General features: G+C 37.5%; 7 protein-coding genes across 14 annotated transcripts; 3 read left to right on the top strand and 4 right to left on the bottom strand.

The window, feature by feature from the left end:
• Positions 1–13858: 13858 nt before the first annotated feature.
• LOC143855223 (protein EXPORTIN 1A-like) lies at positions 13859–62490 on the top strand. Of its 2 annotated transcripts, none has more exons than XM_077365454.1 (32): positions 13859–14243; positions 14973–15089; positions 23270–23362; positions 23456–23527; positions 24017–24124; positions 24225–24307; positions 27011–27149; positions 27242–27310; positions 27409–27483; positions 27668–27730; positions 27832–27876; positions 28100–28207; positions 28309–28407; positions 30257–30460; positions 31328–31387; positions 39998–40108; positions 43534–43631; positions 43712–43820; positions 48798–48863; positions 50578–50676; positions 50895–50975; positions 51246–51311; positions 58627–58712; positions 58852–58932; positions 59050–59232; positions 59671–59737; positions 59819–59929; positions 60056–60163; positions 60243–60380; positions 60516–60653; positions 60733–60837; positions 61883–62490. In XM_077365454.1, exons 1-32 carry the CDS (start codon positions 14145–14147, stop codon positions 62003–62005), a joined length of 3204 nt encoding a protein of 1067 aa, XP_077221569.1. In that variant the 5' UTR covers positions 13859–14144; the 3' UTR covers positions 62006–62490. The 2 variants fall into 2 exon arrangements, with proteins under 2 accessions (XP_077221569.1, XP_077221568.1); XM_077365453.1 differs by having other exon boundaries at positions 13860–14243; positions 51222–51311.
• A 2079-nt stretch (positions 62491–64569) lies between these two features.
• Positions 64570–67067, top strand: LOC143854970 (zinc finger MYND domain protein). Its single transcript, XM_077365119.1, has one exon. The coding sequence runs from the start codon at positions 64885–64887 to the stop codon at positions 66772–66774; it is 1890 nt and encodes a 629-aa protein (XP_077221234.1). The 5' UTR covers positions 64570–64884; the 3' UTR covers positions 66775–67067.
• A 3899-nt stretch (positions 67068–70966) lies between these two features.
• Positions 70967–78103, bottom strand: LOC143854254 (B2 protein-like). 2 transcript variants are annotated; one of them, XM_077364126.1, is made up of 6 exons: positions 77926–78103; positions 76285–76864; positions 75351–75451; positions 74529–74612; positions 74326–74436; positions 70967–71336 (listed from the first exon to the last, which is right to left on the bottom strand). In XM_077364126.1, the coding sequence occupies exons 2-6, from the start codon at positions 76844–76846 to the stop codon at positions 71292–71294; spliced, it is 903 nt and encodes a 300-aa protein (XP_077220241.1). In that variant the 5' UTR covers positions 76847–76864; positions 77926–78103; the 3' UTR covers positions 70967–71291. The 2 variants fall into 2 exon arrangements, with proteins under 2 accessions (XP_077220241.1, XP_077220242.1); XM_077364127.1 differs by having other exon boundaries at positions 76285–76860.
• An 8988-nt stretch (positions 78104–87091) lies between these two features.
• On the bottom strand, positions 87092–101606 carry LOC143854464 (binding / calmodulin binding protein). Of its 3 annotated transcripts, none has more exons than XM_077364456.1 (20): positions 100825–101606; positions 99113–99581; positions 98917–98999; positions 98330–98443; positions 98051–98239; positions 96225–96290; positions 95891–95944; positions 94019–94141; positions 93803–93922; positions 93605–93712; positions 93308–93500; positions 91146–91322; positions 90588–91061; positions 90190–90434; positions 89845–90022; positions 89458–89699; positions 88869–89058; positions 88062–88287; positions 87613–87768; positions 87092–87491 (listed from the first exon to the last, which is right to left on the bottom strand). In XM_077364456.1, the coding sequence occupies exons 1-20, from the start codon at positions 101515–101517 to the stop codon at positions 87401–87403; spliced, it is 4191 nt and encodes a 1396-aa protein (XP_077220571.1). In that variant the 5' UTR covers positions 101518–101606; the 3' UTR covers positions 87092–87400. The 3 variants fall into 3 exon arrangements, with proteins under 3 accessions (XP_077220571.1, XP_077220570.1, XP_077220572.1); XM_077364455.1 differs by having other exon boundaries at positions 91146–91325; positions 100825–101605; XM_077364457.1 differs by lacking the exons at positions 90588–91061; positions 91146–91322.
• A 2766-nt stretch (positions 101607–104372) lies between these two features.
• On the bottom strand, positions 104373–107798 carry LOC143854392 (DTW domain-containing protein). 3 transcript variants are annotated; one of them, XM_077364348.1, is made up of 2 exons: positions 106201–107796; positions 104373–104781 (listed from the first exon to the last, which is right to left on the bottom strand). In XM_077364348.1, the coding sequence occupies exons 1-2, from the start codon at positions 107577–107579 to the stop codon at positions 104736–104738; spliced, it is 1425 nt and encodes a 474-aa protein (XP_077220463.1). In that variant the 5' UTR covers positions 107580–107796; the 3' UTR covers positions 104373–104735. The 3 variants fall into 3 exon arrangements, with proteins under 3 accessions (XP_077220463.1, XP_077220461.1, XP_077220462.1); XM_077364346.1 differs by lacking the exon at positions 104373–104781 and adding an exon at positions 105879–106050 and having other exon boundaries at positions 106201–107798; XM_077364347.1 differs by lacking the exon at positions 104373–104781 and adding an exon at positions 105879–105976 and having other exon boundaries at positions 106201–107798.
• Positions 107799–109416: 1618 nt separating this feature from the next.
• LOC143854861 (protein FATTY ACID EXPORT 6-like) lies at positions 109417–115102 on the top strand. Of its 2 annotated transcripts, none has more exons than XM_077364978.1 (3): positions 109417–109775; positions 114308–114395; positions 114754–115102. In XM_077364978.1, the coding sequence occupies exons 1-3, from the start codon at positions 109613–109615 to the stop codon at positions 114824–114826; spliced, it is 324 nt and encodes a 107-aa protein (XP_077221093.1). In that variant the 5' UTR covers positions 109417–109612; the 3' UTR covers positions 114827–115102. The 2 variants fall into 2 exon arrangements, with proteins under 2 accessions (XP_077221093.1, XP_077221092.1); XM_077364977.1 differs by having other exon boundaries at positions 109425–109811.
• A 2916-nt stretch (positions 115103–118018) lies between these two features.
• Positions 118019–127082, bottom strand: LOC143854178 (putative disease resistance protein At4g27220). Its single transcript, XM_077364012.1, has 4 exons — positions 127014–127082; positions 125073–125185; positions 119929–124034; positions 118019–118426 (listed from the first exon to the last, which is right to left on the bottom strand). The coding sequence occupies exons 2-3, from the start codon at positions 125087–125089 to the stop codon at positions 119945–119947; spliced, it is 4107 nt and encodes a 1368-aa protein (XP_077220127.1). The 5' UTR covers positions 125090–125185; positions 127014–127082; the 3' UTR covers positions 118019–118426; positions 119929–119944.
• Between the last annotated feature and the right edge of the window lie 1765 nt (positions 127083–128847).

Genomic DNA, 128847 nt, shown 5'->3' with positions numbered 1-128847 from the left:
GGCCGTTTGACTGTCTAGGTAGAGAGAGGTTTCCCTATGCCTCTGGCTATCCGACTCAGACCATTTTTGGTCCAGAATTTTAGGTGTAAGCCTAGAAGGCGGATCCATACAGGAATGGTGGATAAGTTTTACTTTTCAAGAGGCAAATCAGAGCTCCATTTCCAGAGAACCAGGGGCCTCCCTCCATAGTGATCCTGACTTGATTCAAGGACTTGAACACAATCCTCCTCAGTTGAGAATTTAAATAGAAAGAATCCATTTCTGAAAGCAAATAGTTGAAGTTCTCCCTTTAACTTCCACTTCCTTCACAAGTGCTCTTTCAGCACATGGAAATAGGGACGACACCCCATGAAATATCCTCCAATGGAAGCATCTGAACTGGTACTCTTCACTGTTTATTACCTGCAAGGAAGTAAACAGTATCGTTACAAGGGAAAAGTGGGTTTGAAATGTTTTCCGGGAGTGGAGAGTATATAGCATTCTTCCTCTCTTTTCACAATTTTTTGAGGACCACTGATCCCCATTTGGTTCTCGTTCTTTCTTCTTTTGAGACAATTATATGAAAGTTGATTGAAATAAGGGTGGTTTAGTGTTTGTCTAAGCTACTGTAGCATGGTTGCCCTTACTAAATGAAGTGTTTGTATGGGATGCTAATGGACCCAGACGGTCTAATGAATCTTAATGGACAGGATTTGGGCACAGCAGTTAACCTTACCAATTGGATCCATATCCTAAATTAAATTGTTTTGGATCGTCACCCAGATGTAGAACCAAAATTCAATGGAGCATTTTAGATCCGAATGATGTAGCCAGCCCCAGCCAATGTATGAAATTATCTCTTAAATTTTATTTTATGCCTATTCAAGAGGGGTTTCTTTTCGTAAAATTCCAAAACGAACGACGACCACAATATTTTATTTTCTAGCGTGTTGTTTCGTAAGGATTCTGCGGCCATTGAACCAAGAACTTTAGGCAGATAAAAGATTCTATGACCAAGTGGAAGTGCAAGTTAGGTAGCAAGGAACTTATCCACTTTGCTGCCAAAATCATCAGAAAACCCTTTCCTGCTTGAGGGTGTTTTACTTATGAATTGGGTTCTGAGGTTTGAAGGGTCGTCATATATGTACAAGCTTGGGCTATTTTAAGACTAAAATTTCCCTCGAAGGCTGCTATTTTAAAAGGTTGTGCCCAATTAATCATTTCCATAGGATGATCCCAGCCCTCCGATCTATAGAGGAACTGCTATCATGGACTCAACTCAACTCAAATAAGCCTTTGTGCCAAACTAGTTGGCGTATCATGGACTCAACTCAACTCAAATAAGCCTTTGTGCCAAACTAGTTGGCGTGGGCAGGATCTGCATATCTTGGAAACCTCTATAAATCGACGGGTTGGGACCATCTTATGGAAATGATTTTTTGGGCACGACCTATTTTTGTGGCTCATTGGTATGGGCCGTTGTGCTCACACCATATAAAAAATCTAGAGACATACTGACCCACTCATTGTATAGATTAGCTTCCAACTACCGGAAGAGAGCGGAAAACCCAGAATGCTCAGATGGTATGGAAGATTATACACCAAGCTTTGATGTACAGTTTCAACGAGCAATAGTTTATTCTGATACTATGAAATTAATAAAGAGCTCCAATAGAGCCTTCATCAATAAATAGTAGAAGCTTCACAACCAGAGAATCCAGTCTAGACAAGACAGGAACATCCTAACAAGATAGATTTCATTGCATTGGTAAACGGAAACACAATACAGACAATTCAAGGTGACAGTAGTATTCAAGATACAAGGCGATGATTGATTGTTCCATGTAAGAATGTTGTTTAATCTTCAACCTTGTCAGGCCCTACAAAATTTAAAATCCGCATTCACAACAGACTACTCCACTGGTTTGCTGAGTACAACAGAAAAAAAAATTATTTCCTTGGGACAAGAGCTCGTTAAGGGTGGGTAGGGAATTGTGAAATTTGGGGCGCTATAGCATTTTGAGGAAGCACCAATTGAATTGTGCGAAGCCCTGATTTTGGATCATACAGTTCAAGTTATTCTACATATGCCCTTGATCATACACTCCATATAAGGATAGATGAGATTTCATCTCTTTTTTTGTTTCAGAATGCAAGGCCCTTGCCCACCCATTTGACAGTTGATCTTTCTGCTGGAAGAGTAGCCTTATTTCTCTGATTCAAGGGTTTGGTCCTGGAAGGTGGATGTCTTCTCGTTTGACCATCTTAACATGTGGGGCAATATCATTTGCGGAAGAAATTGGAACAGATAAACCAGGTTTGAAAACTAGACCTCTCAAAACAGTTCCAGTGTTGCCGACTTTAACAGTGAGCAAATATCCAGCATCAAAGGACCCATCGAGAACCCCTTGAACTACCTGACCCACCAGGACATTATCTGCACTACCAGTTGAATCTATTCTTTGGCTCCTTGCATTGACAGATCCAGTCGTGCCTAATGCATTCTCCCGAGGGAACAGATTGTCATCCTTCCGAGGTCTACCACGTTTACGCTTCGCAGGAGGGATGCTTGATGGAGTACCAGAATTGGTGGTCTCTTGATTCTCTTGCTTCATCTTTTGTGAATTGATGAAATACAACCCACTTGCAACCTAGTCCCTGCCAGTAGGCCAATTGTACGTTACTTGTTTGTATTCTTCTATCAAGATAGTAGACGTGAAAAAAGATGAAATTCACATGGTAAAGATATCTTGGTTTCCAACAGTGGGGGGTGTGCTTCATAGAGAGCACATGCCTGCTTTATCTAGCTGAACTTGATTTATGAAATAGGGAGCATGAATTGCTCAGTGTTTTCTTGATTTCTTGGGAGTGCACTGGATTGCTCAGGAAGCCCGCAAAGATTAGCAGACCAGACAAGCGCCAGATTCCAGCCGGATAATACCTGCCCATTTTCAAGAACCCACATCTCAAAACAAGTCTTTGTTGATTTGTTCTGCTTCACATAAGGAATAAGTATAGAGAAAATGTGCAATGTAAACCAAGATGATATCACAATACCAAAGCCACATTTATATCAAGAAATGGACGGAGGGAATTCTAGCAAAGTTTAAAAGAGGAAAAAAGGTCACTATCAATATCAAGTTTTATTCAGTTTTCCAGGCAGAAAGACTATTCCTTGTAAATCAATGTTGAGCATAATCTCACATGCAGCATACCTAGACTGCAAATAGAAGTACTATGCTAAACCTGACCAAGTCTAGGAATTTGTATCAAGACATTAACGTTGCCAAGACATGAACAATTTCTGTAGCACCTGATTCTGTAAAATTGTCAGGAAGCCATTAAGAATATATTTCCAACCTTTCAGGAAACAGATACAGCATTACAGAAACCCAAGACAGATTTGCTTACATTTCTGATATCTCCATTTAAATTTGTCGAAACATTAAAAAAAAAAATGGACGCAGGTTTTTCTAATGCTGCTTCCTTTCATCCATGAAGTTATAAATGTAAATATCGGACGCTTAAACATATAAACAAGATCATGTGCTCAAAAACAAAGTGTTGTGATTCACAATAATTCCATTGCAAGAATGTAGGCAGCAAAAGTAAAAAATCAAATCAGTGTAACTAGTAAACCTTAAGCAAGTACGCTCTCTAGTGAAGCCTTCATATTGTCAACCTCTGTAGCACCAGCTATGCCAACCTTAAAAGGCCTACACAATGGGGTGTCTTTACGAATTTGGACTTCTTGAGCCTACATCCATTGATAAATTCTAGAGAATCTCAGTTATCACAAATGGCTAATAAGTAGTGCCTTTATCGAATTCTTGTGATTCAAAGTTTCTCTTCTGTTTCTACTGAAGCTCCTCCGTCTAGTTTCTTTTAACTGTGAGAAGCATCTCTCCCTTAAACACACCAGATATCCGTCTAGTTTCTTTTAACTGTGAGAAGCATCTCTCCCTTAAACACACCAGATATATGCTTTGCAACTCACAGACTATGCCTCTTATCCTCCGGGTGCATATATTCAAAAAACTTAAAACGCATCCCCAATGTCAAAGAGCAGAATGTTCTGGGTAGAAAATCAAGCTTGTTTAGCCATGGTGTGCGCCTGGGTGGAACCAAAGAAAAAAGGGAGACTCAAATCATTGATAATCTAAGATTCCATGAAATAACGAAACAACAAATGTTCCATAAAAGAAAGAGGGCTTTCTTTTCTAAGAAATAATTGTAAAGCGATTTCTTCTCAGTAACTAACATAGAGCACTTCTTATCTTTTCAAAAAAATAAAAAATAAAAAATAGAGCACTTCTGATGATGATCCATCAACAGTGCACTTCCCTAACTTGCCCTGGGGGAGTGTTACTGAAATAGATCATCATGTAATGTTATGCTCATAGTTTTAAAACTCCCCCGCATCGCCGTGGACTCCCCTGAGTAGACTCCCTTTTCCCTTGGCCGTGTTCCGCATTTTGCCTTGCCCTACAGAGTCGATAAAAAACTCCTTTGACTCTCCAGAGTTATGACCATGTCAACCGAGTACTCGGATGCATCAACCGAGTTCTCGACCGCATCGTGCCGAGTCAACTGGGATTTTCTTCGACCACGCTCTAACCCGCATTCGTGTTTTGAAACACTTTATGCTTCTCATTTACTTCAGCCAGGTTTAAAGTTGTTCTCTTCCTCATCATCAATCATATTTAGACGTGGATAATTCAAACATAGTGCTATAGTGAGTTGTCTGTGCTTCTTGTTGTTGATAAAAGTAAGTTTTATATCGTTCTATTGAAAAATATATAACACCTGGTTAGTTCTCGACATGGAAGAAAGAAGCAAAATGAACATGCGAATAATAGATGGCCAATAGTATGGAAAACATACCAAAGAAAGCAAAATAGGAAAGAACAACAACAAAATTCATTTCTTCATATGATAAGCATTAATAAAACATGGTTGATAGCTTGCTTGGGGTTAGAGTAACAAAAAGAAGAGCGTCATAGTGAGGACTGTGTTGAAATAGATTTACAGTTAGTTCTCAATCTCTTTAAAATTCAAGAATGACCTCAATGATTTGGTTGGATTTATCAACCGTCTATGGCCCTAGCTTAGCTACCACTGGATCAGGAGCCAACTATGGGTGGAATTACAGTTTAATTGTAGGGACCACCCTTGGTGATCGGGAGAAGACTTCATTGTTACCCAACTCTCTTAATTTTCTTTTCTTTCGTCTGACACAATTCTCTCCTAAAACAAGTTGGTTTATCTCATGCTTCCCAACATAAAAGTTTACTCTGATTATCAAGACAAAATTGTGAGATTCAGTCCCAGTCAATTGGAATCATTGCAAAGCTCATGTAGTCATGTGCCCTCTAGCATGGAGAAATATGGATTCTTCACACAGGGCTCAGAGATAATGTCAAAGAGTGGATGGGCACCTTTCTCTTTGGAAGCTATTCGAGCTTTGAATTCATGCCAAATCTTTTTCAAAGTAATATAAGCTAACTTTCTACCAAAAAGAATAACATAATGATGCAGTCCAAAATCCGGACGCTCTACATTGCCCAGCAGCAGAGGCAAAATAGACAAAATAAAGAAGAAAAGAGGCACTTCGAACGCCATCATAGGGAATAGAATACTCCGATCACCGTCGAAGGGGCTGTAATTTACTTCGATCCCGTCGAAGTTGAGTTTCTTTTGAGCAAAACTAGAAAATACTCCCGCAGGTGCTAATCCAAGCAACTAAAATTCTCAAAGAACTCAAAAGCCTAAAGGCAAATTTCATTCAATAATAAAAAAACAAGTCCATAACATTGCTTTAATGACAAATAATTTTAAGAAATAAAAACCCTAAAAGCTAACTTAAGGCCTAAGCAATAAATCTCAACCGTTCATCTATCTATCAAAAGTAAACTATCCAAATCGCGTGATCTTGGTCTCGTTAGATAGATAATTGAAAAACCTTTCTAATAATACCAAAATCTACCAAAATGATAAGATTTGATACCCATAAAAGTAGGACACAAATAAAGTGGCAAAAATAGAACTTGAAGAAAAAGAAATTTCACTATAACATCAAATGAAACTGCAATATTCACACATATAAGTTAAGTTTCTACCCCCCAAAAAAAAAAAAAAAAAAAAAAAAATGATACCCATCTCATAGATCTGAAAATGATAATAGCTCAGAAATAAAATTCCTGGAAACTAATAACAAGGGGAAAGACGAAGGTAGAGCTTACAAAGATGTACCGTTCCACGTTTTCTCAAGGGTATTTTGGAGGAATCAAGTAAAACCCTAACCCTAGATCTGAAATCTTTGAAATCTTAGAGACCTTTATCTTTGAGATTTAGATACTTGCCGAATCTTTATCGAATGAAAATATAAAAGTTCAGTTTCTACGGAATTAGAAGGGGAGAATAAACAAATAAACGAATGTGAATACATTTATTAAAACCCTAATAACAAAAGATGATAAGGTAGGGTTTGCAACGATGTACCTTTAGATATTTTCTCAAAAAGGGCTTTTTGGAAGACTCCACCAAAACCCTAACCCATATCTTTACTATTCAATAACCTAATAACAAGTTAATAACATCTCGCACCCTCTCTACAATTTTCTTAGGGCATTGCTTCTTATCCCTACAAATACACTACGTCCTTTGTTTTTTTTTTTTTCGTTAATAACCATGTTCCATAAAAAGCATTATCGACGTTTGCTAGGTAACGTATCCATCTATTCTAAGAAAACCATTCAATGACCACCACCTGCCTACATCCCTAACTATTTTTAAAGGAGGATTTGCTAGCGTCCATCCCATAAGGAACAACTTCAGTGTGACGTGCAGCACGAAAAGCCTTATGGGATGGACGCTAGCAATTCCCCTTAATTAAGTTTTGGGAAATGTTATCAGCACTACTCTATTTTGATGAGGACACTCCTAACTTTATTAAAAGTACGGTATGGCCTGCACCATAGGATGATCCGAACCGTCCATTAGATGGGCCACACCCTAAACAGGTTGTGCCCCAAAAATTAATTCCATAGGTTCATCCTAACCCTTCGATCTACCGATGGCTGGATCAACCTATGGAAATGATTTTTGGGGCACAATCTATTTAGGTTGTAGCCCATCTAATGGACAGTTTGGATTATTGTTACTCAAGTTGATGTAAAGTATTGTGATGGAGAAGTCTTCAAAAGATCTCTGAAGGAGTTCAAACTGAAGGCAGTGAAATATCAGTTTCTTCATTTCCATATCTTTGAACTCTAATATCTCTAAATCGACAGCGAAATGGACTCACATGGGTTCATCTTCAAACACTGGAATATCAGTTATACTAATTGAATTGGAATTCACCATCACTCGAGAAGTCTCGGCCATCAAATCTTGAGAAGGGGCAAGATCTATGTCAAGTAACAAAAGAGAGGGCAATGAAAGTCACACGACCATTGATAATGGCACCCACTTTATCTCACTCATGCTTGGATGCTACCAATTTTGGTAATAACACCCAATTTTACTCAATTTTATTTACCTTGCACTGTTGACAACCAAACCCCTCCTTATATTCAAACCACTTCTTATACTCAATCTTGTTAGACTTTGTTTAATTCTAAATTAATGTGAAACATACCTCTGGCCATGGCGATTAGAATCAAAGATCATAAATCCCTCGAGCTTTCACGAAACACGGACACGATCTCCGCTGCGCATGAACAAGAGAAGAGAGGTCTTCTAATCTGTAGAAGACCTTAGGGCTCGATCGACAGAATCCCGGGCACAATTTCCTCTTAGATTAGGGACCCTCTCTCCAAAGCGAAAGAAACGTGACATTTCGGTTGTTTAGACTGACAACATGGCACAAGCCTTCATGGGCCCTCGAGCTCAGCCTCTATTCAAGAGTTCTTATTGTCGTGTCTTTAAGTCGGAAATCTATCGTCGATACTTAAACTTTTGAAATGCTTGAAAATCAAAGCAGCTAGGCGGGTCCTCGAGAGGCCTCTCGCTGATTCTAGGTTGCTTGGGAGGATGAGAGACTCGAGTCCTCGAGCGAAAATCTCCCGTCGACCCACTTAAACTTGCGAAAAAGTTAAAGTACGACGGCTTATCGAATCTTAGAAGATTGTTCACATCTTCTGAGTCTCCAAGGAAGGGAGGAGTGTTTTGTGATTTTGAAATTTTCTAATTTTGATGGTTTTTGTAAAATAATGATGTTAAGGGAAAATTGGAGGGGCGCCATGTTAGCACCCAGTGCAAGATAACAGATTTTGGAAGGGTGCTGCTTTGGCCTCTAATGTGAAGATTTTGATTGATGCCTCTTTGGTGTCCGATGCAAAAGACTCTGATGAGCGCCGCTTTAGCGTCCAGTGTAAATATTTTGATTGACACCGCTTTTACGTCCGATGCAAAAGACTTTGATGGGCGCCGCTTTCGCGTCGAATGCAAGAGATTCTAAAGGTGCCCGCTTAGGCCCCCAAATGAAGCAGCTTTGGCACTGAATGCAGTAGATTTTATTGGCCACTACTTTGGCTTCTGATGCAGTAGATTTTGAAAGTCGCTGCTTTTATGCCCAATGCAATTGATTTTGAAGGTCGCTGCTTTGGCGCCTAATGCAAGATATTTTGAAGTTCGTCTTTTTGGCTCTCAAATGAAAAAGGTTCTAAAGGTGGCCGCTTTGAGGCATAATGTAATAGATTCTAAGAGTTGGTGCTTTAGCTCCCAATGCAAAATATTTTGATGGACGCCTCTATAAAGGCAAATGCAGGAGATTCTGAGGGATCGCCGCTCTGCCACTAATTGCAAGGGATTCTGAGGGTCGCCGCTCTGGTCTCCAATCCTTGTAACAAGACTCATAACCATTGCAAGCTGGAGCTACAACTTTCCTAGAAAAACAAAGTGTAAATATTTCACTGCCGCATAAGGAATATTTAGAATGTGTAATTAGTCGTAGTAGTGGTATAAAGGAATGGTTTGATCGATTTGGAGAAGAGACAAAGATTTGGATATCGCTTTGTGGGACGAGGGTATTGTGGGAAAAGGAAAATGTTTGTATTCCTATTGAGGAGATGGTTTATGTTCATGGGCGAGATGAGGGTACTAATGATGAGAAGCAAAGTATCACTTAAAAGCTGTGTTGGTGGACCACTCTTCATTGATCTCACAGAGAATTTGTTTAAAGGGGGGGAGGCATTGAACGCCTTAATAGTTTCTTTACTTTTTTTATTATTATATGATTAGACTATGGTTAGTTTTAGTTTTTAAACCTTGCTAGACTATCATAATCTTTGTAATAAATATATGATGAGTATTTTTTCTTCTTCTTTGCTTCTAACATTTGTTTATTCTGGTAAACCTTAAAAGAATTAACCAATATTTATGAAGAAGGCTAGGCAATTTGATGCAGAATCACCTCGAACTCTTTACATCAGCCCTCCATGGCTCTTTTTATTTGGTTGTTTGTTCATAGGGTATTTAGTTTTATATTTTTGTAGTAGTGGTGGTCCTTTTGTATAATCATGTAGAAGTTTTTAATTGTTGCTAATTTCACATATCTATTATAATATAGCATGATGGGGGTTTCACTGTTCACTCCCACGTGTATAATCATCAGCCCTCCACTTGCCTATCGTTTCTATTCCAAATCTCTCCCCCTCCTCCACAGAAGTAGTATTCTTTCCTAAACGATCTCCTTGGACTCCTTTCCAGACTGATCCCCCTCTATTCCCGTCTTTTGTTATATAATGTGGTATCCCAAATTAACAAGCCATTTATATAAAAAATTTAAAAATAGAACAGAAAAATGAAACATCAATCGCACATTGAATTAGCTAAAAATCTCCTCTATTTTCTACAATTATCTATTATCTACGGAGAGAGATTTCTTAACTTGGCAGTTTCCTAATAAAAATCTCCTCAAGAAAATCCACTGCGAATAAAAGTTTCATGTTAAGTAAAAACTTATTAACAGTTTCCTAAATAGAAACTCCAACACAATTTCTATAGATGGACTTTAGCTATACGTATGTGTTTGTTCCCATCAAACGCCCACATATATATGGATTTTGGCACACAACAATTTGTGTCCTTCTCCACCTCTAACAGTCACGTGTTTTAGAGATTCAAAACACCTGGGATCTATCCCAGACTCCCTTTGCAAATACAACTGTTGTGGAGAAAGAGAATAGAAAAACTAACGTTTTCTCTTGCAGTGGGTCCCACCAATGTGGGCCTTACTAAAAAACGCCAACATTCTCCCACTTGGTCCACATTGATATATCCACAGAGTAACTCAGAGTCGTCTTAAGATATTAATCTTGAAAACTTTATGGCCATTGTTTTGGAAAAACATCAATCCCAAATATCTTTAACTCTATATTTATTGTACACCCTTATAGTATGTCTCAAATGTACGAATCATAGCGGCATATACATCCAACCGGAAATGTTACCTTCTATGTATCACATACACTGATTCACACTAATGTACACTTTATGTGTGGTTTGGAACTTTATTGAATAAGCTCTCAAATGCTTATTCGGTTCCAACTTTATATGTCCTTATGGACAGTCCGTCTTATTAAACCTAGATGTATGTACACTTTATATATGACAGAATATATGCAAAAACATATAAACAAAATCATCAACTTTATGTTGCAACCAAAAGTGACATCAATGTAATTAAGCACCAAATACTATAAGACCCATATGATTCACATGTTCCGCATATAACTTAGGCAAAAATCTTTTAGTCATGGGATCCACTGTCAACTGTAAAGTATAATGTGCTTAATAGCCACTCGATGATTCATAAATTATTTCTAACTTTAAGGAACTCCATGTTAGAAAATAATATCTTAACGAAATTATTATAGTAAATCACTAACTACTTAGAGATGGAAACTACAATCATAAGCCCAGTGATAAATTCCGCAACCATAACGCCTGCATAGTTACCTTATAGCACATATTAAACTTTCCCTCTATAGCGGAATAAGCTTTCTATCTTTGTTTTATAGTTTTCCACGAAATAATGCCTCATTCAAGTAGGAAAATATACCCCAATATCAACTTCTTAGTTTAAGACACCTAGCAAAGTTTAAAACTGAGTATCCGATCACTTCCAAGTGATCCGATCATCTGTATGTAAGTATGTGATCCTTCATACCCTGAAGGTATACAGCCTTATTTGCAGCTATCTAATGATCCATCCCATAACTATTCTGGTATATCTCTAGCATTCTTACAGCGTATCTAATGTCTGGTCTAACATAGACCTGAGCACACATTAACTGTCAACCGCTGAAGTATAGAAATATTATTCATCTATTCCCTTTCCAAATCATTCCTTTTAGGATTACGACTCACTGAGTTTATCACTTTTAAGGATAAATGATACGCTTAATGAACATTTCTGCATCCTAAAACTTTCCAAAACTTTGTTAATGTAGGCCATCTGAGATAGTCCCAAGATACCTTTAGATCTACTTCTGTGAATCTCAATGGCAATGACATATGAGGCTTCACCCATATCATTCATATCAAAGTTTTGAGTTAGGAATTGTTTCACCTCATTTAGCATTCCCAAATTATTAGCATCTACAGATAGGATCAACAGATAAAATTTACTCCCACTAACTTTAAGATTGTTCAATCATGTCAGAAAATTTAAGGTACCAATACGGGAGGCCTGCTTTAGTCCATATATAGATTTATTTAATTTGCAAACTTTTTGACTATCACTTTTCCCTTTAAGTTGATTCATGTATACCTTTTCCTCTAAATTACCTTTGAGAAAAATTGTTTTCACATTCATTTAATGTAACTCTAAATCAAAATGAGCTACAAGAGCTATTATTATCCTTAATGAGTATTTTTTTTTTCAAAATTGGTGAAAAAGTCTCATGATAATCTACGCCCCCTTTTGAGTAAATCATTTAGCTATAAGTCTCGCTTTATATCGTTCGATATTGCCAGAAGAGTCTCTTTTAATCTTATAAACCCACTTACAGCCAATGACTTTAGCCCATTTGGGCAATTCGACAAGATCCCAGACTTGGTTCCTAGCTATAGACTCTAATTCATCCTTCATGGACTCATGCCATAAATTAGAGTCCCTACCACTCATAACTTGTAAAAACGTTAAATGGTCTCCATCATTCACACACTTTTGGTCATCTTTCTGAAGATACACAATGTAATTTGAAGAGATAGCCGGTCTCCTTACTCGCATGCCACGTCACTCTCCTTCACTCCCCCACCTTCTCCTTCCTATAAAAACAGCCTGGCGGGTCTTTAGTGTGCCCCTCTTCAATCTCTAATGGCTAAAAAATCGATGATTATGAACCTTTTACCATATGATCAAATGTCAATTAGCCGGTGGATGATGAAATTTACATATTCATTTTTTTCTAAGTCATCCAATTGTAAGTTTATAATCTTGTGGAAAGCAATGTTTAATTGATATGTGTCTGTTTGGTTGCTGGGTTTTTTTTGTTCCCAGGATTTATGTGGGTAAAGGTTTAGTGGTCACATCAGCTTTTTCTTGCTGACATCAGCAAAATCTTGTCTTGAAAAGGGTGTTCTCTCTTTCTCTCTCTCCACTCATCATAATATCTTTCTCTAATTAATGCTTGTCTCCTCTTTTGTCTCCTACCTTTACCCACATAAATCCCAGGAAAAAAAAAAACCCGGCATCCAAACAGGGTGTTTAGAGATGAAAGATAGGGCACAATAAGGGATGGTTTGAATCAGTACAATGGGGTTTCACCCAGGCTATTTCTTCCATAGCATTGTCCCATGTACAAATAAGGAAGAAAAAACTTCCCAACTCGTGAAGGCGAAAAGGGAAGGTATTTTTTCGCAGAAGATATCAAGTGATAATGGCATTTTTGCAATTTAATCTATAACCAGGGTTATTTGTCTCTCTCAAGCGGCTCCTTTTCAAAATAAGCGTTTGGAATACGCTTTCTTCACGTGCTGATTAACTGCTTATTGTAGATTAATTGCTTACTAAGTAATGATATTATTCCACGTACCATGATCACGATACTACTATAGAAGAGATTATGATGGCCAATTTAAAAACCCCAGCCATCAGATCAAGGTCTGTAAATAATCAACGTTCCATTTTTTTATTTTTACAAAAGGCATAATTATGAAAACCACGCTCTGCAATTCACACACGTATGTGGACAAATGATCGAGGTGGGACCCACATCAATAGATTAACGGAAACGATGACCTACTTCAGCCGCCCCCCAAAAATAAGGATAAGGACTTGGGAAGGAGAATGTTATCAGCACTACTGCATTTTGATGAGGGCACTCCTCACTTAATTAAAAAGTACGGTATGGCCCACACCATAAGATGATCCAAACTGTCCATTAGATGGGCCACAACCTATTTCTAAATAGGTTAGCCCAAAAATTATTTCCATAAGTTGATCCTAACCTTCCGATCTATAGAGGGTTAGGATTAATAACCCTCCGATTTATCATTTATAGAGGGTTAGGATCAAAGCTCTGATCAGAGGGTTAGGAAATGATTTTTGAGACAGCCTATTTAGGGTGGCTGTCTACTAGACAGTTTGGATCATCCTATGGTGCGGGCAATACCGTACTTTTAATAAAGTGAGGAGTGCCCTCATCAAAATACATCAGTGCTGATAACATTTCTTTTGGGAAAATCTGAAGTCACAGGCGTAACCCTAACCTGTCCAACTTTTGCGGAGGCAGGGTTGCCGTAATTCGTACCAATTTCCACACGTTAGGTAGACGCAGTGGCATTTTCGCAAATTAAGAATAAATCTTGCCCATTTTGTCCGCTGTTTCCCTGAGATTTCAATGGTCGCATGTTTTAGCGAGCACTAGAGATAGTGAGAGTGAGAGAGAGGTGAAAGAAACGCAACATTAAAAGAGAGGGAAGGGGGGAAAATAGCTTCGAAGTCTTCTACTATTCCAAGCGCTCTTTCTGCTGCCATAAAAACCCTTCTTTCTATCTTCCAAAAACTAGGGTTTCCAAACGTTGCTTTCTCCTCTTGCCCTTTAAAAAAGATAAAAATCTTTCTCCTTCATCTTCAAGATTTCATAACTCCGTCTTTTCCTACATTTTTTTCCCTAGGGTTTTGAAACTCGACTCTGTAAAACCCTATTTCTTCCATGGCGGCCGAAAAACTCAGGGATTTGAGCCAGCCGATGGACGTCCCTCTCCTTGATGCCACCGTTGCCGCGTTCTATGGCACGGGATCTAAAGAAGAGGTGAGCTTTCGATTCATTTAATATCTCTATCATTTCTCTCTTTTTTTTTTTGTCTGATTGATTTCGAAATCTCTGTTTTTATTTCTGTGGGGATTGAACTGGAATTGGAGTTCGAACGAAACGGGAAGGGATTTATTTGCACTTTTATCTAATCGCCAATATTCGTGTGATATTTGGGGTTTTTTCACTTGGTTTCTTCTGTTAATGAAAGTAAATAGGATTTTTCTGTATGTTTAAATCACTTATTGTTCTTTGAACTCGCTCAAATCAAAGAGGGTTTCGGATCTTCTGTCGTATGTTTTTTTTTTTTTTTTGAGTTGTTCGTAGATTCAAATGAAGGAGCGAGAGGGAATGAATATTGGAATCTTTGAAACTAGGGCAATAGTATTGGACTTTGTTTGATAATCATGTGCGTTCTTCTTTTCCAAGTGTGTAGGGAATTCTGTTGGTGAATTAAATAATAAGACAAAATCTGCTGAAAAGTGAGTCTGTGTGGTTGTTCTCATGCAAAAGTGACCTGCAAAATTTCTTTCCGCGAAGCAAATCCCTTATTTTATTTTACACACCATAAAATTTTTCCTTTTTAACTTTTGAGTAATCTGCAAGTGGAAAAAATGATTTTTTATAGAGAAAATTCACATTTTGGTCCTCTAGGGTCTCGTGGCGGGTTAATCAGCATTTGTGGGACTGCATTAGCTAACTACTTTGGTGCTTGTCTTATGGTGGCAGAGGACAGCTGCAGACCAGATATTGCGCGAGTTGCAGAATAACCCAGACACATGGCTGCAAGTAGTTCACATTCTACAACATTCACAGAACCTGAATACCAAGTTCTTTGCATTGCAGGTAAGTTGCCATGTTCCCTTCTGTTGAGATACATTGGTAGCTTATTTATATCTCTCACACATTTAAACAGAATTTTCGATATCGATAGTATGGTGTATGTTTTAGTCATGAGTCTGCTGTTTGGATTGCTGAAAGTTTTTTCGTTCGTTTAGCTGTTTAAGATTTTTTTTTTCTTTTTTCCTTTATTCACGTACCCATATTTTTTGCTGCTATTAAACTCTGTCATGTCATTTGAAACCGAGTTTTGGTCAAAGTATAATGAAATTTTGAAAGGTCTGCGATTAATCTTGCAATTACAAGGGCTAATGAAATGCTGAAATGAGCCATGACAAGGTCACAACATGCATTAGCCTATCATGTTCAGGAAATATTTGTGGCATGGGATAAGTGTCACTCTTAGGGCTGTTGGACATCTGGAGTTCAGATATTTGTCCCCAGTGGAATTTAAAGGAGTAGGAGACAAGTTATTTTTTTTAAAGTATGGTAGGATCCAAGTTATTAGGTGAAGCAGGATACTGGGTAGGAGGAAAATTAGTGGACTTAGCACTGCAGCATGCCAAAGTGTGGTTAGTAGAAAAATGGCCAGGCCTTGCTTCATAAGAGGATATTGTTGCTTCATAAGAGTGGTATTGGCGTCTTTTCTGATGAAGTGACGAGGAGGATTGGTCTGGTTTGAATTGATATGCTTGGGGGAAGATTTATTCTTTTATTTTGTCATGCACCAAAAGAAGAACAAAACAATGAGTGTGAAGTTGAACATAGTTAAGATATCATAGCTTGTTAAAAAGGAAATGCTATCAAATTCATGAGAAATGTCGATGTCAGAACCGAGAGTAGCAACAATCACTATTTCCAGACAATACCAAGGTACATGTATGATCAATCTAAGTACAGTTGGGGCTCTCATAATTAATGCTCCATAAATTTATAATCTCTTATATCCTATTGCTAGACCAAGAACCGACATCATTCCTACATCGGTAATTTATAATCTCTTATTTCTAGTTCTTAATAAAGAAAAAAAGAAAAATCTATGGATATAAGATATAAGAGAGTACCTTTCTAGAAAATGTTGTTCAAAGTACATGTATTTTACTATATGTTGGTATATAATAGGAGAAGGAAGAGAAAAGACAGTGGTGAAAGAGCATTAACAGGACATTCATCTCTCTCTCTCTCTCTCTCTCTTAAGTGTCAGAGCATTAAATGCTATGGGCAGTCACTAGCCATCTCTCTTTGAAATGACAAGTGTAAGCTTCGTCTCCTTCTCTTTGAAATGACAAGTGTAAGGCTCATCTCTCTCTTCCTAGTGAAATAAATGTAAAGTGTGGTGATAAAGGACGGTGAAACTTTGAGAAAATTTGGGTGATATGATTTTTTTCTGATACTTTATCGGTTCTAATGCTTTATATAAAAATAAGCCACAAAAAATATTAATTATAAGAGCCCTGATTGTAGCATGTGTGGGTGGAGCATATCGTGATGCCTCTTATTAGCACATTCATTGGTTGTGGAGTATGAAGCCAAAGTTGATAACTGCTTTTGGAAGAACACATTGAATTGCAGAATATTAGAACTCTTCTTAGAAGAAGAGGAATGGAAGGTCTCATTATTAGTGCTGAACACCTGAGTGTTAAAACATTACTTGAAATCACTTAGATTATGTGATTTCATGTTATATGGCTCTACTTTTAGATTCACATGCTATTAAGAGGGCCATATTTCAGTGTTCTATTCATTTAGATCTGTTATATATATAATCCTGTATATAAAAATCTGGAGGAAGCACCATTTAATCTCAACTGAGGTGATATTTGCTGAAAATTTAGGAGCACCAAAACTGTTGGATAGTAGTTGCAAGTAGGGAATGGGGCAGGCGAACCGTATTTAATGATGGTAGTAGAATTACCATTAACATTGGAGAGGAACAAATCAACTCAACTCAACTCAACTTAACTCAACTCAACTCAACAAAGCCTTTGTCCCAAACTAGTTGGGGTCGGCTAAGATGAATCTTTTAGAAAAATTTCATGAAGAAGGTGAAAGGAATCTACCCGGCTCTAATCCCGGCTCTAGTTGGGTTCTTATACGTGGATCATTTTCTTCCATTCTATCCTATCCAAGGTCATGTTCTCCATTATGTTCCTACCTATCAAGTCTTTCCTCGTTGTTTCTACCCAAGTTGTTTTCGGTCTGCCCCTACCTTTTTTTACTCTATCAATTTGGCACGAGTTGCCTTTTCTCACCGGAGCATTCAAAGGCCTACGTTGGATAGTTCCAAACCATCTTAAGCGGTGCTTTCTCATCTTCTCCCCAATTGGTGCCTCCCCCACCTTTTTATGAATGTCTTCATTTTTAATTCTATCTAACCTTGTGTGGCCGCACATCCATCTAAGCATTCGCATCTCCGCTACACTCGTAATAAGCATGCGGGGAAACATTTTTTTTTAGCACAACCGAGTCAAATATCTAACAAGATGAGGAGAAGAAATCCTTAAGGGCATAAATTATCTGTGAAGAATCATATTTAGGAAGAATTTTTTTTAGATGATATTAGATTAAGAGCTTAAAAGGGCGAGCCTTGGCGCAACGGTAAGGTTGCTCCATTGTGACTTGGTAGTCACTGGTTCTAGTCACGGAAACAGCCTCTCTGCAAAGCAGGAGTAAGGTTGCGTACATCCAGCTCTCCCCATACCCCGCAATGGCGGGAGCCTCGTGCACTGGGCCACCCTATTTATTAGATTTAGGGGTTACAAGGGGGACGAGATGAAGTTTTGGATGGATAGATAGTGTAGGGAGAGATCCTTGATGGAGTTGTTTCTTGATTTGTCTGCTATGGCCTCAGACAAAGTAGCTAAATTCAAGATTCCTTTGAGCAGAGAGAGAGAGAGAGAGGGCAGGTAATTTGGAAGGTAAATTTTTGGCGGAATTCTTCGTCTAGGAGATTGACAGGGTAAAATTGTTATTGCATATTTTCCAGTCCATTTCATCAAGAAGGAAGGAAGTTTCTTCTGGGTCAACGCCAAAATGTGTTGCATGCCCCCCCCAATTCTTTCTCTTCTCACAATCTGACGGATTTCTGTTCTGCCTTGAATATGTGCTTTTGGGTGGACAGCCTTTCTGGACAAGATAATGGCGGTCGACCATCTTCACAATCGGAAGGTCTTAATTGTTGGCCATTGCACGCTTTGTTGAGAGGCTGGAGAATCCATGGACCACATCTTCTTACACTGAAGGGTAAGCCAAAGACGTCCAGAATTGCATTCTTGGGATGTTTGGTGTCTCCTAGGTATTCCCTTCTTGGGTGGCTGAGTTATTTGACTGCTGGTCCTTCGCTCCTTGGCCTAGGGAAGGGAAAATGGTATGGAAGATGGCTTTGATGGCTACAATCTGTGTAATTTGGGAAGAAAGAAACACTCACATTTTCAAAATTCTTCCATAGGCCCTCTTTACATCTACTTGTGGATATTCAAGGTTCTGTTCAACTCAAGAACAAATTAAGCAATCTGGAAAATAAATCAAATCTTAGCTAGAGTTTCCACCGTTTGTTAGCCTTAGAGATAGTTCATCAAATGAGCCAAATCCACCCACGCAGAGCATGCAACAATGAGTTCACACCAGGTAAGTATCAGTTATAAAAGAGGGCTTCAAAGTGATTGGTTTTGTTTACAATCTTAAATTATCTCAACTCAACTCAACAAAGCCTTTGTCCCAATTCCTACAATCTGAAATTATGCAAAGAAAATAAAACAAGGATCCACATGCCTAACTAGGGTAAGATAATGTTAAAATAGATATGGGGTGAGTGGGTAAGGCAAATCCAAGGGGTGTGACAGCAAGAAATAATCAATAATGTCACTGGCGGAAATAAATCATACGTTAGCCACCGAGGCGATGCTAGATGTTGGGAAAGTGTTCCATGTTTTACTAAACAGACCATAACTCTCTCATCCAATTGAATTCTTTGATGATGTTTTCTTCTGTTGAAAGACAATTTGAAGATCTCAGATTGGTACAAATTTCACTTATTTTAGACTTAAAATGAGAGAGTTAGGGTGGTTTTAATTTTCTGTGACCAAGTCATCAACGCCGCAGTCTGGAAGAGAAATGCTGCAAGGAATGGCTAGGGCTGCACTCCATTTGGGAAGTCCTGAAAATCAACAAATAGAATAAGAGACATTTATTGTTGGCACATGCTAGGACTGTATTCTTTTTGGGACATGCTTAGAGAGGCCAATGATGTTGCTGTTAATCTAATGAAAGTGGGAGCAATAATTTAAAAAAAAAATCTAATGAAAGAGGGAGTCTAGAGAATCTTTGGTTGTGGGAGACATAGTTCTTTTGTAGCTCTAATTGTGTCTAGTTATGTGTTTTCTTTGTGTTCAAGTTTGTTTTTTTTGTTTTTTGTTTTTGTTTTGACCAGCTTGGTCATTCCTGTACCATTTTTTTCGTTTTAATATATTCTCCTTCTCCTTCCAAGAAGTTACTTTTTATCTGACGTCTTAGATAAGTTTCGGTTCATGGTACCCATATTTCATCTTCTATTCTCATGTAGGATGCAATATCTTATATTCATCTGCTTTTATTATTATTATTTTTCTTTTTAAACATTGTTGGCTTTAATTTTTTTTTTTGGTAGCATTATAGCGGGTTTGACTCATGACTTGAACAAATGATTGGATAACTAATTCAGCCTTACCAGTGGATTTGCTTCTCACTTTTGGTTAAATTAGAGCCTTGGACACCATTATTTTTGTAAGAAGTTAATTAAAAATGGAATAGTTTTACTTTTCTTTTCTTTTAGATCCCAAGATTTTATATTACTGTTACTCTTGCCCGATTAGCTCAATTCGACATTGCTCTTTGTTTTCTGTTAGGTCCTGTTTGATTGACAAGAAAGGTCTTTCCACGTAGAAATGGAAAGCCTTTTCCCTTCTATTACTTTTCTAGAAAACCTTTTTAACTGTTCAACAAATATGAATAAGAAAACCTTCTCTAGGAAAGTATTTATCCTATCTAGATGCTTGTTAACACTTTGCCTATACTTAGTGATATATATTATGGTGAGTGGATTCCGCTCATATACTACTGAGTTATATATTAGTGGGGCCTGCATAGAAGGTGTAATGGCCAAAAAATAATGGGGCCCTGTATACTAATCTGTTATTACTAATGGGGTTAATCATTAATGCTCCAAACCAATTGGCTCCACATATAAAGTAAAGCTGTATACTAGCAGGGCCTACATAGAGGGTCTAGTGGCAAAATGCCAATGGGCTCCACCTCCACATGTATACTAATACGTACTAGTGGGGGCTAAGATGGAGGCCCCGTCACACCGACTACTAAAAAGTAATGCGGCCAACCTGTATAGTAATGGCTTATGTACTAGTGGAGTATACAAGGCGTATTGGACAAACGGGTAATGACCCCCCACACGTATACTAATCAATAGACCACTAAATGATTAACCCCATGAGTTATATACTAGTGATAACTACAGAGAGGGCCAATAGTTTCAAAACTCCCTTGCATCATCGTCGACTTGCCTGAGTCAAATCCCTTTTACCTTGTCCGCGTTCTGGTCGAGTCCGCATTTTGCACTACAATCAAAACTCCTTTGACTTCCGAGTTATGACCACTTCACCCGAGTACTTGGCCACTCTACGCTGAGTTAACTAGGATTTGCTTGGGACGCATTTTGGCCCGCATCCGCGTTTTAACACATTGAGAGGGCCTAATGGACAAAAAAATAATGGTTCCCCCATTTGCACTAATAAGTGATCTGTTAGTAGGGTTAAGATGGAGTGCCCAAAGGCCAAAGCCCATATATAGTATTTAGTTATATACTAGTGGGCCTACATAGAGGGCCTAATGGCCAAAAAACAATGAACCCCACGTGTATATTAATCAATGATCTACTGGTGGGGCTAAGATGGATGCTCCAACGGCCAAAAGCCAGTAGGGCCCTCATATTTTGTAACAAGTCATATACCAATGACGAAAAACCAATAGATCCTAAATGCCCGGATGTGTCCGACATTTTTTTTTCAGACGGAAAGGAAAGTGACATCGGGGGTTTTAAGCTGGAGAACTTTAGGAAGGAAAATGAGTATTTTCGTTCACAGACGATATGGTCTTCCCACCTTGCAAGGCCTTTCCTTCCACAACCCAACAACGGAAAATGATGAAAAATTGGAAAAGATTTTCATTGCCACCATTTTCCACTACTTCTCTGCCAACCAAACAGGTCCTTCGTTCTTTGTAATTTTCTACTATACAGTCAGGGCTCTTATAATTAATATTTTCGATGGCTTCTTTTTATATAAAATATTAGAACCTATAAAGTATTAGGGAAAAAAATTCTATCACCCGAATTTTCTCAAAGTTTCACCGCCCTTTATATCCACACTTTACATTTATTTCTTTTTTAGCATTTAATGCTGAGAGAGAGAGAGAGAGAGAGAGAGAGAGAGAGAGAGAGAGAGAGAGAGAGAGAGAGGCTTACACTTGTCATTTCAAAGAGATGGAGATGAGGCCTACACTTGTTATTTCAAAGAGAGATGATTGGTGACTGCCCATAGCATTTAATGTTCTTACACTTGAGATAGAGAGAGAGAGATGAGTTGAGAGACATGAGTGTACTGTTAATGTTCTTTCACCACCATCTTTTCTCTTCCTTCTCCTATTTTGTACCAACATGTAGAGTAAAATACATGTACTTTTAACGACATTTTCTAGGAAAGTACTCTCTTATATCTTATATCAATTAGATTTTTCTATTTTTCTTTATTAAGTATTAGAAATAAGAGATTATAAATTAACAACGTAGGAACAATGTCGGTTCCTGATCTAGCAATAAGATATAAGAGATTTTAAATTTATGGCGCATTAATTATGACAACTCCAACTATATTTTGATAGATTATTTAGAACTAGAAAGTAGTGACAAATTTGGTAGCTTAGTAGCGGAAACATTTTCTCATATCCCATGTTTTTAGTATCCTCACTTCTACCTTACAAAAGAATGTGGGTTCCTGCTGTACCTGTATCCTTACTTTTTTATGGCAAAGGGATGCGGATTCTTCTGTATCTGGATCCCCCCCCCCACCCCTCCCTCTTTTTTTTAAAAAACTTTAGGGGATCAACATGCTCACAGTCAGTATCTTGTAATTCCCAAGGTAGCTGAATCAATGCTTATTTGATATTAGTTAATACTTAATACTTAATTTTCATAAAACTCATAGGCCACAACTGAAATAGAGAATATATCATATTTGAAACCCTTTATAAAAAGTTTAAAAAGAGAGCGATGAATACATATATCTTAAAGTACACACCTAAAAATGGCAAATTCACTAAAGTCATCAGTAGGCTTCCTTCAAGAATATACGTGAGTTCAATCTTTAGCTGTCACGAGGTATGGATCCATGCGTCTTCAAGTAGGGTATATCATAGATGTGATCTTTATATTAAAACTGATTTTGTAAGCGAATGCATATCTCTGTACTAGACACCGACTAGACTTCCTGGCTCCTGCATTCAAGTATGGAGGGTTTTGCTTGTTTTCTGTTTTAAGTTTGGTTTCATCTTCATTTTCTCATGTTGATTGGTGCTGAGCAATTAGTATCTGTTTAATCCCTCAATCTTCACTCCCTTCTCTCTTTCTGCTAGTATTCTCTGCAACATTAACTATTCTTTTCTCATTCGTCTTCAAGTAGGGTATCATAGATGTGATCTTTATATTAAAACTGATTTTGTAAGCGAATGCATATCTCTGTACTAGACACCGACTAGACTTCCTGGCTCCTGCATTCAAGTATGGAGGGTTTTGCTTGTATTCTTTTTTAAGTTTGGTTTCATCTTCATTTTCTCATGTTGATTGGTGCTGAGCAATTAGTATCTGTTTAATCCCTCAATCTTCACTCCCTTCCCTCTTTCTGCTAGTATTCTCTGCAACATTAACTATTCTTTTCTCATTCGTTTAATCCCTCAATCGTCACTCTTTCTGCTAGTATTCTCTGCAACATTAACTATTCTTTTCTCATTTGTTCAATTGGGAATCTGTAACTTGAATTATTTATTTATTTGTTTGAATGATAAGGTAGTTTGAATTATTTCTTGCTCATCTATGAAGTGATTCTGAATTTGGTGGATTATGACTTGGCTTTCATGCGCAGGTCCTTGAAGGTGTCATTAAGTATCGGTGGAATGCTTTGCCAATTGAACAACGAGATGGAATTAAAAATTACATATCAGATGTTATTGTGCAGGTATTTATTGTACTGCAAACTCTTCATGATTTCTGTTCTTTAACTATGTATCATATTGTAACTAATATCTTTTTCTTCGATGCTTTCATCTAGCTGTCAAGTAATGAAGTCTCTTTTCGTCGGGAAAGGCTCTATGTAAATAAACTCAATATTATATTGGTTCAGGTAATGGCAAGTTTTGTTGGTTCCTTGTTATATGTCGTCTCTTTTTTGATTGGCCTTTTTTCTGTTTTAGTATTTCCATTATGCCGAACTTAGGAAAATGAGCTTGTGATTTTGTAGTTACTTTACCATTTTTTTTCAATTTTATGAGGCAATTTTTTTTATATACCAGTAGTTCTTTGAGGAGCTAATGTTCCAGAATCTAGCCTAGCTTTTGCGTGGGCTCCTCGGCACATTTGGTCAACATGGAGCTTAGGGTTTAGGTAGCTAGGGCTACAGTTTTAAGTCTACTTCCTGTGTGTTTCTACACATTCTAACTAATCAATAATCAGATTTCTGTTCTCTGTAATTTATGCTGATATTCAGCTTTATATTTGAGATTTGTGGAAATCCTGCTTGGTTTGAGTTCCATTATGCATCCCTCCCGTCCCCCCTCTTTTGGAAGCAAATCCCATTATTTAGTGTGATGATGTTTGCTTTTCAATGATACAGGTTTTGAAGCATGAGTGGCCTGCTAGATGGAGAACCTTTATTCCGGATCTTGTGTCAGCTGCAAAAAGTAGCGAAACAATATGCGAGAATTGCATGGCTATATTGAAGGTAATTTTTTCCTTTGTGTTTTTTTCCTTTGAATCTTATGGTTTTCGGCTGTTTATTTGTATTATTATGAGAGGAATGATGGAAACCATTAATTATTCAGCTGCTCAGTGAAGAAGTTTTTGATTTTTCAAGAGGAGAGATGACCCAACAGAAGATCAAAGAGCTTAAACAGTCATTAAACAGGTAATTATGATGGTATGTAATTCTCATGGATTATGCTTTTTGATATGTATTAGTGGCTTTTTATGTAATGGTTAGTGTTGGAGCTTTGTTAGCTAGTTTTGTTTTTTTCAAAGCATGTTATACGATTTCATATTATAATGTAAGGTCTGAAAGAATTTGGATTTAACATGCTGCTTTTTGACTCTTTGCTATTCTCTTTTCTTGTTGGTGGCGCAAATCTAGATAAGTTTAATAAACTGAGCGTCCTTACTGCTTGGATTTGTTGGAACATTTTATTTAAACTTTGAAAATATACCCCTGAAAGGTGCACCTTCCAAATTTGGCTAGATGAGAGGGACCAATTTCCTACCGAAATGTCGAAAAGGGAAGGAACCATTCAAGGATGATCTGATATTGATCCCACTCCACCCAACGAAGGGAGAAAGCGATCCCATGATACGACCAATTCCTTCTATTCATTCTTGGCTAAAGACCTGTATGAGTTTTTCTATCGGTTGGGTTGGTTCTAGTTGGAGGAAGATCATTATTCTCATTCCTTTCTGAACCATGATTCTTTCGTATATCAATTAACCATGATAGAAGAGATCCCCCTATGACCAAAAACAGCCTGTTGTATTCAACTAAACATCTGTTGTTATTGTCGTATGGTAAGAAAAAGAGTATATATATATGCGAATAGTGTTCCTGCACTGCTGCTTAGATAAGCTTATCTGAGCAGCTGCTTCAAAAACTCATGTGACCCACGTTTTTGGGGTGATCCAAAGCATTCATTTGAAAGGCCCATCCATGGATAGGGTGTGTACCAAAAATCAGCCCTATAGGATCATCCTAACCCAATCAAAGGTGGAGCGGAAAATGGACAGACACTGTTTCTAACCATTTTTTCCCTCCACAAATGGCAGGGTTAGGATTACCTAAAGGGCTCATTTTTGGTACATACCCTATCCATGGAAGTGCCTTCCGAATGAATGCTTTGGATCACCCAAAAAATGTGGGGCCACATGAGTTTTTGAAGCAGCTGCTTAGATAAGCTATCTGAGCAGCTGCGCAGGAACACTTTTCTCCATATGTATATATATTTACTTTTATATTTACTTATATATATATATATACATATATATATATATATATATATATATATATATATATATATATATATAGAGAGAGAGAGAGAGAGAGAGAGAGAGAGAGAGAGAGAGAGAGAGAGAGAGAAGTGTTCTTGCGCAGCTGCTCAGATAGCTTATCTGAGCAGCTGCTTCAAAAACTCATGTGGCCCCACATTTTTGGGGTGATCCAAAGCATTCATTTGGAAGGCCCTTCCATGGATAGGGTGTGTACAAAAAATGAGCCCTTTAGGATCATTCTAACCCTGCCATTTGTGGAGGGAAAAAATGGTCAGAAACAGTGTCTGTCCATTTCCCCCTCCACCTTTGATTGGGTTAGGATGATCCTATTGGGCTGATTTTTGGTACACACCCTATCCATGGGAGGGTCTTTCAAATGAATGCTTTGGATCACCCAAAAAATGTGGGCCACATGAGTTTTTGTAGCAGCTGCTCAGATAAGCTATCTGAGCAGCTGCGTAGGGTGTGCCCAAAAAATCAGCTCCATGGGATCATCCTAACCCTTCAAACTGTGGAGGCAAAATATTGACAAATTTGTGAAGGTTTATACACGTCCATTTTTAACTCCACAAATCGTAGGGTTAGGATGATCCCATGGAGCTCGATCTTAGGAACAGTTTTCCCCACACACACGCACGCTATATGAAATTTGATATAGAGAAGATATATAATATGATACGTATATATTTAGTATAGATATAGAAAAAGCCTTCACATCTCTCTCTCTCTCTCTCTCTCTCTCTCTCTTTTTGATATCCTTCAACTCGGTTTTTTGAGCTGCAGTGAATCTTACATCTTGAAACTCAAAATCTGATAATCCATTCTCAACTAGATCCCATAAATCATGAGACATGGATAGTTTCTTCATTTTAAGGCTTCAAAACCCAAAAATTTCTCCTTTGAAAACAGGAACCATTTATTGAGAAAGACTCATTTATTGAGGAAGACTTACAGCACCCGTAGCAGCCCTTGCTTGACCTTCCTCGCAAGAACAATCACTTTGATGCCAACCTTGTTAGGCTTGAGAGAGATAAGAGAGGCTGCTGGAACACTTTTGATAAAGGGAACGTAGAGAGTGATTTCTATTCACTGGAGATGGTGAAGTGAAGGGGCAAAAAGGATAGAAAAGGCTCCTCTTGGCTCCTGGAACTCCTCTTTACTGCCTTTCCTCCTTATGCAAGAGCTATTGGAAGAGTCATGTTCACTGCTCCTGCACTTCCAACTCCAACAGGAAACTCAAGGGCGCCCCTTTTGGTTGAAGGTTACCAAAGTGCATTTATAATATGTAGAAGTCAAAGAACTTTAATTGCACTTTGTTGACATGCAACCAATGGGTGCGCCCTTTCATGTTATTTTATTCATAATATGATATTTTAGGTTCTCTAATTGGTTGCTACTTTTTTATTTTTTACATTATTTTTATCTTTTAGAAGGACCTATGATTTTTTTTTAATTGTTAGATTTCTATTTTCTGCTATAGAAAGTTGCTGAACCAATGTACCATCGTTTATGTGTGTCCTTTCTATTTGTAATGGGTTAAGTATCTGGCTTACAAACGAGTCTCTTGGTTTTTTTACAGTGAGTTTCAACTCATCCACGAGTTATGCTTATATGTACTATCAGCATCACACAGGACAGAGCTTATTCGGGCAACATTGACAACATTGCATTCGTTCCTCTCATGGATTCCTCTGGGCTACATTTTTGTATCTCCATTGGTTCGCACTTTTAAACTTAGAAAGTTACTGTCTTACTGTGTTTCCATTACAATGTCACACAAGTCTTATACATCTATTGCTGGATGTGATAGCTGGAGACACTCTTAAATTTCTTTCCGGTGGCGTCATATAGGAATCTTACTCTTCAGTGCTTAACAGAGGCAAGGATCTGTTTTTCAGTTCTGTTGCATATATTATTAGTATCCTTGCTACTCGGATACTGAATATTCTACATTAATTCACATCATGCTATTCACAGGTTGCAGCCCTTCAATTTGGAGAGTATGATCTGCAATATGTGAAGATGTATACTGTTTTCATGGTTCAATTACAGGTACTTTGTGGTCCCTTACACATGTAGACGTACATCTTAATTTATTATGTTTCCTATAATTTCTTAATTTTATCTTTAGAACAAATCTTTTTCTGCCCACTTTGATTTCATCCTTGGTAAATTGTTGTTATTTCTCTTATTCCACATTTGAATTAAACTCTGAACCTTGTTATATTTACTTTAGGGTATTCTCCCACCTGGACCAAATATCCCTGATGCTTATGCAAATGGCTCCAGTGAAGAGCAGGTAAGCCATTAATTTCACAAAATTGAGGTCGTGTTCAGTTATTTATGTTTGCATATACCAAGTCTGTGATATGCACTGATATGTTTCTGTTGTTTGTTCAGGCATTTATTCAGAACCTGGCGCTATTTTTCACTTCATTTTACAAGGCAAGTTCCTTTTCTTAGTCCCACAGCTTGAAATGCTTTCATGAATAGTTAAATATGGCATACATGTTTTACCCCTGGGCCTTATGATGACTTCATTTCTAAAGTTTAATGTGTGAAAGAACATCCATTTATCCCAAATGTAGAAGGATACATTGTATTTTACATTTTATAGAATGGATACGATTCTGGATTCCTTGTCATCTCTGATAGTGCTTTTCTACAGGCTCATATTCGAGTCCTCGAATCTACTCCAGAGAATGTATCTGCTCTTCTAATGGGTCTTGAATATCTGATTAGCATTTCATATGTTGATGACACGGAAGTTTTCAAGGTAAGATCATTGTTATCCACTTGCCATTCATTCTGGTTGATTTAATTTCTGTAAATGGTGAATGGTGGACTTAATATTGGTTTTATTGAATGGATGGACAGGTCTGCTTGGACTACTGGAATTCATTAGTCCTAGAACTGTTTGAGGCACAGCATAACCTGGACAATCCCGCAGCTGCTGCAAGCATGATGGGTCTTCAGGTATTTATTATTATTATTATTATTATTTTGGAAATGATCTTCAGGTATTTATATATGATGGTTTTTACTTTTTACTGCTATTACCATGCACCTGGAGGTTAATAATTTCAATTTATGTTGTGTTTGCTATTTATCTCTTTTGGTTCTCATGGGCTGTGTTAGTTTCTAAATCATTGCCTTCTCAACCGGTGGCATGTATGTATGTATACATGCTTTGAAAGCTGCTACCCGTAGGAGTTCCTCAGTTCTGAAAGAAGTACTGTATATGAAAGCACTAGTGATTGTTGTTATTTATTGGTTTCACCACAACTGCAATTGCTGTTAGTTTCTTTGTTATTGTAAAGAACTGACGTTTCAGCAGCCACGACGACTAGTATTTTGTTGCCTGGCAAATGACCGTGAGTTTACTTTCATCAAAAAGACTTGTATTTGGAAATTTGCAGCTAAAATATGTTTCATAAAAGGATTTTTGATTATATGTGGTAATTCCTCACACATTTCTTATGGTGGTTATTACGTCAAAAAACATGATGCTAATAATGACTATATAGTTTATTACTGTTAAGCATGGATTCTTAGCTACAGTTAGAGCTCTCATAATTAAGCTCCATAAACATATAATTTCTTATATCCTATGCTCATACCAGAAACCGGCATTGTTCCTACGTTTGTTATTTATAATCTCTTATTTCTAATACTTAATAGAAAAATCTTGTGATATAAGACACGAGAGAGTACTTTCTTAGAAAATGTTGCTAAGGTACATACACTTTACAATGCAATATGTAGGATCAACCGATCAACATATGAGAAGGAAGAGGAAAAAGAAAATGGAAAAGAAAACAGATGCCAAAATTCACAGATCCTTATCGCATTTCATATCACTAACATTATGACCAGATTGGAGGGTATGTTTCTAACCAAAAGTCCTGGATGTCCTTCTGCATCAATTGCGTTTTATGCCACTAACATGACTTTGATTGTCGCATGTCTCACGAACCTTCTTCACAGCATAGTTTGTGAACAGATCTTTCACCATGGCCAGTAACAATTCATTTATATCTCTGGAACCAAGCATCTTGTTTACCAAAAGTTGGGGTTCACCCAGTTGAAGGTGATAGATCGGCCTTATGAGTAGGGTTTGAACTGTTAGAGATAGTTCCAGTTTGGTCATCATTATCATATATTCTAGTCTGGTTGAGACAAATGATCTTCTTTCTAAGTTAAGCCTTCTCCATTGTGAGAGGCACAAGCATTTAGGCGACTCAACTATAACTTTTTGCTTATGTTTAGAGAATTTTAGATGACGGAAGATTTCATAACTATTATATTCGAGAAAAATCTGGTGGAATCAATCCATCTCTTGGCCCAGATTACCCAAAACACAGATAAAAAGCCTTTGCTAGAAACAATCAAAAGAAAATATCCATTTATACGTAATCAAAAGGGAAATAAGTGTTTTTCGGACAAAAAAGGCGATGGTGATAGCCTTATTTTCTAATACTTAATATTCTCTAATATTGTATATAAAAAGATTCCACCGGGAATATAAATTATAAGAGTGCCGACTGTACTTAAACCTAGCATACACAGGCTTCTGAGTGAAAAAAAGAAGTTTAGATTGGCGTTTTCCCTGCAGGACCTTTACTTGAGACATTCTCGGGTGTTGTATTATATATTACGTTTCCAAAATTAAGATTTTGTTAATTTCTATTTCACTATGACATCTCGGTATTGATGTTGGAGCACTGATATGAGGAGCTTCTCTTACACTTTTTATGCAGTGTACAATTTCTGGGCTTAACTATTGGGAACTAATCCTTTGGAACTTCTTATACTGAATATGTAGATGCCATTGTTTTCTGGAATGGTTGATGGCCTTGGTTCACAGCTTTCACAACGGCGGCAGCTATATTCTGTTCCGATGTCAAAGTTAAGAATGCTCATGATCTGTCGTATGGCTAAGCCTGAAGAGGTTTTGATTGTGGAGGATGAGAATGGAAATATCGTGCGTGAAACTATGAAAGACAATGATGTCCTTGTACAATATAAGGTGTGTTGTGCATTCTTTTATGTCAAGATGCCTAGAAATTTTTATCTCTATTGATCCATCGAAACTTTTAGTTCGTTAATGGGTGCTGAGTTTATAGTATTTGCCCGTGAAACAGACTTTTCTATATCTTCATGGTTTCTGATGCCCGAACATGTTCACATTGTTTTCTTTTGTTTTACTATTAAATGAACAGACAAGAAAACTAAAATAAAAGTGCAAATTAGATCCATGATCATGGAATATGGGTCAAATCAATATGCATTACATTTTACACCATAGTTTGCAAGCTTTTCTGCCTTAAGATTCTACATCTTTGTTTATTTTTGCATTGTTTGAAAACTGATACCTAACAAAAGCTCCCCAAGGCAAAACTGAGACGACTTGTGGCACGAGCAGTTTTTTAATGACTCCAGACAGTCAAAATATTTTTTCTGATTGATTATATAGGGGCAAAATCGAGTCGACTTGGTTTAGTCAATGATTTACTTGGGGAGTTTTTAAATGGTGCTATTTTGTGCATGTGTCATCAATGCATCTTTCAATGTATTTTCTCCACAATTTAAGATATAAATACCCTAAACCAAATATGTCGCTGTTGGAGAATTTGATATGGTTGGCTTTCCTATTAGGTGACCACATGGGCCAAAGTGATCAAGCGTTGATAACAGCTGAAGGTCCTTGGTTCACTGTTTAGGACAATGCACATTTTTAGATGTACAAAGCTGGATTAAGGAATGCCTTTTGTAAAAGCTTAGTTTTTGCTTGAATAGAGTTCAAAGTCTCAGGCTCTATCTTTGGATGTCCCTCTACTATTGATTTTAATTTTATTTTTGTTTGCCTATGCTCAAACATTGTGTAATGGTACAGATCATGAGGGAAACACTGATCTACTTGTCACACCTTGATCATGAGGACACTGAACAACAGGTACAATCTTTACATGGACCCTTTTTGTTGTATGTAACCTGTAGTCCTGTTTAGCTTGGTGATTCTATGTCTCTACAAAGATGTGCTTCAGCCTTTTGTGCACATGATACTTGTATTTTGAAACATGAAGCCAATTTTTATTTTTGTTTATTTTTCTTGCCATCATGATCCCATTTGAGCGTGTTTTTTTTTATTGGTCCAAAATTTCATTAATGGGACCAAGATGGCCAAAGGATACAAATAGAAGAGAAGATACAATGTAAAAAAAAGATACACCAAATAGTATCACGGAGGGAGAAAGTCAAATTGTTCAGGGGATCCCAAGTGAACACCACTTTTAGCTAACTTATCCGCCTCACCATTGGCCGATCTCCTTATGTGGCGAAAGGAGATTGAAGATGGGCCCACAATATAAAAAATCTCAACGAGAAAATCCACAAAACGCCAAGGAAAGGGGTGCGAACCGGAAAGCCACCTAATGAAATTGAGAGAATCGCCCTCCACCACTATTCGATTTAGATCTACCCCCTCCAAGAATTCGATACCTTGACGGACCGCTCGCACTTCCGCCTCGCTAGAATCACCGACCCCAATAGACCCCGCAAAAGCCCACCTCACCCCATCATTTTCATCTCTTAGAACTCTCCCAAAGCTGGCCGGTTCCGGGTTGCCAAGGTTAGATCCATCGAAATTAACCTTGAGGAATCCCGATTCCGGAGGCTCCCAGACTTGGATAATCGGGGAAGAGAAATCAGCACTTAAACACACTTCCCTCCAGCCATTCCACTTATCAAAGGCGTAAACGTAGTTAAAACTTGGAAGAGATTTTGCCCAAAACACGGTTAGAGCCATCCCCTTTGTAGATAGAAATGAGGCATTTTTCGCTACTCCCTTGAAGGTTCTTGCATTCCTTTCCTTCCATAATACCCTGACAAGCGCTAAAAAGGAGATGTGCTATATGTTTTTTCCTTTCCTCTATGGAGAAAAGAACCAACCCTCCAACGCCTGCATAATATCCACAGGGAAGACCCAAGAGATACCAAACCTTTGCAAAACGCTACCCCAAACTTCTCTGGCCATCTTACAATGGAGGAAAAGCTGATTAATGGATTCTCCATCCTCAATGCAAAGGGCACAATGATTGATGATCAACATTTTCCTCTCCCTTAAAAAGTCCACCGTCTGAATACGTTTTTAAATGGCGGCCCAACTAAAAACACCGACCCTAGGTGAGGCAGGGATGGACCAAATTCTAGCTAGATTAGGAGGGGCAGGGCAAGAAAGGAGATAAAGATAGAAAGATTTGGCTGAGAATTCCCCCGAAAATTCTAGTTAGATGGACCCTTTGAGCATGTTACCATTCAGTCAATTTAATGTTTGTCTACTAATGATTCCTTTCTGCGTGGTTCCTGATTTGATTTGTTAATGATGTTGGCACGTATTTGTGGTTCACTTCTGGATAGTTTTGGCTGCATCATTTGTAATTTTGAAAGCTTTCTTGGAAAATGACTCACCAAAATGTTGCATAAATAGGAGGGGGAATGTTGGTATTTATGGTAAGAGGCAGCACATTGGTAGACACGGATTCACATTGCAAACATTGGATTGGATTTTAATACATGCTCTTAGAATATGTAAGGGGTTAGGCCATTTGCGTGCAGAAGGAATATGTCTGTCGCTTACAGGATGATGTCAGAAACTGGGTACGGATATTATTCATTTCTTTTGAGCTGACTAGAATAGTGTTTTGTGATGAAATATCTTTTCTCGAGAGCTCATCTAAGGAGGGTCTCCTAATTACTTGTGCTAGTCGTTAGTTTACTTTCTGCATCCATTTATGGCAAATGCTATATCCCCTTTGGAACAAGGAATTATGTATTTTTGTTTTGTTTTCCTCTATTGTCTGTAGTTGCTTTCCATTCATTCAATTTGGAAATGTATTTATTCTAGTCCAGGATTTTTTGAACCATTTCTCAGTGGTTCACACTAGATTCATCATGTAATGTTGGGCTATATAACAGTATGGATGTATCTTTAATTTGATAAAATAGGCCAATGACAACTGCTGTTCTTCCCAGTTATTTGATTTGATCTTTGATATGGTTGTTGGCCTACTTTGTAGTTCTTTCGCTTGGTCAGAGGTCTCAAGTCTGCATAGGTAGGTTACTCTATATCCGAATGGTGGCTATCCATGGTGTGGGATGTTCTCATTGTTAGGAAATTTCTCATATTTGATTTACTTTTTGATGTTCAAGGGTCCATTTTCTATTATAATGGTTTCCCTTACAGGAATTTTACTGTTATTGATTAAAAAATGAAAAAAATGGAGAATTTTCTCAATATATGAGAGCATTCTATACTTATGCTGCGGATGGACTGACTGAGTTAACTTACTTCAAACAAGGCCTATATTCTAAACAATCACGGTTTTCTCAATATGCTCACATGAAGGTTTGGCACTTTGGCGTCAATATTTCCAATTCTTGCCTTGAGCATTTTATCGTGTAACGACCCGATTTCCATAACCGAAACGCTACGGCAAGAACCTGTCAAAACACTCCAATTTTTTTTGTAATGACTGACATTTTCTTTCCTTAAAAATAAAAATAAAAAATATATATATATATATATATATAAATAATTTTATTTTGGACCATTGGATCATCTGATCATTTGATCGGGGGTTGAGATCATCTGATCATTTGATCGTAGGTTGAGATCATCTAGATCAACCCTAAATTAAAGGGAGTTTACCATATGTTAGTATTAAACTAATTTAAATTATATGATCTTTAAATCAAGGGTTATTAGAGTAGTTAGAAAACTTTCTCGAAAATTTTATTTCATGGAATATTTCTCTTAAAATTTGAAAAATTGAGATTTTTAAAACTCTTGGGGAGAAAGCTGCAAGGGAAAACATGCCTACTCTTTATTAAGAAGTGGGCCCACCCCCCTGATTTGTCTAATACTAAAAATAAACTATATCCCTTGATTCTTTTGAATTATAATCTATGAATAGTGTGATATCAATTAGAATAACTATGATCCAATGAAAAAGAGAAGGATGGGAGATAAAATAAGAAGAAATTTCAGATTTTGTGGGTTGTTAGTTTCTTTATGTTCAAAATTTTAAAACCCTTAATAATAGAAGATAATATCTTTTATATTAGACAACTCACCATATCCTATGACTCTCCCAAATTATTATACATAAGGAGTGGAATTTTAACCAAAAAGGAAGGGAATATATTGTGATCCCCCTCTCACACTCAACAATAGTGGACACGCCCAATTCAAACTTCAAAAAAATAATAAATAACCAACGCTCCATTTTTGTCCTTTAAATATATATATATATATATATATATATATATATATATATATATATATCTTGCTTGTATTTTTCATTTGCCCTAGTCTCTTAGCACAAAACAACAGTAGAAAAAGAAAAGAAAAGAGAGAAAGAGAAGAGTAAGGAGAAGAAGCAGAAGGCCTTTTGTAAATCCTATACATGAACATTAAACAACTATAATTCTTAGTCCAATTTCAATAAAGTTTCCTGACAATAACTTCCACTTAGAACAATTATTCAACTAAATAAAGAATTATGAATAGGATTTACAAAAAGCCTTCTACTTCTTCTCCTTACTCTTCTCTTTCTCTCTTTTCTTTACTTCTGTACTGCTGTTTTGTGCTAAGAGACTAAGGTAAATGAAAAATACAAGCAAGATATATATATATATATATATATATATATATATATATATATATATATATATATATATAAAGGACAAAAATGGGGCGTGGGGTTTTTTTTTTTTTTTTTTGAAGTTTGAATTGGGCGTCCCACTATTGTTGAGTGTGAGAGGGGGATCACAATATATTCCCTTCCTTTTTGTTTAAAATTCCGCTTCTTATGTTTAGTAATTTGGGTGAGTCATAGGATATGGTGAGTTGTCTAATATAAAAGATCTTATCTTCTATTTTTAAATGTCTTTAAATTTTGAACATACAGAAACTAACAACCCACAAAATCTGGAATTTCTTCTTATTTTATCTCCCATCCTTCCCTTTTTCATTGGATCATAATTATTCTAATTGATATCCCACTATTCATAAATTTTAATCCAAAAGAATCAAAGGATATAGTTTATTTTTAGTATTAGACAAATCAGGGGGTGGGCCCATTTCTTAATAAAGAGTAGGCACGACATGGCTTTCTCCCCAAGAGTTTTAAAAATCTCAATTTTCCAAATTTTAAGTTATATATTCCATGGAATAAAATTTTCGAGGAAGTTTTCTAACTACGTTAATAACCCTTGATTTAAAGATCATAGAATTTAAATTAGTTTAATACTAACATATGGTAAACTCCCTTTAATTTAGGGTTGATCTAGGTGATCTCAACCCACGATCAAATGATCAGATGATCCAATGGTCCAAAATGAAATTATTTATATATATATTTTAAGGAAAGAAAATATCAGTCATTACAATCTACCCCCCTTAAGCGAATTTTGTCCCAAAAATTCCTACGCCCATATCCTAGGTATCATAGTAACTAAAATTCATAACGAAATTAAAAATTAATGACGTATACCTACCTCTCAGATACTGCCACTATCGAAATCATCGTCCTCGTATACATCAAGTACATTACCGAAAACCGATATTCTGCGACTCTTGCTGGTAACTTCTTCTGAATAGAGCGGTGTTTGGTCGCCAATTGAGTCCGAAGATATACTAATGACCTCTTGTTCTTGATGGGCGGGTTCCTCCTCGGGATATTCTTCCGGATCCTCCTCTTCTGGCTCCTCTTCTGGTTCTTCCTCTTCTGGCTCTTCCTCTGAGTCGGATGAAATTTCGATAGGTTCTAAATCATCAACTTCAATAATCTCTCTCCTTGCCATTTCCTCTAGCGCTTGATCTCTCTGCCTATTCCATAGCCTTGGTTTTAGCATGCATTTTCTTGTGGTTAACTTTGTACGTACCATCCTGAAATTTCAACAATTTTATGACAAGATCGTCAAATATAGCAATATACTATCTCTAAAATACCACCATCTGTAGGGAAAAATCTTCACAAGTCAAAAATATTCTTTTATTGATAAGATCTTGGTGCATTTTCATTATCATCATCATCAAATTTCATAAACATATCCATATATTATCATCAACAATCTTATAATACCGTAAAAGTATATCACCAAAATTATCTTTCAAATATGATGGCACCTCTTGGTACATTAATATTTATCATCCAATAACATGACAATTTAAAATCATTCCCTCTACTTTGCTAGCTCTAATCATGATTAAAATTTCGTCTTCTTGTGAAATCCATCTAATCCTTCAACTCCTTATGGTTATCCTCAAAATTCCCCTTTTAAGGTGATCTTAGGTGCAAGAGGTTAAATCCTCCCTTCCGACATTGATGAAATTATGTTCAAGCTCCTTAGCTCTATAGATCTCTCGCTCTTACGGATCCCAAAATTCCGACGTACCATGCCCTGAGGCGAAAACTCTACTAATTTTCTACCTTAGGTCACTATTCTGCCCTTATGATTCCTCTTTCTAGAATCAAGAACTATAACTGCAATTCCAAAGCTACACATAGCTTTAGATTGTAACAAAGATAATAATTCAAGGAAAGGCATTAGTTAAATCCTGACCTTCTGTTGCCCCATCTTGTACCTCGGTGTTGCTGTTGACAAGAGCGAAGAAACGCCTCTCAGCTCCTTGCGGTGCATTCTTGTCTTGGGCCAGAGGGCGGTATTGATTTCTCCTTCTTGGTTTTGTTGATTTGGTTGAGCTTGCTGCTGCTATGGCGGAGGAGGACGACGCTGAATATAGAGTGGCGCCTTAGGGCAATCCATCATCTTGTTATTTGGGTCTTCGCAGTTGAAACACGCCGCCATGGTTCTCCAACATTGTCCAGCGTGAATCTTTCCATAGTGGAGGCATAAGGTCTTGGATTGTGAACTATCATCTGTTCTCGGCTTCTTGGGGGGAGGTCTCTGATTTCTGCTAGTAATTGACTGGGATCTAGCTGCTTGCACTGATTTCTTGCAGTCCTCTGCGACCTCTGCCTTTTCACAGGCCTCAGCTAAAGTCTGTGAACCAAGATTAATGATACTCGCCCTGATGGAAGGGCGAAGACCGTTTACAAATTGCCTAACCTTATCTACTTCTGTCGACGCATAACCCGGGGCATAGCGCGACAAAGCCCTGAACTTGGCCCCATATCGAGCCACCGTCAAATTTCCTTGCTTAAATTCTGCAAACTGACCTGCTAACTAATCCTTGACATGCGAAGGGAAAAACTGATCGTTGAATCGCACTTTGAACTGAGCCCAAGTTTCGTTCCTGACCGTTGGGTAATTTTCCTCTACTGTTTGCCACCAAATGCCTACATCGTTCTTTAGTTGGAAGGATCCGCAATCCTCTGAGTGTCAGTACAATCCATCACTGCGAAGATCCTCTCCATTTCTACTAACCAATGATCAGCCGCCAAGGGTTCTCCTTACCCAGTAAACTCAGAGGGATGATAGTCCTTGAATTGCCTATGCACTTGAGTGGCATCATAATGATTTCTCGGCTCCTGACGAGCCCCGAGACTGGCTGCTATGGTTTGTAGGGCGGCCTGATTAGCCTCTTGATTTGTCCTAAGGATCTCAGCTAACATCTGTAGACCATCTTAATTTTGAGCCTAGGCCGGGCTTTGATTATTATTATTATCAGGGGCAGGAGCTGGGTTAGTGTTGCCAGCCCTCTGCCAGTTCTCCTTCTTGGATACATCTATAAAATACAAGAACAACTTGGAATGCGAATAAGACTATGGGTTAGAATTTAATCTCTTTATTTCTCTACTAAAATTTCAAGGTACCACAAAGTCTCTAATTATGTGCTTACTAAAGTTTTTAGGGTAGTTCTCTCGTCTCGTTCAAAATTTTCGGTTGACTCTAGAAGTGTGACACATCATATGTCACCTATTAGCTATCTAACCCTACTTAACGACTCAACCCACAAGCACCAAGTTCTCCGTAAACCTGGGCTCTGATACCACAACTGTAACGACCCGATTTCCATAACCGGAACGCTACGGCAAGAACCTGTCAAAACACTCAAATTTTTTTATTTTTTAAAATTTGAATTGGGCGTCCCACCATTGTTGAGCGTGAGAGGGGGATCACAATATATTCCCTTCTTTTTTGGTTTGAATTCCACTCCTTATGTTAAGTAATTTGGGTGAGTTGTCTAATATAAAAGATCTTATCTTTTATTTTTAAGGGTTTTTAAAGTTTGAACTTAAAGAAACTAACAACCCACAAAATCTGGAATTTCTTCTTCTTTTATCTCCCATCCTTCCCTTTTTCATTGGATCATAGTTATTCTAATTGATATCCCACTATTCATAGATTATAATCCAAAAGAATAAAGGGATATAGTTTATTTTTAGTATTAGACAATTTAGGGGGGTGGGCCCACTTCTTAATAAAGAGTAGGCACGTTTTCCCATGTGGGTTTCTCCCTAAGAGTTTTAAAAATCTCCATTTTCTAAATTTAAGTGAAATATTCCATGGAATAAAATTTTCGAGGAAGTTTTCTAACTCTACTCTAATAGTCCTTGATTTAAAGATCATAGAATTTAATTAGTTTAATACTAACATATGGTAAACTCCCTTTAATTTAGGGTTGATCTAGATGATCTCAACCCCCGATCAAATGATCAAATTATCCAATGGTCCAAAATGAAATTATTTATATATATATATATATATTTATATATATATATTTTATATAAAGAAAATGTCAGTCATTACATATCGTTTGTACTTTACGGCACTACAGTGAGCAACATTTTTTACTTTCCAGGCAGAATCACATGTTTTCTTTACTCTCTCAGTGACTTGCTGATCAGTTTCTTCATTGACATATTTCCATTGTTTACTTCAATCATTTTCAAAAAATTGACTTATGGCATTGCTGATTCTCTTTTACCAGTTCGTACTTATCATATGTTCTATCTGTGTAGGTAGTGAAGCACGCAATTGCAGTAGGCCAGTAGAATCATCGTATTTATGTAAATTGCTATTCTCTAACATAGAATTTTATTTTCCGGTCTTTATTACTGGAGGTGATAAACAGTTAATGTTGAAGCCTTAAATTTGCTTTATCTTGTTTATCATGGAATTCAAATGTGTCAATGGGCTCCATGACATTGAGCTCTCAAGTCTGTGACCATGCATTTTCTTTTCTAAGCTTCAGTTACTTTGTTAGTGAGTAGTTTCAGCCTGTCACTAAAATTCAATTATTCATGCACTTATGCGTTTGGGTCCTGCATTCTGCAGCATTTGCAAATATTACTTTGCTTCTTTAAAAGACGCTGTAATTTTTACTGCCTTTATATTTGATTTTCTCTGATTTTATTTTATTCACCTGTATTTTTAGAACTTAACTTCTTCTCTTCTGAACTACTATGGCCTCCTGTATATCTGTTATGTTCGCCCTTCTATTTGATAATGCCTGTATCTATGCCACTGATATTTGTACCCTGAATCAGTCAGATTCTTATGATTTGGTTGACATAAAACTTCTTTTGGTTATCAGATGTTGACGAAGTTAAGTAAACAATTGAATGGAGAGGATTGGACGTGGAACAACCTAAACACTCTATGCTGGGCGATAGGATCAATATCTGGGTCCATGATGGACGAGCAGGTGCTCTCTCTCTCTCTCTGAATGGTAATGGGCAGGTGTTCTGTTTGGCTTTTAGCATGGATGCTTATGAAATATAGACCTGCTATTCTGACATGTCTGTTTCAGGGAACCCCTTAACACCTCTATATCGTGATATGTGTCCAGCATCAAATTTGTACCCCATTTTTTTCGTGAAAAAAAATACCTATCTTGTTTTTTTTTTTTGAATGGCAAAGATTTCATTAAAAGGGCCAAGGCGGTCAATTACAAGAAAACAAAAAATGGAAAAAAGATACAAAGGGAACATAAATGAAGCAAATACAATATGAAATCAGGGCGGGAGGAAATCAAACAGCTCAATATCATCCAACTGCACCCTATCTTGTTGCCTGTCAAACAAAAAAAATACCTATCTTGTTGCCTGTCAAACATCTGGTATTTCTTTTGCACCGCTGATTATCTGATCTCTGAAGTGTAGTGGTGGTTGTTTTGTTCAGACCATTATTACTTGCCCCTTGTGCCTTTGTTTGTTTGCTGATTGATTTGCTATTTCCCGTGAATTCAACAAATTCAACTAATCAAACCATTGCAAATGCATCCAGAAAATACGGAGTATTCAGCAGATCGATTCGCTATATTCGTCCCTTAAATTCATGGGTAAAACAATTCAACTCTTAAAATACAAAAAGTTAAAACCCAAACTCTTAAAAAATGTTTTGACGGGGTCCATCCTAGGGCCCATATTTTAATTTTTATGTGTCCATTAGGTGTCTTTTAAGTCCCTTACGTTATGGAGGGGTACCACAGTCTTTTCCCACCTATATCACTTGGTTTATTTAAGTTGTAGGTGTTTAAAATGAGGCCCACATATTTATTATGAAAAATCTTAAAGTGATAGGGGCATTTAAATCATTTGTAATTAATCACATAAGTTGTTAAATGACCACAAGGCCCCACATTTCAACATAACAATCCTTGTATTTGTGGGACATGAATTGAGTTACTTTTCATAATAGTTTAGAAGGAAGGTTTTAAATTTCGGTTTCTGTCATCAAAATAATGGAAACATTTCGGTTCTGGTGTGAAATTTCTGCCGAAATCTTCTAAAATCACAGAATCATTTCAGTACAGAATCACGATCGAAATCCAAGATAAGACACCATTGGTTTTTCTTTTCTTTTTTTGGTCGTTTGTTTAGCAATAACTTAACGGAATCTCTCTATTCTTCTCTTTTATGCGGGTGGAGTTGATTTTGTGAGTTATTTTATCGAATGGTTGACATCTCAACAGATTTTTTTTTTAAAATCTCAGAAGTTAAATCTCGAAATTTCGGGCAAAATCTTGTATTTTTCCGAAATCAAGTGAAATTCGTTTCAGTAGCAGCAGGAATTGAAATATTTTGGTCTTCGTTTCATTCGAAACTTAAAACCATGGTGAGGAGTAAGTTTTAAATTTCGTAGCCACGAAAAGGGAAATGTTTCGATTTCAGTTGAAAATTTTGATGGAAATCATGTAAAATGACAGAAATGATGGTTAGGACCAATTTGTCAAATCCACCCCAAATTGAATCCAGATTTCAAAATTAAAGTTTAGGATGTTCTTTTAGCCTTCTTAAAGCCTATTATTATTTTTAATTGATTGCATTAAATCCTTAATCCCTAAAATCCCCAAAATTTCACTTGTCCCTTAGAGTTTGCCCTTGAAAGGTTACATCCCCTATATTGGGGTGTTGTTTGCACCTCATTTGAAGTTTTGGACAGCAAGCCTAATTTGGATTTACTATTTGAAGGGGGCTGCACTTTTAGAACAACAATGAAGGTCCCAATCCATTTCTGTTGGATCATTCTTTGGTTGCTCTTAAGGTGCTAATTATAGGTGGTGACTTCTAATCCAACTTGAGCTTCTAATCTAACCTTGTAATCTAACTAATCCAACACAAATTAGATCTCCAAACACATCTTAACTGAAAAATCTCTACAAACTAGAACTCCTAATCAAAACCAAATTGATGGTGGGCCAATAGACACACATGGGCTGGTTTTGTAAATACTTTGTTTATCAAGTGTGGGCTTTCTATTTTTAGTAAACCTAAGCTTAGTATTCTTTGTAGATGTGAACTTACTATATTTAGTAATTTTGATGGTAAGGATGCCCTAAAGATACTTTGATGCGCCCTGACCACCCCAACCCCAAATCACCAGCACACACACCTCAAGTTTTTTATATTGGCTCCTAAAAGACAATTAAAAATTAAAATTTGAGCCCTAGGATGATCTCCATTATTATGATGAGATGTCTGAATGTGTCTCTTGGCCATTGTGGCATGTGGGGCATTATGCTCGTTATGGTGCAGTGTATCGGGCGATACATTGACATTGAAGTAGGGCGTGCCAGCATTCTCGTCACTACAAAATATGTTGTCTTTCTGAATGATAGGTGTCCTCCATTTGATACTCTAAAAAAATGCTTTGTCCTTATATGCTGCTGGTTTCAACTTGTAAAGCCCCTTACATGTGTTATTATTGTGCTGCTACCTTTAACATTCTTCTACAACATATTTACAGACACACAGCCAGATGCAATGCTAATTTTCATTTGTATGTAAATCTGCTTTTGTTTTGATTGAGTAACACGGAGATTTCTGATTTATCTAGGATGAAATCATTTGTTTTTGGACCATGCATTATTTTCTGAATTCTGAATTGGAGATAGTTTTTAAGCCAGTCATTGTTTCAAATTTTATTATGTTTGTTCCTTGGTCCTTTTTAAAATTGAATTAATGATCTGAAGGCACATGCTTGGGCTTCCCATTTTGTTTCTTGTCATGTGGCTGTGGTAAGTTTGCTGCTTATCTTTCTCATTTGAACCACTATGATTAGCCTCTTTTTTAAATACTTGTCACATGCATTCATTTTAGGCCCGCTATATTTGATATCTCCTTTATTTTGGTATTGCTGCCCATATTCTTGATTACAAGATAGCAATGTGATTTGACTTAACATCACTCTCTCTCTCTCTCTGAAATGATGGATATTGACTTAACATCGTTCTCCGTAATCGCTTCTTTTGTTTCTTGTCATGTGGCTGTGGTAAGTTTTGCTGCTTATCTCTCATTTCTACCGCAATGATCAGCCATTTAAAAAAAAAAAAAAAAAAAAAACTTATCACATGTATTCAGTTTAGGTTAGGCCTACTATATTTCATATCTCCTTTTCTTTGGTATTGATTCTCACATTCTATATTACATGGTACCCAATCATTTACTTCATATTTATGTATACTGTGATTTGATTTAACATCGTTCTCTGTAATTGTTTCTTTGTTCTCTTTTAGAATTTCTTATCTAAATTGTGAGGTGAACTATCTTGCAATTTAAGTTTGCATTTTTGTTTTAGTATGACATATGTGTTATCTATTCTTGATTATCTTTGCTTGTAATTTCACAGGAAAATAGGTTTCTGGTGATGGTCATTCGTGACTTACTTAACTTATGTGAAATTACAAAAGGGAAAGACAATAAAGCTGTTATTGCCAGTAACATAATGTAAAAATTACTTCCGTATATTTGTCATTTAACTTGTAATTTTGTTTTTTCTTTTATTTATTGGCTGGTTGAATTGGCAGGTATGTTGTTGGACAGTACCCGAAGTTCTTAAGGGCTCATTGGAAATTTCTGAAAACTGTTGTCAATAAGTTGTTTGAGTTCATGCATGAAACACATCCAGGAGTTCAGGTCAATTTTTGCTTTTAAATTTGTTGCATAAAATCTATCAATCACTATTCATGTACGGTGCATCTTTAAGTTACTGAGTGGACAACTTGTTTCATAGAAAGTATGTATTTCTTTTGGCAATATTGAGGGATTTGATTTGCATGTGTTACTTTTGTTAGATGCACTCATGGTAGTATTAGTGTGCATGTTTAATTTTGTACAATTGGCGATGGTGTTCAGATCTAATGTTGATGGCCTCAAAATTTAAGGATGTGTTTCTCATTTATGACATTATTTTCTTTTCTTGCGTGGGCCAATTGCTGAGATATCTGTGTCGAAAACTTTAATTTTCCTTGCAACCTTTCCTAATGACTTGAACCCTTAATCCTCTTTGCATATATAGTGAGCCTAGCCATTGGGTTATAAATCAAACTTGTGTAGTGTTAAAATGATGGAATGCTTTTGAGGTATTGTAGAAATGTCAGCTTACCTATGTATTAATATACGACAAAATACTTAGTTTCCTTGAACTTTAATGGCCTTGTTAAATTCATGTCGGCTCTGTTTACTATCTTGGTTGCTCTATTGTGCAAGTCATGCTAACACCTATTATTTAAGAAGTCACCGAGGCATGAATGCCTCGCCGAAGTCGAAGGTTTTACCATGGTCTTATTCTCATCTGATTCTGAGGTTTGCCCTATCAATTCAATCTAAAACGTCCTTGTATTGTTCATGTAAATTAAAAGTTGATTGAGGCAATTAAAAATTTGACTGCGTTAGTCATTGACTTTCCTTAGTCAACTCCCTTTTGTCTTGGCTGAGTTCTCTCATGAGTCCCAAGTATTTAAACGTTGCTAACACCAAGCTTGCTTTAAGTTTTGAGGAGAGATAAGACACTGATTTAACTCATCTCGAATTTTAGATGATTCGATTGGAGTGAATTTCCACTGCATAAAAAAATCAGACTTATTTTACATTATTTTTTTAGAGCCTAGCTTCTTATCCCTACTCAGTTGGATTGAATTTCCACTTCATAGAAAATCAGACTTAATTTTTTTTATATTAATTTCGTGTCATTTTTGTTTTGTTTTAAAACTTACGTTCTTATACCTACTCAAAGCAGTAAATAAAGTCTATACAGGGAAGCTGAATGATGGTGCTAGGGATGATTTAATTCTTGAACTTATTGAAAGAATAAACTTTAGAGATGCATTAAACTATTCAAGCATAACTCCTAATTTAGGAGAGGCTGGAGCCGAACCTTAAAACCCCATCAATGAGGGGAGACTGGAGACGAATCTTAATACCTCATCAATCAAGCAAGATTGAGCGTGTCTCGAATCCCAATGTGGAGCAAGCCATCAGGTTACCCACCATCTAGTGCTTTTCCCAGTGCTGCACATGTCCGCAACAACATTGTGAACACCCCTACAAATGAGTGGGATCGGGAAATCTTGAAATGGTAGAAACCTGAACCTGTTGATAATATGGAGACATCACCAAAAAGTCATAAATGTACCATATTTAATGGAAATATTGATGCAAAGATTTTTCTTGATTGACTAGCTGCCATAGAAGAATATATTGATTGCTATGACATGACTGATGACTGGAGGGTGAGATTCACATGAAGAGTTGATTTGTTTTGCCAACATTTGGTAGAGAAACATCGAACCATGGAATTTGAAATTAGGACATCTCCATTGGGATGAGATGAGAGCACAATTAAGGGAAAATACCTTTCGAAGTATTTTTAATTTTTATTAGAATCTTTATGATCGAATTCTTGCCTTTAGGCAAGGAAACTTGTCAGTCGTGGAATACATGCAGAGTTTGAAGATTTGATTATTCGATGTGGCAGTACGTAAGATGAGAATCATATCTTTTCTTGATTAAAGAATGCGTTAAGATCTGATATTTCTCATGAGTTAGCTACCTTGAGGGTTTATGACATTGATGATGATATCACTCGCATGGCAATGAGCGTGGAAAAAAACTTTGAAACAACTGAACAATCCCCAATGGCGCCAACCGTGCACCTAGAACAATCCCCAATGGCGCTCCAAATTGCAAGCCCAATATCTCTACGATTGCCTCAATAAATAATGTGAAAGGAAAAAAATTTGAAACCGAATTGACAATAACGATGGTAAAATATTGCTGCGAGAGTTCACTCCACCTTGCCTAGAACTATCCGACTAGAAATCTTCATTTGGGAATTGCGGGTAATTTGAACATTTTACGCGAAGATCTTGCTTGTGATCAAGAACTGGGTAGGCATATAGACGAGGATTTTGACTTAAAGAAGATGGTTCATAGATAAATGTAGTAAGGTGTATTTTAGCATCCTCAAAATTGGAAGGGAAAGAAGAATGGTTGCGTAATGCTATCTTAAAATGTTTTGTGAGGATTTAAAGTATGCCATTTGATAATTAATCTGGGTAGAAACATGAATTTTTGGTCTCAAAGCACCGCTGGGCGCCTTAAGTTGTCATCAGTGCAACATAGAAGTCCTTATGAGGTCACTTTGGTCGTCAAAACCACCATCTTGATAACACAAAGGTGTTTATTTTTATTTTTCGAATTGGTGCTTATCAGGGTTCAGTATGGTACGTTGTTATTCGTATGAATGTTCCAGTCATCTTACATGGAAGATTTTCGATGTATGATCGGCACATATATCATAATGGTTGGGCAAATAAATACTATTTTTAGTATATTGAGAAATTTTTAATATTGGGCCCATGAATGTCAGAGAAGTCAAGAAGTTTGTGAAAGAGATTCCCAAGTTTTGAAATGAAAAGAAACCTCTACATCTTCTTAAGAAGAAGCAATGGGACTGAGAGCAAGGAAGACAAGATGTTCTTTGCCGTGGTGGCCAAAAAGTTAAGCCAACGGAGGATGAACAAAGATGGAAGCCCCTCCAGAAGTGAAGGAAATCTTGTTTGATTTCTCTGATGTGATACTGAATGAGTTACTCCTTGTGTATGATGTGCAACATGCAATAGATCCAGTGTCGGGCTATCATTGTCTAATCTATCATTATATAGCATTAATCTGGCTGAACATGCCGAGATGATCTATGTCTTGAGGCCAGAGAATCTGTGGATCATCTACTCGTACATTGCAAGTTGGCTAGAGAGGTATAGGGAAATTATTATCTAGATTTAGTACGCTTGGGTATTTCCAGCAAAAAATTTGGAACTATTGGATAGTTGGGATATGGTACCATGGAAGAGAGAAGAGAAAATTATTTGGCAAGTTTCCTTCCTAGCAACTATTTGGGTGCTATGGAAGGAGATAAATGAAAGGATATTTAAGGATTTCACCAATGGAGTTCAATTACTTTTCGAGAAAGTGATTGCTCTAACTATCTCTTGGGTGAAGACTTTGTCTTGCTTTCAGTTTGTATCTGCTTATGACTTATGGCACGGATGGAAAGAAATATGTAATGGATCTAGCAGTGCACCCAAAGTAGTTCAAGTATGGAAACCTCCTGCTCAAGGGATTCTCAAGCTGAACTTTGATGGGTCTAGTTTGGGGACTCTTGGGCCCTCAGCCATCGGTGGTCTATTGAGGGATGAAGATGGTGAGGTGGTATGGGCATTTAGAGGCCCAATTGGTGTGGCGGATGCAAATGAGGCGGAAGTTTCTGCGGTACACCATGACATCAGATTTCTCCAAAATGTAAGGTGGTGGTTGAAGGGATTCTCTCAAAGCCATTAGATGGCTAAGAGGGTCACACGGGGTTCCATGGAGATTCACCGCCTTATTTGATGAGATCCATGATAGAATTGGGGCGGCATCAACTTCCTTTGTTCATATTAGACGGTCAGCTCTAATGGAGAGGCGGACAGATTAGCTAGAGAGGGCGTTGCCAGAGAGAGCCTAGAGCTCTTTAATTTCCTTCCTCCCTAGTCATAGGTTCTGTATACATTATCTTTTCTTGGTCTTTCTATGATTTTGTACTTTTAGGGACCTCCTCGGTCTCTCTTTTCTTTAATAAAATCTCTTTACCATTCAAAGGGAAAAAAAACATGCCGAGATGATGCGGCATGTCGAGCTATTACAAGGCCACATTTTAGAAAGTCTCGACCCATGTGCAATCCTTGTGTTATTGACGTCAATGAAAGATGCATGTGGAGGATGTTGGTAGATATAGCATATTGGTATCAATTCCCTATTCGACGCCTCGATGACATAGTGGATAATGATGTCAAGATCTTATATCTTTTCCATTATTGATCATCGGAGTGAATTCCAGATTCCATCTAATATGAGTTAGGTCAGTCAGGTGACAACTGGAAAAATACATTTAAGACCAAGGATGGATTCTAAGAATAGTTGGTGAGCACTTCGGCCTCACTAATGCTCCTAGTGCCTTCATGTGTGTTATGACATAGCTATTCTGTCCTTTCATCGGAAACTTTCTCATCGTTTAGTTAGACTATATCCTGATCTAGGACAAGACTAAATAGTGAGCATTCCCACGGACCCAATGGGACATATTTTTATATGCTCATTGCAAATAAGTCATCTCTTTTGTTCTAGCACTATGTTTTTTCCATTTGCATTTGCATTTTCTTTTTGCTGTTGAAAATGCTGAAGCTGACTTGATTCATATTCCAAAATTGGCTGAAAAGAAGTCAAGAAGTCCTCAGTTGTCATTTTGATGACAGCCAAGCTGTATGTGTCTCTTTTCCAAATCACATGCAACTCCGCAAATAAATGAGCTTTCCTGTTTTTAGTTTCGGTTTGGCATTGATTTCTACAGGCCTTAAGATTTTGGCGAAACCTCTGGTTCTCAATTGGCAAAATTTTGAGTTGTCTTGTATTGGATGGCATTAACTTGAATGAGAGTTTAATCCTTGATTTCAGCAACTTATTGTATCTTGCTTTATTGCTCTCCTTTGCTTAGCTACTCATGTGTTACTTGCTTTATTGTTTTCATGATATAATTATGCACTTTAAATATTTGTGTTTTTTTCGTGCTTTCAGGATATGGCATGTGATACATTTTTAAAAATTGTTCAGAAATGCAAGCGTAAATTTGTAACCGTACAGGTAATGCCTCTCTCTCTCTCTCTCTCTCTCTCTCTCTCTCTCTCTCCCCCTATTGTTTTTGTTTGCTTATAATTAAATTGAAACTAATATTTAACCCTTCTTTTATTTTGTTAGTGGATGCAACTTATCGACTGATTATTTTTGAAACTTTCATGATGCTTGGATCTACCATTGTTTTAATATCCATGTATGGTAGCATTCCATAATTTCGTTTGTTTTCTCTATTTTTTCTTACTTTTGTGACCATTCAAAAAAAAAAAGGTTTCTTACTTTTGAGGCTTCTATTCTCAATGCTGTGTGGTCTTTCCTTTTACTTTGGGTTAGTGTGTGAATCCTTGTTTTTTTAGGTACTTTTGGTAGGACAGGTATGGATTTTATGTTTTATAATCCACATTTTAAATGCAAACTCAACCATTATTGGAATTTTCTTCCAAACCGATCAGGGAAAGCCTATAGTAGAAATTGAAAGCAATGGTTACAGATTGCTTACGCAACTTGGGTAACATGGTGAATGGACTTACTGTAGATGAGGAGTCATTGCTTTGAAAGGAAAACATGTACAAACTAGAACTTCAAACCTGGGACATCATGACTTATTTAAGACAATGGCTCTCACTATTGTAGGTATGCTTTTTTTTTCTTATTTATTCTAGGCATTTCCAAGCAAGTGCAATTTTAGCTCATTGCAAGTTAAATGAGAATCTTTGATGCGTCACAAATTGTGGGCATGTAGGTACTATTTACATATCCAATTGCACTAGAGGCACATCAACTACATATGTCTGTCTGTGTATACATATTGTATACATGCATCATTTTATTAGGGCTCTCTTAAGCCGGTTCAATTTGGGGAAGAAAAAATCCTGGGTTCCTTTGAACTTCCCTATTCTCCTACCAGCGAATGGCACTATTTCAGGTCAAAGAGTAATGTCAAACCGGGTTGTTCATTTAAAATCCAAGTGCTCCCTTTGTAATATATTTTGATTAACAGAAATATTTGAATCTAGATCTCTATCTTTTATGCAACTCAGGCGCGGCATGTGCATGGACTTAATATAATGTTTTTTTTTTTCAAAGGCAAATAGAATTCATTAAAAAAAACAGTGACCTTCTAACAGAGACTCGAGGTCCCTGAGCAGAGCTCTGCTTACAACCCAATCTACATTAAAAATAATGAATAAAAAGAATTATGGGGAAGATAATCAAATAGCTCAAGACTCTCTTTGCTCACCCCATCTCTTGCAAGTTTGTCCGCTTCTCCATTGGTGGACTGCCGAACATGCAAAAATGAGATCGAAGCTGCCCCCGGTCTATCCTGAATTTCATCAAAATAGGCGGCAAATCTCCAAGTTACTATATAATCTTTGTTGCACAGTTAATAATCATTGCCAACCCAATGGACTATATAATCTCCAAGTTACATTATAATCTTTTTGCACAGTCAAATTAGGAGGCAGAATGAGATCGGAGCCAACCCAGTGGACTTAATATAATCTTGTTGCACAGTTACTGTAATTGAGTTAATCAGGTGGCAGTAAGTTCATTTTACCTACTGTCATGTGTTACTCTCTTCTAGCCAGTCAATATTTGAGTTGAATAAACTGCAATTATCTTTGTTTCGGAAAATACAATTTAAATATTGTTCAATGAATATTATCTAAGTGTTTCATGTTATAGAATCCAAATGTTCAACAATTGTTCAATTATTTTGCAGGTAGGGGAAAACGAACCATTTGTATCTGAACTTTTATCTGGTCTTCCAATTACCGTGGCAGATCTAGAGCCTCACCAGATCCATTCATTTTATGAATCGGTACGTTTGTAGTATATTTCACTGAGATTGTTTCGTTAATGCATTTATATAGAAAGCAAGGTAGCTGGGGTTGAGCCTGTAGCTTTGTTGGATGAGGCCTTTCTCTCAACATTGAGGACACAGTTTCAAATCCAATTTACTTACCAACAATGAAAACATTAAAGAAAAAAGAAAGCGGGGCAGCTATGGTGCAAAGTTATTGCTCTGAATGTTTGCAGGTGGGCCATATGATTCAAGCAGAAAGTGATGCTCAGAAGAGGGATGACTATCTGCAGAGGTTGATGAAACTTCCAAATCAGGTACTGAAAATTTTGAACTCGGTTGTTGTGTCACAATTTACTTTCGGATAAAAAATTATATGTTAATTTGTTAGATACTTAGATTCTGACTCATTTTTGAACTCAGTTGTGTGTGTCATGATTTACTTTCGATTAAAAACTTATATGTTTATTTGTTAGTTTCTGAAACTATTTTATTCAATTTTTCACTGATGATAGTACAGGACTTTCTGATATCTTTGTCTAACGAGCAAATATGTGATGCAGAAATGGGTTGAAATTATTGTACAGGCACGCCAGAGTGTTGATTTTCTGAAGGATCAAGATGTAATCCGAACTGTACTTAACATATTGCAGGTATCACTGTCTAATCACATGTATGAGATTTATTGGCTACTGTATGAGATTTTATTTCCCAGACAGTACATTTATACTGTCTGGGAAATAAAATCTTTTAGAAACTCGGAGATTTATTGGCTTGTGCTGTGTATTGGGGTGGCATCCTTGCCTTGCTATGTGTAGGTTTAATCATGGTTTTAAATTTCGACCGAAATTTCGGTGGGGACCGAAACTGAAATTTGGCGAAATTTCAAATTTTCGGTAATTTCGGTCCAAAATTTCGAGAAAATGCCATTTAAAAAAAAAAAAAAAAGTGGGACCGAAATTTTGAACTGAAATACCAAATTTCGGCCCGAAATTTCGGATTTCGGTGGGGTCCAAAATCGGTACCGAAACCGAAATTTAAAACCTTGGTTTTAATGTGTCTTTAATTTGGGTGCAATATGATGCTTATTCTCAGTCGAGCATTTATTATGACCACATAATGCTTATTAGTTATTACTGTTTGTTAGTTGCTACATCTGTTACACGTAAGTTGTGGAATCTTAGAAATGCAGGCATCTTTGATGTTTTTTATACAGTTAATCAAATATGCGTGCATTTGAAGATTGAATTTACAGTTACACAGTATATTCAATAATATACTATATTGTTTATGGTTGCATGTTAATAAGGCAATTATGAATACATGATAAAGAACTCATATCTAGGCCTGTGGTGTGTTTGAAGTGCAAAAGTCCCATAGTGTCGTAGTTATTCCTGTGGCTGTTGGTGTGTTTGAAGTTTTCAAAGTCCCATAGTGTCATAGTTATTCATGTGGTTGTTTGTTCATTGTATATCAGCATGAACATCAAATCTTTTGTGTTTCTGGTGCTACGGGAAGTGGTTGCCTCAGCCGGTAGCTCATTGCGTGAATAAAAAAGATTAAAGATAATGTAAAGGTTTGGACGACTAAGGCACAATTTCCTCCTCCTGTCTCTCACCGTGCCCGATAGTAAGAATTTGAAGAATCAAACATCTCATGTTCAATGAATACCAAAATACAATGCTTATCAGTTTGGAAAGCTCCCATTGTATGTAGTGTTTGAGAGAATGCAGATGTAAACAGATGATGGAAAGCTTCCACTGTGCCCGGTTGTCATCCCTCGTTTGTGTCATCTCTTTAGGCAATGAGAGGATTACCCTCACCATGCAACTGTGGGTGACTCCAATCGACCTTTGAACTCCTCCGTTTGGTTGCTTCTTCCAAACACACAGCTTTCATCCTGTCTTTTGATCAGTTCGCTTTTTTAAAAGTGGAGTATGATATTCCTCTTAAATCTTCAAACTTTAAGCAGAATTCATTATGAGAAAAAGGTATGTGTTAAGGGTACATATTCTTACACCTGTGAGTCACAATCACAACAAATCCCTAAAAATGCTAGCATCATACACGATTGGATTGATTGGATTTTCTTTTGAATTGCTGCTTATTTTTTCTCGATATATGAAATTTGCAATTGCAATAATAGCCCCAAATCACTATCCATTATAAAACGGGTTTGACAGATTTTAAAACTGTTTCTATTGTTTGTTCTATATCACTTTACTCAAATTTGCAACCTCCTCTAGTCCTCCTCCCTCCTCCTCTGTTCCTTTTCCCATTGCCGTCATAATCTATGACACCTGGATATTTCTGTATGCCCAACTTATCATGTTGGGCACGATATGGTACTATTACTCGTTTTTGAGTCTTGGTACCTCATAGATGCTTTTGTTGGTCAAAAACTCAATAGTTGTCGTGTTTCAAGCATATCTTATTCTTTTAGAATTCTCTTGCTTCTTTTGATATCACATATTTGCAATTATGTTTTTGAGTATCTAAGTTTTTTAAATGCTATTGTTGCTTGATTATTAATTTCCATCTTCTATGCTAAATCTAGTTAAGTTTTATGGCATTTTATTTCTCATTGTTTTGGTCCTTATGTCATTGTATGGGATTCCCCTAATTCGTATCTTACATTTTGGAAAATGTGGATCCATATTTTCCAAGTCGTTTCTGTATCTTTATCTGTGTATCATAGGCGCAACCTGTGTTGCATGGATTCAGATTCGCGTGTTGGGATCCGACGCTGATTCGAGCTGTCAGTTCTGGCAAACCCCCAAAAGTTGGATTCGGTAATTTTTAAATAAAATAAAATTTAAATATATATATATATATATATATATATATATATAGAGAGAGAGAGAGACAGAGAGAGAGAGAGAGACAGAAAATAAAGTTTGTGCAGCTGCACAGATAAGTTATCTGTGCGTGGCTCACAAACCGGGGGGGGCACATTTTTTGGGGGATCCAAAGCCTTCATTTGGAAGGCCCTTCCATGGATAGGGTGTGTACCAAAAATCAGCCCTATAGGATCATCCTAACCCAATCAAAGGTGGAGGGGAAAATGGACAGACACTTTTTCTGCCCATTTTTCCCCTCCACAAATGGCAGGGTTAGGATGATCCTATAGGTCTGATTTTTGGTACACACTCTATCCATGGAAGGGCCTTCCAAATGAATGCTTTGAATCCCCCCAAAAAATGTGGCCCCCCTTATGGTTTGTGAGCCATGCACAGATAAGCTTATCTGTGCAGCTGCACATACTTTATTTTTTCATATATATATATATATGTGTGTGTGTGTGTGTGTGTGTGTGTGTGTGTGTGTTCCTAAAGATTTTGAGGGTAGAGGGCTGAGGCGAGTTTTGTACTAAGAGAGTCAAAGGAGGAAGGGGTCAATGTTCGAGGGTCTAGGCGCTAGGGTTTTTATTAAAAGAGTATGATGGGTTGTGCTTTCATATAAAAAAATAGTTAAAGAAAACACGTTAAAAGGGCAAGTATATAACATTCACGTTTTTAAGGAGACAACGATGAATCGGATTCGCTCGAAAAAAACATGATTCGCGCAGGACACGGCTACGACAAGAATCTTGGTGTGTGCCACGTGAATCCATGTCCGATTCGCATGTGGAGTTGTGTCGACACGGATTCGGCATTTTGGTGGGGGGGGGGCAGCATAGAATCCACGCAACATAGGGCGCAACACTTTGGCCTCTTTTTGTTTCACCTTCACATTCATTCATCCTCCCTCGATCTTTGTTTTAATTGCCGATGCCATGCCGTTCACCGGCCGCTTGCACTAGGGTACCTTGAAATGATTGAACCAAAGAGCTGACCCCTAGACAATCTTCATCATTTACAACACTGCCTTGTTCAGCTCATTTGGCTATGGCTGTAGCTGTCGTCACTGCACTTTCACCAATCATCATCGTTTCCGTTGTCGAGCCCTGCCTTTCTCACTTGCCATTGACAATCTCTGACCTCTTCTCGGCATTTATGTATATTGAGTGCATTGGAGGGTTTCTTGAAGGGATTAATGGGGATTTCTTCTACTTGTTTCAGTTGGATCAATGTCAACTGTCTGTTCTTTCTATCTTTGGGGTGCTAGACTATGTCACAAATATCTCCCATATTTTCAAAATATAGCGTTTTTGTCACGAGATTTTGATAAAAAGACAAAATCCCAAACTAATCCCTAGATTTTAAAAATATAGCGATATTTTCGCTTTTATCATAAAATATCTCGATAATATCCCGATATTTTTATTTTATATTTTTTTCTTATATTTAATATTTTATATATTTTTAAATAATTTTGTTTACCGTTTATTTCCCGATATAAACCCGAAAAAATTAATAAAAATTAATATATCCCGAGATTTTGCCTTGCCTAGAAATTCCCGAGAACGACATTTGTGACATAGGTGCTGGATAAGGGTGTCAATTTTGGCTCGGGCTCGGAAGCTCGCTCGAGCTCGGCTCGAATCCCTAACGAGCCGAGCCGGCTGGCCAGGCTCGGCTCAGCTCTGCTCGTTAAGTCTCGTTAAGAATTTAATATATTTAAATATATATACTATATATATTAATATATACACTAAAAGGGTTGTCCAGGGAGTGAAAGGGGGAGGCAAAATATGTCGCTTCTTTTTTGGAACCCCATTTGTTACTTGGACCACCCCCCGTAGGGTAAAAAGAGTAGTCAAATTACACTAGATAGGGCTGTCCAGGGAAGATGAGGGGTGTGAACTTAATGTAACCCGAGCTCGAGAGCCTGACCGAGCCGAGCCGAGCTCAAGCCTGAGCGGAGCCTGGCCAAGCTCGGCTCGTTTACCCCCCTAGTGCTGGATTATAGGTTGTGGGGCAGAAGGACAAATAGGTTGGATATTGGAAAGATAGGATTAAGAAAAGGGTTATTCCAAAATTCTTGGCTGGTTCGAATCAGTTTCAAGATCTTAATCTCTTACAAACCCTTCAGGGGACAAGTGCTTTTAGAATTGCTCCACTTTGCTGTTAGAAATCTCAGATTTGGGTCTTATTGGGCTTTATGGGAAGCTTAATGAGAGAATTAGGAAGCCTTCGAACGTAGTCCATTTTGGGGTCTCCTTCAATGGGTTCTCTGGGCTTATTTCAGATGTTTTCTATAGCGTGTATTGTTGGCTTAATTCTCTGCTAGCTCTTATAATGTGATATGCCCTTTTTCATAATCTATTGGTGTTTCTGTTTGTTCGATAGGGGAAACAATTGTGACTGGTAAAATGAACCTCAACTTCAAAAGAAATGGTTCACCACAGTTTTCTTCACCTTTCTTCAAATCAATTTTATGCTTGTATTCCTACCAGTTTTTCTTCATGCAGACTTAAACCTTGTTAGGAACAATCTCCATAGTTAAATCTGTAGAGCTTCCTTTCTTGCTTGTAAAATAATGTCTCATCTGAGATTTAAAGAACATTACAATCTTTTCGGCATTGTACACAAATGTCGTTTGTGTAGTCTTACCCCCTGCCCTCCCCCAAGCCTCTCTCTCTCTCTCTCTCTCTCTCTCTCTCTCTCTCTCTCTCTCTCTCTCTCTCTCTCTCTCTCTCTCTCTCTCTCTCTCCGGATGAAACCCATTGCCGGTTATCATTTCAGAGGTTGGATAAGATGATACTTCAATAACTTCCGTGGCCCACGATGAACCAGATGTAATTTGGCAGGTTACTCGGACAACCAAAACATTCCACTTCGGCAAGAAGTTGCAAACTTTATTAACTTTTGCTCACTTTATCAGATGTGTATGTCGTCAAGTATTTCTATAAAAAAAGATGACAATCACCATAAGTATTATTACATCTTTGTAAACAAAAAATACACAAAAAAATTACAAAAAGAAAAAAAACATAGCAGCCAACAAGTAAGTATTTGTCTCACCATAACACTCAATGTTTCATTTTTTTAAAGAGACTTTGTCAATCCTCCATAAAGAACATAAAAAGAGTACATTAATGGCCACTTGCTCAGGTATAACATGTTAAAACCCAGTCTTAGCTTGTTTTTCTCTCGTGCTTTAAAAATAGGCCAATTTAAATCCAGTAAATAAAAAAACGACTTTAAATAATAATTAACATGGAAAATAACACACTAATTGTATCTTACTCAGGTAGTAAGATGGTAAAACCATATCCTAGCATAAGGCAGCCCAAATCAAGCTCAAGGTGGGTTGCTCTCTCGGGCTTATGGGTTGGCCTAGCCCAACTTTCTTCCATTGAGTTTATAAATCAATCTAAACAGGAAATCTCTGTTCTTTAATAGGGTCATAAATTCATTATTGGTTGCTTCTCTTATGTCTGTTAGGCGTGATCCTTTTATCAACAAACATCCACTTGATCATGTGTTAATTTTTTTTTTTTTTCTGATGATAGTCAAACTTCCCTAGTCTTTAGGGCATGAATCCTTGCTTACTACACTTCTGTGCATGTTTGTGGAATGAGAATGCGCATTGGCTATTGATCATTGACATGTGCTTCACCATCTACTTGTAAAGCAGTTGCATTGTTTAGGAGGCATCTTGATGTGGGACGAATAAGGGAAGATCACTGGATATATAGCTCTGATACCAAATTGATATAGTGCGGATCTATGGAAGGAACGTTAGGGGTGTAAAGGATGGATGAAAATTAGGATTTTGGATCATGAAATATGTGATTTGATTTAAAAGTGTTTTGCCTTGGTTTAAGGTAGGTTTAGAAGGGTGCAAGCATATTCTGGGAATGTGCATACGTTGTGTATGTGGGGAATGTGTTGGCAAGGCTTTGTTTTTGCGAGACTAAGGGGCACAACGTTTAGAGTGAGATGGGATAGGTAAAACTAGAAGAATTAGGGTTTTGAGGTTTTAGGCAAGGGAAAATAATATTTTCGGTTTTCAAGCAGATTGTTTTTGCGGAAGAAACCAAGAAGAGGAGAGAGAATATATATAAAAAATATAGATTGCAAGTAATGAAGAAACAAGATACTTTTCTCAAGGCATGCCACCAAGAGTTTTCCTTGGCCTCTCCAAAGAAGAAGATTGTGCTAGAATCACACTATCAATCCCGAGACTTCACACCAAGGGAACCCCAGGCATCACATCATGGGGATCAAGGCCTCACACCTTAGAAAAGTAGACTTCACATCCATGATTTGCAAGAAAGCAAGAAAATATGATTTTCATTCATTCATCCTTAGCATTTATTCATTATTCCATCATCATAGCTTTGAATCATCCATCTTACAGTCTTTAGGCATCACATGCTTTTGCAAAGATGCTGTTTTAGACTAAGTGAGATTTTGAGCTTTGGGAGCCCTTCAATGAATTAGTTGATGTATTTTGAGCATTTGGTGTGCCCACATGAAGTAGAACTTGATCCACTTCTAGGGAATTTTAGTTAACAAAAATATATCAAAGGATTCTTGAAAATGTTAGTTGGTGGGCTATGGATGGAGATATCATATGTAGAGCTATAGTGAAGAATTTATGGATATTGATGTCCCTCTTGGCTTCCTTCTATCATGTTCTTTTGGACTCTAAGCTGACCATTTAGCTAAGGATGACAACTTGTTTGGCTCTTTGTAGGCTTGAAATTTGTTTCAAAAGTGGTGTTCCTTCCTTTCATGATTGATGGTTTCTGTTTATGACATTTGATTTTCTTCTTTATTCTGGTTACTTTTCAACTGCTTGTATGTCATGATTAATTTCTACATTTTAGTTATTGATTAATTATATTATTGCCGATCATTGATGTTATTGTTCTTTTTTTTTTTCAAAATTAACTGAACATAGTTAATCTTATGGTTTTCTACTATATGTTTTTATACTATTTTGTCTCTTTCACCCCTGCACAATCGGGATTCTAGGAGTGCATCATACGTGTGTGTTGACTTCTCTGTTGGCTTATTAACGTATCAATTGGCTTTTGAGTATGCAATTGGACTGACACATGTTGCTACTTGGCAGACAAACACCAGTGTAGCTTGCTCGCTGGGAACATACTTCGTTTCGCAAATATCCTTGATATTTTTAGACATGCTTAATGTGTACAGGTACGACTTTTGGTGTAAATAAATATCAATAATTATCAGGTTTCTTATGTCAATTTCAGAAAATACCTTTTTTTTTTAATTTATTGTATTGTTGTTGGATAATTAGTACTTTTTCATGAACATCTGTTGCTTTCGACAGAATGTACAGCGAGCTTATATCAAATAGTATAGCCGGAGGGGGGCCCTTTGCCTCTAAATCATCTTATGTAAAACTTCTTAGGTAAGCTCAAAATTGGGAATTGCATTTCATTCTTTCCCCATATGGCGATTTCCTTTTAATGGACTCGTAAGAAAAGGAACTATCCTTGTATGATTGATGCCATGCACCTTCAAACAGATCAGTTAAGCGGGAGACACTGAAGCTAATTGAAACATTTGTGGACAAGGCTGAAGATCAACCACAAATTGGGAAGCAGTTTGTGCCACCAATGATGGATCCTATTCTTGGTGACTATGCTAGGAATTTGCCTGATGCTAGGGAGTCTGAAGTTTTGTCACTCTTTGCCACAATTATAAACAAGTAAGTTTGGATCATGCCATCGTTGTTTATCCAATTTGATGTGATCCAGCCATCTATTAGACATGCGTTATTTTCCTTTTAAGTTGTATTTTATTTGATTTATTAGCATTATCGTTTAGCCTAAATGTAGGAGATGTTCACATCAGCCTATGACCCATCCTACCCTCCTTTCCGTATCACTTATTCTTTTGAAACTCTTTTATAGCCTTCTAGCGACGACCCACTTATTTCTTATTTCCTATTGGCTAAACCCCTAAAATCCAGTTAAAGACCTTTCATACCCATTTCTTTCGACCTATTGGTCAAATATGGGGTCCCACCACTGTACGGATCCCCCCCCCACCCACACACACACCCACCCACAGACCACCGCCACCCCGATCTTCCTGTATCACCATTTTCTATTTTCTTTTTAATTCTTGAAATTACCGTGTATAGGTATAAAGGTGTGATGACAGAGGACGTGCCTCGCATATTTGAAGCTGTTTTCGAATGCACACTTGAGGTGGGGATTCTAAGCCTTTGTTGGTTGGCAATATCTTGTCCACCGTTTCCAACTTAACGGGATTGTAAAACTACCTTGCAGATGATAACAAAGAACTTCGAAGATTACCCAGAGCATCGCCTCAAATTCTTTTCTTTATTGCGTGCAATTGCTACACATTGTTTTCATGCATTGTTTCACTTGTCAAGCCAGGTTAGTTTAGAACTTAGTCGGGGGCATGTACGTAGATATTTGTCTGCATATTGAAAATATTCACCATTAGCTCTATTCTCAGTTTTGATATAAATGTTTTTATATTTTTCTTTTGTCCCGCCATAGCACCTGAAACTAGTCATGGATTCTATAAACTGGGCATTCCGGCACACTGAAAGGAACATTGCGGAAACTGGCCTTAACCTTTTGTTGGAGCTGCTTAAGAACTTTCAGGTGTGGTTTGCTTTATTGCCAACTGTGTATTGATATATTATATACTTTTATCCTCCTCTCTGATGTATTCTTTTGGCAGGTCTCGGAGTTCTCTAATCAGTTTCACAGGTCTTACTTTCTCACCATTGTGCAAGAAATTTTTGCTGTCTTGACAGACACATTTCACAAGCCGGGGTTCAAGCTGCATGTGTTGGTGCTTCAACACTTATTCTGCCTGGTAATACTATGTTCCAGTCTTTTCTGTTTTTTTTTTTCTGAGATTGATCGGATGGGATTGAACCTCTGTTCCAGTCAGTCTTTTCTGTTATGCACCTGTTAGTAATTTGGTTGCTGAGAACTGCACATTTTTCAGGTGGATTCTGGTTCATTGACGGAACCTTTATGGGATGCCTCTACAGTTCCATATCCCTATCCAAATAATGCAGTTTTTGTTCGTGAGTACACTATAAAACTCTTGGGGACATCATTTCCCAACATGACAACGGCTGAGGTAACTGTTCAATTTTCAAACATTGTTTCCTTATTATTATCTTCTTTTCCAAATCAATCTGATGTTGGGCCTTTTGTAGGTGACTCAATTCGTCAATGTGCTTTTTGAGTCAAGAAATGATCTTTCGACATTCAAGAATCACATCCGTGACTTTCTTGTGCAGTCAAAAGAATTTTCAGCTCAGGTAACATGTTCAAAAAAATCTCTTCTGAGAAGGGTCTAGAAACATTATAGTTGATCTCCAGTGTATGATAAATTATGCTCTTCACTTGCAACGTACAAAATCCGATTCTGTTCATGGCTGGAGAAAGTTGCAACTCAATTGCCTTGCCTCCTTATATTGTTGATTCTTTCCCCCAAAGCCTATATGATCCTGCTGTTAATTTATTCTTTTTTTACCTAAGTTAATGAAGAGACCTTTATCTGATTTTGCAAAATGAAATCACTTATAATTTATTTTTTCAATCTTGAGTTCCTTGCTTCAGAGTCACAAAGAAATAGCCAAAATGCTCCTATGAGAAAATACGGAATACCCTACTTTGCCTCCACAATTCCCAAGTATTAAGACAGCCCCTTAGTTCCAATCCAGCTTATTTACGTTTCTTAGCCTGGCTGAATTGCTTCGGAATTTTAAGTAACTGCAAAGGATTTTGTGATGAAACATAAACATTATATTTTCACGCTTACCATTCAAAAAAAAAAAATTATATTTTCCCGCTTTGGCAAATTTTTTCTCGGTTTAACTTGGATGTGCCATTTGACAATTCTGGCAATATTTAAGCATTACTGTTTTGATATTTCTTGATAGTTATTCATGTATGATTAACCTTCATGCATAAAACAGCATTTGATAAGTAATTTATCTTTTGCCATTCAAAAACAAATGTAAGTTATATTTTCCCGCTTTGGCAAATTTTTTCTCGGTTTACCTTGGATGTGCCATTTGACAATTCTGGCAATATTTAAGCATTACTGTTTTGATATTTCTTGATAGTTATTCATGTATGATTAACCTTCATGCATAAAACAGCATTTGATAAGTAATTTATCTTTTGCCATTCAAAAACAAATGTAAGTTATCTTTTTCTTCTGTATCAAATTTTGATTTACGACTTGTCTCATTGACCTCTGGAACAGAGTTCCGGATTTTAACAATGCCCTAACTTTGAGTGACTATACTTATGTTGAGTTTATAAATCTGGTTTTGAGAGGTCAAACCTTACCTGCAGGACAACAAAGATCTGTACGCCGAAGAGGCTGCAGCTCAGAGAGAAAGGGAACGCCAACGGATGCTTACTATTCCAGGGCTTATTGCCCCTAGTGAGCTTCAGGATGAGATGGTGGATTCATAGTTGACACCCATGGAATTCTAATTTTCATCTTCTCTCATTCTTCTCCAAAATCTCAGGAGCGCTTCACATTGATTACTAGATTTTCGACGAGGTGATTAGAAAAGAGCCCGTTTTTTACTATTGTTTTTATTAGATTGGAGGGTAGCGAAGACGCCACTTCAGTGAAAGAGATGTCTGTGGACTGCTGGTGATACTTGCAGGATGATGCTATTGTTAGTTGAAGTGGAGGACCGCTCTTGGACTGGTAGAAATGCTAATATATGGATAGTGGGTCATTTTCCGGCCAATCAGGATCCGACATGTTTGTGTTTTTAGTGTTCCCAAGGGGGATGGAAGGCAACTGTGTTTTCTGCCACCCTTACAATGGTGATCTGTGTAGGGTATTCTAACTTTGGTGGGGTTTGTGGAAAAGTGTACACTTTTGTTTAAACTTTATTGTATTTTTGTGAGGGTTGAAATAGTTTCATCCATTTTTTTTTCCTCTATCCAATGTTCTGTTTATTTTGATGGGCCACATAGCAGGGTCTTGGTGACCAATGTGTGCAATGATTTCTCATTCATGCAAAGGGCATGTCACAGAACTCTCATAGGGTAATATGAATGAGGTTTCATAGAATTCAGATGAAACTTAAGAAAACACTTGCAGTGATAGGTGTCCTGGGTGCCCCCGTCTTTTCTATTTCCCCTCTATCAATCCCTAGGCCTCGAAGAATCCAATGACTTTTTCTGATGAAGTTTAGTGTATTTTGTCTTTTTTAAATTTGGCCCTGTTTGTAGGGCTGCAACTCGGGTCGGGCGGGTCGGGTTTTGGAGAACCCAACCCTACCCAAGAAATATCTCGGGTCGGGTCGGGTTTTTTTCCGGAAAACCCACGATTCCCAAACCCGGCCCTACCCATGATAAATCTCGGGTCGGGTTGGTTCGGGTTTTTTCATGTTGACGCAATTTTTTAAGGAAAATTCTTGTTTGGCAAGGCAACTCAACTCATAGAAGCAGAAATTACACTTACATTACACTTGAATCAAACAATGATGTAATTACACTCACATTACACTTGAATCAAACAATGCTGTAATCAAACAATGTTGTAATTACAATCAAACAATGCTGAATCAAACACTTGAATCAACTCAGCTCATAGAAGCAGAAATTACACTCACGCAATAACAGTGGGTGCGTGGGTTTTCACTTTTAACTTTTAACTAACAATAGAAAAAAATGTACATACTATAACTTATGTAACTCGGGTCGGGTCGGGCCCCTTCAAACCCGGCTCGACCCGAGATTCATGTGGGCTTTTGAATGCTCAACCCGGCTCGACCCGAAACTTATGAAACCTGAACCCAACCCAGGCTATTTTTGGGTCGGGTCGATGCGGGTCGGGTAAAACCCGGCTCGAGTTGCAGCTCTACCTGTTTGCAATGGATTTTGAGATTGGATTGACAGCCATGAATTTTTTTTTTCAGGGTATTTTAGTTTTCCCACTGAGAGATGGGTAGAAAGAGAGAGGAAGAGAATTTGAGAGGGACAGGAGTGATGAGATGGTGGTAAGTGGTTAAAAACTAGGAAAAATAAAACTCTATTTTGGGTAAAGTTTTTATTGTCCCTGTTTATTCAGCCAATTCTCACGCTCTCCTCACTAATGCCCTCTCAATTTTCTCCCTCTGTCACCCACCATTCTCCTGTCTCCTACTAGTGGATTTACCAGTCCTTTCATGGAAAAATGTATCACGACTGCCAAACAAGGCCTTAATGTACTGAAAGGAAATATATCACAGGGGATACAAGATGAATGGGCCTATGAACATGTACTCGTCATCCCATCCTTGATATTTGATCCAACAGCAGCTTCTTAAGGGTGGTACTTCCATCTTACCACTTTACACGCCCTTCATCATATAAATTCTCCCCAAATATAATTGAAAAAGAATTTTCAATATGATCCAATTTTTGGCAAAAAAAATTCTGGTTCTACAACAGTAGTAAAGGGCTTATAGAAAACACCCAGCCCCACTAAACCTTCTTTAAGCTAGTTATTAACAGCCAGAAAATATGACATTGCGAAAAGAGATAATGTAGAAAGCCCAAACTGAAATTTTGTACGACTAGAGAAAGAATAACCCTCTGCTTTGCACAAGCCCAAGTCTGAAAAACGCCAAGGCAGGCCCAGTAATGGAGAAATTGCATCTCAAAAAATATTGGGTAAAAAGGAGCGGAAGAAGATCAGAATTGAGTTGAAAAGGCCCAATAATGAAGAGCAAGATCCTAGATTACACATAATAGAATTCGGCTCTGGAACTGGAAGGCTCATCAGCTATTCATCCAGAAGAGATAATAAATTCACCCCCTTTGTTTACTAGGAACACCCCTTTTGAACGGTTTTTAATTTTATGACATTGAGATGAAAAAGTGTGAATAGGGTTATTAGGGAAAAATCATATGAGAGGGTTAAAAAGAGGGTGTATTGTACTTATCATTTACTCTAGTATTTCTGTGGGGCCCATTGATTGGACCAATGTAAAAGAGTTTGGCTTTTAGTAAGGTCTAATAAAGAAAGAAAAAACCCTACTCACTACAGTCTTCAGTCTTCACCCTTCACCCTTCTGAAAGAAAATCACAGAACTTAAATAAATGAGATGTGGGTTTTTTAAGCTTAGGATGCTCTCCTTCTATCTCTCTCTCCAACAAAGGACCCATCTCATCTTTTACCCAAAAACCCTTCTCCTCACCCATCATTTTTGGTGCTCAGGGTTCGGATCCGGATCCCATTTTTTCCCGCCTTGCTCAGAAAAATCCGGTAAGATTTCCCCACAATTTTCAAAATTTTAGGTACCATTTTCAAGGGTTTTGTTATTTCTCATTTAGGTTTGTTTTAGACCATGGATGTGCATTTGAAGGATTTATTCGCCCGGTTCCAAGATCAATTTGGATCTGGACCGGGCCTCGGACCCGGTTCAGGAACCTGCCTATTAAAAGTAGAAGGAATTTCTCCATCCTTCATTAAATCTCTATTCAAAGCCTCAGCAGCTCTTTATAGGACCGATCCATGGAAGCGATTGCGACCCGGGCATCTATTCGGGGTCCGAATCGGTAAAGATTCGGACTGGTCCGGTAAAAAACAGCCATTCCCTTGTGTCCAATTTATTGGAGGTGAAGGTGGGGATCTAGGGTTTAACATGTTTCGGTCCGAACCGGATGCTAAACGTATGACCGGTTCAAGAGAAACAAACCGGGTTCCAAATGTTGAACTTTTTAGGGTTACATTTCAAACTGAGTCATTAATGTTTTCGTCGAATCGGAGAATGATCCGGTCACTTTCGTTGGAAAATTCCAGTTCGGACCGGTTCCCGGTCCTAGATGTAGCGCGTTGTACTTCAACAGGTGCGCTTAGGTTTAGGAATCCTACTTTAGAGGAGCTTAGATTTTGTTATGGGTTTATGAAGGCTATTGCTTTGGTGCATCCTTTGCTTCAACAGGCTAAAGAGGGTGCACCCAAGTGGGCTAGATTGGTGGTTTTTGAACCATTTATTGAGACTGTTGATGTTCAATGGCCTTTAGAATTGGGTTCAGACTTAGTTGCTGTTACGGTTTCGCACCCGCCGGGTCAGGTTTATGAAGAGAAGGTGGAGAGGGGTAGTTCAACTCCTACTAAATTTATTGCAGAGCAGTCTAAGGATGATGGGTTTTCTGAGGTGAAGGTGAATTGGGCTTTTACAAGGGAATGTGCAATGTGTGAGAAGGAGATTCATGGCGAGCAATCTTTGTGTTGTGGGCGCTGTCGGGCGGTGATTTACTGTGGATCAGTGTGTCAGAAACAGCATTGGAAGGAAACCCATAAGAGTATATGTGGTCTTTACAAGGCTATGATGGAGAGAGAGGAAGAGTTAGCAATGAAAATATTTGTTTTCCCTTGTTTTGTTGAACACCCATGTAAGTGGCTTGAAATGGTGGGGCTTCATCAGAAGGGTATGTGGAGGAGGAAATGTAATTGCTATGCGCATTGCCCGTTTGGTCTCCTTCCCGTTAAAAATGGGATTTCTGATTCATGGGGAGGTTTAGGTGATGGGGAATATCCGCCCGATTTGCCCTTCTCAAACTATATTGAAGATGGGAATTCAAACCCAACTCTTCTCTCGAGTTGGTCCGAGTATTATAACCTCCGTTTGCTGCCGCTGTCGAGCCCAGTTGCGGCCATACTCTCGTACCCCTTGACAGTGTATCACATACTAACAGCCCTTAGCATTGGTTCCAAGAACCTACTACTTAAGGGAAGAGAGGTTATACTGCACTACCTTGGCCCTGAAGGGGAGTTAGATTGGTTGCCCGCATTTGCTGAAATTGGTCATCTACTCAATGGATCAGGTAATATACAGATTGTCATGGTGGGACCTGAAGTCCCGACTAATCTATCGGGGACAGTGTCAGGCATCAGGAGCAGAGTGAGGGTGAATTTGGTGAGGGGTGTTTACGAGGAGGAAGCCACATATCTCCCTCCTCCCCATGTTATTGTAGCTCTTAATTCAGGACTGGAGAGTGGTGGGAGTTGGGGGGGAACTCTTGATATGATAAAATCATTGGACGTGCCCACCTTCTTCACTGATCAGTCTGAAATTTCTTGCACAAATGCAAAACAGGTTCTCCGTGCTTCTGGGTTGCACATTAGCCTCCCCGTGATGCCCAACCCATTTCGTTCTCCACTGAGGAACCAGGCACCTTCTAGCAATCTACCCTCTTATAGTAATGGTTTTGTGTTTGGGGTGAATACATGAGAAGGAATCGTGAAGGGTAGATGAGGCTTCTTTATATTATGTTACATTCACCTGGTTGTTGAACCATTAATAAATGTACGTGATCTGCTGAAAATAACGATTTTGATTTGGAGTTGAAATGGACAGAGGATTTTGATTACAGGCACTTCATCTGAGGTAGATCTCCTCCCTCTCTCTCTCCCTCTGTCTCTCTAAATGGTATGTTCTTGTTTGTTGCTGCATGTGTATAATGTACGACCCAAGTTAGTATTATGAATTGTGTTTCCCTTTTGTTATCTAAGTAGTTTTGGTTCCCTTTTGCTTGGAAATCATTGAATATGTGATTATCCTAAAGTAGAATCATGACTTGATGATTTTCATGCTCGGTCTCTCTTCTCTCTGTCCTTAATCCATGTATGCACATAGTGGCATTCACGATCCATCTTGTTATCACTTATGCACATAGTGGCATTCACGGTCCATCTTGTTATCACTTAGGCCTTTGATCCAATTGTGCCACTAATGTAATCATCATTTAATTCGTGTGCAAGCCTTATGGCATCTTTTCTGCTCTTGTCCTTTATTTTCAGTTTCTCCATTTTCCTTTGATCTATATGTCTATGTCTTGGCACGCATGATTTCTTTCTTCTCTCTCGAGCCTTTGATTCATTTATGCCATTATCTTATCAACATCTATCTCATTTGAAAGTGTATCTATGTTTAGTTCTTGATTCATTTATTAGAATTTCCTGTATGGCCTCTTTTAGGCATATTTTCTGTTTCTTCCTCCCCATATTCCCCTTTATTCTATTTTTTTATAATATTGATGTTTGTGGAAATCTATAATGGGAAAACACACATGGACATGTTGATAGTTATGCATCCCCATGCTTCATGTTGCTTTGTCTCGGCTTGTTTGTCCGACTTGTTTTTTGGCAGTAACAGGTATGTGTTAATAGAGAGGCATCTATATCTCTGGCCTTTCAAAAAAATAAAATAGAGAAATATCTAGATTATAGCAGGAATGAGCTAACCCACTGTCTCCCAATGCATACAGCTGTCAGAATACTTTTTTAGCATAATAGAATGATGATCCAACACTATCCACTGTGCATTAGTAAACAAAGACAACGAAAGATCCCTATAAAATGGCAGAGGGAACAAACCAGCTCTGCAAATCATATGTTGAAAACAGATTAAAAAAGACTACTAATTAGACAGTGTTGAGGAAATGAATAGACAACCAGAGCTCGTTGTAGTGGATCGTAAGTGTTACTAAGATATAAAGATTTTCAGTGAGAAACTCTCTTTGTTTGTCTATAGTGAACCTATCTGCAACTTCGTTATGAGAACTATGAACAAGGAAAAAACAATGCTAAAATGACTCTATGGATCATAACTCCAAATAACCAGCTAGACAGTCTCCATGGGCCTAGAGAGCCTTTGGCACAATTGATTATGTTGCTAGAGTTGCCTTCGGCGATCAGACTACCTGATAGTTCTTCCTCGAAGATGTGAAGACCTGCCGGCAGAACCAACATGCTTCATTTGCTTCTGTTCTTCCCGTGGTACTAGAGAAAGCCTTGATAATCACCTATTCCAAGTTTCTAAATACCCCTCCAAGACCTGCAGTGCCCGGGTTTTCTCTTGGCTTTCTTCGAAGTTTAATTTTCATGTTAAAGAGACAGAGCCCATTTGGGCATTGCTCATAATCTTGGCACTATATTGAGTATTGTTTCATGACTTGAAGCCCTTAAAAGTGTTTCTATAGAGCTAGCCCACACAAATATTGAGATTTTAGCATCTGTAGTGATTCTTCCAATTGATATCTTTGTTCCTTTTAAAAATCCTAACATTTCTCTCCTCCCAAATATGTCATATTGAACTGTTCAAGTTGCTCTATCCCATAGCTCTTATCAAATAATGGTTTTCAGTCAGTCGCTCAATCCTAACATTTCTCTCCTCCCAAATATGCCATGTTGGATCTCTTCTTGCCTCTACTACTAGGATCTAGTTCATCATCTTCTGAAAAACATGACTAATGGAAGTAGACTCTATTTGTATACTTTGAAAATTAACAATACTATTTTAATTGTAAAGAAATACATTTCCAGCGTCTCTAGTTTTACTAATGGTTTTATCCACAATCTCATTACCAACAAACTTTAAAATTAGTAACATATAGGCTTTACTGTTTAATTTATGCATATCCTATGAATATACAATTTTTTTTTTTTTTTTTTAAAAATTGTCCTTTTAATATACAATCTATGTTTTTTGTCATAATTTAGTTCTTGTTGGACTAGGTATACTACCTTTACCTTGAGACCCCTACACTTTAAGATATTTATTAAAACTAGAATTTCTATTATTCCATAATTTAATAGGTGTCTTAAATGTTTTTGAAAGAAACAACATCAAGGATATAAGATGCAGTGAGAAGTGCTTTCCCTGCATATTTTGAGGTAATTCTAAAGTAGATAACATAGCATTAAAGTTTTATTTTTCTTTTAGCAACCCCATTTTATTAAGAAGAATAAGGAGCAATTTTTTTTATATATTATCGTTTATCACTTAATCTTCAGAATATTTATTAAATTCATGATTAACTATTTAGGGGAGTGATAAATCGACTCCCATATATCTTAAATCGACCCCCCATTTGTCTCTGTCTCTCTCCTCTTTCTCTCTCTAACCCAGAGGAGAGGAGAGGAGAGAGAGACACATAGGGAGTCAATTTAAGATATTTGGGAGTCGATTTATCACTGCCCTATATTTATCTCTACTATTTCTTAAAATTTTAATTTAATATCTAAAAATTTATTTTAATTTTTCATTCAAGTTAATTTTTAGCTTTAGCTTTCAATATATTAAAATTTTCATGCGATTTATCTTTACTTCTTAGAAGATAATTAGTACAATGCCTAGAACAATCATTGATAAAAGTTATAAAAATCTTCTGACCTTCTTGAACAAGTATTTTTCAAGCCACACACTTCCCTCTGGACTACCCATAAGATTTCAGTGTTTCTTTCCAAGCTTTTGAAAGGTTTTTTTTGTGTTTGTAGTTTGACTGTACAGAAATCTTACATTAGTGTGTTCTAATTTAGAGTGAGATTTGGAAATGAGACCAGGTTTGCTGCACACAAAATATTATCCTCTAATATTCTTGAAAATTTTCCAACCTTTCTTTGGGAAATATTTGTTTTCCTTGTTTTGGAAGTTGGGTTTGGACTTATAATTGGGATTCTTTTTAGAGTTGGTTTATGCGATGTTTACCTTAGAGATGAATTCCGATTCAAGGGATTTTTAAAGCTCTATTGAAGTGTGACTCGAAAATCCTAGAGGATATAAAGGGCAATGATATATTCAGCAGCCCTTTTTGTTCCTTGGGCCATCCCTTTGTGTTAAAGGGTAGTCATAAATACAATAGATAGGGCTGGCCCAGGGAAGAAAAGGTTGGATGTAGCACTTTCCCTACGCGTAACTATTCATTTGTTGGGTTGGGCCTCGACGTAGATGAGTCTTCTACCCTCTAAACTAGATGGCACAGAATCATCTCAAGATTTTTTTAGCACAATCTATCTACGTGATGAATTCTCCACCTTTTCCTTCATTTCTTTTTTCTTGAGAAATAGATGCAATCAGTAATCAGAATTAGATGTGCAACTTTGGCCGGGTTCAAACCCAATTTCATCTTAAGCTGGGTTCCCATTTACCTGGTTGGATTAGGTTAGGGTTGGGAAAAGCCAGCCGGATTTAATTTCATGTTGAATTAGGGCTGAGGCCTTGAGCAAGTTTCAAAATCTGGGTTATGTTTTTTTTAATTTTTTCTAGTTAGCAAACCTGACCCAACTCAGAGTTGCACCTCTAATTGGAATCAATATCCTATTCTGCTCTTATTCTCCAGTAAGCGGAATGGAAAAAATAAAATAAAAATTTAATAAAGCTTTCATTCCAACTGGGTGGAATCAGAATACCCCTCTTGGGGCGGAAAACAGATTATGGCATTTCCCCCTTCAATTCTGCCCCCGGTTCTATTTTAAGCCAAAAGGCAGAATCAGACAGAATCAGAATAAGATGTATCAAGTGTACATAAGGATTGTCCAACCATACCCTTGGTGTTGGTCGGACGGTAAGGATCACATGATCCATGTGTTTATTCTACTATTGCCTATCAATCCTCGTGCCTGAGGCAAGTTCCATTAGAGTCTGTAAAAACATAAGAAACGCTTAAAACAAAGCAAAGACGCACCATACATCATTGTCTTCTCTTCCAACTCTCTCAAACTCAGTCTTTTCCTACATTTATATTACATAACATATTATATAACATGCATTCTTAATGTAATTTCTGTGGGGATTATTCCTAGATACCTCTTCGACTCTCTTTGAAGTCTCCAAAGCACCGCAATCTTCTGCAACAAAACCAACCAAAGACCTCCCCACAACAAGCTTGCGCTTCACACACAACATATATATATACTTACTAACATTACAAAGCCTGAGAAGAACACTTCGCGTAATACACAATAGCTTCACATGGCACCTTCTTGTTCGCACAGATCTAGCAGAGCCAATGTCTGTAAAATCCCAGTGAGAAATTCAAATGATTAGTGTTGTTCACTTGCATGGTGCATTGTGAGTGACAAAGAAAAATGAGGAAATGCACATACAAAGGCATTCATTTGTAACAGAAAATGCAAGACATACATTTAAGTTGGTTTAGATAGTTACAACTGGGAGATTGGAACAGGCTAAAATCTCCACTGATTTGGTATAGAAAGAAACAGAGTCTAAAAAACCGGGTGAAGCTAACTCAATTCCATAGGGCAGTGGTGGGTTTGAGTCAATTTAGGGGATAACTTCACTTTTAATAAACCCAGAAACAAACTCAATGAGATTTTCCGAATAGTTGATCAGGTTTCTACATTTCAATTGATCCACATATTAATGAGTTGAGTAGCAGTGGAAAAAAGGACAAAAGAATGGCTACTATGTCATGTTTACAGCCCAGAAAAAGCACATAGAAGTTTTGAATCATCTTGAACTCGGGACCTCAAGTCCAAGTCAGGTTTCAAGGTTGTATAGTCTATACCCTGATCCAAGAACTGCTTAAGCCTCCCCTATTACTAGTGAACTGGACCCAAATGACAATCTTAAGAAGCCTATCAACATATGAAAAAAATTCAACGAATTTATAGAGAATATATGGCCAAAGCAAAAGGTGTCATGGAGTTGAAACTATAGTGATTACTGTAGTTTTCCTTTTCTGAGGGAAGAACTCTTGAGTCCATACTGAGAAGGGGAAGCCCCAGATCACAGGCAACATAATGAAACTAAAAAGGTCACAGAAAACTATAAAGAAAACAAGTCTTGAAATAAGGACAACCAAAAGATTCCTCAGAACAGTCCTCCCAATAGACAATTCCTCTAAGGCTATGTTTCTTTCGATGTAAAGGTGGACGTAAAATTTACGTCCATTTTTACGTCGAAAGAAACGGAGCCTAACTAAAAGAAACAGACATTGTATTTAAAACTTAAAAACATTCCTTTTGAATGAGATCTAGAGATTTTATATGGTGGAAGGCATTACAACAATAAGGTAGGGGTACTGCCCTTGATATTTGATCCAACAGCAGCTCATTTTGTTTGAGGTTTTCGAGGAGCTGCTGTGGGATCAAATGTCAAGGGTGGTACTTCCACCGTACAAAGGCCTTATTGTTGTAAGGCCTTACACCATATAATTTCTCTGAGATCTAAAAGTGTATTATTTAGAAGTTAGAACTTGAGAAACTCAATTTAAGTTTCAAATAGAATTTATGTCAACGTTTCTTCAAAATTTTACCTGAACTCCTGAGGGTAAGTTTGGAATGCAAATTAATAATACATATAAACGACTAAAAAATTAAGTTAAAAAATATAAATACCTAAAAATTCTGAGGCTAATCAATTTGTGAACTCCCCAGCTTACTTGGAAACCTAAACTACATTCACCATCCTCCCCAACCTACCGGTAACCCTGTATCTTATATATGCTCTTTTTTTTTTAAATGTGACAAATTTTATTCCATTTCGAACAGAGATACATCAAAGGGGACAAAATGTTCCCAAAGCTTCTAACCATAGCCTGGCTAACAGAACATTGAAGCACTAGCTAACATCATAAGGCCACAACGGCCAGAACAGAAACTAACAGAAGACACAAGAACTTGAAGATGAAAACTGAGAGAGATGGGGGTGGGGAACCAAACTCAAGAAACCTGCGGTAGAACTTCCTTCAAAAAGCCACAAATTGGAACACTTGATTGAGCACATGTATGACACACCGTAAGGTTCTACTTTTGTGTAACCACTCTAAGATTCTATCATTTGAGTGCAGCCATTCAAAAAATAAGAAACAAATGAGAAAACGAGTGCAGCCATTCAAAAAATTAAAAAAGAAAAGTGCATTACCAAAGAAATAAATGAATAAGCATGACTAAAATTTTTAAGAACCAAAATATTACTATCATTTGAGTTCACGGTCCCAAAAAAATTTCAATATTCTTTATGGACCCGAACTGTTTGAAACCAACACAACCATTTAGCAATCAACCCTTATGCTTCTCCCTAAACACGTAGTATCAATTTTTCCAACAGCAGTGGAAACTTTAATCAAAGCAGCCTATACAACCTACACTTACATTCCTATTGTCTTATTTTCCATTTACATTTTACATTTCTAGTGTCTTATTTTCCATTTATAGTTATAGTAGGGTTGCTAGCAAGGCATCAATGATCTGTAAGACACTACTAGCCTACACACATATGCACATCTATCCATACCTATCTATATGGGCCTACACATTGGTAGCTCGTCTTTCCAAATGTTGAATTCTACTATTTTCTGTCACTTAAACCTCTCAAACTATGATGAAGAAATTGAAAAACGTATTACTATTTACTACAACCATGATATGATCAATAACAACTCAATACATGACCAATACAAAATAATCTAATATAGCAATGTTAGGTATAAAAAAATATAAGATAGCAATTTTCTTAATGGTTATCTAATATAGCAATTGAACAGAAAAAGAAAAAGAAAATTACATACACAGAGGTGGGAGAGAGCAACAATAACCAAGAAACATGGTTCTGTCCTTCAAGCCATTCCATGAAAATTATTTTGATTGACATCTATATAGCACAGTAGTACTCCACGTTTAAGTAGAATAATGAAAAATAACATGAATGCCCTGCCTAAATTTCAGGTTAATCCATGTGTCACCATGCCTGATAAAATTTATACATGTCAACACAATAGCCATGAAATAAAGAAATCATACATGAATGCGTCTGATCATTTTCCATCAAGAGAAAAAATTCAAACAAAAGCACACATGAAAAAATAAACATGATTTTGACACTCACAACCCTTTGTTTCTCATTGGCTATAAATCCAACAAACTATTCTCAACCAAACAGAGCAAATCTAAAACAAATGGTGAAGAGGCAATATTGAAACAAAGATGTGCAATATATCATCTACCTAAACATCCATACGAAACTCGAACTTTATTTTACCTCCGGAATGGACAGTTCAAGACGAAATTTGGGACCATCATAATGATGTAAAACAGGCCTAAAAGCATCTTCTTCCAATGCCTTGCACAATTTCCGAATGCGGATCCTTACCTATATTTGGTTAAATCAGTGGATGAGAAATTTTTTTGCCTAGAAGTTCTTGAAAAGGAAAATGGTATAAATCATCAATTCGGTCAGTTTACCTGTGCAGGAAATCTTGATTCACCTTTGCACTTCTTGTCTTCCCATGCAGTTGGATCTATGTTTGAACCCCCGAAACTGGCAGCCTACAAAAAAATAATAGAGTGAAATTAAGAAACGGGTCTAAAAACAACCATCAATATTCATCAGCGAAGCATAACAACCACGAAAAATGGACTCAATCAGCAAAATTAAAAGAATAATGAGAGATAAGGAAGGGAGCAAGGATGACGGTCATTTATTGTAATACTTATCATGAGTACATTATCAAAAAAATTACTCAGTTATCCATAACAATGACCAATATATCAGTAATATTTCAAAAAGGAAAAGGGCTACTTATTTATCTTCTCTTTGAAAAAATGTGTATGAAATAAGGATAAAGTTCACTCAACAGTGACAAACATCAGACCATTCAGAAAATGTCTCAATCTTCACAATATTCTACAAACTCGTATTTTATCCTTTATTCAGATGGCATGCAATATTTTTAAAATATCAGAACAGAAGAGCTAGAGGTCATTGTTTTCAAGGACTAAATCGCCCTAAATGTACAAGATAGTGCTTTCAACTTAACTCTCAGGAATATAAAAATGATTTACCATCTTATGTAAATTCACAATGGAATATGATGATCTCTCCTAATGAATGAAATATTAGAAAATAATCAATGCATTCTCATTCACTGATGGCATATGATGATATCTCTCCTGTTGAATGAAATACTAACAAATGAGTAATGCATTGTCAACATACTCACTCACTGATAATGAAAGGAGCAACCCGGATGAAAATACAATTAAATAAATAAAAACAACACAGACCTCAAATATCCCATGTAGCTGGTGAGTAGTGTAATTGTAGAGGAACAGAGGCAGTCCTGGAGTTATTGCCCGGACAGAATCACGATATCTAGGAGGTAATCCTGAAAATTAAGACCGTCAGTCAATGCACAAGTTATAGAATACTTTAGCGTGACCTCAAACATGAGTAGGAAAAAACAAAAGTTACAAACCATCTGTTAAATTGGTAGGCAATCCAACACAATAACAAGAACTAAAAAAAAAACTGGTTCTGTTCACAATCCAGAGAAGATTAAAACACCAGACATCTGGATAGCAGAATATTATAATCCATCTATTTGTAAAGCAATGAAAATATCCATTCCATTCAGTTACAGCATTCTACTCATAATATTAATAAGATTTTTAGCAAGATAAAATCACTTCAACAGTGTGACTTCTACAGCTATATTGATGCCTGCTATAATTAATGACCTCACTAAAACTCAATTATCAATTGCGGATAGGATTAAACTCGATTTAAATTCTTTCTCACTGTCTTTAACTGGCTTGGTTGCAAGAAGAATTTTTTAGGTCTGCAGCTAATTTTGTTTACTTTTAAAGAACTCTCAAAACTGTAGAAACCAATGTTTAATCAGAAATTTCGATAAAGGAACTGAAGGGAAAACAAGAAAGGAGATGCAGACAAACTGTACATGACCTACAATATAAAATCTTTCTAATGAAAGCTTGTAGAAAGGTATCCAAAATTTCCACCAATCCAAATTATGTAAAACCATAGGAAGTAAGATTTCTACATGATCCTGAAGTCAAACAGTAAAAGGTGTGATATGTGCCCTATAATGAGAAACTCATTTGCATTTCAAAAGAAATTAAATAGTGCAGCAGTGAAACTAGAAAATAAGCAGAAAATCCAAATGTGGCAAAACAATAGTTTAGGAGACTTGAGACACACCAAATAATTGTCGCTTCAAGTCTTCTTGCATTGTGTCATTGTTACACACAAAAATGTAACCTCCAAGAACCTCATTCCGCGGAAGCATTTCTGCTGAAGGCAATGTCTTGAATCGTTTGTCAACACCACTGTTGTTGTTATTATTGTTATTGTTGTTGTTGATGTTCATCTCTTTGATGTTGTTATTGTTGCTGTACTTGTTGACAGCTGGCAGGTTGATGTTTCCAATATTATTGATGCTGCTCTTCTGGTACACTGGGTTCATATTATAAACTCCACCCCGGAAGGAACTCTTGCTCATGGGTTCATTCAGTTTGGAATCCAAATTCATCAGGCTAAAATTAAGATTTTCAAATTTATTCTGTTCCTGAAACCCGGTTCTCTCTTTCAGCTTTGCTTCTACATGGATCTTAGAGAGATCAAGGTTATTCATCCTTTCACCTTTCAATCGTGTCTGCTCAGCCAGTCTTGATGCAGCCATCAACCACTGATGGTCCTCTGAAACCTTTGACTGTCCACGGAGCTCGTCACCCAATTGCCAAAAGCTTTGCTGTGCTTCCATCTTTTCAACTGAGACTGTCTACATAAGCAAGTCCTTCTCAGTTAAAAAATAAAAATTTTAAATGAAAAAGGAGCAAAATACTTGTTTCAAGCGCAAAAAAATGACATCAACTACCATCCTAACTCACGCAATAAAATTCATCCGCAAAACATGGAAATTCATGCAAAAGAGATGGATGAATTTCAGTATCATCGGTAAAAGTCAAATGTCCAGAACAATGTTTAGAAAGACATTTTCTTAAGTTCATAAAGAAAAACTAGGTCATTTAGAAACAAAAGAGTACAGAAGACGTTCCGGATGATATCTTCTATCCACATGAACAGCATAAGTCAAGCACGGAAATTCCGATTAAGAAGATGAGTATCATCTCCATTGGTCAGAAGAGGAAAAATAAAATAAAAATGGGAAATATATTCGCATTAGCATTTTATTAAATTCATAACAAGGAATGCTGCTCCAAAACAACAAACACGCAATCACACAAACAAAATGTACTCTCAATAGTCAGGAGAACTTGCACATGAATCTTGAACAGCATAGATCAATAGAAAACAATCCCAACACGATGCAGCAGATTAAATCCATACATCACTTCCATTAATATGGAAAAAAGACCGAAAGCAAAATCAACGCAAAAGCAAACAAAAATTCATAAAAATTGTAAAAACACAAGATTAATCTTCAGAAGATATTTTCCCAGTATGCCGACCAAATCACCACTGTTTTCACTGCCTAGATCTCGCAAAGCCCCAAAAATCAAAGAAAAAAACAAACACAAAGACTAAAGATTTTTCTAAGACAAAGATACAGGACATAATGACCGAAATCAAGTTTAATCGTTTCCACTTCTTTAATCAAAAACGATAATTCATAAATTAAAAAAAAAAAAAAAAAAAAAAAACTTTATTTTAACAGCATAAAAAAATTAACAAGCACAAAAGTAAAAAAAATCGTAAAAACACAACATTCATCAGTAAGAAGAGACAATCGGCACTGTTTTCACAACCTAGATCTCGCAAAAACCCCAAAAATCAAAGAAAAAACAAAGAAAAAGGACTGCAGCAAAAGATTAGACTAACCTTATTTTGGAAGAAAAAGCTGTTGATCTTCTTTAATAGGAAGAAAAGAGACCAGATCTAAGACAGATCTATATAGAAAACCTAGATTTAGGGATTGAAAGAAGGGAAAAAAGTCCTCTTTTTTCACCACCTCCTAAAGCGGAAAATGTGACAGAGGTAGAAGTACCGGTACCGGTGTGGGTTTCAGGTATTTATGTCCGCGTGGCAAAAAAATGCCCCCAGACATCTACTTAATAACGAAAAACCCCTAAAATTTGAAATTTATTGAAAAGACGAAAATGCCATTGGGTAATAGTCAGCTTCCTTGGATTCCCCTCCTCCACGTTTCGCGGATGCGGCCAATATGACGAAAATACCCCTAAATAACTTCTGGTATAAATCTTACCAAGAAAGACCAGCAGGTTCAAAAGGTACTCTGCCCATGTAATGATGGGATATATCCTAATATTTGTGTTATACACTCAAATACAGTGTATAAACCATCTTTCCGACATATATTGGCCATATTGCAATGTTAAAAACCAGGGATTTGCTAGGGGCCGTCACAGAAGGCATTTCGTGGATGCGCTTTCATTAAAGAGCAGCCACCTCAGATGAATTAAGTGAATAAGACAAACTGATGAAAAGTGGCTGCTCTCTCATGCAACAGCCCGCCCGTGATGGTCCCTACCAAATCCCTAAAACACTATGTTGATGTTTGAAACCGAAACTTCACTTGCGTGATGATCTTAACCGTCCAATCGAAGGACTTTTTTGTGTACCATTGTTTAAAACCTTTTATTCATAATCGGACCATTAATATGGCTACTACCCATCTTAGACGTGGTTATGGATTGGACGGTCCCAGTCATGTCAATGATACATTGAATTTTGGTGTACAATCTCAGACCATGATAATTTCTTAATATTAAATTATGAGTTGATGAAAAGTTTCATGGTTGTGGTTGGTTTAAGCAAGGTTTAAAATTTCGGTTTCGGTACCGGTTTCGGACCCTGGAATTTTGAAATTTCGATCGGTCGAAATCTGGTACATAACCCAAAATGATTATTTTATTTAATATTAAATGTCGGTAATTTCGGTAAAGTATTAAATTAATATTAAAAAAACAGTTTTTTTGGTCAAATTTCGGAAAAACTGAAATTTCGGCCGAAATAGGTTTTGGTCAATTTCAGTGTCGGTCTCCACCGAAATCCGGATTTCAGTCGAAATTTAAAACAATGGGTTTAAAGGCAGGTAGTAGTTAGTTTATTTATTTCGTTGTCAAATCACATGAATGGCATATGACTACCATATTTTAAAAGACATTTATGTGGGCCTCAAGGAACCCCAGGTAGTTGAACTCGTATCTTCAAGCATATAATGTTAAGAAATGGTCAATGATTGAGTAGAATTCATACGTTAATCAAAGAATTTAAAATGGGATTAACCGCCAGGATCCAATGCACATGTAGCACATATGCTCCGTGATTGGGATCGCTTAGACATGGGCTATCACAGGTTGACCCATCGGATCTCTAGGATGTCTTCTCCATCATGTTTCATCAAAGGTCTAGAATCATCTGATGAGTGTGGGGTGATGTGATGGCCCATAATATAATCAAGGACCTTATCACCGTACATGTGGCAATGCGTCATTTAAACATAATCATAAGCCACTAAGAACATATTTATACACATAGTAAATCTAATGTGGACATTGAACCACCAAGAAAACGATAATTAAATATTAATTAGAGGAATAAGATAAGATTTTGAAACATTTGTTTCATAAGTTCTCAATTAAATTTAGGTGGGGTGTCGCTGTCTTCGCAAAGCTCTATAGTGAGTAGGGATTTTCACGCTGTCGATTTAGCATATAATCACAGCAGGTAGCTAATTAAGGGGTTTGAGTCAGGGTATTTGTCTGACTGCTTTGGATTGCAGGAATTTTTTATAAGAGTTTCGAAAGGAAAATATTTCTAAATTTTCACCCCCTTCTCTTCCCTGGACCACCCCGAATAATGTATTTAGGACAACTCTTTTAATGAAACAAGCAGGCAGGTTCTCAATGAAGAAAAGGGGGCCGATATATCATGTGCCATGCGGAAGATCGCCAAGCACAAATTCAACCAGTTTTGTTTGATCCCACCTTGATCAGATGATCCAAACCCTTTAATCCATCAAGCATCGCTTGTCATTTAATCTTAGGCGCGTTTGGATACGCGGATTTTAGAATCTAGATTTTAGTTTGAAAACAGTGTGAAAGAGGGTTCATGATCAAGCTGCTGCATGTTGACAGCATTTCTTGGATTTTAAGTAAGAAATCCAGGTTTTAGGAATCTCTCCACCATCCTGAGATTTCTAAAACCTTGAAACATGGGACGATCTCCTACTCTCTTGCTGTCGTAAAGAAGGGCAAGACAACATAAAACAACGGCAACGGCCGCTCTCTTTGTACTCTTGCCTCACATCTACAAATTTGAGGAAATCCAAAATCTAAAATCCACGTATCCAAACAGCCACTTAAGTGTTAAGGATTATTTAAAAAGGGGATTTTTTTTTTCAATCATCCATTCATAGTGAATGGTTTTGGATGATCAACAAAGCTTTCCCACCTGTACTATTGCTTATTAATGTGTCTTACAATAGAGGAAGTCTAAAATGAAGGGAGCCCTTGCAAAAAAGAGGTGAAAGGGCTCCCCCATTGGCTGCACATCACCATCCTGTTTGACTTTTCAGCCATTATTAATGCATGATGGTGATGTATATCCAATATGAGAGCCCTTTACCTCTTTTTTGCGAGGGCTCCCTTCAGTTTAGACTTCCTCATTTTATAAATGACAAAATTTTGGACTCATTTGTTCGTGTTTCCGTTTTTTTTACTACGTGTTTTTTAACCGAAACCGTTTTAAACTTATAATTTTTGCCTACCCATTTTTTTTGCCGAATCACGTTCTGCTAACTATGGTCCGGACAGTGTTTCTTGGATTTTAAGTAAGAAATCCAGGTTTTAGAAATCTCTCCCGCATCCTATGATTTCTAAAATCTGGAAACATGGGATGATATGCTACTCTGTTGTTGTCAGAAAGAAGGGCGAGAAATCAGAAAACGACATCTAGTCCGCTTCTTCTCGTCTCTCATCTACAATTTTGAAGAAATCCTTGATTCTAAAATCCGCATATCCAAACAGCCCCTAAATGTTAAGCTATGCTTGATGGATTAAGGGGTTTGGATCCAAACGCCTCTCGTCCCCCTTGGAAACTAATTCCCAGAATTGAAGACTTCAGAAACCACCCAGCACAATTCGAGTCTTGGAGGATCTCCCATGTTTGGAGGGAGGCGAATTCGGTGGCCGACTTCCTCTCTAAGCGGCATTGCCCCATCAGCGGAGAAAACATTCCCCCTTCCCTTGCTCCCCCGACTCTCTTGGATATTATCCAGAATGACGCTCAAGGAAATATTTACTTACGTTTGTAACAGTCTATGTAGGCTATAGCCCTCTCTCCGTGTGTGTTTTACCCTTTGTTGTTGCCCTCGGGGGCCGTCATTATATTTCTTATTTCTCTTTAGTACATCTAGTCGGGGTCCTGCCTAACCCCAGGCTACTCATCAAAAAACAAAAAAGGCAATTTCTGAAGTTGATATGGTTATAGTCATGTATCAAGGGCGTGTGAAGTGGGCTGGGAGTTTGGTTACTTCTGATGCCAACATTCCAGAAAGAGGACTGTCAGGAAGCAGTGCCAGAAACAAAACACCTGAAAAAGTTGATTACTTCAATTACACCTTCCACACTGGCTTTTCACTCTCCGTACCAAAAGAATGCCTTCAATGCGGCATGCTTCAAATGCTTTGAACAGGCTAACTGGTGATGGCTATGGGGTAAACAATTCTGCAACAACCTCCAATCTCTGCCACTGGTTGGAATGTCCAGCTTTAAGTTACCTTTCAGGTTGGTTCAAGACAGTGTAAGAGAGAGTTATAAACATGGGAACAGTGTTTCTGTGTGCTTGTGAGCATTGGTATTCGAACAGCATGAAAGTTATTTTAGTGTCAGCATCAGCTAGCTGTTGGTGCTGATACAAATCCACTAGAAAGTATATTTTTAGGGATATTACTTCTAGAATTTTGTTGAGCTTTGTGCTTTGTTGATATTTGCTACAACTCAACATGGCAAACTCACGGCTCCCAAATACAACAATTCTACATTTAAGAATGCATGTGTGGAATTCATGAAGTAGCAGAACACATTGCTATTCAGAGATACAAGAAAATTACAGTAATTTCTGACACTGCGAAAAACAATAGCACAGGATGTTCAGTTTCCTGCTGAACTTAGTGATTCTTCAGTTGAATTTCAGTTTCTTGATGGACTTTGTGTCGTCATCCTTCCGGAGTAAGCAGATAACACCGCACTTGACATATTGGGCGTTTCAACAGAGCTAGTTCTCTTTCTTGTCGAACATTTTGGGGCATAAGATGTAGCAGATGCAGCATCAACAAGTTAGACGAACCATGTCGCAACTGAATTTGCAGATTGCAGTTTGGGAGAAAACCAATTCATGTTGCACCAATTGAATGTGAGCTGCAATGGACAGTAGGATTAAAAACCAAATTGTGAACTCCAAGTCAGGCAGCACTCCATGGAAGTCGAGTGGGTTGTGAGGATTGTTCGCTCCCTACTTGAGGAAGATGCGAGCTTGAGGGCAAGCTCTTTCAAGAGAGGGAGTTTGATGCAGGAGCATCCCCTTGCTACACATCATCTCTTACATGGCCCTCAGTCTAGGTGTCTTTGCTTGTTCATGTTATGTCTTGTTTAGTCATTTTTCTTGTTCCAATTGTCCTTAATGGTCTTTTTGTTTCATTAGGGGTATTTTAGACCATTTATGTTGTATAAGGGGCTACCTATATAAAGCCTCTTCCTTCTCATTTGTAATAAGTTTTGGAATTGAATTTTTGGAAAGATTCTCATTAGAGAGAAATTGGAGAAAGAGATTGGCTCTTCTCCTTATCCTTTATCTTTTCTCTTGGGATTATGGATTCGAAGATTAATGTGCTAATCTTTCTTCCATGTCTCATCTTTTATCATTTCTAGTTGAATGCAAGAATCATCCGACGATTCCGCGCTTGATCAAGCTCGTGCATCCCTTCGCACGTGGCGTAGATCGAGATCTATCATTCTATACAAACAAATAAATAAAAAAGAGAAAAAAATTCCAAATCTACCTGATCTTCGAGATCGTCGAATAATGCTTCCGGATCCACCTGCGTCACTTTCCCCCTCTACTAATTCGAAACATAAAATAATTGAGAATAAACAAGCAAATGACCATACTATCCCTACTTAAGCACAATTATGCAGAAGGAACACCACTAGCACAAAATTACAAAGCTAGATATCCTATGAATAAACAACCAAATAAAAGGAAATGACTACCCAAAAGAGCAATGTAGAGCTGATGTAAAGAGTCTAGGGTGCTCCTGCATCAAATTGCCTAGCCTTCTTCATAAATACTGACTTATTCTTATCAAGTTTACAAGAATAAACAAATGTTAGACGTAAAGACGAATAAAAAACACTCGTCATATATCCATTACAAAGATTATCATAATCTAGCAATGTTTAAAATATTAAACAGGGCATAGTCTGATCATTTTTTTTTTTTAAATAAAGTATTAAGGCGGGCAATGCCTCTCCCGCCTTAAACAAACCAGCTGTGATTCTCTATGAGATCAATGAACCTAGGCTCCACCACCATAGCTTTCAAGCAATACTTTTGCTTCTTTTCATCATTAGTATCCGCATCTTGCCCATGAACATAAACCATCTTCTGATTAGGAATACAATTTTTTTCCTTTTCCCACATTAAGCTTGTCCCACAAAATGATATCGAGATCACTGTCTCCTCTCCAAATTGATTCAACCATTCCCTTATATGGCAATGACGACTAATTACACCTATCAAATAATCCTTACACACTGGTGAAAAACTTACACTTGGTTTTTTTGCGGGAGTCACCGCAGTCTTGTTACAAGGATTGTAAGTAAACATCTCCCCCTGCTTGCAATCAAAACAATATAAAAGCCCAACTTTAGCTACATATTTAGCAAATGTAATGGCTTTGAATTGAGGATGAGAGCGATAAGTGTGCGTCTCCCATTCTCTACTTCCATGACGACACATGTTGATCTCTCTAGGGTTTGTAGTAGGAGTAATACGATTAATGACCACAAAAACAATGCAATCTTTAGAAGTAGGAGGCGAAGAGAAGGTCGCGACATGATCTGAAAGTTGGAAACCTTGGATGTCCGGTAAGTCAATTTTCGCACCAGAGAAAATATTGAAGAAGAAGAGGTGGCCATCTAGGTGGGCTAGTAACCATCCGTGTTCAAAGGCAATACAATGTGCACCTTTTAGCTCTGGGATTTGCATGAGGTAAGACTTGTGTGAGCCAAGATCATATAGAAAGAAATTGGAACGTTTGGCGTAGCCATAGAACATGATCCATGGGAATTGGGATTGGACAAGTGATGAAGAAGTGAAGGAAGAAGCTAATCGCCATTGCTTACATACGCTTCGAAACGCATGAAAATCGGTAAGACGCAATCGAGCAGCAATAGACGCTGTGATGTCGAGTGGAAGATCTGCCCATCTTCTCTCTCTTTTTGAGTTTGTGAGTCCCATGAATGGAAAAGGAAGGAAAGGAAAAGAAAAGGATAAGAAAAGAGCAGGGGTATGAGTAAATGAAGCGATCTAAACAACCAAACTCCCACATTATTTTGCGTTCCTCCTATTTGAAAACCTTCAAGGGATCTGTAGAACAGAAGAGATTAGATTAAAAAATATAAATTGAAAATGAAACAAAGATGAAATTACTTGTACCGTTGTACGCAATACCAACCCTCTCCTTCAAATATACTCTGGCAGGGGTCCTTGCCTAAACCCCAACTTACCGACCAATGAGGGGGAAAAAACAGGCAAAAACCCCATATTTGGGTATTAGGTTTTACGAGAGAGAGAGAGAGAGAGAGAGTGCTGTTCTTCTTCCTTGGAGCACTGGATTAGGGCGAAACGGGGAGAAGACGACTTTGTTTTTCACAAGTCTAGTTTTAGGGCAGAATACGAGAAGAGAAGGAAGAGTTGTTTCGATTTTAGGTAGGGTTGAACCTCGGGGTGTGCCGGTTGGGTTTTGAAGGACCCTACCCCAAGGTTTTAAATTTCGGTTTCGGAATTTCAGCCGAAATTTCGGGCGAAATCAATTTAGGTATATATCGGCAAAATTACTTCGCCCGAAGTTTCGGTAATTTCGGCTCAAATTTCCGAATATTATTAAATAATAAATAAGAAAACAGAATTTTTTTGAAGATATCCCTTAAATTTTGCCTTCAGGGAAAACGAAATTTCCGTAGAAATTTTGTAATGTTTTGATTTTACCCAATTTTGATTTCCGTCTCGACAGAAACCCGAAATTTCTGTCCGAAATTTAAAACCTTGCTCTACCCTACCCGAGGGTCCAATCGGGTCGGTCAAGTCGGTTGGTTTTTTTTTTTTTTTTTTTTAAACCCAAGATTCAGAAACCCAGCACTACTCAATATAGATTCTCGCGTAGGATCAGGCTTTTTCATAGAGAAGTGATATATCCGCCCCTTTTGATTACTAGGGACACCTAGCAACAGTGTATCAATGACCGCAGAGGAGATGATGTACTTCACGTCAGAAGGATTCAATGGGGCTGATTGCCACGTATGCTGCCGCTGGTGTCCCCCTAGTAATCAAAAGGGGCGGATTTATCACTTCCATTTTTCATATCTTCACATCATTTTAACTTTATTTGAAGAATGCACTAATATTAAAAAAATGGTGCATGAAGATTAAATGCTACAGTGGTTTTTTCATTGGAACAAGCAATTTATAATCTAAAGTGAACCTCAAGAATCTATTTGCAAAAGCCCTGTCACAACTTCATTTCATTGAAGTCAAAATAAATGAGCACCGTACTAAGATGCATAATACCTAGAGTTGCAACTCAGGTCCGGCGGGAAGGATTTTCTAGATCCCAACCCTATCCGAGAAATTATCTCTGGTCGAGTTGGATCGTTTTTTTTTTTTTTTTAAAGAAAAATACATGATCTTTAAACCTAATCTATGTGTTTTTTGGGTCGGGTTGATGCGGGTTGTGTTTTACCCGACCTAATTTGAGGCGCTCGATGAGGTGAGATTTCAACTGATTTTGTAACTTTCCATTGATTTTAAATGGATTTTGAGATGCAGAAAGCGCGTTGCCACATCGGCAGTCGTGGATTCCACGTAGGGCTTTCCATTTTCCCAAATCATCCAATTTTACAACCATTTTCCCAAACCATGGAAAATGCGCCATTTTCCTTGTCCTTTCCGCCCAAAATGACGCAGCTGAACAGAGCCGAATGGTTTTGGATGATCACATTTATATAGTCTTTTTCTGAAAATGAAAGCATTTGACTAAGTAAAAACACAAAGAGGTAGAAATCCAATCTTTTTTCGGTAGAGAGAGACAAAAAGGCAGAGGAGCCTCATTTCCCCATTGAAAATTGTTCTTTGAAACTAACAAACCAAAACCCTTCAAATTTCTTCTCAATTAACACTCTACACAAAAAAAAACCAAAGACAAAAATCACTTCTCAATTTCTAATCATATCATAAATTCTCGGTAAAAAAAACCTCACTTTTTCCTTTCACCACCTTTCTCTCCCACATCTACCTTAGGAGACATGTAGGACACTTGACCTACTCCTACCTATTTCTCTCTCCTGCTCTAACTAGGTACAAGAAGTTAAATAGGAGTCCCACATGCACAAAAAGACATACTCTTTAGCTAACTAGGATGAGCCAACTCTACTTGAGTGGTAAACAAGACACCATTCCCAAACATGGGTCACTTACAGGGACTAGTTTGATGCATTCTTACACCCTCTTTGGTGTAATTAGGAAAACCAATCAAATCATTAAATACATGGGAGATGAGAAGTAGATACACAAGAGAAGGAAATAAGGATGTCGCAGTTATAATTGGGCATCAAACCGTGTGTATCTTTCATATACGTTCATAATTCAGTAGATTTGTTGTATTTTTGTGAACCCCATTATGAAATCGGTTGCAATACAACAAAACATTGAGCAAATTAGATAACATAGATCAAGACAAATCTCATCAACACTAATCTAATGTGGTAATCTACTAATTGATGTTTCATCAATTAAGCCAATAATCTCCTCTGAATACAGAATTACTCAGTCTCTAAAGAATCTTATGCCATGGTAATCTACTAATGAAGGGTTGCGTGGTGAGCAATAGTCTTCGAGGAGTTTTCGACAGGCTCATTAGCACATGATGAAACTCTTTATGCCATTTCAAGCAAGGCATAAACTTTAAACATTTCAAAAACACAGCTGAACTTAAGGCAAACTAGAGACGGTAGAAGATATATACATTGAGTGTCAATTCAATGTCTTATCTTTGTCATTGTTTCGTAATTAACTGCAAAAGCTCGACAGCCGCTCTAAACCTTCTTTCAGTGTAATCCTTTGCGGCCACAGGTAGACGAGCATTCCTGCATGAAGAAACCCACATATTGATGTTTCATTAAAACTACAAATTCATGTTATAACCCCAGTTAAAGAGTGTCCATTTCAAATATAAGGAAAAAGATAAGTCTTTCATTGTTATCTGACCGTTTCTCCATGCTTGCCCTCCTTTCAAGATCCTCAGCAAGATTGCATAGCCTTTTTACGTGGGAGGGTAATTTACGTATGGCATCAATGCCTTTCTGTGTCGCACATAACTTCTGCAGAAGCTCTAAGGAAATGAAGTATCCTTCCTCCTTGTTCCTTAAACATAGAAACAATGGAAAATAAATAACTAAAAAGAAAATATTGCATTAAGGCCCTGTTTGTTTTGGATTTTGAGAATGGATTGTCAGTCCGAAACTGATTATCTGACTCAAAATTAAACGTAAATTGGAGTCCAATAATCAGTTTTGGACTCACAATTGGTTCAAAAATCCAAAAGAAACAGGCCCTAATCTTATTTTGAAGCAATAATCTGATAAGAGACTTAGAGAGCCCAGGTCTAGCACAAACTATACAACTTGTAACTGAATTATAGCATGTGATGAACAAACCTTAGCATCTCTCGAAAGATTACTTCAACAGATCCATGAGTATTGATCAGCACCCCAGCCAAATGTGGATAACGGACAAGGTTTCTGAGAGTAGAGAGTGCATGTCTTAGAACTTCTTGATCAGGAATGTTACGGTTGAGTGAAGGGATTAGCTTCAGCAAAGTTTCAATTGCCCCTGCAGAGACAAGTGTTTCACAGCATTTCTGGGAATGCTCAGTAGCCATATCTACACAAACATAAAATAGAAGCATATAAATTCCATACACAAATTAGAGGTAAAAAAAATTAAAAATCAGTAATTATTTTAAACACCCTTAAGTGCTAGAGAAAGATAGCATACGACAATAGAACATCAAATCTATCATGGTTAGGTTGTTTCAAAAGATAACAAGAATCTTAGACATTCTTATGAAATCATAGTTCCCTTCTTTGTGATAATGTTTCAATATCTATTATATTGACAGGAACATTAATTCAATTGTGGGCTTCATCTTGGGAGTCGTTCACGGCAATCACTATGAACATTATAGCACTTGGTTTAGCATAGTAAGGAGTTTCATTTGCTCTATTTCTCCTGATATGGAAGCACCCACATTAACTCCAAAAATAAATGTAGAATACATCTATAAATAGATTTTCAGGTGGATCTAAAACATAATATGCACCACCTGCTTAAAGTTTTTTCATGCTTAAGAGTTTTTTTAAGATTTGAAGCCAAGCATTGCGAACTAATAAAACAAATGGGGATAAAATATGAGCTAATACAGTTTTTCATCTCAATTATTTCATTACCAAGAAAAAGCTTACCCAATGTCGCACAAGTATAAAGGATACTTCTAACACTTTTCTTGCTTAATAGTTCTGATAGTGCAGCCACAAGACGGCTCATAAGTCTCTTGCTATTATCTACATTTGCTGAAGACTTTTTAACCCTAGACCGCAAATCCTCCAACTGTTTTCTGGATCCTTTCCGTGCAAGGTAACCTTTCCAGTATGACTGTCAAGTTAAAAGTTTAAACAAATGGAGACAACGATTAAACCAATATGGAAGAGCAAAACTGATTTCAATCAGCTTGAAGATAATCAAATAAATGCACAAACCAAACAAAATGTATTCAACCAAGGGACCTGTAGTGACTAGGATAAATTTAAAAAGAGACCAATAGCTTATTGCATTCAACAATTAAAGAAGGTAAATGTGTGAATGCATGTAATATTTATGCACCAAGCTACAAATATGACTGGGAATGATGAAAGAATCCTTATGCAGGCTACAAATACTGAATGTTACAGTAAATTAAAAATAAAATAAAAAAAATGGGGCATTATTTCAAGTGACCAGAAGGGAACTACTGAAAAAACCATATCTGGTGGAAACTATAAAAAAATATCTCACCTGGATCACAACAACGCGGTGCCTCTCTCGGCTAGCTTTACGGCGAGCAATCCATCCTCGAACATGAGATTGAATAATGATTGCTGAGTCTTCTTTGGACCTGAGTAATAAAACTCTTTTCCACCACCTCTGCAGTTTTGAAACTGAATGCAGCAAAATTTTCATTTCAAGGTTCTGGGTGCAGCTCATCCCACTTTGATTTCGGAAGCCAAAACGTATATCTGAGCGAAGGGAAGAAGAACCTGCATTCAACAATTTTCCAACCATAAAATCGTAAAAATCAGAACAAAGACTAGTGGCCACAACTATAACAAAGAATGAAGAAAGAACTTCATTAACTACATAGATTCTTGAACTACTCAATAGAAAGAATAGTACATTAAATACCTAATAGCCTTTTTCGAACAATTTGGCCCCTGGCAAACCTTTGAATCTCAACTACAGCTTGCCTGCATTGCTTAAATGATTCACAGCATTTTACACTTTGGAGAACACTCTGAATCTTTATTACTGCTTCCCTTTGATGCAGAAAGTCTCTCCTTATCAACCAACCACGCCAGTGACTCTGAATTGTATTATGCAAAAATTAGATAAAACTACTTATACACACTCATTCTGTAATATAAAGTATAAACCATTTCAGCACTAGATTAGCTTAAGTTAATAGCAGTAAGAAATTAATCAAAGGTACATCTCAATAAAGCACACAAGAAACCCTAGGGTGTAACTGACTTGTATGACAGCAATGTGATGCCTCATTCTATAAGCTTCACAACGAGCAACCCATCCACGAAAATGAGATTGAATTATGATGGCTGAACTAGTTCTTGAATTGCGTAACAAAACTCTTGTCCACCACCTCTGCAGTTTCAAAACAGAATGTAGTAATATTTTCAATTCATAGCTCTGAATGTTCATGCCGCTGATCGGATCCAAGAAACCCCGATGCAAACTGCTTGAGCAATGCTTAGAAGAACCTGCTTTAAAAAAAACTTAATAAATATAAACTTTAAAAGTCAAAATACTCAAATGAGCATTGAAAAATAACAATAAGTAGCTGGAATTCTTACACAAAAGAAATAGTAGGTTTTCAATTATCTCTAGTCCGAAAATAAATAGATCAAGCCTACCTAGTAGCCTTTTCCGAGCAATCTGCCCCCTGGCTAACTGTTGAATTTTAATAGCTGCAAGTTTACATTGCTTGAATGCCTTTAAACATCTTTGACATCGCAATCCACTCTGAATTTTTATGATTGTTTTACGTTGAAACAGAAAGTCTCTTCTAATCACATAACTACGCCAATGACTCTGGATTTTGATTGCAGCAGAGCATTGATTGGAAAGAAACTTTTGCTCAGTAAAGTTTCTCCAAGCAAGTTGAATTTTAATTGCTGCCTTTGAATTACGCTCAAGAGCCTTCTGCTCTTCATAAATGACTTTACATTTCCGTAAATTATCAATCATCGAAACATATCTAGATCTTACTATCCACCGGCGTATGTATGACTGTATAAGCAACACAGACTCTTGTATCCTGAGAAATTGGCGCCTTTCAATCATGAATTCCATGTACCTTTCACTGGCATCTGATGATTTCCGACTTTCTGTCATCTCAACACAACAGATTGTGTGAGTTGCATTCAACTAAACAAAGGCATAATAGACGTAATTGTAATTTGGTCATTTACCAGCAGATAGCTGTTGTAAAAAGGCGGACCGACCGAATTTATTAGAAGTATTTTTTCCAGTCACTGTTAGCCAACCCCGAATAATAGTTTGTAGAAAGGAAGTAGCAGTCTTAATCCTCAAATAACTGCGACGTTCAATTAAACCTCTGAAATGTGATTGTATAACTAGTGCAGCCCCTTCTGGACCATTGCATAAAAATCAGTACAGATGAATTAAATAAGTAGACAGGAAAATTAAGCTGTGTAATTCAATAAGTACTACCAAGGTTCACTCAATCTTTCCCTTAAAAAATAATGGGCACCAATGCTCTTGAGAGAAATTTATGTTACTATTATCAGAACCCCAACTCTTACCAGGTAACGTGAAATGAACACAATTATTATAAATAAGATGAATTAAATAAATGTATAAATTCAAATAATAAAAGTGTATATAGTAGTAGTGCAAAAAATACTAAAACGCTACATAAAATTTTCTCAAGTGTACTAGACTCTACAAATCACATCCCAGAAAGCATTTGAGTGACATGCTGTGGATTATTATCAGTTATCAACAGAGTGAGACATTCAAATTCCAGTCCTTTCCCCACTATGAAAGCTCCCCGTCTTTTAAGATTGGTAGGTCTCAATATCCTGTACCCATAACACGACAAAGTACTTAATATTTGTGTTGCAAAGACTCCAGGAAGCAGAAAGCGTTACAGACTACTTGAACATTTTTATTTTAATTAGTTCAAGTACACTTATAAAATATCTTGCCAACCCACACCCCCGGTCAAATGAAAAGTTACAAGTGTTACATTGTCGCACCAGTTCTATCAATTCAAAGACCAAGAAAGTAAGAAATCCATTCGAAGGCCCTCATCTCAACTTTTTCTTTATCCATTCGAGTACACTTATAACCATGCATAATGTCCTCATTTTAGACCATAAATTTCACAATGGCTTGATGCCATGATCTTTTGCCATTAATATGAAGTTTCTTCCAAAACTTTGAGAGCAATTACAGTATTACTTAAAAGATCTACCATGTTGCAAAAGAGTACAATCTCAATTAAACAAGTGCATTCCTGCTTGTGTATATTCTACTTTCATGAAGTTTGAAATGATTGTGTACTTGGTTTTTAGCTTCCAACATGCCTTCTGTCATTTTATCAAATAAAATGCACGAATGGATTTTCAGTTCATACAAATTGCTCCACATCAAGTACCAAAATCCATGGCATGTCAAATCCTATGACTTAGCCGACACTTTGAATTTATTGGTGACACACGTGTCGTGTCGGAAAAGACACTTGTGTCCACATGTGTCGACACTCCTTTCGACACTTTGAAATATATTTGCTAGAAGTGTCGGACTTAATGTGGGCATGTCGACACGTTTTTGTACCGCGTCAATTTTGTTTACCTCTTTTATTATTAACTATTATTTTATTATAAACTCTTCTTTTAGCTCTCCTAAAAGTAATATTTGATGTAATATCCCTTCCCCTAAACTTAAAACCTTAAACAAACTCTTATTAAAATATATATTAATTGCATCCTATTAGTCTCCCTTTCCCGTTGCATATCGGAGACTGAAGAGGACTAGATTAATTGATGAATGCATTCTTATTTGATTATCTCATGTTTGTTTTAGATTATAGTTGACTAATTCAAAGATTTATTAGTTTTTTTAAATGAATACTATATTTATATTGTTGCAAATTATGATAGTAATCAGTAATTTTATATGTATATGTGTGTATGGGCGTGTCACCATTTCTAGATCTTTAGGGGCCGCTATATCAGACACTTCATATCTAAGTCAAACTCGACACAGAAATCCGCATCCATAAATCATGATTATATGTACTTTCTGTTTTAGCCATATCCCTGTTTCTAAATTTTGCGGGTTGTCGTGTCCGACACTCGTGTCCGTGTCCACAGATCATAGGTCAAATCGAAGGTATAAACCCGGTTCAAGTACATTGGCTTCCCTGCATAGCAAGGATTTTGGTTATGCTTTGGCAGGATAGCAGTTAACAATTTAGTGCATGATGAAACAATATACATGACAAACAAGGTGAAATAACAGAAAATGTAAAGATGCAAGCTATATAATTCAATCAAATTAATGATATTAAAATAGAAAGCATTCCAGGAATATAATGATAAAAAACCTTCAGCCTGGTCCTCATCTAATTTATCTCCATTCTTTAGTGTCACCGAATTTGGAGCATCTTTTTCTGGACTTGAATTCATATTAAGCAGCGCTCCATTTCTGGTGAAATGCAGTGGTTTAACAGTTGCTGAAGATTTCAACTCCGGACTCCGATAATTCCATCCCATAAGTTTATGAATATTTAGCCGATCCTACAAATCATACCAAATATCTGATGATAGTTATCCAAGTAGAACATTAGCAAGATTCAGAAAAGATTCAGAAAAATCATGGGGAAAAGCACGTCAAGAAATACCAAGTCTTTTCTGCCAATCAGTTGTGATGAAAGGAATATCAGCAGAATTATCACACTTCGCTCGTTACACGCCGCACCATGTTCTAGTATGTCACTTATTTGTAACACCTGTAAAAACCAAGTGGCAGAATTATGATACAATACAATAAAAAAAAAATTTTTTTTTTTTTTGCATAAATACATTAATAATATACTTACCTCAGGAAAGTTTCCCAGCATCGTTGTTACTCTTTGGATCAGAATAAAACTGTGCAGGGTAACTGTAGTGCCAGCATTTGAAAGAGTAATGAACCCTTCACCATTAGTATCTAGAGCCTCCTGCGAACAAAGAGTAAAATGGGAATTTATGAATGCAGAGTCAAAAAATTGCAGATGTGGGAAAAAGGATTGAGTTGAAAACAAGTATTTATCTACCATCGGAGAAGAATGGCCAAGAAGCTCGTTTCTAAAATAGTAGTCAACCAAACAGCACAATGCTTTGCCATCAATCAATGAAGAAAAATTATCAACCGTGAGATGATAATTATTGCAGATTGCCTGAAATGGAAATAGTAAAAGATGTCAAGCACCATTTATGCAAAAGCTAGACTCATAAATGGAATGGAAAATCATATTGGCTGGATGTCTATCAGCTTGTATGTCAATTTCTTTTCTTTTTGTTACTACTTAAGCTAAAAGCGTAGAAGCAATAACTTTAACTAACGAAATAGTAGAATAAGCAATAAAAATAAGTAAAACACTAAAAATAATTGCAAATTTACATTATGTCAAAAAATAGTAAATTTTTTTTTTAAAAATAACATATACAACAATAGGCCTACACATATAGATTTCGGTCAAATTTTCTAAAATATTAAAGATCAAACAAAGTTAATCATTTAAAACAGAAAAATTAGAAACTCTACAGCTGGTTTCCTTTTATCTGCTTGATTCTATAATTTCATTCACAGAAATTTATGAACGTACTTGAGAGGTTTTAAATTTCAGTTTCGGCTTTCGTTTTGGTCACCATGAAAAAAGGAAACATTTGGATTTCAGCTTGAAGTTTTGGTGGAAATCCTTTAAAATCGTAGAAAAGCATGGAAACAGATGCAAACAGAAGAATTTTAAGATCAAGCTTTCGGAAATGCTAGGATAAGCACAAATGCATACTTAGAAACCATCAAATAAGCAAGACAACCATCCATAATAGTTTAACGACATCAAACAGTCAATGACATGCATTATCGCACACGTCTGATAATTTGATACATATCACATTTCACATATATTTGCATAAATATTTACACATAATATAATTTGTATTTAAGCTATCAATTCTTGTTCTCTCTATTTTTACCTCATAAAAACTTAGTCATAAAGTACACATATTTTATATGAATCATGTTCACGTAGTGTGTGATGTTTTCCTGTAAGTGAGAAAAGAAAACATATGGTTTTTCTAAGGGCGATGATATCTGCTAATGGTGTTATTATTAGTAGAGATAGAAATGGAGGTGGAGATGAAACAAAGGTGAAGATTACAAGGTTTAGAAGGAATAATAGCCTTTTGAATATCTCTGATAGAACAACTCACTTCTGGGTAAGTGCTACCTCCTCCTTTCTGTTACTGTCTCATTTGATTTTTCTTCACTGTTGGGAAAGGGTTGGATAATGGGGGACGTTGGGTTTTTAGCAAATCTCCTTTTTTATTTTAGGGAACTTGTATATTTACCACCTTTTTTACTGGGGACAGTTCCGTCTAGTGTATTTATGACTACTATTTTACACTAGAGGGGGCTGTCCCAAGTAAAAAGGGGGCGAATATATCATTTCCCTTATTTTGTTTATTTTTTCAAACGAAAACCAGTTGGATTTTGTATCGGAGTTATAGAATTATATTGATATTTAAGCTGTTCACGCCCCCTGCAGTATGCATGTGCCCCCCTTTTAACATGATTTGACGTCAAAAAGCGTTAAAGCTGCCCACTGTTCATGTCAAATCACATTATAAGGGGGCGCATGTGTACTGAAGGGGGGGTGAAAATATCATCTCTCTTTTTCTAGTTGTGCATAAACCACAGTTAAGGTTTAAAACCATACAAATTAACTAACCACGATAACAAAAATATGCCTCTGCATGTAACATATTTTCCAAATAAACACATAAACGAAAGTACAAAGTTGCTCATTCTAACAAATATAAGCACAATTCAATTACCATACCTTTTATGATCACAAATTAGAGATAATTTAGAAAGCAAATAAAGGACTTTCATTAAGCAATTACTTACACATCAGTAATACCTGGATCCATTCCAAAAGCATATCCATGAGGTTGCCATTACTCTTTGAGAGGTCCTATGACATGGGGAAAACTGTTTAGTGATGGCATGTAAACACGATGCTAGAACTTGTAACTCAATAAACACGAAAAAAGGAGTTGAAATTTTGTCAGAGGAACAAAAATATTATGACTTCAAACAATCAAAGAAGGAGATTCTTTTAATTCATGCCCAAAAGTTGTAAACAACTTGATAAATTGTTTCAAAACAACACTTCCCTGTTCATGATATTTTTTTATGCAAATAACAAAAACAGGCTACACCATAAAAAAAACTTCACAAAACTAATTGCATACCACATAGGATCCCTTTACTTTATATATTTCCTCAGCTAACAACGACTTGTTGATTAATAGAGGTAACTGCAAAAATTATAACAAAAATTAGTCTGGCATATATGCAACCATATTTAACCAAATAAAGCAACATCAAACCATTGATAAAAGGAGAGTGAGTCACTGCACAGCATCATCTTGAAAGAGAAACATATAATGTTGAGAGTTGTGACCAGTGTTTCGAAACTTATACTCTGACAAGAACTCAACCAAAGCAAAATGAATTTGATTCACACGAGTTAGTGATCAACATGAATATTTCATTGACCTTGGCAAGTCAAAGGAATACTTCATTGATGTGGTAAGGCCAAAATTGAGTCCACTCAAACGAGTTGAAGTTGATGTTTCTAAACAATGATCGGGACAAGTTATATATCATTTGCAACGTATCCATAAAAAGTCTTGTTAGCATCTTAGAACCCAAAGTATGCAAATGTGTATTGGACTCTAGAAGGCATGCTATAAGCCTATAACTGATTTAGTAATCTAAGGCAAGTGGCCATATTTATGAGATGCTAAAATATGACAAAACCTATACCAAGAATTGGTTCGCGTAGGAATGGGCGTATTAGTTCACGTAAGAATGGACGTAGAATACCAAAAGGAGTTATTCATGTTCAAGCGATAACTTGGGATATCTACTATACGGCCATAAGCATAGATCCGGAGATTCCCGAATAGGGGAGAGATAGTTCACTAATAGACCGAGGGATAAGTAATTCGACTCATTCACATACAGATCATGAATGTTTGGAATCCATATTATGCAAGGGGACATTGCTTTTGCTAATTCTAATTGAGGGGTGATATCAAATCGGTCTTAATTTATGTTTTCTGAACAGTTCACTATAAAAAATCCAAAGGCACGTCGAATATTTTAAAATCAATCACTAAATCCCCCGAAGTGGTGGAAGGGGACTTGCAATTCCTTTGTATAACCAAGTTATTCCATTGTTGTTTATTAAATACCAACTAATATGGAACTGAATACCAACAAGTTCATTCAAGTTAATTGAAAGGAAACTTAAGCAACAAACAGTAATTAATGAGACTCCAAATCCACAAAATCAAAGACCATAGTAATGTGGAAAAAAATTACTTGTTTCAATAAACTAAGAAAAAAAACTCTATTATAGGCACGTAGAAAAAACAATTAGTGAACATGATACTACTCGAGCCTGAGATTTGAGAGGCCAAATAAACAACAATGAAGTTAGTATGTCCCACTTCATGCAAACTATTAAGTGGCTATGTGAGAGATATTGAATGCCTTTTGTTTCTTAGTGTATCAATGCATGTTTGGATAAGGATATATTTTGGAACTTCTAAGGTTATGCGGTGATGAAAAATTTTTAGAAAATATATCGCAAAAGCAACAATTCTATGAAATGGCTACCGCACAGAAAACCAACCCTAAACCACCATTTCTTACGATCCAATGCAAAGCAGCTTGATCGGTGATATTCTATTACGTGTTTGGTTACAGCTATAATTCAATTCTTTGACCCTATAATATAGTTGTCATGTTCTTTTGCATTGCAAGTGCTCTTCCAAGAACACTGATACTAATCTTGATCGGGAAGCTACGGTCAACATCATCATAGAATTCAAGCATGAGGCCATCTATTCTGGAAGGAGGCAAATATGGATCTAGACAGTTTAGCGCACATTATTCGATTAGAAAAAAAGAAAAAGAAAGAAACTACCCAATCAAAGAAATATTTCAATAAATAAAAATTGAAGGATCACATAGAAACAATTCAAAATTTCCTAAAACAGAAACAAACCTGTAAATAAACAAACATATTCCAGAGCAAGGAAAGCGTCAGTTCCTTGTCCCCGTTGGCAACATCGTCCGCTACAATCAGAACTCCATCTTCATCAGATAAAGGCATCCCAGCCTGCTTGAGATATTGCATTGCAACGCCACAATTCATCAAATTCTTTTTATGTGTATCTGAAGGAAGCACCAGTTTCTGCCCATTGTGAACCCACCAAATCATTAACCAAAAGATGATACCATATTGAAAAGGAAAAGATTGAGTCTCCTTTTAAAAGAAACCTACGGTGAGGATTGAGGCATTGCATTGCAAGAGCTGAACAGCTCTACAGAGACGCACACCATCATTTAGATCGTCAAATAGATCCGTCACACTGAAGTCATATTCCGCAAGTGGAAACTGCAATATGTAAGGATTATTTGAATAAGAATCCACCATTGAAAAGAAGATTACCAAAGCATAACAGCGATAGAGAGCTAAGCACATGCTTTAGAATAGCGAAGATGAGGGTTCAGTTTTAAGTTACAGATCAACACCAGCTTAACCCAAAATATAATAATAAGGGATTTGCTAGCGTCCACCGCAAAAGGCGTTTTGCGGATGGGCTGTTGCATCTGAGAGCAGCCACACCAGCTCACTTTTCAGCAGATTTTGTCTTCATTCATGAGGTGGCTGCTCTCACATGCAACAGCCCATCCGCAAAATGCCTTCTGCAATGGACGCTAGAAAATCCCTAATAATAAATGAATTAGTAGAATATTTGTAGTAGTAATAATAATAAGAACAATAATAGTAGTGATGATAATAATAATCATAATAGAGAGAGAAAGATAGAGACAGAGACAGAGGCGGAGAGCACTACTCTTACATACCTGTTGATAAGAAACTTTGTACCCAACCATCACTAGGTGTGCAAGAAGATCACCTTCTCCATGCATCACCTCCGATAAGAACTCTAAAGTGATAAACCGAAACAAACCAACGTCAAGCCTTACATGTTAGAACATATAGTTAATCGGGTATAGACGATGATAGGAAAAAAGCATAAGCAATGATCAGGATAATTACCATGAATAAGTTGTCGACTTGATTTAATATAAGATCGGCAACTAAACAATAGAGGCGAACCCCCATCTATTCCATCAATACCATATTTAACAGGAAGTCTGCTCTGGCATTTGGCTTTGTCAAGTAATAGAACGAGCAGTAAAAACCTCTTCAATATAACATTCCCCAAAGCCTCAAAGTAACCAGGCCTGTATACACCTTCTACCAACTTGTTATAAGCATAAGCTTTAGCAAGTCCTGCATGTGAAAAGAACTGTTTCTCGATGATCATCTTTAGAAACAGGTCATCCCGATCAAAATCGTTGTCTTCAATGGGCAATAATAAGTCACCACCAAAAACAATATGCAACCCAATACGAAGCCATGTCGGATTATAACACAGGAGGACTCTCGTGGCCTTCTCCTTCAATCCTACATCTGTAACTAACGGGCAATGTGCCTTCATCCTCAATCTTCCTTCATCAATATTCTGAAAGATAACAATAATAATAATAATAATAGTAATAATATAAAGAGAAATAAATACAAATATAAGAAAACTCAATAATCGAATAAGCAATACTAAGCAATACTGAAAACTAACGGTTCTGGTTGTGGAAATGGTTAGTTTGTGGTTGGAGGTGCAGAAAGGCAAAGACATTAACCTGCTAGAGAATTCTTGTCAAAGGACAATATGATTAATTCTTGTCTACATGATTCATTCTTATCAAATTCCCAATGACTGTTGGTCCAAGATTAGACTAACAATTTTTGTAGGTAGCAAGGAGAAATTAAAAAAAGAAAAAACAAACAAACGTTGGCAGTATAGATAAGAGAATTCGCATGCATAAGAATGATACCCCGAGCTCTGTCAACGTAGGACTTTCAGTGGGGCCATATCAAGTCAATAGAAGTAAAGAAGATTTATCGACCGATTAAAATTACTAGTTTGTGGGATTTATATTTTCAGATGTTTTATTAATGTAGATTTAATGTTAAGTTTTTGGAAAAAGATCCACTTAAGTCATTTGAAACTTAAATGTGTTTTGAAGTTTTAAATATACCCTCTTTTTAAATACAATGCTTCGGCATTATCAAAAGGATAAAACATTCTTTAGGAAAAAAAATATATAATTACCTAAATAAGAAGTGCATTCTTAATTAAGGAAAAACAAGTACGAAGCATGTGGGAAGTGCTATCCTTAGGAAGCTAGAAGAACTTGGTTTCTAAAGCAAGCTTCTAGGGAAGTGAGCTTCCCATCTAACTAGAAAGTTCCGGGTAAATATGGTTTTGCCCATAAGATCTATTTGGGGCATACAACTCTTTCTGAGCAGTTTCGAAATCCTTTAGAAGGGAGCCGTGAAAATGGGCAGCTTTGCTTAGTGCTAGTGAATTAACCATACAGTTGCAATTCAAAGTGTCACCTAGCCAATGTGTATCATTTACTCAGAGGTATTATAAAGAATAACCAACTTCTATTTACCAATTTTTATTTCCTTATGTGTTGGATCCATTTGTGAATCTTTGGCATTTTTACCATGTTTCTACAGCAAGAACATTGAGTCATTTTGGGTGTCTACAAAACCTCCTAAGTTCATAGACAGAAGAATTATTGGGCTCGCAAATTGGTAAACCACAACCCATTCCAAACAATTTTTGCACCAAAACGTTTCTTACAAAAAAATAGATCAAAGAAAGAAACAAATCAGAAACATGTTGGTGGAGAACTGACCTTTGCGACCTGACTCATCACAGAAAGAACCTCATTCCCATTTTTCACACTCAAATACGCCCCCATCCTCTCTTTCAAATCCTCAAAGCTACAAACATCCCTCAACGAGATCTGAAGAGACGTAAACGCCGAAGAAGAAAATTCCACATCAGAAGCCCTCCAAGATCCCTCCCTCTGACGCTTCGGACTCCTCCAAGCCCTATCAATCCCAAGACTACCGCCTGGCCAGCTGTCACGTTTCCCATTGGCCGAAACCTGCTCAGCTCCTTCAGATCCTCCATTCCAGATTGTGAAATCACAGCCACAAGATCTAGGGTTTTCAAATAAAAAATTGAGCCAAACAGTGAGAGATTTTGATAAAGATTTTAGGGATTTGTCACGACGGATCTGAACCTTTCGAGCGGACTGAGACTGTTCGAGCTCGAAGGCTTTGAGCCGGCGAGCGGCTTTGGATCGGGAAAGGGGGATTACGGAAGATTGGCGGCGTCGGAAAGAGGAGAAATTAGAAGTAGAAGAGGAAGAAGAGGGTGGTAATGGTGTTTGTTTGGAGGCGGTGAAGAAAATGGGGAAAGGGGAATTAGGGTTAGGGTTTTGAGAGGAGGGTTTGGGGGTTTTGTAGTTGGAGATGTCTCTGAGGAGATGAGAAGGGTTCGGGGAAGGAGAGGGAAAGGGTTCTCCTTCTTCGCCTTGCATTGATGCGTCTACGAGAGTGTATGAAAATGGAAAATGGTGGGGAGAGATAGGAAAAAAAGGGTCTGGGTTTTGGAGAGTTGAGATGGGGGTGGGATTTTGAATTTGAAGGGGGGAGGAGCGGGAAATGATTAAAAGTAACTAAAGTGAAACGGTAAAGTGTAGTAGTAATGATGGTAACGAAGAGGTGATGTGTCTATGTGGCGTCTGACGATTTGTGCCTCTCTCCTTATCATTTTTCAGCATCAGTGTTCGGGATGGCCCAGGGTAATATGATTAAACATGGGGGGATGATATATTCGCCTCCTTTTCTTCCCTGGGACACCCACTTGTAGTAAGGTAATATGATTAACACTGGAGGAGCGGCCCAGGGAAGAAAAGAGGACGAATATGTCACCTTCCGATGTGCTTACTATTACATAGTGGAGCCCACCTGTGATTGATCTGGATCATCCATTAGATAGGCACTTATTTGGATCTCCAATCGTCCGATTACCAAGCTAATACAGAACTATGGCCTGTTCGTTTTAGATTGTGACCACCGATTGTGGGCCCAAACCGATTGGCCTCAAAATTATAGGTTTGGGGCCCACAATCGGTTGTCACAATCTAAAACGAACAGGGATTTTGACAAACGATTGAGAGTCCAAATCCGATTATTGGACTCAATGCTCTCCCCAGGGATCACCCTCTCTCTCTCTCTCTCTCTCTCTCTCTCTCTCTCTCACCTCTCCTTTATGCCCCCAAACATTGAAAAATTCGAGAGCATTTGATGGTAAAGATATATTTCATGGAATTTATTTCTTAGTAGTCAAACATGGCCTAAACATATATTTCATGGCCTAAAATCCCTATTAAATCTACTTAATGGGAATGTTAAAAAAAGGAGTCTCTTAGCTTATCTAGTTCATGGACCATGGGAGATCCAAAGTAGGGAAATTAGATGGATGGTCAGAACCAATCAAAGGGTGACACATACAGATGTAGTGTAACCGTGGCTAGGGGTGCAATTTGGATCGATTTTTGGGAATTAATGGTGGATATTTGAATGTAGGTATATTTTCTTTCTTGGAAGATAAAAAACTCTCCTTAAAATATAAACTTTCTTTGGTTTGGTCTACTCTCTGCACTTCTTTATAGACCTGACAAGAAGTGACCCACCCGTATTTTCCGGGTCCGGATAACTCATTTGTGACCTGTTTGAAAATGACCCGCGGGTGCTCTCCGTAGAGAAGAAGTGAAACAATAGTTTTGGCCTTTTTCTCATAGTTTTCATATTTTGATGCATTTTTTTTCGTAGTTTTTTCCTTAATTTTTCTATAGAGGCATCTTCTTTCGGTATTTTTTTCCATAGCGTTTCTAATTTGAAGTCATTTTACCGTAATTTTCCTCCAAAACTTAGCACCTTACCCGCATGATTATTATTGCTAGCCACCTTTGCAGAAAAGTACTTCCGCACATCTTTGCAGTTTGCACTGCCAAAAAGTTAGCTATCATCACATGATCACATGCAAATGCAAATGATGGGTGCGAAGTAGCCTTTAGCAAAGGTGGCTAGCAAATCCCTATAAAAACAACAAAAATCTTTTAAAAAAATAAAAATCATTAAAAATAACGGGTGACACGCGGGTCCACTCGGTCCGTACGGTTGGGGTCCGGGTCTACCAATTCGTGACCTGTAAATTTCCGGGTTATTGACCCGGCCCGTTTGACCCAGACCCGTACGGGTAGGGTGAAACACGGCCCAGCCCACCCGTTTGCCATGTCTACTTCTTTACATGTGTTTCAATAAAATCCTAGAGTCCACCCATTATGGACACTTGTTCCTCAAATAAGACAAATAACCTTATTGGGCTTACAACGGGCCCACAAATATTATTAACCCCCTTCCAACATGAACACATATGGCCAAGGTGTTCCCCGCTCAAAATTTTATTGATCACTAACATCTAGGTGTTACTCCTTACTGATCAAACATTCGCCACAATCCGATTTTTACAAAAAGCCAAAACATGTGCTATTCAAGTCCATAAGTCTACAAGTTTTGCCAGATCGAGTAAGTTAAAAAAAAAAGCCGTCCTTTGATATGCTCAAAGTTGACGAGAAATTGAACTCAAATAATTTCAACTCAGCTCCAATTTGCCTTGGTCCAAGTCCAAAGTTTTTAACACTGTTCTTAACAAAGGGGATCCTTCGCAAGACTTTTGGCCTGGGATCCACAACTGCTTGAGCCTACACATTGGATTTGAGGAGTGCCCCAAATGAGCTTCAGAAAAATTGTACAGGCTATGATGTGAATTGCAGCTTGACTATTGCAATGTAGTCCAATAGGCGCATTTCTCAGAGCCCAACTACTGGATAAGCAATTTGATGCCAGTAAGCGCTTATCAAGCAATAAGGGTTTGTGTTATGCAGCTAATTGGTCGTGACACTAATAGACAGAGAAAAGGATAGGAAGAAAAAACAAGGGAGAAAGGTTGATTCGGGACAACCGGACATCATATCGGTTCATAAGCTTCTTCTTTTTTTGTCACTAAATTCTCTCCGCATTTTATTAGAATACAACTTCTTAAATACACAAAGGTAGTGTCACATCACCAGCTTATTTACCCACTTACATAACACATAATCACTAACTAACACCCATAATTCTAAACACACAACCATAATGCTTTGTAAGTTGTAACTACTTCATATACACCATAACATGCACGTGTCAGTCTGATCTAGAAGGAGCCATGTGTGGAAGAGGATAGCACTGAAGGAATTGAACTCAGATGGGTCACAATGTTCAGTGAAAAGTAACCATGCAATAGCATAGTAGCTTTAAGACAAGCATTTGCCATTTGACAATACAGATACATTAGATGATAGGGCTCAGTATGTAGGGAAAAAAAGTACCTGAAAATGGGCAAAAAGATAGACATTCTTCCTCAACAACAATCATATACAGACCACAAGAGATAGACAACCATTTACAAATTACAAGCTTAAATTGTTGACAGTTAAATTGAGTGTACAATACATTAGAATTCCACAACAGCATACCACCTGCCGCCAACTGTCAAACATCTCTCCAGTCCCATAGTTAATAATAAAAGCAGACAAGCAGTTGGAGACCACATCAATCCTCAGAAAACTGTTTAGGGAGACCACATCAATCCTCCGAAAATTGTTTTGGGATGAGCATTTGTAATTACCATAAAAAATTATTTCTCTTGTCAGCTTCCCCCCAATGTGGAGAACACCCAAAGACGTTTCCGTGCTCTGTTCATGCCAGACCCTCCATCACATGGCAGAACAGAGAATGTTCTATGAATACAAAGATTAATCATTGGCTTTTGGCCAACATCACAGACAATTGAAGAATTTCAATCGCTGACTTTAGGATAGTTGAAGGAAAAACTAGAACACCTGTATATGAATCAAGGTTTGATTCACTTTTCACAATCCATGATTTGGTTCATGATTAGTGAATGAATAAAATAGCAAATTGTGGTAATGCTCTTTAGAGTTTACTTTAGATGTGTTATGGTGTTAATCTTCTTTGATGATTTACACTCTTGGGTACAGAACTACAAATGAGAGTTATAAAGTGTTCGTAGGTGTCCCACCATTGCACTCTAATAAGAAAACAAACATTGTGTCATCAAAAGAAAAAAAAGAACACAAACATATAACACTAGATTCTTAATAGAGGAATGCTAAACTGAGTGGCGCCCTTGCAAAAAAGGGATGAAAGGGCACTCTCATCGGATGCATGTCACCGTGGTGCATTTATAATAGTGTAAAAGTCAAAAGATGGGCGCTCCCTTTTATCCCTTTTACGCTATTATAAATGCACCATGGTGCCGTGCATCCGATGGGGGCTCCCTTTCATCCTTTTTTTTACAAGGGCGCCCCTCAGTTTAGCATTCCTCTTCTTTTAATAACCATAGGCAAATAAAGATGAGGCAGACAATAAGATCAGCATACACCGCTGGATCAGCCTTAAGCACAAATCTGCTAACCACCTATGTAGGTGCATTATAAAAACTAGATTTCCCACAGCAATTTATTTTGGAAATGCAGGTCAATCTATGATGTCCACAAAAACTAATCGACATCTTATTCTGTCACGCACCATCGTACAAAATCCTGCGGATCATCTGATAAAAGAAAAGAGGAAAAAAAAAAACAATGAACAACGTCAAGTAGAATCTAATCAGGAGTGGAATAAACCTGGAAGTTCGATAATCTGTCCATTCAAGTTATACATCTCCAATGCAATATCACATTAGAGCCCTCTAAAATGAATTGATTGACAGCTAAGATCATACTAATTGAGAGAGACATATTTTCTTAGATATCTAAAACCAATAAGATAAAGATATAAATCTCTTATCAGAATTCAATTGAAAATTGATGAAGACAAGTTTTTACCCAGGAAAATAGGGCGGCAGAAGAACCTTTCATAGGAATCCTACAAAACAATCAAGAAATACAACCTGAGCAGAAAGGGCATCAAATGGTCCAACAATTATTGCAGGGAAATCCCTGCGAAAGATCAAGAAATCATATCTCTTTATCTTTCTTTTGTCTATCCAGATTTCTATGATGTTACTATATAATATCAGTCTTCTGTCTATCAAATTATCAATCAATAAGTAAAGAACAAGTTAAAGAAATAGGAGATAGGTTGCTCACGCCATTGATTCCCTGCTTAGTCTCTCATCTTTGCATCGCCTCTGATCCCCCACCATTGACTCAAACACATCCAAAAGATCATCCAACCCCACATTGTTTTCCCCTAAAGCCTTCATGGCATAGACAATGCTCTCAATAGTAGACAAGCACCCAGCCTTGGGCTGAAGCCTCACTTCACTATACAAACTCATCTCCCTTGAATCCAACTTGATATGAGGCAAAAGCTTCAACCATGGATTCTCTGCATACATTCTCTTCGCCTTTGCCCAAGTCCCATCCAAAACAACCAAGTGCTTCACATTGAAGTCCACCGCCTCTATATCAATTGAATTTTTACGTGGGAATAGGAGGGCTGATCCAGGAGGGATCAGGATTTCAAATTCTTCAAACTCTTTAGATCCCATAAGATCACCCAACGGATTCATCTGCAACTTTCGAACTATAAACCCGTTTGAGATAGCTGATTTGCCTATTTGAGAGGCTGAAATCCTATCAAAATCAGGTTTTCCTGAATGGGTTTCAGAGCATACGAAACCATATTTATCAATGATAGCAGTTATAACAGCTGCTTGGGCTGTTGGGTATGCTTCCATTTTATCAGAATATGGATCTTTTGTGAGGTTTAGAACGGGCTGAGGACGGGCAATCACATTTTCGGCATTCAACATTTCAGGAGCTGAAATCAGATCAAAATCAGATTTTTGTTGGCAGTTTTGATTCATCTGGGGAGTAACAGTACCACTCATATTCTCTTTGATATTAGTGGGTTCAGGGTCTTTTTCAAAAACTAGCACATTGCTCTTTGTAGAGGTTGGAATTTGCTCAAAATCCAGTTTTCCCTTCTGGGTATGACACTTAACAAATCCATTTATAGAGTCGAGTCCCAACACTGCTTTATGGGTCGTTAACGGATCTGAAATTCGATCCGAAACCGAGCTTTTAGGATAGTTTGGAAAGCTATTGAAAAGGGTTTTGGCACTACTCGAACTGGAATAGCCGAAATAATCTGGTTTCAGAGATTGAATTTCGAATTTGGCTTGAAAATGAACGTCAGAAACAGTGAAAATTTCGAGGTTTTTAAGCCCTAGATTAGCGATTCTGGTGGAATTGAGAGGGTGGTTTTTCTCGTGATTGTGTTGGAGAATTGTAACGGAGATCGAGTTATCGATTGGGGGGCTTTTGATGCGAGAGCAGAGGCAAACACTAGCGGGTTTTGAGCAGGAGGGGCAAAAGGGTCTTTTGGTGCGTGGTTGCTCCCCCATTTCTAGGGTTAGGGTTTTGTAAAGATTGAAATGTTGGTTGCGTAAAGGACTAAGGGCAAAGGAAAGAGCGTAAAGCGTTGCCTGAAGTCGGATTCCGGTGAGAAAACGAGCAGACATCGATGGCGTTCAGGCCATGATTCAAAGGGTATGATAGAAACCCTAGTTATTTGATCAATTTGGCTGTCCTTGATCAAACACGGGGCCCACCCACCAATGTACTGAGTTAAGCGTAGGTAAATGATATATAGTCCTGTTCTCTTCCCCAGACCACCCCCTTGTAGTGTAGAAAGAGGTCATAAATAGTTAAATACACTTAAAGGGGTAGCCTAGGGAAGAAAAAGGAGGTGAATATATCACTTCCCTCAGTCTAACTAAGAATATATCACTTTCCACTAAAGTGATATAAAACTCTTTATTCCAAGTGTAAAGTGATTACATGTTCACATCAATGGTGAATTGATTGGTGAGAGAGGAACCCTTGTAAACTAAGTCCCTCAAAGCGCCCCGGATTCAGCGAATCTAACCCCTCAGATCATTGGCACTTACAGGGATATGATAAAAGGGAACAAAACTTTCGTTGATCATATAAATAATCTCATCTAAAACTTGGCTAATCTCCATGGATCAGTACTCAAGCCTTGGACCCAAGAAATGACATTTGAAGAATCCCCTTCTACCTTCCATTTAGTCCCTAAATAAGCTCATACTATAGTGAAGAGCTCGGACCTCCACTTCAATAGATTTTATTATGGAGCGTGGACCTCTGCTTCAATAGAGTCTACTATTCCAATTGGCCTGGAGAAGACAGAGATGGTGCCGTTACTATCTCTAAATCGTTTTGCTGATGGAAGCCAATAGGGTTGTCACGATCCACTTGGGATCGGATTCAGAGTGTTCTTTGGATCCTACTTTCCACATCTTGGTTATGATCCATTTCAAATCAGACCGTCCACTAGAGTGTCCTAATAGGTCCTCCTTACATTTTACATAATTATTTGATGGCAAGTACGATCATGACTGTTGGCTGCTAGGTTGAGCTGCAGCATCGGCGAACAAAGTGGGCTAGGGACTTGGTCAATGGTTAGAGAAGGAGGAAGCGGGTGACTTGAGAATTGAGTGGTGAATGAAAAAATTATTAAAAATAGGAATCATTCAAAAAAATAATGCAGGACTTATTTTCACTAAAATACTATTAAAATAATACTTAAAGTTGTAGAAAATTAGATGGTATCTTCATAAAATAGTATAATAAATCATATTTAGTGCTGTCCGTGGACTTTTGTTACTTGTCTCTGGATCCGATCGATAATAATTTTGGATCCTACAATAGGGTCTCGCATGTGTCCATGGATCCTGGTAATGTGTCTAGATCCTATTGTAGGGTCTCGCATGTGTCCATGGATCCTGGTAATGTGTCTAGATCATGGTAATGTGTCTAGATCATGGATAGCATATCGGAAGAGTTGCATGTTTAAAGTTTGCATATGGATAGTCCATTGGAGACTCGCCATTTTGGGTCCGTTGACACCCTTAGTCCTTAGAAGGTAGGGTTGGGAATAGGGGCTCAACTCGGGTCGGGTTGAAGTCAACCTGAAACTCCAACTGACAACCTGATGGAGGCTAACCTAACCCAACCTAAAAACTTAATTTCTCAACACGAACCCGACCCAATTTCCCCATTTGGTTCGGGTTAACCGAACTACGGTGATACCCTTCCCCTTCAGGATTTTATGTTCTAAAAAAATTAAATAGAAAAAATGGTTTTTTTTTATATTTTTTGAAAAGTAGGGTTTTGATGCAGGTCCCTTCAGACCCAACTCCACAGTAATCACTTTTGACAGCTCTTTAATTACTAAAAGACAAGATGGTTTAGTGCATATATCAAAACAAGGTTGTACTGATATCATTTTACATAAAGCAACGACCTTGTCAAAGCAAAGAAGTGCAGTTTGTAATTTTGTGGTCTTAAAAGTTGTTTCACACTTCGAAGATTTGACCAATTGGCAATTGCACCCTACGGCCCTACCCACTCCGTCTAGAAAAAAAATTGCAACCCTTCCTCCAATTCCACGCATAAAAACCCTAGATCATTTCCTTGATCCCCTTGATTGTGAAATTCTAACTAGTTCTTGAGAAACCCAGATTAGAAAATGCACGATTTTTGCTTCACGATCCCTTATGGGCTACTTGTTCTCGGTGGTGGGATTTTTGGATATGTTAAGAGGGGCAGTACTGCTTCTTTGGCAGGAGGTGTTGGTTCTGGAGTTGTGCTTTTAATTGCTGGTTTTCTAAGCCTCAAAGCTTTTGAGAAACGTAGGAATTCTTATATCGCACTTATACTGGAAACAGGCATGGTTCTTAGCTTCCTAATTTAACTATTCGTTTATGGTTTTGTTTGAATCTTTCATTTATTGTGTACCCGCATTATTTTCTTTTCTTTTCTTTTGATGTATCTTTTATGCCTTTTTTTTGGCGTCCAGAAACCATGATAAGTGAGTTGGGTGGTCCTGTATTAAAAAATATGCATTGGGTTTATGCGAGCTTCAGAGTTCAGATTTCAGTTGGGTTTTGTTCTCTAGCTGAAGTTGTATTTTGTGAAACCATTTTTGGAGAACTCTGATTGCATAAATTCGTTTGTCTTGTCAAATCTAAGGATGGTTTGGTACTTTGGTTTGGGTCTGTTCAATTCATGGGTTCTTGTAAATTATCATTATACCAATTTTAAAGGTGGGGAGTCTAAATTGAAATCTGAATGTTAATGATGAGTGGGTAAGAGTTCTTATGATTGGGGAAGACGTGTGTCCGGAGATGATGTGCTGTGTGACATACTGAATGTTTAGATGTTTCCATGTTAGAGATTTTACAAAATGATATTGAGAAAATCAAGTGAGTTTTCACAAGTTTTATTTAAATTATAAAAACAATTTTAACACAGGGCCGGTCGACCGGGGTATTCCGGGCGACCGCGGATAGATTATTGGAATCTTAATTAATTTCCAGGGAGGTGTCGGAGGTCGACCACGGTTCTTTGGATCGTGAAAAATGAAATGAACAGGCGCATCCCGGCGGGCGACCGCGACTTTTTGAAAAAATTGTCCGTTGGGAAGAAATGTACATGGCTTTTCACTTCCGTTTTTCAACTTTTCTTCATGTCTTTTGCTTCCCTACAATCATGGATGTTTTTCAAACACAAGGGACACCTTGTGTATGATCCAAAACACTTAAATCACAAAAGGTTGTGATCGAATGGTCATTATTCAAACCAATACAAGGGATGTTTTGAATGGATGTTTCCCTTAATGAATAAACATCTAATGCTTTATAAAAAGAGCAGAAATCTGTCTTTTTCAAACACAGAAAATCAGTTATTACTGTACTTTTTTCTCTCTCTCTCTCTCTCTCTCTCTCTGAGCAATCTCCTACTCTCTTGTTTTTATCAAGTTGTTTTGTTCATTAAATAGTGCACAAAAGACTGTTTTCTGCAGAAACAGTTTTGTGTTTTTCTCAAAGGCTCGAAGTTCTTGAAAGGCATTTTGGGTTTGACTCTACTCGTGCAAAGTGTCATCAAACATTTGTAGGATATTCCTATAAGGCTTCATTGTATCTTGGAGGCAATTCGCAGATCCCCCTTTGCACACAACTGGTGGGGGCGAAATTTGTCTTAAGGAAAGCGATTACACGACTTGAAGCAACTCTACTAATTTCTATATTTTAGGAAATCCCACCAACATTCCAAACTCATGTGTGAGCTTAAGGGTTAAGCAGATCATTGATGTTAGCTTTGTGTACTGTGTGTTGCAGTTGTGCATGAATATTCGCTTGGATCCTTTGATTTTTTCTGCGTAGTGGGTTGGGATCTGCCCTGTTAGAATGTTAGTGGTTAGTGAAAACACCTTGAATGCATCGGCTCAATTTTCTTAGCAATACAGAATCAAGCAAAAGAGAAAGAGGATGATAAATGTAATGTTTTATTTTGTTTATTTCTTATTATTTTCTTTTAAGTTTTGCATGTGGCATGAATTTGTTTCAAAGAGAATAAGGTTAGGCTCTGGGCATGTCAGAATGTAAGGTAGCACGTTCTGCACTAACCACCGGCTGCTTTCTCTTAATGAGTATCTTGTTATACTGTTTCTATTTGGAGTTTCGGTTGAGTATTACCTCACATGAACTGCAGACAATCTCTTGATAGGCATGATATGGATATAGAGTGATGGAGATAAGATCACTTTTTTGGTTTTTCTCTTTGCTCCTTTGCTGTTTAAAAAATATATCTGTGGTGTGCAACTAAAAATATTCGATTAAAGTTATCTTACAATGAAAACTGATAATTAGTAGTAGGACTTTTAGCTAGATGTCCCTTCTCATGGGTGTCAATATGGCTGCTCAAAAGATTTGTTTTTCTCTGTAGTGGAGCTACTTAAAAAGCCAAAGATCATTAACTGAAACAGTTATCTCCCAACTTTGATCAAACAAGGAAACCAAATGCCACTCACCCTCATTTAGGACAGGATGTACAGTATATCAATTGATCCAATTATGAACAGCATATCAATTTATTTGCTTTCTGGAATTGACTGCACATGGCTCAATATTAGATTTTCATGTGAACGGTACTCAACTCAACTCAACCAAGCCTCTGTCCCAAACTAGTTGGGGTCGGCAAATGAATCCTTCAGAAATTTTCATGAAGAAGGTGAAAGGATCTACCCGGATTTTCATGTGAACGGTATATCAATTTATTTGCTTTCTGGAAATGACTGCACATGGCTCAATATTAGATTTTCATGTGATTTTGTACAGGCCAAAAAGCAAGAGCATTGGTAATTTCATTTTGTGGATTGAGTTGCAGAGAGAGGGCTTTAATTCAAATGCTTCCTGATAATGAATTTAGGTCTTAGGAACATATTGGATATGCCATTCAACAGCTAATATCTACAGTGATGTTTTGGTATCTCTACGAGGCTTTTAAATTCTGAAAACCGGTTTTCTATGTTGGGAGTTTATTAGTTATAACTATTATGGTTATGTCGTAGAGGAACAGAAAAGTCACGGGAGATCCTCTCTCTCTCTCTCTCTCTCGTCTAGTGTGTTTCCTGGATACTTGAAAGCTGGCATATGTTGATTTTCTGACACTTTCGGTCACTTTGACATTTGTTGGGACTCCATGAAGTTTCTTAAATGGGGGGTTTTGAAGTTTATATATATATATATATATATATATATATATATATATATATATATATATATATATATATATATAGAGAGAGAGAGAGAGAGAGAGAGAGAGAAAAGTGTAGCTACACATACGTGTAGATACTTAGCTACACCGACGGCTTAAAATATAGTGGGCCCCACATTGTTTCGGTGATGCAAACCATTCATTTGGTGGGCCCTCACATAGATAGGGTGTGCCCAAAAAATCAGCTCCATAGGATCATCCCAACCCTACGATTTGTGGAGGCAAAAATGGACGTGTAAAAACCTTCACAAATCTCTACATTTTTGCCTCCACAGTTTGAATGGTTGGGATGATCCTATGGAGCTGAGTATTTGGGCACACCCTATGAATGTGAGGGCCTATCAAATGAATGGTTTGGATCACCCAAATAATGTGGGCCCACTGTATTTTAAGCCGTCGGTGTAGCTAAGTTAGCTACACGTATGTGTAGCTTCACTTAACTCATATATATATATATATATATATATATATATATATATATATATATATATATATATATATATATGATTTAGTCGACACTTTGAATTTATTGCCGACACACGTGTTCGCGTGTCCACACATGTTGACACTCCTTTCGACATTTTTAATTGTACGGCTGGGGCTAGTAGTGGTAGAGTTAGTGTGGGAGTGTAGACATGTTTTTGTACCTTGTCAAGTGTGACATTCTGTTTTTCAATATTGAATAGTGTATTTACCTCTTTTATTATTAACTCTTCTTTAACTATATCCCCACCCCTAAACCTAAAATCCTAAACAAACTCTCATTCCAATATTATATTCATTGTATCATAGTGGTCTCCCTTTCTCGCTGGAGACAGAAGAGAACTAGATTAAATTGATAAATATGTTATTATTTGATTACCTCATGTTTGTTTTAGATTATAGTTGGTTAATTCGAAAATATATTAATTTATTAAATGAATACTATATTTATATTGTTACAAATTATGATAATAATTTATAATTTTATGTGTACATGTCACTATTTTTTGATTTTTAGATGTTGCCTTGTCAGACAACTCGTATCAGTGTCGAAACTCGACACACGAATCCGTATCGACAAATCATGATTATATATACTTTCTATTTTAGCTGTTTCTAAATTTTGGGGGTTTGCCATGTCATACACTCTGTGTCTGTGTCGACACGCGAAACTCGTGCCCGTGTCCATAAATCATAGCTTATTCTTGGTCATAGACATAGAAAGATGCATCAGAAGCTTGAAGGATACAAGTATTGGACTTCTCTTAATAGATATTTGAGATATTTTATCGTAAAAAGTACATAAGCTGATTTAAGAAAAGGAACTGAAGAGTGTTATGTGCACTTCACACTTTGGTTCTTTGTTTGGAGTTGTGATTATATTAGTGATGTCCTTTCATTCGTAGGCCTTCGTCTTGGGTACTTGACATTTTAAAATTCTGTTCAATTCTTTCTTATTGAAAGAAAAGGAATGGGAAACACTTACTAACTGTTCAAACGTACCCTTTTGATGGTCTTGCTCTTTGGTCCTTCATAAGTCATAAATATTCGATTTGAGGCACATTGTTCTTTTTGCCAGTATAAAACTGTAATTTTCTTGAATTGATATATGCGTATGAAACAGTTGTTGCGTCCATTTTAACATGGGTAATGGGACAACGATACATCCAAACCTCCAAGATCATGCCAGCTGGAATAGTCGCCGTTCTCAGGTTTGTTTAATTGATATTTTAGTTCTATTTGCTAATCTGTGTTATTCATACTTTAGAGATTACTAATTTTCTAAGTTTAAAATGCACCTATTCTACCCCTCTACCTACTTATTGTTCAACAAGTGCTGAACTCCATACCCTGCCTTCCTTTTTTATGTCCCTTGAATTTATGCCCCACCTGCAACTGATAAGTTTTTTTCCCTTTCAAGTTGTTTTCAAACGTAAATTGCGTATTTTCTTTTCAAAATTTCCAAGTCAAATCCAGTTGTTGTACATATTTAACTTTTAGGCATAATATTTACAATTTTGATCTAGCATCATGATCAGTTCACTTATTGAATGCCTGGTCCTCTTGCAGTGGGCTGATGACCGCATTTTATCTGTACAAGATTGCCTCTGGGGGTAATCATTTCCCAGCTAAGGCGGAATGAAGTCTGTGGTGGAAATTTTCACGTATGATGGACTTAGGCATGATTATCCAAATCAGTTTTGTTGATTTGGTAGATTGGTAGTTGTGGTGTAAAGTTCTATTGTATCATATCATTTGGATGAAACTTTTTTTGCGTAGGTAAGCTAGGATTGAGCCTGAGACCTCTAGGTTGAGATTCCAAAGCCTCAACCATTGAGCTACAGGCCCAACCCCATTTGGATGAAACTTTGTTACTGTATGAATGAGAGTTCTATTATATCATATCATTTGGATGAAACTTTGTTACTGTTTGAATGAGTTCAAAAAATGGTGATCTTCCATTTGGTATTCTTGGTTTGGCTTTTAAGCTGAGCAGTCTTTTCACTTCAGGTTCACCCCTCGCACCTATGAAACAGATACAGAACTCATGAATCGGCAGATGGGCACAGACTTCCATTTCCTACCGATTATCAAAGTGTTATTTTTCAAAAGTTCTCATCACCTTGAAGAGGGTGTGAATTAGAAATCCTACTAGACTCCTCCAGAGACACCACAATTAGATTCCTCTCCTCTCCTTCAATCCTTTACACTATGTTAGTCATCCACCTATTCTCAACCACTTTGATCGACATGTTGTCCGAGCTTTGCCTCCCCGTTTGTTGGAATTTTGGTTGGATTTGGGATGCCATTCCTCGTTCGATTGCTAATTTTTCATTAAACTCCCCGGAGATTCCTTGGCATGTCTCCTAGGTAATTATTGCATGTCTCTTGAGGTGGAATTCTTATTCCCTCTTTATAGCTTTTAAACCAAATTCCCGCGAAAGGGTGGAGTTTTGCTTGATAAATCTTGGGAATGAGTTCCCTCTCTCTATTAATAAATAATAATGACACCCCCCTACTTATTCTCCTACTCTTCGAGTCTATGCCGCGTAACCAACCAAACATTACTTACTACTATTCTCTGAGGTTATCCAATACTTGTCTCCTCCCTGCGGACTTCTTATGCCCCTACTCTTCGAGTGTATGTGTTAGGTACCTTACCGATACGCCAAAAGCTCCAGAGCTGATGGAACACGTTATGCAAGGCCCTTTAAACCTATCCCATACCAGGCTGGGTCCCACCAATCCCATACCTAGGCGCCCCTGCTCAGGACCGTAACACTATGCCGCGCATCCAAACGTGTATATCCGTTCTTGCAATCATACCCTTATCTCCCTGGTCGTTTTATGAAGATCATCAGTGATATCAACAACCTGGGCAAACTATGGTTCAGGTCAAGCATGGCGGCTTTTCATGAGGTAGAAATGACAAAATGGTGAGGTTTGGGTGTGGGGTTGGAGCTGAGATTGGATTATGGATCACAGGGTTGAGGGAGGAGGTGGAGAGAGGTAAAATGGAGGTAGGAGGTGGAGAGAAATTATATGATGCCAGGCCCTATATGTCCAAAGAGGAGGGAGAAATTATAGGTGCGTTCAGTGGCCCTAACCATTCATTTGTTGGATCCATTGTGAATAAACTGTGTCCACTACTAGGGTTGTTCCTCGCGGGGATTAGGAATCCCTGGATAAGCTCTTCCTAAGCTGTTCCTGGGATTGGGATTGGCCATCATACTTGAATATATTTACACAACTCAAATTTATGTTTAAAATTGTGTCCAGTAATCAATTTTAGACTCACAGTAGGTTCTCAAATCCAAAACAAATAGGGCCTTTGCCGTCCTCCGTGAGTCCAAAACTGAATATTGGATTCAAAACAAAATCCCGGTGTGAGTCTAGAACTGATTTATCATGAAAACAAATTCCTGACAGCCAAACGTGCCCTATGTATGTACGAAAACACCCATTTGTATATCATATGCAGAACTAAGGGAAATGATAAATTCGCCCCTTAATTTTTATGGGACAGCCAGCTGCAATGTACGTGGCAATCTCGCCCGTTGAATCCTTCCCACGTGAAGTACGTCAGCCCTTCTACAGTCATAGTCTCATAGACACAGTGAAGCTGACTGTCCCAAGTAAAAGGGGGCGGGTATATGGGAGTTAAGAAAAAGAGATAAAAAAAAAGAGGGAAATGATACATTCACCCATTTTTCTTCCTTCAGTCATCCCAATTAAAAGAGAGGGGGCTGGTCCGAAGAAAAGAAGGGGGTGTATATTTTACTTCCCAATAAAATACTCACTTCCTCGTATGAAAATGTTATATGTTTGGCAACCATGAAAAATTATTTCCAATGAATATTAGTGGGGCCAGTTGCAAGAGATGGGCGGACATGGTGACACTTGAGAGTGGAGTGAAGGGAGCATGAAAATCCTTGAAAAATAGGGAAAAAAACCCATTTGAAGGAGTATTTGTTTTCACTGTTTTTAGGGATTTCTGATGCTCTACCCTAGTCCTCTGAGTCTCCCTCCCTCCCTCCCTCCTTCCTCAGCTCCTATTTCACAGATGGAACCATGAATATTCCATGAAATAATTTTACATTGTTGCCAAACATGTTCTTAGTGGTTTTTATATGGAACACATGCATTTCCTCACAAATACAGGACTTGCGTTTTATAGATATAAGTCATAAAACACACTTAATTAAATGACAAAACGGAATAAGTTGTTTCAATTTCTATTTGGGCTGTTCTTCATGGGGATAGAAATCCCTTGATAAGCGATTCCTGGGATAACTGATCCTGCCTAGATAAGTTTTATCTTGAATTATTTTTTAATTATTCATCACAAGTATATCAATCCCTGGACCAATTTTATGCACTGGGGTTGGGGATAGATAACAATTCCTGGATAATATACCATGAATGGGGCATAACTTAAGCCAAGAAGAGTAGATAACCAGTACAATCCAATAGCTCTTGTACCCATTGAAATGGTCAATGAATGAGCCCACATAGATGAAATCAGCTAAGTTAGATGATCTTGTTATCTAATAATAAAGCCCATTAAGGCCCTCTTTGTTTTGGATTTTGAGAACCAATTGTGAGTCCAAAACAGATTATTAGACTCAGTTTATTCCGGGTCTTCTGATCCTCTCTCTTCGTTGATGGAAATCTGTAATCTTTTTTATTATTAATATAGCTATCCCTTATAATAAAAAGTAACATGTTTGCTCAAAAAAAAATTAAATTAAATATAAGAAAGTAAAAAGCCTTGGATGAACTCATTGAATTGCTTCTGTGGTATGATAGCAAAATTGGGGAATTTTCAGTAGAGTTGAAGCATACATAGAGTTATGCACTAGATTTCAAAAGCAGATCAATCTTATGGTTTAATAACAACATAACAAATACCAATACAGTTGTGTATGTAAACACCTGCAAATCTTATGGTTTAATAACAGCATAACAAATAGCAATGCAGTTGTGTAAGTAAACAAGTGCACTGCAAATCCACACAAAGCAAACCCATGATAGCAATAGTCGCATGGCACGCGTTATTTAGCAGTTCAGAAACATATGATAGATTATGTAACATAAAAGGGAAATTGTCTACTCTTGGTAATCGATCCTCCAAGTTGGATCCTCTTCAAGCTTATTTGATAACTCACAGCGAGTTGATCCTTCATATAGAATTGTCTTCAAGCTTCTTCCACAACTCTCGCAAGTTTATTTTCCACAGCACCTTCAAACAAAGGGATCGTAAAGGAACAATCAGAAAATTAAATAGAGTTAGAATAGTACAACATTGAATGTGGATTGGTCTCTCTCATTGGAGCCATTTTTTCCATGGTTTCCTTTGCTCTCTTCCTTATTTTGGCCCTGTTTGTTTTTGTTTCATGGTTTCCTTTGGAAAAAACAGGGCCTAAATAACCAAACATGTTACCAAGACTTCACAAGAAAAAAACAGGCACCACAGTTCTCAATCTCCAAACATCAACAATAAATCATCATCCAAGCGAAAACAAGACCAAATTTTATAGGATTACAAAAAAAACCAAAGAAAGTCTGCACAACTCAGGCTAGATAAAAGCTCAGCTTCTCTTGTAGGCAAGACCAATGTAATCTATCAAGTAGAGTCACTTCCTGGACTATTTTTTTTTTTTTTTTTTGCAAAAAAAGAAAAAGAAAAAAAAGAAACAGCACACGCAAAAGAAAAGGAAAAAAAAGAAACAGCACACGCACTTTACTGAATTTCCACCAAATGCAGTTCACGAAAACATTCAAGAAACTTCAACATTAGATTACACGCTCTGGAAAATCAACTTAAATAAATCAACAAAGAGTAGATCTGAACTTACGAAAAATTTAACAATTCAGAGTTTTTATATGGTGTAAGGCCTCAAAACAATACGGTAGAGGTGCCACCCTTGACATTTGATCCAACAGCAGCTCACTTTTTGAGAAGCTGCTGTTGGATCAAGTATCAAGGGTGTTACCTCCACCGTACAAGGGTCTTATTGTTGTAAGGCCTTACACCATATAATTTCTCAACAATTCAAATTATGGAATGTTACTGTGTAGAGTTCCTATGCAAGCTACTTACATGATTTAAAATCAGTCCAAAGATAATGATTTCATTCTTCTCAAATCAAAGAAAAACCATGAATCAGAAATCATAGCGCAACAAGGACATAAATTGAAATCAGCAGGTCAAAAGCTAAATGAAACTTGCAAAAATTTCACAATATTTCATTTGCAAAATCATGACCCAGTTAAGAACATTCAAAGACAGATCATACAAGGAGTGAGAAAGTCAACTAGACTATAATCAATGAGGAATGAATGTTTCACCCAATCAAGGACCAAAAATAGAAACTTAGGTCTCAATAAAAAATCATTGAATGGGGATTTTCTGGGTTTGAGACCTTCTGCTATCTCTATGAATCAGATCTACAGATGATCTGATACTAAATCTTTCAAAAAAAAAGTTTATAAAGAACCACATTAAAATAAATGATAGCACTATTCAAGTTATTTTTTTATGCATAATCAAGCAATGAAAAAGCAGAATTACAAAAAGAAAGATGTAAAGGATTGCCGAATTGCTGTCGTAGAATTTCAAATAAAACATAAATCTCTAGTCGAACAGGAAAAAAAGAGGATTTACAAGCTAATGGAAATGAAATACAAAAGGCATAAGTAATCAAGCTTTAAATATAAGAAAAGAAAGCAAATGAAATTTACCTCGCACTGATAGTTATCAGAGAAAAGGGACGAACAAAGATTGGAAGCGTAACTTGATGCTTTCATCTTCCCACTCCAATTCTTGGAACCATGTTGTTTCTCCTTGGATCTTTTGAAGTTTAGGTGCACTTTTAGACCCTAGTGGAAGTCTTTTCAAATTCGGGCAACCAAACACTTGAATCCATTCCAAGGCAGGCCAATCCAGAAATACATGGGACCCTCTTTTTCCTTTGATATTATGCTGATAGCAAAAACTCGTAAGCTTTGGGTGGACCCATAGATGTAGAATTGTTAACCGAGGGAGTATGCCCACCCTCACTTTTCCTTCCTCATTTGCACTTATTATCTCCTCCATTTCATCACAGAACCTTACGTGGAGTTCTTCCAGCTGTTGGAAGCCTTGTGCTAGGCTCGACGAGAGGAGATTCTTCAAGCTGAGACAGTTATCAATGGATAGCTTTCGTAAGTTTCGGAAGGTTGGATGGAGTGGAAAAGACATAGCCACTTGTTTTTGTTGAAGTCCTAATCCTTCCTCATATACCTTCATATCCTCCTCTTCATTTGAAATCATTTTCTCCATTTTCGAGCAGTAACAAATATCAACCTCCTCCAATTCTTGAAGGTTCTGCGCAAGAACAGGGGAGAAGAGATATCTCAAACTCTCGCATTGGTAAACTGTCAGCTTCTTTAGCTTGTGGAGAGTTTCAGTTGGTGGCACGAACCCCTTCCATATACTTGACAGTTTGGGTAGACTTTGCAATTTCACTTCTTTCAATCCAGAGAGAGGTTTAGAAGTAACACTACTCTTCCCCGCTTCCCCTTCAGAGTTAAATACCTCCTCCAACTCTTTACAATATTCGACATAGAGTTCTTCCAGGCTTTGCAATCCTTGAAGCAGATCATAGGGAATGATATTTATTAATTTCCCACAACTTCTGATCTCCAACCTTCTCAGCTTCCCAAAGAATCCAGGTGGAACAGGCCCATGGCATATTTTTTCTAAATTCTTCAACTTATTGAGCTCCAACTCTTGCAACATCTGAAATGAAATCTGAGGAGCTTCTTCTACTGTACAGACGAGATGTTTCATTTCACTCCAATCATAGAGATTGAGGTGCTTCAAGCTGTTGAAACCACCTCCATTTAGGAATAGAACATTCTTCAGATCCAGACCTTCGCAACCCTTCAAGTGTACCTCTTCGCTTCTAAACAACAACTTAATCCAATTACAAACAGGGTATGTCATAAGCTTGGCAGAGATACACCTCTCGTGTGTGCTGGGCGAGAACTTCTGCCCACCCACGCAGATGTGAAATTTCTCTAGTTTATGCCAAGTCACAGGGACATCTAAACATTTAACATTGTCTGCGCCAATGCATAGAGTGGTCAAGAGAGTCAAAGACGCCACTTCATCAAAGCTAGCTGTAGTGCCATCTCCACTACTGCCAGTTACCTCCCACTTACTAAAGCTATCCTCCATGTATAGTTCTTCCAGTTTAGACAATTTCAATATCACATCTTGTGGAATCCTTTGAAGACCAAAAGTTCCTGTAAGATCCAAAACTTTCAGGTTGGCCAATCTCTTTATTTCTTCTGGCAATTCGTTGATTTCACTTCTTCTTAAGCTAAGTACCTCGAGCTTCACCAATTCTCCAAGAAGAGATATGTCATTTAAAAACTTGCATCTATCCAGGCATAGTGTTCGGAGGTTCTTTAAGTCAGGCAGTGATGATGGCAATGATGTAATCCCGGTGTCACTTACATCCAAAACTACCAGATCATTCATCCCTTCAATCAAATCATTTCGAATCTGTCCCGATCCGCTACTTCCTTGTAGTAATAAGGTAGAAAGAGGTGGCCATTTTGACCGTTTAGGGAGCGTACCAATTGAAGTTTCCATCAATGAAAGCCTCTTACTTTCATCAAACTTCTCTGGCCACACCTTCAATTCCATACCAGTTTTTACTAGAAACCCATCCTCTACACGGGATGCGATCGATATGCCCACATCTCTAACAACATCATGAACTTTCACAAACCCTTTTACGTCACCTTCGTACAACAAACACAAATCCTTAAGTGTGTTAATCAAGGTATGCATTCTACGCGATGCTTCCTGAAAATTGACATCATTAAAAACCCTCTCTCCCATCCCGTATCTCGTCAATACATCCACCTCAATGTTACTATCTGCAGGAAATAGACAACAAAAAAGGAAGCACCACTTTGCTTCGTCTCTTATTTTGTTGCAACTCAGCTCAAGACAAGTTTTTCTACCATCTATTAGGTCTTTTAATGCCGCGTCGCAAAAATTTCCATCCCTATAATTATCATTTAGGAGCCTTGCAACTGTCACAATTGCTGGAGGATAACCCTTGCATTGTTTAGCAACTTGCCAGGCAAGAACGTGCGATTTCGCAACAGCATCACCTGCTTTCTCTTTGAACATATTCCATGATTCCTGTTCAGATAAAATGGGGACTTCGATCTCTTTATTGCAATCCATCCAGCCACATACATCTTTCTTTTGTGTGGTCATAATTATTTGACAGCCCTTTTGGCTGGGGATTCCTACTTGGGCTAAATCCAATCTATCCCATAGATCATCCAAGATTATGAGAATCTTCCTCTCTTGCTTCAATCTATCCCACAGCCGAACTGCTCTTACTTCTACACTCTCTTCTCTAAGTGGCATGCCCAATTTTTTAGCAAGTTCAGCTTGGATCTTTTTCAAGTTTTGTTTCCTTGACACGGTCACCTTTACCACCTTATCATAGAGCTTCTCTTCCTTTGCTTGCTTTCCTATTTGTTCCACAAGGTACGTCTTGCCAATGCCTCTCATCCCGTATACCCCAATGATGTTGATCTTGTCATCTTTTAATGCCTCCATAACCTGCTCCTTGGTTGATTCAGAAGAACGCCATTTTGCTGATGCAATCTCTAAACCTATATCTCTAATCGTTTGATGCATTTCTACGCAGCCTTGTTTGTCACTGTCAAACAACAAGCCACGATCCTTAAGTTCTTCAACCAAGGTAGCTGCTTTCTCGAAATCCTTGAAAACACTCTCTTCCATCCCACGTTTCATCAAGTCATCTACTTTAATGTCACGATTTTCAGGAAAGCCACAACATAACAAGAAGCATGACTTGGCTTCCTCACTTTCTAAGAAGTCATAACTCAGCTTGAGACAAGAGTATACATGCGAGTGGTATGAATTAGAAATTTTTAATTCTTCCAATGCATTACGCCAAATATGTGAGAGCTTGTCTTTTAGTGCCCTTGCAACAGTGATAATTGCTAAAGGCAGACGATCACATTCCTCAACCAAGTCCTTCTTAACCAAGTCCTCCACACTGTCCCAGTTAGTATCACCTGCTTCTTTTTTGAACAGATTCATTGATTTATCAAAAGATAAGCGTGGGACATCTACAATTATTTGACAACCCATCTTGTGAAATACTGAATCTGGCGATGTCAAAATGATTTTGCACCCTCTATAGGGAAGTCCTAAATCTAAGTTCAATCCATTCCATAGATCCTCCAAGATTATTAGTATCTTCTTATTCCCTTGCTTCAATCCATTCCATAGTTCCATGTCTAAATTCTCATCGACTTCACCTCCGATCATTTTCAAGTCTAGGTTGGCCAAATCCACCTTTATAACCCCATCAAAGAGCTTTTCTGTCTGAGCTTTCTTTACCACTTGATTCACTAGGTAAGTCTTCCCAACACCTCCTATCCCTCTTATCCCAATTATGTTGATTTGCTCATCTTTTAATGCACGCAAGACCTTCATCTCTATGTTTATTTCTGTGTCCTTTAAATTCCCTCGCACTAGGAGTTCATTAACATCAATTATCTTCTTCTTTGCTTCTTTACTTAGACGATAGCGTGAGATCAAGTTGGGACACCACCCATTGAAACATCTACTTCTATCATCCAGTATCTTCCCGCATTCTTCTAATAACTTACCCGCTTCTTGTGTCCATTCTGGCACCTGATCATTTTCTACTCGTTGCAGATCGCGTCTCGTCGCCAATAGCTTTAGCTTTTCAACTTGGCTTCTAAGATTCTCCATATTCTTTTTATAATCAACAAGATAACTGAAAAAAAAAAAAAAAAACATAAATGAGTTTGTATTTTTTATGTTGCAAAAATGGGAACAAGGAAGAGGATATGGCAAAGATTTAATTCCAATAAGAAGATCAAGGGGCGACAATGCAACCCAGGTCGGCTTCATCCCGAATAAAAAGACGGGTCGGGTTAGGCTGAGTTTGGGTTGGGTTCGGGTTGAGTCTTCCCAACCTGGGTTAGAGTTCGGTCAGGTACGGGTTGGAAAAAGGGTTCCTCGGGTCGAACCTCATCGGGTGGGAAATCAGGTCAGGTTCGGGTTTAGTAAATAGTAAATGGTTCCTTGGGTCGGGTTCGGGTTGGCCTCAACCCGAACCAACCTCAGCCTGAATTCCCAACCTGGGTTACAGACATTTTCTATAAAAAAAAAATGTCATGAAGGATTTTCTACGGCCATGTTTGGCAACCATGAAATTTTTTTCCTTGGAATATTAGTTTACGAAGTGGTGACAGAGGGTGGAAGATGAGGAGAATAGAGATCATATGACTAAGAAGTAGCTAGAAAGCAGGGAAACAATAAATTTTGTTTCTCCTTAAGCATGCCCTCTCTAGCCTCTCCTTCTCCCACGCTCTAGTCCTCTCTCCCCACTTGATAAACTATATTCCATGAAAAAGATAAAATTCATGGAAACCAAACATGGCCCTAGAGGGGCCAAAGAGGTGTGTGTGAGAGAGAGAGAGAGAGAGAGAGATTTTAGGGGTAGTGAGGGAGGAAAGCATGGATGGCGTTGCAAAACAGGAAAAACAAAATCCTATTTCAAACAGGGATTTTTTTTTCTTTGTTTACCAACCCATATCACATGTTCTCATCCTCACTTGTGGCAGTTTCAAATCTCTTATCCCACCAGCCCTGATCTCAACACCTTCTCTCACCTTATGTAAACAAATATTCCATGATTTTTTTTAATGGTTGCCAAACAAAACCATAATAGCAAATGATAGCACATAGATAATTTTTCAACTAACAATATGAAAGAACTAGGATAAAGGAAACAATAGTTTTTGGGTACCTTTCGTTGGAACTCATGTTGTCGTAGCAAAATCCAAATGAAGCACCTTATAAAAATTTGGACATAGATCTCGGAATGCTTATATATAAGAGGTGCAGAGATTCGTCAGAGCACTACGCCAAGTATAAAGAACAAGGGAAGGCAAGTGAGGATCAGCAGAAGAGAAGGAAATTGTTACAGTGTTAGCTAAAAATTAGATGGAAAGAAATAAAGAACAAGTATAAAGAGTTGAACCCATTAGAAAAAACATAAAGAGGAGAGACGGATAAGTTCCGTCTTTTATTTTAGGAAAAATTACATCTACAACCCTCTAGTTTCTGACACATTCAACAGTAACGCTTACTTTCAAAACGTGATAAGTACACCCCCTCCGTCAACCCCCTCCTTTAATTGTCCGTCAGTTTAACCAGACAGAAAGACTGAAACTAACCGTAGTTCATATTTTGAGGACAGAAATACCCTTATTTGCAGAGGGATTAGGATTATATCATTTCCCGCCGCCACCTCCGGCCACAGACAATGAAACCTCACCCCATTGCTACACCAAAGGTGTACTTGTCACGTTTTGAAAGTCAGGGTTCGAGTTGAATATGTCAGAAACTAGAGGGGGGCGTCTGTATTTTTCCCTTTATTTTTAGGATATATATGGTGTGGGGCCTTATTAGTCCAGCATTTTCCAAAAAGTACTGTACCGCACACTTCATATAAGAAATGATCCAAACCATACATATGTTGGGCCACAACGTAAATAGGTTATGCCCCAAAGATCAAAAAATAATTTTTATAGGATAATCATAACCCTCCCACCTATAGAGGGTCTGCACATTATGAAAATCAATATAGATCAAAGGGTTAGGATCATCACCACCGCATAAATAGGTCTCGCCCCAAAAATCATATCCATAGGATAATTATAGGGAAATGACATACGCGCTCAACTGTTTTGATAAACATGCGCTCCACTTGTTTGTCGTGTATCATTTAAAGAGTGTCATAGGATATTACGGTCCTCAAAAATCTCTTAAAACCCTTTAAATGCTACACGACAAACAAGTGGAGCGCATGTTCATCAAAAAAATTGAGCGTTGAAATCATTTCGCTAATTATAACCTTCAGCCTTATAAAAATCACTATAGATCAAAGGGTTCGGATCATCCTAGACACAACCTATTTACATAGCGGCCCAACAAATGGACGGTTTGGACCTCTTATGGAGTAGTCCGTACAGTACTTTATGATGCGTATTTTATTTTATTTTTAACAAAAACATGCACAAATAATCTTAACATAGTGTCTAATGATGTTGAATGATGTTTCCAATTGAGAACATCGCAGCCAAAGGCAAAAATGAATTTCTTTCCATAGAGTGAATTCTTCAAATTAACTCATTCTTTCCCTTTTCCCGTCATCGTCTTCCCTAAGGTCTATTCACTTGCGTTCCCGGGAGACCAAATCCCGGGAAAACACCTCTTTTTTCCCGAGAAATCTAAAATAGCGGTGTTCGCTTGTCTTCCCGGAAAATTAGCCGTGGTTAGGTGGAAATTGAAAAAAATGACTTGGAAATTGAAAAAATGACGTGGAGAGAAACATTTTCTCACGAGAGTGGAAACCAAATCCCAATAAATTGGTGCGATTTGGTTTCCCGGGAAAGAAAAAGTGAGTTTTGAGAAGCAAATGAAAAATCCCAGCCAAACCAAAAAGTAAAAACATGCATAAACATCCCAGCCAAACCAAACCCTAGTGAGCAATTTGAGAAGCAAATGAAAAATCCACAGAGAATTTCATGTCCAATTGAACATTTTACCTACTTTCCACGGAAATTCATTTCAGAAAACAAACGAATAAGGATAAAATTGAACCAAAAGAAGGTCCAACATCAAAATCATATATATATATATATATATATATAGAGAGAGAGAGAGAGAGAGAGAGAGAGAGAACCTGGAAGGGAGGATGAGCAACCCATGGGAAGATGATTTCAGAGGCAGAGAGAAAAAAACCCAGATGAGAGAAAATCAGATTCGTACCACAATTTTTTGCATTTTTAAAGTAAAGGGAATGATATATTTGCCCCTTTTTTTGACTTGGGACAGCCCCATAGTCATAAGTCATTCGGTTGTTTTGATAACTGCACTCCACGACTCCATTGGCCACTTTTTTATTGGCTGGTGACAGCAGCAAGAAAAACATTTCTTAAGGATTTGTTTTCTAGGGAAAAAAAATTTCACAATAATGAGAAAAACTTTTTCAATGATTAATTGTTTTCCTTGGCTGTTTGGTTGCAATAAAAACATTTCCGACAGAATTTTTTTCTTGGAAATTTTTTTCTTTCTGTAATTTAGTGAACAGGCGCCACCCAATGTTTAATTGGCAAGTGAACAGGCGTGGGAAACCTTTTCCTGCACAATTTTCTGGAATTTCCTACGCAAGTGAACAGGTGTGGGAAACCTTTTCCTGCACAGTTTCTCGGGATTTCTTTTTCTTTGTTGTCTTTTCCTTTCCCTGGGAAAACAGCCTAATTTCTTTTCTGATAGAATTATTTTTCCTTTTCTACAATCCAAACAAGGCCTAAACAACGCAAGGAAAATTATTATTACATCTTTTGTTTCTAATTCTGTTTTAAGTTGTCTGTTTCAGTAGTTAGTGAGAAGATGAGAGGTCTTCTCCTTCACTGCTTGGTGGGGCTCTCGAAAGGTACAATTATTTCGATTTAACAGCTCAATGGATGTGAAAAGTGGGGCCCCTGAAGGTACAATTATTGGTTTGGGAGAAATATATTCGTCCCCTTTTATTTCCCGGGCCATCCCATATCGACTCATGAGTCATAAGTCATAACTACTCTTTTTAAACTAAAAGAGGTGGCCCAGGAAGAAAGGGGTGAGAATATACAATTTCAGAGACATTTATCTCTTTGTCCCCGGTGGGGCTCTGAAAGGTATAGTTATTGTTTTTGACAGCTCATTGGTGCAGATATCGATTCATGCTCTTCTCTTTTTAGCCCACTTGCATTGCCAAAGCTTACTATTCTTGCTTTTGACAGCTCATTCAATATGCGCCTGAAGTCCAGTATTTTCAAAATGGTGTGGTGCTCCCATCACTGCCCTTTATATTACCACACCGGGTAGTCGTACTGAATTACTGATTACTGCCCCGTTCTCTCTCAGTAAACCCTTGGTGAGGCGAGTTGATTAGGATCATCATATGGAGACGATTTTTAAAGAAATGCCTATTTATGTTCGGGTCAATCAGATGAAGGTTTGTATATTGGAATAACATGGGCCGCAATGAATTTTCTAATAAATATATGGTTTCTGTATGTGAGTGGAGCCCACCTTGTTCAAAGATCTAACCCGTTCAGTTGTTAGGCCCCAACTTAAGTATGGCGTCACACGAAATCATCTCCATCGGATGATCCTAAGTCTTTCATCTATAGAGATTTCTATATGGAATAGTTTGTCTTCAAATTAGAGGGTTAGTCCACCCATTGGATGGTTTGATCTTAGAACAAGTTAGGCTTCATTGTATTTTATGAAATATGAACTCACCTAGGAACAAAGGTAATACACACCGGGCCTAACCTATTACATGCCACTAGATGCAACATATAATACCTATTCTTTAGAAAATTCTTGGCACTACATGTATCATATAATGCCCTATTCCTTAGAAAATTCACTGAGGCCACTTTATTGGAATATCCAGACTGTTCATTTGTCGATCCTCAGCGTAAATAGGTTGGGTCCAAAAATTATCTCCATAAAATTATCCTAAACCT

This window comes from Tasmannia lanceolata, unplaced genomic scaffold (assembly GCF_043159265.1).
Source record: "Tasmannia lanceolata isolate RefF3 unplaced genomic scaffold, GAP_Taslan_0.1 ptg000020l, whole genome shotgun sequence".
NCBI lineage: Eukaryota > Viridiplantae > Streptophyta > Magnoliopsida > Canellales > Winteraceae > Tasmannia > Tasmannia lanceolata.
Note: the sequence above shows the minus strand (reverse complement) of the source record. Positions and strands in the feature narration are given on the sequence as shown.

Bases quoted from the DNA above. Each gene is read 5' to 3' on its own strand.
- LOC143854254 (XM_077364126.1), bottom strand. From the start codon at position 76,846: ATGGAAGCACAGCAAAGCTTTTGGCAATTGGGTGACGAGCTCCGTGGA. The intron at 74,613-75,350 runs GTCTGTGTTGTT...ATTTTTTTGTAG, and splicing joins AGCTACATGGGATATTTGAG to GCTGCCAGTTTCGGGGGTTC. The intron at 71,337-74,325 runs GTAAAATAAAGT...GGGATTTTACAG, and splicing joins TTGAACTGTCCATTCCGGAG to ACATTGGCTCTGCTAGATCT.
- LOC143854392 (XM_077364346.1), bottom strand. From the start codon at position 107,579: ATGTCTGCTCGTTTTCTCACCGGAATCCGACTTCAGGCAACGCTTTAC. The intron at 106,051-106,200 runs GTGAGCAACCTA...GATCTTTCGCAG, and splicing joins CTAAGCAGGGAATCAATGGC to GGATTTCCCTGCAATAATTG.
- LOC143854861 (XM_077364977.1), top strand. From the start codon at position 109,613: ATGCACGATTTTTGCTTCACGATCCCTTATGGGCTACTTGTTCTCGGT. The intron at 109,812-114,307 runs GCATGGTTCTTA...CGTATGAAACAG, and splicing joins CGCACTTATACTGGAAACAG to TTGTTGCGTCCATTTTAACA. The intron at 114,396-114,753 runs GTTTGTTTAATT...GTCCTCTTGCAG, and splicing joins GGAATAGTCGCCGTTCTCAG to TGGGCTGATGACCGCATTTT.
- LOC143854464 (XM_077364455.1), bottom strand. From the start codon at position 101,517: ATGCAAGGCGAAGAAGGAGAACCCTTTCCCTCTCCTTCCCCGAACCCT. The intron at 96,291-98,050 runs GTTTGTTTCTGT...TAATTTTTGCAG, and splicing joins ATATGTTTGTTTATTTACAG to TTACCTCTATTAATCAACAA. The intron at 93,501-93,604 runs GTATTTCTTGAC...TATGATTTGTAG, and splicing joins TGATTGGCAGAAAAGACTTG to GATCGGCTAAATATTCATAA.
- LOC143854970 (XM_077365119.1), top strand. From the start codon at position 64,885: ATGGATGTGCATTTGAAGGATTTATTCGCCCGGTTCCAAGATCAATTT.
- LOC143855223 (XM_077365453.1), top strand. From the start codon at position 14,145: ATGGCGGCCGAAAAACTCAGGGATTTGAGCCAGCCGATGGACGTCCCT. The intron at 28,208-28,308 runs GTAAGATCATTG...ATGGATGGACAG, and splicing joins ATGACACGGAAGTTTTCAAG to GTCTGCTTGGACTACTGGAA. The intron at 60,654-60,732 runs GTAACTGTTCAA...GGCCTTTTGTAG, and splicing joins CCAACATGACAACGGCTGAG to GTGACTCAATTCGTCAATGT.